Genomic DNA, 110229 nt, shown 5'->3' with positions numbered 1-110229 from the left:
CAAAACCTAAACTAGAAACCCACCTGCAAGGGAGGAAATGTTTAGTCTTTTAACCCCTGTGATATAGGAGTGTAGAAAAGCAAAGGAGGTGGAAAGTTAGTCATGCTTCTGGGAGAAAACAAACAAAATGAAAAATGAAAAAACAAAATCCAGTCCCTAATTCATACCTTATAAACATATACATTTCAGAAAAAAAAATAAAATTTAAAAGAAATAATGAAAGCATCTGAATTAAAGATAAGGATCACTTTGTACATTATATACTGATTTAATTTTTATGCGATAACTTTTATGATACATGAAAAGAAAGATTTCTCCACTGTAGGGTTAAGAGTATGGAGATGAGTCAAGTTTTAACATAGGGCATAAAGATAAAATAAGATACTAAGAACAAAGTCAGCCTGTAACAAGGCCCTAATCTGTGCTCCCAACTCTCAGGCCAGTTCCATCTCCTCCTGTGGAAGAGTGCTCTCTCCTAGTGACAGTATTTACTGAGCAACAAAAGTCTCCTAAGCAATTCGCTAAGCAGGAAGCTGGGTAAGGATTAGCACAGTGCATTATTTAAATAGATATACTCATACATATAACAGAAATGAAACTACAGAACAAAGTCTTGGTTTTCTCTTCACCTCCCTAGTTCCTGTTTTGGTGACTTTTTTTTCTACTTTTTACATTTGTTACAGGTGGTGCTTTTCATGGCCTGATTTGAAATAATAGACAACATCTTAGGATCTTGAAAATGCTAGACTAGGAAAAGCTTCTGACCACTGTCCCCCAAGATGTACTTTGTAGAAGACCACATTGGGAAACATTAATAGAAATGCCAAGAAAAAGCATTCTTAGGCAAATAAGGTTGGAAATTGCTATACCTTCTCTTGGGGAAAAAAATCACAAAGTATATTTCTGTATTAAAGGCACGTCTGTAAAGAAAACAGTTTAATTTTATTTAATATTAGATATTTCCCAAGTTTATTTTCTGCAAAACATACAAGCACTTTTGGTACAATGTATGGTTAAAAAACAATATTCCTCAAACAATTTGTTAGATTCTACTCTAGATCATCCTTAAAAAAAAAAAAATGACAGAAGACTGGTTGATGTTCTTTCCCCAAAAATGAGGAAGCTGGTCCTAATCGTCTTCTGTGAGCAGATTTTCTGATTTCAGTTGAGTCTTCCTTATGTTCTCCAAGTTCAGGTTTTGGTATTTTCTTTTAAAAAAGCCACACTAAAACAAACAAGGGGAAGTCCCATTACAGACCTAAGATACCCACTTGTTTCAGAAAACCATTATCTAGTTGTTGCCAAAATAGCTCCTATACTCCTCTGCTTTTCATGCCTCCTCTGAATCTCTCCCTGATTATGTGATCCTTCAGGATCTGGTATTTTTTTCTTTTTTTCCTTTAAATCAGGAACTATTATATTTTTAAAAAATTTTTTAATTTAAATTCAGTTAACTAACATATAGTACATCATTAGTTCTTGATGTAGTGTTCCGTGATTCATTAGGGGCATATAATACCCAGGGCTCATCACAGCAGGTCCCCTCCTTAATGCCCATCACTCAGTTACCCCACCCCCCACCTCCTCCCTTCTGTGACCTTCAGTTTGTTTCCTGGAGTCAAGAGTCTCTCGTCATTTGTCTCCCTCTCTGATTTCTTCCCATTCACTTTCCCCTCCCTTCCCCTATGGTCCTCTTCACTATTCCTATGTTCCACATATGAGTGCAACCATACAATAACTACGTTTCTCTGACTGACTTATTTTACCTAGCACGACGCCCTTCAGTTCCATCCACGTTGATGTAAATGATAGGTATTCATCCTTTCTGATGGCTGAATAATATTCCAATGTATATATGGACCATATCCTCTTTATCCATTCATCTGCTGAAGGACATCTCGGCTCCTTCCACAGTTTAGCTATTGAGGACCTTGCTGCTATGAACATTGGGATACATGTACCCCTTCTTTCCACTACATCTGTACAAGATCCATCTTAAATGCTGCCTTTCCACAAGCCTTTTCTGGTACCCATTCTCCAGTCAGAAGTGAAAAATCACTTTCCTCTTATGTCTCCAAACTCCTTAACCTTTTTAACTTAACTAATTCTAGAAGTATTATAGTTTTGGCTGTAATGCATCTTATTTACGTAAAAATATGCAGCCTACTATGGATAGTATGGCCTCCTACATCAAGAAACTCACAGTCTAGGAGCACTTGGCTGGCTTAGTGACTCTCGATCTCAGGGCTGTAAGTTTGAGCCTCATGCTGGGTGTAAAGATTGCTTAAAAATAAAAAAGTCTTAAAAAAAAAAAAACTCACAACCTAGTAGGAACAAAAATAATTAAAATACAGTGTGATGCCTGCCACTTGGAAGGGTTTCCAGAAAACAGCATGTTCACAGGAAAAGCATATAACTCAGCTTAGAGACTGAGGAATCTCTGGGCTGAGATTTAAGGAAGAGTGTGAACAAGGTGGAAAAGTGGGGAAAGGCATTGGTGTGGAGGGATAGCAGTATAGACAGCAAGCACAGAAACACAAACTTACTGTTCCATGTGTTCAGAGGAAAAAGTGAGACTTAAGGGTGGAGAGGGGCAGAGGCCACAGAGTGAGAGTCATGAAAGCAGCAAAAAAGTTTGAATGTTAAAACAGGGGAAGGAAAGTAAAGGATTTAAGTAGGGTAATGATCGTATCTGTTTTAAGAAAATCTCTCTGTACTCTGATATTTCACACGAGTAGAACTGACCTGGAATAGGATGATTATAATCAGAGTCAAAGCCAGAAGGCCACAACCACTGCTTATAATAATGATAACGAAGACAGGCAAATAACGCTCCTCTTTCAGGAAGATGACTGTGATCTGGAACAAGACAAGGAGATCATCCAATAAGTCTGCTAAAGGAGATGAGAATAAAACTCTACATGTTATTTTAAGGAACAAAATAGAACTTGGCAACATTCTGTATATTGACCGAGGCTGACAGTAAAACGAAAAGCTAAACATTTCTTGATTGCATCATCTAAAATTATCTAAAGAGACTTCCAGTTTCTGATCCTGCATGTGGAGTGCATGATGGGCACCACCCCATACTAACAAGTACAAAGCTGAACAGACTGAAAAATCAACAACTCTTGAGTTTCTAAGAGAGGGAAGACACTTGGCAAACTGCTGCCTCTAAGACTGGTAAGGGAGAAAGACAAATATAGGGAGTAGAGTCTTCCCAGTGCTGGTGTATGAAAATCTGATCTGTAATCAATGAATTATAAGAAGCTCAATACTGACAACTCTCAGAGTTAAAAACCCAAGGGAACCCAGTCATAATGGAGCCCCCACAATACTATAAGGCTTTCTTCCAGGAGCTTTACCAGGTTCCTACAGTAAATACTGGAGAAAAATCCCTGGGGTGCCTGGGTGGCTCAGTGGGTTGAGCCGCTGCCTTCGGCTGGGGTCATGATCTCAGGGTCCTGGGATCGAGTCCCGTATCAGGCTCTCTGCTCAGCAGGGGCCTGCTTCCTCCTCTCTCTATGCCTGCCTCTCCATCTAGTTGTGATTTCTCTCTGTCAAATAAATAAATAAAATCTTAAAAAAAAAAAAAAATAGAAGAAAAGAAAAAAAAAAAGAAAAATCCCTTTGTGCTTCTGGCAAGGGGAGAAGAAAAGGAATCATTTTGAAATAGGCCAGAGCACTCTGTCTGGCCTACCCTCAGGGGAAACTAGTTAATTAGAGCCTAACCTGCTAAGGTATTACCAGGGCCTAACTAACCTGGGGTAAGGGAAATACCCAACTCAAGCCCATTCTAGGGATCCTCCTGTCCCATCTAAGGGGGTTGAAAAAAAATGAGAAATACTTGTGAAGTTCACAGCCCAGAGGCATAGGTTCACTAAAAGACTGAAACCTAATCATAGAATAGTAGAGCACTTCCCCTCCCCACACCTCACCACATTAGTAAAGACCTATTTACAGCAGTTCTTTTTACCTGGTACATCATGTCCAGCTATCAAGAAAAAATTATCAGAAAAAAAAAGAAAAGAAAAAAATTATAAAACATACAAAAAATACAATTTGAAGACACAAAGCAAGCATCAAAGCCAGACAGAGAAAGGATATTTGAATTATCGGACCTGAAATTTAAAACGACTATGATTAATATGGTAAGGGCTCTAATGGATAAAGTAGACCGCACGTAAGAACAAAGACAAAGAACAGAGAGGTAATTAAGCAGCGATGGAAACCCCAGGAAAGAACAAGACAGAAAGACAGACAGAAAGAAAAAAGGAAAGAAAAGAACCAAAAGATATACTAGAGATTTTTTAAAAAAACACTGTAAGAGAAATGATGAATGCCTTTGATGAGCTCATTAGTAGACTGGCATGGCTGACGAAAGAATCTCTGAACTAGGTACACGAAAAGAATCCAGGAAAAGCAAAGGGAACAAACACTGGATGGAAAAAACACACCAACAACAGCACAATAAAATTATCTAAGGAACAAAATACTTCCAATTATTTTGTTCTGTCAGGAGATCTGTTAAGGATTCTTTGACAGTTTTAACAGAAGTCTCAGAGAATTACAATCTCTAGGTTTTAGAGGACACTGAAAGATAGAAAATCAGTTCTACACCAGCTATGCCACTCTGTGTCCTTGAGCCCCAAGCTCTTCTTCAAAATGATGACTGATTTCAAATAATCTCTATGTCCTTTTCAACTCTGTTCTGACAGCTCTTTTGACCTTGCACAAATCCCACATGAAATATATCACAGAGACACTGGTCTGCTCGTCACCAAACTAAAGTGTATGTTACCTCAAAGACATGATAATAAATGCAAAAGGGCCCCCATGTACACTCCAGCTGACCCTTCGACAACACGGGTTTGAACTGTATAGGTCTGCTTATATGCAGATTTTTTTGGATAAACACAGTACTGTAAATGTATCTTTTATGATTTTCTTAACATTTTCTTTTCTCTAGCTTACTTTATTATAAGAACAGAGTATTTAATATAATAAGGCTTCTGGTTCACAGTATCCTATTAGTAAAGTTCTGGGGGAGTTAAAAGTTATACATGGGTTTTTGACTATGAGGGGAGTTGACACCACTAACCCTCGTGTTGTTCAAGAGTCAGATATACTTACAGAGTTCTTCTATCAGAAGCCAACTCCCAGCATTGTTGTCTAAAGGCTGTCTTAATTTTAGGAGTCTAAGCCCTCTTCTCATTAACAGGACTCACCTGAAAAGCTCAGGGGACACTGCTTCCCAAGTGAGACTCAGTTATGGCCTTCCCATGGCCAGAGCTTCCCAGGACTTAAGTGGGGCCAGAGGGCCACCAAGACTTCTCTGCCTGCCCAAAACACTGAGCTCCTTTCATGCACATGTTTAGGCACCAAGGTCAGGAGGCCTTTGGCGATCATTTCTACATGAGTTGGAAAGGTGGACAAATTTACCTTTAAGATTTTTTTTATTTCTGTGCGTGTTCAAGTATGCACTTATGCAAGCAGGGAAAGGCAGAGGAAGAGGGAGAGAATCTTTAGTGGACTCTGTGCTGAGCACAGAGACTGATGAGGGGTGCCATCCCTTGACCCTGAGATCATGACCTGAGCTGAAACCAAGAGCTGAATGCTCAACTAACTCAACCACTCAGGTACCCCTGAACAAATTCACCTTTAAAGCCTCTTCCAATTAAGTTATAAATGCCGGTTACTTCCTATAGTTGACCCTCCAGGTAACTATGTAATTCACATGTAGCTGAGGTTAATAGGAGTAAGTTCTGGGCCTTGCAAATAGGGAGGGAGCAAAGCAACAGAGAGGGAGGAAGAAAAAGAAGAAAGCTGGTTTTTCTTCTATGGAAGAGTGAAGTGGAGGGCAGTGGGGAAGGACTTGAGAATCTGGGTTTAGGAATGTAATGAAACAAGTCCCAAGGTCATAGTGATGTAACGGGACAGATTTCAGTAGAAGAAATGCTCCTCTTTCTCAAAGTCTCTTCCCCCTTTCCTCTTCTAAACCCACAAGTTCCAAATTTGACATAAAGCTACCCTGGTTAAGATGGAGAGAGAAACAGGACACAGAATACTAGTGCTTGTAGTCAAACACTGATGTGGTCTACCCAACAACCATTCTCTCCTTTTAATTTCTATTCAGAAATCATCACTGGTCTAAGCTAATCATGACAGAGCTATTCCCCTTTGCCAGTGACTGACATCAGAGCCAGTTCTCACTGAAAAGATGTATAGAAATAGTTCCTGGGAGTTTTTAGGAAAATTTCCCTCCCTGAAAAGGGAAGACACACTTAGAAAAATTCCTTTTGCATCTACTGATCTCTTGCTTCCTACTTTGTATCCTGCCATATGAAGAAACAGCACTGGGAAAGGTGGCATCTTTGTGCTGGCTACAAGGGAAGGTGGCACCAACACAGATGGTAGGGCACAAGATCCAAAGGAGCCAGGTCCTTGACCAGACAAATAACAGATGCCTTTATGGTACATTAGTGGAAGTCTTCCCTTACTTGCAGATAAAATGCACTTGGATACATAGCTATTTATACTCATAGGTTCACGCTACCTTATGTGCTTATTGTCAGTAACAACTTAATACTTTGCTTAGGATGCTGAATTTAAAGGAAGGAAAATAATTATTGGGAATCTATGTACAGAAATAAATGCATCACTAAGAGAGGTAAATAAATTATTTATAAATATGTGCATATACGAAACTGTTAATCGTAACACTCTTTGTGAAGAAATTAGGGACATGGTGGGGTGAGGAACCATTATTTTACATTTGATATTTTTCTGTGAGGCTTGGATTTTCTTGCTGGTTTGTTTGTTTTTTTTAAACTGGGCAGTGGGATAATGGAGCGATTCTTTCCTCCATATAATTTTCTGTATTAGAAATACTTAAAAATAAAAAGGAAATGTTATTTCTGACATGTCTGGAGAATTGTTCCTTTTTCCTCTTCCAGAAAAGAAATCAGAGGATCTAATATTTAGAAATCCAATGTCACTCTCTTGACATTCCCTCCAGTAATAATCATGCCTGACCAACGAGCCCACAGATGGATTATCTCTCAAGTTAGTCACTGCTGCCAGCTGACAATTAACCACATCTAGTTTAAGTGTGAACAAGATTATTTAGCTCACAGTCACAGACATCAAAGTGTGATTTGTGGTCACACTTTTGCAAAAGAAATCCCAAGAGTTCTCCTATTTAAAATTTATAAAAGAATTACACATTCCTGAGTAACTGGTTAATATAAACACTGACACTGTACACTAGGAAGGCTGTCAATGTATACAAAAGATAATAATTTCTCACTTAGCATATTTTAAAGATATATTTTTCAAATCAAAGTACACATAGCTGTTGATTAGAGCATAGTTATTTTGGCTTAGTCCTCTTATTCAATTGCCATTTCAAAGATGGAAACACTGAGGCAGAAGCTGACTAATTCAAGGTTCCAGAGGCAGATGGTGGTAGAGTCAAAATCAGAGGTGGCAAGACTGAAAACAGGAAGAGCTACCTGTACAGAGACTCGAAGGCTAGGCATAGTTTTCCCCAGAACACTGCTCAGAAAACCAGAAAATAGCCAGGGATTACCTCAGTTCTGTGGTTCTCTGCATTCAGCCCCTCATATAGAGATTTGTTGAAATAGATTTCACCAAGGATCTGCAGTTCATTTACACCTCTTGGTAACTGTGAGATGGAGGGTAGATAAAAACATATTTTAGACATAGACTTACTTTTTTTGAACAGTATCTTTTCCTTTAAACGTGTTCCTTCTCCTGTATTCCTTTGTCTAGTTAGCTGTCTTGGCAATCACAAAGTTACCAAAGCAAGAAACCTACAATCATTCCCCAATTTCTTTTCCTATACACTTTACCTCATGTCACAGCCTCACTCACCAGCCCCAATTCAGTTCTTGACAATTCTTTTTTTTTTTTTCTTTCCTCACGTCTGTCCCTTTTCTCCATTCTTCATTGCTACTCCTTCAGTTCAGATATCATCATTCTTACCTGGATCACTGTGAGGAGTTAAACTTCATCCTAATGCCCACTTTAGAATGAGTGACCAGGAAATGCCTCTCTAAGAAGGTAACATCGGAGCTAAATATAAGAAACCATGCACATGAAGATACGGGGGAAGAACAGTGGGAGAAGGGAGAGCAGAGGCAAAGATCCTGTGGCCAGAATAATATTGGAGAAACAGAAAGGACAGAATAGCTGGAGTATACAAAGTGGGAAAGAGCCGAGTACTAGGAGATAAAGTTGAAGAAGCAGAGACTAGATCATGCAGTGCCTTGCAGGCCATTGAAAAAATATGTGTTTTACTTGGGGTGCCTTCAAATGTAACTTTTTTGTTTTCAGAGCCATGGCACAATGTTTACTTAAAATAGCTGTTATGTGAATAAAGATTTGTAGAAGGCGTGGCAAGAGCAGAGACAGGAGGAAAAAACAGCTTACTGCAACGGCCTGGGCAAGAGATGGTGGCCTGAACTACAACAGTAGCAGTGGAGATGGAGAGAAGTGAATGGATTTATAACATCTTTTGGAGGTGGAATGATGGGGCTTGGGGCTGGAATAGATGTGGGGATGTAAGAAAGGAAGGAGTCACAGCTATCTCCTAAGTTAAGTAACTACAGTCACTTACCCTAGTATATTACCCCAAGTAACTGTGTAAAGAACAGATTGGGGCAAAAGGTGAATCGAGACACCTGTTTTGGACATGTTACATTTGAGATGCTATTAACTTTTCTCGGACAGAGAGCCGATGCACATGAGCAGCAGAACAATCAAATCTGAAGCATTCGCCATCTCAAGTACCTGCTGAGACTGATTCAAGGAGAGCTCTGCAGCCACTGTTACATTTTCTTTATTTGAAGTGATGGTGCAGTTCACTGAATACCATTGGTCCACATACTGAAAAGGAAACTCTGATTACAGTTAAGCACTATCCCCTTTTGCGTGAAAAGGCAGAAAACCTAACAGTACGCAGAGGACGTTCAAGTTCCAGAATAGAGGTGCGAACAGGTTCAGCGCTCCCCTTGCTCACCTTGGCTCAAGCAAAGCCGCAACCGTGGCTGACATGACCCAGAGAAGAAGCTAAGGAGAGCCTGGAGGCCACCCTGCATTCGCTTTCAGCAGCAGCAGCCCCGCGCCGCTCACGTCACCCGCTTCAAGCCCTCCTCCCTCCCTAAGCTCTCGGGAAGGCCGCGCTCACCCAAACGGGGTCTTTCCCACATTCTTTCTCCAGACTGGAGTTGCACTTAGTGTTGGCCTGAAACGAGAGCCATGATAGTACGGATAAGAAGATGCCAAATTGCCAGTCACCCGCCACCTCCCGCGGGACCCGTTGTGATGCGCATGCTCACGGCCGGGCGCTAGGACCCAGCAGTCAGGCCCGCCCGTGCGTCTGTCTTAAGGAAGTCTCGCGGTGTTTGCATTTGAATCTCCGGGCGGGTGCCGACCATGGCGGCGTCACGCCAGCGACTCGGGAATCGCCTCTTCCGAACGTATGGAGCTGTGGGCGGCGGGAGGCCGCGGCGGCGGCCGGACCGGGCAGTCGCGCAGTGGTTCCCGCCGCAAGACCGGAAGCGTTTTTTCAGCAGCAGCAGTAGTAGCAGCGACGGTCCCTCGGGGTCTATCGCTTCCGACGATCCCGACGACCCTGACTTCCTCGACGTTCCGGTAAGTCAGCGGCGGAGGCGCCCTGGCGGCCAAGCCTCCAAGGACTGGCCGAGTCTGATCGTGACTCCACGACGCCTGAGGCTGCGAGCTCGGCCTCCGCAAAAGTGCAGCACCCCCTGCGGCCCGCTTGGACCGCCGCCCTTTCCTAAGGGCAACCCAGGCCGCCTCAGCCCGGACCTCAGTACGTGCGACCAGCCCGAGGACGGCGGCGAGCTGGGCACCAGTGCCTCCCTGTTCAACAGTCTGGCCTCTCCCGGCCCTGGCCCCTCCGCCTCTCTGGATGCGGCCTCCGAAGTCCCGAGCGGCTTCCATCTCCCAGCAGCCTCCCCGGACCCAACATCCCTCCATGGCTTCCAGGAGGCAGCAGCGGGAGGAAGCAGGTTCACCAGACTGGCCCACCAAGCCCACGCCAGCCTCAGGTCAGCTCTCTTTAGTCTTATGGACTCTGGAAACCCTGAAGATTCTGAGTTTGCGGCAGATGGGAAGAATATGAGGGAGTCTTGCTGTGAAAGGGAATGGGCTGGGAAGAGGTTGGAGAGGCCAGGTTTATCAAGCATCGATAAGAAGAGGGCCACAGACCAGGACTCCTGTCAAGAGATTGGGTCTCAAGGGGCTGCCCAGATGGACGAGGAGGCAGATGGTTGCAAGGGCTGTATTGTACCTGGGGAAATCAACAGGTTTGAGAGAACTGGGCCTAGGCGAAAAAGGAAACTTCATGAAACAGCAGAAACCTCCCTTCTCCATTATCACCAGTTTAAGAAGAGCCAAAAGATGGAAAAAGACTCATTCCTCACCCAGGACCTGACTCATTTACAGAACGACTGCTCTTGGACCAAAGCCAGGGCTTCCTTCAGTTTCCACAAGAAGAAGATGGTGACTGCTGTGTCTGAAGTATGCAGCAGCCACACCATTGCCAGTTCTCTCTCTGAGTCCCTCATATCCGAATATTCAAACCCTCCTGTTATGAACAGAACAAATAGTGCTCTGTCTCCTTGGCGCTGCTCTTCCATGTATTTGCTAACCCCCTTAAAGACATTACATGTCACAGACAAAAAGGCATCTGATGCTGAGAAAGTTTATGGGGAATGCAATCAGGAAGGTCCTATCCCCTTTAGTCATTGCCTTTCCACAGAAAAACTGGAGTGCTGTCAGAAGATTGGGGAAGGAGTGTTTGGAGAAGTGTTTCAAACAGTGGCTAATCACACACCTGTTGCCCTAAAAATCATTGCTATTGAAGGACCAGATTTAGTCAATGGAGCCCATCAAAAAACTTTTGAGGAAATTCTGCCAGAGATAATCATCTCCAAAGAGTTGAGCCTCTTGTCTGATGAGGTATGCAACCGTACGGAAGGCTTTATTGGTTTGAACTCAGTGCACTGTGTTCAAGGATCTTACCCTCCCTTGCTTCTCCAAGCCTGGGACCATTACAACTCAACTAAAGGGTCTGCAAATGACCGGCCTGACTTTTTTGAGGAAGACCAGCTCTTCATTGTACTGGAATTTGAGTTTGGAGGGACTGACTTAGAACAAATGAGAACAAAGTTGTCCTCCATGGCTACTGCAAAGAGCATCCTACACCAGATCACGGCATCCCTCGCGGTGGCAGAGGCATCACTGCACTTTGAGCACCGAGACTTACACTGGGGGAACGTGCTCTTAAAGAAAACCAGCCTCAAAGAGCTCCACTACACCCTTAACGGGAAGACAAGCAGTATCCCCACCCGTGGATTGCAAGTCAATATCATTGACTACACACTGTCACGGTTGGAGCGGGATGGGATTGTGGTGTTCTGTGACATTTCCATGGATGAGGACCTATTTACAGGTGAAGGTGACTACCAGTTTGAGATCTATAGGCTAATGAGGAAGGAGAACAACAACTGCTGGGGTGAATATCACCCTTACAATAATGTGCTCTGGCTCCATTACCTAACAGATAAGATTCTGAAACAGATGACCTTCAAGATTAAATGTAACACCCCTGCCATGAAACAAATGAAGAGAAAGATCCAGCATTTTTATAGGACAATGCTGAACTTCAGCTCTGCCACTGACTTGCTTTGCCAGCACAGTCTATTTAAATGAGCCAGAGGTGCCTTACTGGCCCAAACTGAGAGGACACTGGTCTTAAAGCCCCTGATGCTATTTTCAATCTCCATCCCCAGAGCAGGGTGGAATTCCCATTCTAAACGTTTCTAGAAATTAACAAATGTTCTTTAAAAATAAACTATACCTGGGAACAAATGATTACAATATATAAGCCCTCTTTTTGTCAACAGACTCCATTCTGTAAATGCCTTTCCATATATTCATTTTTGAACCTTGACATTTCATAAACCCTGAGCAAAAAAAAAAATTCAGGAAAGCCAAAGGCCTCAGCTTTCATAGTGATCAGAGCCTATGGCTGTGGGTATCATAAGGGAAGTCAACTGAGAGCAAAGGAGCTGCAGCAAAGCAGAGACAGGGACAGACTGGAGGGAGGAAAGATAGTAAATTTATAGGGAGAAGGGCAAGAAGTACCTGTTTATCAAAATTATTTGTCAATTACAAAGAAGCAGAATTTATCAGTTTTTCAAAGGGAAAATAAATATGTCCATGGGTTTTAAAAAGGTTTGAATTTTTGGTTATTTTTCATCAAGGGAAGGAAAACTGAAATGTTTTAAGAACCGAATGGTTGCTATTTCTTGTGAACATGACTGGTAATTTACTCCTAATGTGTTCCTAAGTTAACTAGACTTGTTTTTACTCCTTTCCTAGAATTCTAGTTTTACACCTTTAAGAATCCACAGTCACTCTGGAAAGAGAGGTGATTGTGATAAAAAACAAAAGAAAAAAAAACTTCTAAGTACCTGAATCTTCGTCAGGTTCTTCACTCTTATAAACTGGAGACCTTGTAATTTGATTGGAACACAAATTTGCAGCTGGAATACAGCTCCAAAGAGATTTTCCCCATGTATCTACAAAATAAAATCAGAGAATGGGAAATCAAAACTGGTGTTGTTTTGCCACCTGTAACTTTGCAATAATAAGCATTAAGCACTTACATTGAAGAGGAATTCTTTGTAGACAGAAAGCCCCTGGCTTGTGTTCATGTACATCACTGAAGGTCTGCAAATGAGAGGATATTTGTTAGGACTCAAGGCCTCTTTCTTTCAAATGAGTTGAATGCTACCAGTTGGATACACTAGGACAGAGGGCACCATATCCTTAAGAAGAATCAAAGCTGAATATCAAAATGTAAAGTGGTGGTAGGGCAGTTCAGGTAGAAATATTTGAATTCTGTATATTTGGGCTGGTTCTGTGTCTAATTGTTAATCCTTGGTGGCCTTACTTTTCGCCTTCCTTCTTTCCCAATCCCACAGCACCTCTCTTCCCTCCTTAGTATTATGTCAGTAACCTTTAGTATTAAGACCAGTTGGTACTGCTCCTTCCTTGATTACTACCATGGGGTTTCTGGGACCAAACTTCATCCCTTAGCGATAAGTGGGAGCCTGGATTTTAAGCAGCTTCCTGTCCGAGATGGGGAATGCTTGCATCCACTCTGACCACCTGAAAGCTGCAGGTGTTGGCCCCTTGGAAGTACTTACTTCGGAAGAACTGCGATGAAGGCATGCTTGAATTGAAGGCTGTGGCTCTGTTTGACTGAAGAATTTCTGTCATTGAAACTAGGAAATAAGAATGTCAGTTCACAGCTCATCCACTTTGTTCACAGCTGCTTATATACCTTGGCTTCTCGGGGTCAGGGAAAGTCAGATAAGAAAAGATGCTTGAAGATAAGTAATTAGAGTGCAGAAGACTTGCTAGAAGACCACAGTTGCAGAAACATTGGTTTAAAAAGGTTTTCTCAACCTTGACAATAATGACATTTTGGGCCAAATAATTTTTTGTGAGAAACCATCTTGTATACTCTGTGATGTTTAGCAGCATCCCTGGCCTCTATCCACTAGATACCAGAAGCATTCCCGCACCCCACAAGTTGTGGCAACCAAAAATGTTTTCAGGCATTGCCCCTGATGGACAGAATCATCCCTGTTTGAGAACCCTTTCCCACCACTATACCCATACTGCAGATGGCGGGGCTTCTCCAAGTGAAATGACAGGAATAGAACCTCTGTCCAAGGCTCATTTACTAGATTATACCATAGTTTTGTTTTGTGTGTCAATAAAAAAGGACATTTAAAAATTAACAACTCTGATAATAAGGGAAAACCAAGTCACTGCAGCAGCACAGATTCCTTCTGTGGCTTCACTGAGGCTCTTCTTGGGCAGTGACAGAGCCACAGCTCTTACACATGCACATGGGAGGGAGACTTTTTCCAGGGCCACAGCCTGGACATAGGGCCCACTTACTTGGTGACTGTCACAGTGATATCGGCTGTCCTGTTGGGAAAGACATTCTCCTCTAGCTGCCAAACTACTGAAAAGTTTGCCTATTTAAAAAAAGGAAAAAGAAAAGGTCACCTGATTCCTCCCTACCACTCACAATTCAAACTGCTTTCTACTAACTAAACTGACCTGGGAAACAATTATTATGCCTCACATTTTTTAGCACAGCATGCCTCCACATCCATTATTCCACATAAGCAACACAATGTCAATATGGAGTAAGCAGGGCAGACAGCATTATTCCTCTTTCGCAGCTGAGGAAACCATTTCAGAGCACAGCACAAAGACCATCAGTGGCAGATGAGGGATTCACTGACCACTAGTAACTTTGGGCCTGCTGCTCTTCCCATACTACTCCCAACTTCACTCTGCTGTATGGGGCTGAGTCAACAGTTTGTGGCTGTATCCCCCAGCCACCACTCCTTACTTTGAAAGCAAACTTGGTAGCTCTAAGCTCTGCTGTGGATAGATTGCAATAAAGGGAAATGTGGAGACCACTGCTAAGATTCAAATGACACTGGGATATAGGAGACACCACCTCCAAGACAGTGAGAAGAGTCAGCCAATCCAAACACTCACAGATGACCTCTTGAGTACAGGGTGACCAATCTTGCAGTTCATGGCCAGCTCAGAAGCATTTGGCTTCGGGTCATCACACTGAATGTCTGGAGAAGGAGGCTGTTAACACAGAGAAGACACTGTTCTTAAAAGAGCAAGAAAAGAAGCAGTTTCCTGATACCAATTCAACAAACATTCACTGATTTTCTACATGCCAGACATCTGCCAGGAGCCTTGGGACACTAATCAGACTTGGTTTCTGTCTTCCTCCCAAGCTGGGCAGAAGGGATCAATAGATTGTTGAGGAATTTAAATACAAGGCCCAAGTGGTTCTGTGGAAGGTACAAGGAAAGACAGTATTGCAAGAGGTAAAATCCAACTAGGAGGAATCTATAAAATCTTCAGGGGTAAGAGACATTTGAGCTGTGCAAACCTATCATACTGGGATGGGCTGGAAGGCTAGCATGAGGCCCCACACTGCCACACAGCCTTTCTCAACCAGGGCTCTTCACCTGGACCACTGAATACGGAAGGAGATTTCAGTGGCACTTTTCTTAATTCTCCCAAGGATAGTGCAGCACTGATTCCACTTGAGAAGCTTATGAGATAATTTCATTATTTTCATATAATAGATGCTGTCCTAGCCCAAATAGCCTAAGACCCTAGGGACAAATCTGTAACCTGACAAAGCAAGGTTTACTGACTCCTTACCATGAGAAAACTGCACTGTGGTGTCTCACCAAACAAAATCCAAAACAGTTATTAAGGGATGGTGGGGAAGAGTGGAGTTCAGGTAATATAGAGGTAAAGCAGAGTTTTGGTGGGCTCTAATTAAAGCAGGGTTGTGTATCAAAGGGTCCATCAACATCAGTTCTGGACCCAGGGACCCATTCCTTTGGAAACTCTTGGGGAGTTGTAAAGTTGTGTCCAGAAATGCTGTATCTGAAACTCTGTACCCCAGATGGAAAATAAGACTGCTTCTTTTTAAAGTGACTTATATTCTCTAGTCAAGTGAAATGGTTTCATAATTACAGATAGAACTTTAAGCAGCAAAGTTTTCTGATTGCCTATGGTTTTTGAGAAGATTTCTCAGTGTTACAGTACTTCGCAGCTGCAGGATGTCCTTGGGAGAAACACTGTTTCCTGTTTTCTTGCAGCCAGCTTCCAGGCTGTGACCCCAGGCTCATGAGCAAAAGGGCAGATTCTTACTTTCCCAGTGCAGGCTCATGTGTTAGAGATTTTTTTTTTCCCCTCTCAGAACCCTGGTTAAGAAAGGCTGCAGGCAAGAAAGTGACTGCAGAACAGCCGCACTGAAGGTTCTGGAGACAGAGAGCAGCGTGATTGGACTCACAGCACAGCTGTGGTTTGGAGTGTAGTGGTTTGGAGGGGATTCATCTCATTAGTAATTATTTATTGGATGGATCAGGATGAGACTGGAGGCAGGGAGACCAGTTGGGAGGTTTTCCATAAAAAAGCAGGCATACAGGGAGGGAAAGCCATGTGTGGCATATTTCACTGCTACCTTTTGTATCCTTTTAAACTGGAGGTTTCTGGGGTAATTCAAATTCATGGTCGTCATGTAGGAATCTTCCCCAGAGTTAGTTAGGTTAATGTTCATAGTCAGCTCCTTTGTGAGACCAACCACCAATTCCTGCCTACACCGGATAGACAAATAGAAACAAGTTACCAGTTTATTTAATCTTTAAGAATGACAAGCAGTACATTAGTACATTCTTAACTCCTTAGATTGCCTAGATTTTCTTCCGCTCAACATAAACAAATGCCTGGACCACAACACACACCTCAGTTGGTGTGTGAGATGATGATAACGGCTACCATGTTGATTTCTATGTGGCAGGGACTGTGCTAAATACTTCACATCCTGAATTAATCCTCACAATAACCCTATAAGATAGTATGGTTACTCTCCATTTCATAGAAAAGGACAGAAGCTAAGAGAGTCTAACTAATTTGCCTCAGGTCTAGCATTCTCAAAAGACGGTTGGGAAAATTATATTTAAATCCTCTTTCTACTACCAAATCACTGCAACCCTAGGCAAGATACTTCATTCTCCCAAGTTCATACATTTCACATATACTTACGGAGTACTTTCTCTGTGGCAGATATTCTGCTCAATACCAGAGACTGAGCTGCTTGAAGTATCTGAGACAGATACTGTCCCTGCCTCTTTCTTGGCCTCAGTTTCCCATTCGCAAACTCATTCAGGCCCTTCCAGTTTAAAGAGTGGTTTAAAACAGTCTTTTCAGACTGGGGGATTTGTGAGAGCTTCTTTCAGTCTGCTGAGGTGCTGTGGGGCCCCAGAGTATAAAACCACTATCCACTATTAACAATACAAAGAAAATCTCCTAACCATCCAAAATGTTCAAAAATAGGATAGGAAGCTCTGGGAAGCAACGTGACATGTGTTTTGTTGTTATATTGCTTTTGTTTTAGCACAGCTGAGAAGAGAATAGATTGATCAGTGGGAGAGAGGGGGCAGAGATAGCTAGAGCCTGCTGTATGTGGAAATCCAATTGAGAGATGGCAAATGCCTGTGTAAAATAGTAGTAGTGGCAATAGACACAAGGGATTGAAGCCAGATACAGTAAAGCCACACTTGCAACCAGAGCAACAGAGAAAGTGATCCAGGATAAGTCCTGAATGTATGACCAAGTGGTGCTCTTCATGGGGGAGACCAGAGTACCACCACCAGGGTGGCAGTTGACCAGATGAGTTCACTTAGGGGTATAATGAGAAGTGCCAATGATGTAAGGTAGAGATGTTGAAACATCAGTTGGATATACTGTTCTAAAGCCCAGGAGAGGGCTCTGGGAGCCACTGGAATATTTCACAGGGGTTCTTAACCGAAGGACCATGGATAGTTTCGGAAAGCCCCCAATGCAAACACTTATGTATGAACATGGGATCTTCTACGGAGTAGGGTCTGTAGTTTTCCTTAGGTTCTTTAGGAGACCAATATCCAGAAAAAGGTGGAAAACACTGAAATGTTTGGATGCTAAGGATTAGACTCAATAATGCTTTTGAAAAAAGGAAGAGACTAATTACTACTTACACTAGGGGGCGGTGTGGGGCCAGTTGTGTGTGCTACGTATCACAAGGAGCTGGGTGGGAGGGAATTTCTCGGCTGTAATTAATTACTGTTGGAAACAGCTGCATCTGTTTTTTAGGCTGGATTCCAAAGCACTCAAAAGTCTTCAATTGGATCCTCAATAATTGAGATAGGCTAGTCCTACAAATGTCTACAAAAAGGCTTACTAGGATTAGGCATCGGTGTTCTTCCACACAGATGCCTACCCTGGCCAACAGGCCATCAGTACCATGTTCCATATACAGCACTAGTAGCCAGGGAGGGTATTTTAAGACCATCACATGTCCAAAGCCAAACTCCTTATCTCTTCCTCTCCACCCTGCCTTCCAAGATCATTCTTCTAAAGGCTTCCTACGCCAATTCAGTTCTTGGTATTGCCATTATTCTGGAGTTCAGTGTGATCCAACAGAACTTTTGCAAGAATGGAAATAGCCTGTATCTATGCTACTGAAGATCACCAGCCCCATGTGGATGTAGGGCCTTGAAATGTGCCTAGTTCAACTGAGGAACTAAAATTTTAATTATACTTAATTTTAATTAAATAGCCAAATGTGACTAATAGTTACTGTACTGGACTGCAAAGTTCTAGATGCTCAGGATGAAATGAAGGAAGCTGCCTTAGACCCTTCTCTTTCTCTCACTCCCCACATCTAATCCATCAAAAAATCCTGTGGGCTCTAACTTCAAAATATAACCACCTTCAACTGCTTAAAACTGTGGACAAGTCACCATCACTTTGCACCTGAATTCTAATAGATCCTTACTATCTCCCTGCTCGCATCTTTTCTCCTGTAGTCTACAACACAGCAGCAAGAATGAGCCTGTTAAAATGCGAGATTCTGTCATTCCTCTGGCTTACTAGTCCACAGTAAGAGCCTTTATGCAGGGCCTCAGAAACCGTGAATAACGATTCTCCCTGCCCCGGCTTTACCCTTCCCTTCTTCATCCTACTTTAATCACACCGGTGTCCTGGCCATTCCTCCACCCACAAGCCATGCTCCCATCTCAGGGCATTTGCAGTTGCTCTTCCTGCAGACACCCACCTAGTTCATCCCTCAACCTCCTCCTGTGTGTACCAAAACATCAGCTCAGTGAGCCCTTTTCTGACCATTCTAAAACTGCAACCCAGGCACCTGGGTGGCTCAGTGGGTTAAGTCTCTGCCTTTGGCTCAGGTCATGATCTCAGGGTCCTGGGATCGAGTGCCGCATCGGGCTCTCTGCTCAGCAGGGAGCCTGCTTCCTCCTCTCTCTCTCTCTCTCTCTCTGCCTGCCTCTCTGCCTACTTGTGATCTCTGTCAAATAAATAAATAAAATCTTTAAAAAAAACATTAAAAAATAAAACTGCAACCCACGCCTACCCAGCACTTTCTCCCACCTTCCCTGTCTTTTCTTCATAGGGTACTACGTATATCTCATCAATATTACATTTACCTATTATCTTTTCCACCTAAAACACCAGGAGGGCAAGAATTTTTGTCTATGTTGTTTGCTGATGTATCTTCAGCATGTTTGTGGAGTGCTTGGCACAGAGGAGATGCTCCGTCAATATTTAATGAATTAGTTAAGTAATTTGGTTAAGAGGTGAGTCAAGGAAGAGGCTACCTCTAACTGAGATAGTCCTAGGAGCAAGGGACACTGGGTTATTAAAGTAGCATTATCCAGGATGTCAAGAGACCTGGGTTCGAGTCCACCAACTGAGCACTGTGACCACACACAGTCCTTCCAAGCACTGAGTCTGTTCCCTACTGAGGGATACAAATCTCTTGCCTCCCTCATGGTATGGTTGAGGACCCAGTGAGATAATACTTGCAAAGCCTTTTGTGGGCCATGAGGTTGGGTCAATTTTGATGAGGGCTTTGCCCAGGTAAGCCTTCAGAAGGAAGTTAATTGCAGAAACTATGATGACTGGGTCCAACTCACTGAGAGATAGTGGTGGCCATCTGTAACTCAGCAACACAAAACAATTTATTCTTGCAGTTCTTCTCATAGGGCAGCTGTAACCAAGCAGAGAGAAACAGGGGTCAGTCCAGGAACACCGCCATGTAGCTTTGCTTCATGATCTTCTCCTTAAGACATACTTATCCTTCCTTGGACTCTGAGAAGTACAGGTACAAGGGAGTGAAGGCTGATAGACCGGGGGGGGGGGGGTGCCCATAGGGCCAAGAGAGCTGTGACTTACATTCCTTGACCTGTCAGGGGTAGGGAGTGTGCTTCGTCTTACAACATAGGTACACCATGACTCGGGCCTCTGGTCAAGGTAAAAAATGTGGTGACCTTCATGGAAAGGTGGGGGTGTCTGTCACATTTATATCATGTGAATTAAGCAGCAGTGTTCACAACTCACTAATTTGAACACTTGGGGGAGAAAACCTAAGTGAAAAGAAGCTTCCTTAGTCCCTTTACAAGTAAAGACAGGAACAGCAGGGGCAGGAATAGGATATACCTAATCACATATTATCAGGTCTAGTCCTGTGAGGTTCTTGTCCCCCATGGCCAGTCTTCCCCTTATAATCTTGCTTCCACTAAAACAAACTAATATGGAAGTTTACATAGGCTCCAAAAGGCCCAGTCAAGGTTGAACAGCCCTAGTTAAGTTGAAAGATCCTTTTTCTTTCAACTTAACTAGTTGAAATGTTCCTTTTTAAAATTGTTATGTTCAATTAGCCAACATATAGCACATCATTAGTTTCTGATGTAGTGTTCAACGATTCATTAGTTGCATACGACACCCAGTGCTCATCACCACGTGCCCTCCTTAATAGCCATCACCTGGTTACCCCGTACACCCATCCCCCTCCTTTCTGTAACCCTCAGTTTGTTTCCCGGAGTCCAGAGTCTCTCGGTGGTTTGTCTGCCTCTCTGATTTCTTCCTATTCAGAGTTCCCTCCCTTCTTCTATGGTCCCCCTGCACTATTTCTTATATTCCACATATGAGTGAAACTATATAATTGTCTTTCTCTGCTTGACTTATTTCAGAAAGATCAAATTTTCTAAAGGAGCTGCATCTACTTTTTTTATTATGCAGGAAACATAGGCAGATCCTTAATAGGAGAATCTCTATAAGAGATTCTCTGTAAGAGAGCAGTATTTATGTCCTCAGCAGGCAGTGACCACCTCAGCAGCTTTCTGCAAAGACTGTTACCATGGCCTGGAGCTGGAATGGGAACTCAGAGCTAGAAAGGAAGCCTACTTCGTGGAGAAGGGAGATACAGTTTGCAGAAGTCAGATCCTGGAGCTCTATCTGGCTAGGTCAACAGTTTGAGGCAAATTTTTTAGTTTTGCTTTTAATACAGTGAAGTAGCTTGTTTTTCACTCAATCGTAGTGGAAGAGAGCAGGATTAAACCAAGCTCCCAGCTAGAACTCATTCTTTGGAAACATCTATGTGCCTAACCCAACACCAAATAATTTCTCCACACCCATTTTATTGATGGAATAAATTTTTTTAAAAATCTCTTTGCTGGACATCAAAGTAATAATTTATTTAGGTAAGAATTGTGAATGGATGTTACATAAGATATAAATACACTCAAAGCATTTCAAAGCATCTCCCTATAACATATTTATTAATTATATGATATGCCTCCTGATGCATAGGCACTTGGAAGGACACAACTTCACTTCTGTGCTATTCCTGCCAAAAATGCATAACCTGAATCTAATCATGAGGAAACATATTCCATAAAAGAAGTGGCCTATTTGATCCTTCAAAAATAGTAAGGTCATAAAAAACAAAGACAGACTGAGATATCATTGCAGATTAAAGGAGTCTAAAAATAAGTCCTGAAAAAAATGTAATGAATGATCCTGGGCCAAAAAAAAGAAATTGTTCTCTTTTGCTATACAGGACATTAATAGGACAACTGGTGACATCTGAGTAAAGTTTGTACATTAGATAACATAGCATTTTGTCACCGTTAATTTCCTGATTTTGATCCTTGTACTGTGGTTTTATAAGAGAATGTTCTTGTTTTTTAGGAAATATATACTGAAGTATTGGGAGTAAAGGGGTATCATATTTGTGATTTAGTATCAAATGGCTGCAAAATATAAATGTGTGATATTCATATATACACACACATATGGGTGTGTATATGTATAAGTTGGAGGGAAAGAATGATAAAGCAAATATGTTAAAATGTCAAAATGGTAACTTTCAGGGAATCTGAATAAAAGATACATGGGAATTCTTTGGAATATTCTTTAATTTTTTTAGTGAGCCAAATATTTCAAAATAAAAAGGTTCTAAAATACCAAAATATATATAAGTAGTAATCATCTACTTACTGATAAAATTTTGTCACATTAGTTCTCTTAATCTTTTCTGATCATCTAACTTGCCGTCAAATTTTTAAAAACTCTTTACAAAATAAGTAGACTATTATAAATTTAAAATAACAGAGTCGCCTGGGTGGCTCAGTGGGTTAAGCCTCTGCCTTCAGCTCAGGTCATGATCTCAGGGTCCTGAGATCAAGTCCCGCATTGGGCTCTCTGCTCAGCGGGGAGTCTGCTTCCCCCTCTCTCTCTGCCTGCCTCTCTGCCTACTTGTGATCTCATGCGCTCTCTCTCTGTCAAATAAATAAAATTTTTTTAAATAAATAAATAAATGCATTTAAAATAACATTTCTTGCCTAAAATAATCAAGCTGACAATCTTCACTCATAGGGAATCTGATTCTCTCTCTTCCTGGGCAAATGGGCAATAAAAAACAGTTACCCTGATTATGCTACTCTCTTATTTCTTTACTATTTGTGACTGATTCATTGGATATTGGCCAAAATCTGAGCCAAAGAATTATATGATTTAATTTATGTAGAACACTGTTGTAAAACTACTAGTCATGAGTGTCCTATGATTACCTGGAAATAAACTTATACTACCTGAAGCTTTTCTGTGCCAGTATGAGCTGCTTTTGACTTCTCTTCCTTTTTGGAAATGCAACTAATTCCAGCTGACTGTAATTATTACTTAAATGGTCACATTGTCACTTTGATCTTGCTGAGTTTTCTATATGCCATAAGATTCTCTAAATGAAGACTGACAGAATACCATGGGGGCCAGGGCCTAGGTGGGAACCAAATCACCTTAGATAGCAAGGAATTGGGAAATCTGACTGTTTATTTTGCCCTCAGAATTCCCTTAGTATGAGAGAAGTTTCTTGTGAAATTACCTGCCTGTTAGGGTATAGGTGTGGTAGGCCAGACACTCAGCTGAAGGCCATGGTCAGGACCTGGGTCAGCAGGTGCACTAAAGGGCATCCTGTCTACAGCACAGAGGAGGTTAACTCTAGTTCAGGCCCCATGCAGAACCCCCATCACACCAGGAACTCCACCACACCTCATCAGAGACCTTTGCCAAGCTGGACGACATATTTCTATGCATCATTAAAAATGGAGCAAGCACGTTTTCTGTGAACATGAAGGAACTAACCTTGCATGTGGTTTGGAGACTTTGTGTTACCCACCAGTAAGGCCCTAGGCAATTTAACACCATCTTAGGAACTCCATTTCCCCCATTTAAACGGCAAGGGGCCCAAATACTATCTGAGAGCCCTCCTAATTTTAACAGTCTTTGAAGTTAGAGAAACAGGTGCTTGTTGTGTGTGGTTCCCAGGAGAGTCTCACATAGCTGAGTCACCTGGAAGATGGTGAAGGGTTTAGTGTAGAAGTCCAAAACGGGTTGGGGATGGTCCCTCTGGCCTTCTGAGGTCTGGAGTTGGTAGCTGATGCTGACACTGATGTTGGAGAAGCAGTCCTCCTCACAGAGCTACAGAGTCACCAAGTAATGCAGGGTCAAAGTGGCATGTGGGGGACAAGAGAACAAGGAGAATACTTATAATTTTAATGTGTCATAATGAGAAATAAACAATGCAAGTGGTGAGTCAGAAGTTGTAAGCCTCTTCCAAATAAGCCAAGCTGAAGGGAAACTTCTTTCAACCAAGCTGCCTAGAGCTGTGGGGAAAAAAAAAATCTCACTTGATCTGCTCTGCCCTCAGGCCTAATAACTCCTGTTGGTTCCCATCCCAAACACAAAGGGATTCTGCCCAACAGGAGTTAAAAAACCAATTCGATTTTTTTTTTTTTTTTTTTTTTTGGAGGGCAAATGGAAGGGAAGAAGGGAAGAATCATGGCCACATCTGTGTTAATAAAGATCTTTCTCAAAGCAACCTGGAGGAACATATTAGAAAGGTAAAAGCTGAAGATAAAGGAGATTCCGTAGGGTGCCATTGGCTATTCTCCTTAAGTGAGCCTTTCAGCCATGGTGGGAGCTTTGAACACCCCAGAGGAGGTGAGCATGATTCCTGCATGGGAAATGTAGCTTTTATTTAAGGAAGGCATAGACTTGCTAGAAACTCTTTCCTAATCCAATTAACACTCTGAACAGACATAGGAACACATGTGTAGGCAGAAGCATCATCACGAGTTTACCGGAATAAATGATCCTTAGAGGTCCTTCTAGGTCCCGTCAGGCTCTGAAAGCCGACAAATACATTTCTTTTATGTCTCTAGCACCTTTATAAATGACTTTGTCTTGATTTCTACTTTCTCATTCAATTTTGCTGATGTTCATTCATATAAAAGCACTCAGCTCCAATGCTACTACCAGGTGAGGTGAGAAGACATGAGGTGGGAAGAACCCCTATTATTCCTAATTTGTTACCAAGAAAAATGTCAGCCATTAGAGCATTTCCCTTTGTGCTGAGGTTCTAGGAAGCTCAGAGGTATAATTAATGTTCCATTTCAGCAGAGTTCTTTACTCTGGAGTTCCAGTACAATTAACTCCATCTCTCATGCCATTATGTGGTTCTTAATCTATTAGGATTATTTTAATTGCCTAGTTTGTTTTGGGTATATATCTTTCATTGCATGCACCTCAAATCTTTTCTCAACAACATACACTCCTCTGGACTTTCTTCTAAACCCCACTTACCTCTCCCTCTGTGGGAATAAGCAGGAGGGACTCACAAAGCTGGGACATACTGGTGTCCCACTCCCGATGGTGGCTCTGACAATTACTCTTGTCTGAACACTGCAGCCTTTTCCTCTGCTTCACCACATCCACATCCACTGTGAAGTTCAGAAATGTCTCTCTGAAGCCTGGGAATGAAGACCAGACCTTCATAATGAGGCTGGAGTGGATAAGCCTGAGAAAAAGCACCCCTCGCCTGCCTGCCTTATGAGCCCCTCCTGAGTGGTATCCCCACCCAGTCCCTTGTGATGGATTCCTTAGTTTCTTCACTTCAAAAGTACTTTCATCATGGTCTTCTGGCACCTGGATAGCGTCCCTCAGTGCCCCAGCCCCAAACCCATTCTCAGGACTGAATCAGTCTTCCCTTAGGGGAAGGAGGGCTCAGAGAAGAGGCTATGATTGAAGGAGAAAATGAGGAGGAAGAATAATTCAGAAAATGGAGAGAGAAACCCTAGAGTAAAAACAAGGATGGCAGAGCTGGAAGCACCTTACAGATTACCTGGGCTAATTCCCTTACTGTACAGAATAGGCGAGATGGGAGATGGAGACTTGGCTACGTTTTTCTGAGTGTTCTTTCAGGAATTCAATCCTTAATCCTTGAGGAAGGGATACAGAGCCCCTCTTCCCAGCAGGGGTCAGATAAAGCCCTTCATAGTATGGATTTAATAGGAGACCATCCTTTTCTGTGGCACTTCCCATTAAATAGAACCTAATGTCAAAGGAACTAAGCTCTAATAGAGGGATTTCAAGCGCCAGGACTTCATAACACTCCTCGTACCCCTCCCTGGCAGGCCTCTTTTCCTGTCCCCTACTGAAGCCAACAAGGAATGACCACACTTGGCATGCGGCGGGGGGTAGGAGTGGGGGGGCGGTCAGCAAGGCTGTCTGTTACCTGAGTTAGCAACTGTGGTCATAGGGCTGGTTTCAAAACACAAATGAGCATTCACACTGCTGTTGAAGCCAATGGGCAGTGCCATAGGGGTGAAGGTCATGGACACCTTCAGGTAAACCACAGGTCTTGAGCTAAATGAGACAGCAAAGAGAACTATGAGAAGTGACCGTAAGACTTCAGCACTTGGCTCATTCATTCATTCAATGAATATTGAACATCTCGAGTATACCAAGCACTATTCTGCATCTTCAGGATACAGTAGGGAAAGAGACAAGTCTTGGCAAAACAGACAATAAACAAGTAAGAAGAAACTATGTACAGGTAATGCTATGATAATAAAATAGAATCGGGTAACAGAGATTGGGGGCTAGTTAGCCTGGGTGATCAGGGAGGGCTTCACTGATGAGACATTTGAAATCTGTTAACAAGAGCTGGAGATAAAGAGAACCTCACTCCAAGCAGAAAGTACAGCTAGTGCAAAGGGTGTGGGGCAGCAATGAGCTTGATTCGTTTGAGGAACACGAAGGTTGGCAGGACTTGAGCACAATTAGTGAGATAGAGGTTAGTAAGAGGAGATGGGGATGGAGTGATGGGCAGGGCCAGGCCATGGAGAGGATGGGCCACAGGAAGGAATTTGGATTTTTACTCTCTAAGTGGGAGCTGCTGAGGAGTTTTAAGCAGCTGAATAAAGGGATCACTCTGGCCGCTGTGTGGAGAATGGAGCACCAAGAGAGGGGCCAGGGAAGAATGCCATGGCAATGGTGCAAGTGAGAGATGACAGCATCTTGTATGGGGAGGTTTTTGGAGGCAGAGCCAACAAAATCTTGTCAATGGAGTGGCAGAAGAAGGAAAGAAGAACCAAGGATGACTCCTGGGTTTTTGTCCTGAATAAATGGCGCCCTTTACTGAGCTGGGAAGCATGGGAAAATGCAGGTTGGGAGAATGAGGATCGAGTGAGAATATGAGGCCCATGTTTAGACTTTGAGATGCCGGACAGTAACAGCCAAGAGGGGTGTTGAATAGACAGCCAAGTCTGGAGCTCAGTGGAGGGCACAGGGCAGATAGGTGCTTTGCCAGAGTATTTACAGCCATGTGATTTGATAATTCACTTAGAGATGGAGCACAGCAGCTCTGAAATTCTTATCATCAAAATAACAGCCTTCACTGAGCACAGTGCCAAACACCTTGCAAAGATTCTCTTAATCTATATAACTCTGTGAGGTAGAGGCTAGTGTTATTCGCATTTACAGAGGAGAAAATTTGGACTCAAATACAATAACCTGCCCAAGGGCACATGGTTAATTGAGAACTGAAGTTCAAAGCCAAATGAGCAGATTCCAGAGCTGATGCCCTTAAAAGACACATTTATTCCCACGCCCCATGTCTTCATGGGGTCAATGAAGGCAGGCTAACTAGGTTGAGGCTGGGACTTGGGACCACAGAAGGCAGGGTAAACCCCTACCGGAGCACAGCTGCCCGGCCCAGGGTGCCCACGGTGATGTCAGGAAGGCGGTCACCAGTCAAATCTAAGCCACCAGCCACTGACATGCCGAAGTAGTGGAGTCCTGAGGCCACCGCTGAGGCTTTGATCCGCTGTGGAGGGAGAAACACAAGGCATGGAGGAGAAGGGGAGTCCTTTTGGGTTTTATTCAAATCAGCATGATCAGCTTTCCTCCCCAACCCAGGAAGCCCTCAGTTGAGGAACTGAAAAAAGAAGGCTTTCCAGGGGAAGTGGTATTCCAATGGAGCCCTGAAGGGCAGGTGGGACTTGACATGGGAAGAGTGAGGGAAGCAGGGTATGGGGCAGAGCAGGGCCATCTGAGGACCTAGCTAGGGGCCACTACAGTGGGAACACAAGGAGATTTGGGTACAAGGAGGCTTGATGAAGGGCTGGGCAGTGAGGTGGTCCTGTCTAATCAGACGCAGAGTAGAAGACGGGGATCAGGAGGAGCCAGGCCAGGGGTGGGAACAAAGAGAGACAGGAGCCAGGCCAGGGGCTGGATATGGGAGGCAGAATCATTAGGACATGTGTGGAGGATGAGTGGAAGGTGTCCAGAGGAGCAGCAGGTCTGGGGGAAGAGGATGCTTTGGGTTAGACAGCATGAGATTGAGATGCCTGGGGGGCCATCCAGTGAGGTGCTCAGGAGACATCTAGACATACAGGACTAGAGTTAGGAGAGAAACTACGATCTGGGGTGGGTAAAAGTGCTCACAAGATATGTAACAGGAGAGGCTGGCAAGGAGTCATGAGAGATGAGAGTTTAGGCAGGGAGGAGTTGGGGAGGGGCGTGGACAGGAGCCACAGAGGGAACAGAAAGAGAGGGAAATGAATCTGAGGTAGTTCCATGGTCAGGAATGCCAAAAAAAAGGGAGATACAGGTCAGGAAATAGACAAATGTTGCCACCACCTCTTACCCCACTGGAAGTGTCTGGGGTAAAGCCCTGGTCTGGAACCTCCATGCAACTTTGGGGCTTCACTGGGCACTCCTGACCCCTTGGGACCCACCTGACAGTTAGAACTGGAGCTGGATTGGGGTTCAGGCCATCACCTCAAGGGGAGGTTAGAATCCCAGAGCAGAGGCTGAAGAGAGCCCTGCAGGTTACCTGAGAGGGGCTGGTAGAAAGACCATCCTGGCGTCCATTGTAGATGTACACGCTGCCGAAGCTGTTGCCATCAGTTGCCTCAAAACCCTCCAGGGGGGCCCCAATGGCCACATCTGTGAGGTTATCCTGACTGATATCCCCTATTGTTGCCATGGCAAAGCCAAACCGGACATTAGTGAATCCAGGGTGCCCACTCAGAGTGTATGCCAAGGAGAAGGAACCATTCTGTAAAGCAAAGCGGCGCCTCAGCCCTCAAGGGAGGGATGTGGGGTACACACCCATGCCACCCCAGAAGGCATGCTCACTGGACTTGTTTCTGATTCTCTAGCAGGGAAGCTGAGGCTCAGAAAAGGCAACAGACCCCCCATGGTTACATGGGGAGTGAGTGGTAATGCTGGAATCCTCCTGCCTTGCAGTTCAGAACCCACAGCCTGCCCCCTCTGTTCCCACAGTTACAGGTACTGGACTGGCAATTACTAGACTGGGTTCTAGTCTTGGCTCTACCACACACTTGCCATGTAAACTTGAGCAAGTCTCAGTATCATTGAGCCTCAGCTTCCTCATCTGTAGAATGGGAGTGACACAGTTACTGTGAGAAACCAGTGAGATCATAGAACATGCTTTGTCAACTATGCAGTTACGTGGGATATTATCATCATCAACACGAGATGATGGGGTGGGGAAAGTGAGAAAGAGTACGGGAGGAAAGGTGATGGTGCTCTGCTTGGCCATCATCCACCCTGAGCACTTCCCCATCACTGTCCTGACAGAAGAGGCAGGCCCAGGGTGCTCCCAGCCTCCATCAGATTTGCACCAGGCTGAGCAGCCACAACTTCGGCAAGTTTGCAAAGATGAGACTCCTACCTGCTCATTCAGACAGTACACATACACTCTGCCTTCCTCTCCGTGAATGTGGTAAAATGGAGCAGCCACCAGCAAGAAGTCCGTGGTCCCATCCATGTCAATGTCCACAGGGCACAGCTCAGAGCCAAAATAGGATCCCATCTATAGCCCAGAAGGAACTCAACTCACAAGGGTGCTGGGGAGGCCTCCTCTGATACCCCTCAGCAAGGCTAGATACCTGCTCCTGCTCTTCCTGGACTACCAGTTTGGGTTATTCCAGATCAATTTGTTCACCAGAGTAACAAAGAAGCCCGGGTGAGCAGCTATATCCCCAACAACGGGGGAACCCAGTCGCCAAACAGACATGCAGAGCTGGGCCAATGGCACTGCATTCTGTCTGAGTTCAGTCCAGACTGAGTCTATAATCCACTGCATGCCTTGCAGCCTATCCCATTCCCTCCAGGGCCTCCAGATCCTCCATCTACAATAACGGGGGGAGGGGGGGGCATCCTTCTCCAGCAGGTACCTGCTCTCCCTCCAGTACTGGCACGAAGTTGGTCTCTCTGCCCTCCTTCCGGAGCTCAAACACGGCTCCCCGCTGCTTGTACCGTGGAGCCCCCGCCACGTAGGAGAGGCCACAGGCCTTGTGCAGTAGGGCCACTGCATAACCTGAGAGAAGGAGTGGTGGTGGTTGTGGTTGGGAGCGCCCATTGGGCCACTCCTTTGACCCCCCCACCATTTTCCCAACCAGTCCTTCAAAGTAGCCTGGGCAGGGGGGCAGATCTTTCTCATCCTTTTAAAAACGAGCATCAGGGAGTGCTCCCAATTACCACTGGGCCTTCTCACACACATGTGCCCCACCACACAGGAGTGATATGCACCCAATGTATATACAGCTTCATTCAAAACACACTCCATACACATTCACCACACACGTTCATCTCACACACACGGTATATGAGGACCAAGGACGGGAGGTGAAGGGTCACTCACCACTACTGTTAATGGTGAGGCCCCGCCTCCTCAGGTAGCTGTGAGCTTCCATCCAAAGGAGGCCTGCTCCTCATCCAGAAGGCCCTAATTCTCAGCCTCGGGGTCCCCAACCAAGGCCTATCGCTTAGTCCCTGTGACTGCCCTAACTGACCAGAGCCTGCCCTAACTGGGAAGCCTAATTCAGCCCAATGCCCAGCCTCCGGGTTGCTCTTTAGGCCCCTGCCCCCGCCCAGGAAGCCTCCAGGCCCCGCCTCACCTAGATAGCTGTACTGCGCATTCTCGGTATCCGCCTCAGTGTGGTTCAGGAAGCGACCCCGGCGGCTGTGCATGTCGTAGAGTAGCGCACCCCCCGACCAGTTGAAGGCCCCCACGGCACCGAGCAGTACCTGCCCCTACAGGGGATGAGGGTTGGAGGCCATCCGAGAGGGAGGGACCCGGGCCAGCCACAGCGGGGATAGGGGGGATGATGGGTGAGGCGCGCAGAGTTGTGGGTGGAGGGCATGTTCACTTTCAGGGATCACTGACCACCTGGCTAGAAATGCAGGAGGAAGGCAAGATAGCAAGTACTTGGTTCCTGCCTTGTACCCATGACCCTGTCAGGACAACCATCCTTCCAGTGCCCATCACCCCCAGGACAGAAATCTGACCCAGGCCCCAGATGTTGAGCATGAAAACAAAGTATGATTGAACAATACACAGTTCATCTCCTGTGCACGTTGCCTGGCACATAAGGTCTACCTGTGTCAAGCAATTTGCTGACCATAATTCCACGTCCATGCAAGGCTGGTGTCCTCATCACGCCTGCATTTTTCCCGTGGTAAGGAACAGTGCCTCTGGTGAGGACACGTATGGAACTTGGTAGGCAAGTGATCTAAGCCAAAGCCTGTGTTAGTAGTGCATAATCATGAGTACACAGAACAAAACGACCACCTGTAATGAATATGACCATTCTTTCATCTACCTCAAAGGTCCAGATTAGAGCAAGCAAGTACAAATGGTTTTCCTTTATCCTAAAAGGGCTTTTTCAGACGGCAGAGCTCTACACTGTGATCCAGGGATCCCTGAGTCCCTGGGGGTCATTGGGGCCCCTCCTCTGTGGTCAGCCTGCTTCGTACTGAGTTGGCCACATACCTTATCAAGGATCTGGGCACTGAACCCGATCTGTGCCAGCTGGTAGTGGAGGGCCTCTCCAACCGTGCCTAGAAGCCAAGAAGCCCAGTGAGACACTGCTGTGGGATGAGGTGAAGGGAGAGACTAAGTCAGATAAGGGCCCAGTTTGACCTCATACCCAGAGGGAACCATGTTCAGAATAATGGGACATACACCAGGCTGAGCGTGGAAACCTGGTCCTGCTTTAGTAGCCACTGGCAGAGTAAGCTTGGGCAGCTCACTCCCTCTTTCTGAGCTTCAGTTTCCTCATCTGTGAGCTCCTGAGGATGGGATCCAAACCCAGTCATCCTTCTTTCTCCAGCATCAGAAGGAGCTTCTCATCAGAGCTTCAGGGAATTCCAGGGCTGGGGATATTGTTGCCTTTTCAGAGATGGAACAGCTGAGGCTCAGAGAAGTGATGGGATGCCCAGAGAGCCAGATGGAGGGAGGACAGGAGTGGGGCTGGAGCACAGGGATTGGCCTCCTGCCAAATCCTAAGGGGACTGCTCAGCAGAGCTCTCACCTTCCATCTGAATGATATTCTCCTGCAATTTACTCAGCAGTCCATCCAGTGCTGTGTAGTTGGTCACCTTGAAGGCGTATCTGTCATCAGGGTCTGAGGCGATCAGCTTCAGTTCACTGTAGGTCCTATTCTTCTCAAATGCCTCTCCCACCTGCACAGGGGCCATGGGTCGGTGGATCAGGATCATAAGAGTAGGCTGGTTCCCAAGCCCCAGGAGCTCTCCAGGCCCAGGGAGAGGGCTGAGTCCCTCTGCTGGCTGCATCCACTCCCTGATCCCTGTTCTCCTGCACACACACCTTCCTTCACACACCAGGCTCATTCTCACATGCTGTGCCCCTTGCCTGCGGAGCCCTTCCCGCTTCCCCCACAGCCTAGGCCAGCTACTCCTATTTGTCCTCCAAGACTTGGCTCAGCACCATCTCCTCCAGGGACCTTCCCTGATGTCCTTCCTTTGGGGTACCTCAGTGTTCACTGCTCTCCCCATCACTGCTGGGCAAGTGAGCTGTGCCTACCACTGGGAAATAGGCCCTCTGTGGGAAGACCCAGTATGGAGTGGGGAAATTTCAGGACATAGGGACTGATAGCAGTTGCTAAGTGTCTGTGAATAGAGCAAGGCTTGAGTAAGCAGTTTACAGAAGCCCCTATCGGGAACCCTGGCTCCTCCCCACCCCAGGCCGCACAGGGTCAGGAGGGCCTCCCCCCAGCTCTTGGCTCTTACCCCAATGGCAAAGCGCTCAACACCTTGCATCTTTGGGGAATTGATGACAGTAGTAAGGTTGAGTGGGTCCTCAAATATGTCCCCATCAGTGAGTACCACCATGACCTTGGATGCCTTTTTTCTGGAGCCGTGGCTTGGCGTGAAGATGTTGTCTCTAAGTAGGGGACAATAAATGAAGAGGAGAACTTTGCCAGAGGGATGCTGAGCTCTGGGGAAATTTTATTCACTGGCCTGTTTTAGAATTGGATAGGATTAAGGATCCCTTCAAAATGGCAACAAAAACCCAAAAAGCCCCCCTCTGGCATACAGCAGGGCCAGGTGGAGGGGAGGCTATGACAGACCTTGCCCCTCACCTCCTCCCACAGAAAGGTTTTGGACCACACTTCAATCTACTCTTGTGAATAATAATGATATTAATAATAGTGGCTAATATTTACATAGTACTTATGTGTCAGGCACTGTTGTAAGTACCATACATATTTTAACTCATTTAATCCTCACAAAATCCTGTAAGACAAGTACAATTATTATTCTCATTTTATTTATTTATTATTTATGTTGAGAGTGAGAGAGAAAGATAGAGTGTGTGCTCAGGGGTAGGGGCAGAGAAAAAGAGAGAATCTGAAGCCGACGCCATGCTGAGCACAGAGCCTGACACAGGGCTTGATCTCACGACCATGATTTGGTCGCTCAATCAACTGAGCCACCCAGGTGTCCCTACTTATTCTCATCCTAAAAGTGAAGCATCTGTGGCACCTGGGTGGTTCAGTCTGTTAAGCATTTTGGCTCAGGTCATGATCTCAGGGTCATGAGATCAAGCTCCACATCATGTTCCACACAGGGCATGGAGCCTTCTTAAGATTCTATTTCTTCCTCTACCTCTGCCCCTTCTCCACCCTCCCACCCCTGTTCGCCCATGTGAGCTCATTCTTTCTCTCTCAAAAAAGAGAGAAAGCGAAGCAACTGAAGCACAGACAGGATAGGCAACTCACCCAAGGTCTCCGAAGTACAAACTGGAGCTGAGATTGAACCCAGGCAGCCAAGAAGCCCATACGATAAGCACCGTGCTCTACTGCTGCTCACAAAAGGAGCTTTTGAAAGAATTTTTGGAGAATGTCTTGGGATGTCATCCGTCAGCCAGGGCTGATGACATTTTCCTCAGCCAAGGAAGAGCTGGAACCTGATCCTTTCTCTTCCCAGCTCTTTCCAGCCACCTCTCCAGGCATGACGCCTCGGAGCCTCTGGGCAGGGCTGTGAGCCGGCATGCAGTAGGTGCTCAGGGAATTCCCACTGCCCTCATACTTACAGGACATGCTGCATGGCAGAAGCAGTCTTGGTGACACTCCCCACTTGAGTGATGTTCTGGACTCTGGCGAGGGAGGCGCTCACATCCTGGCTATCCCGAAGATCAAACTCAGTCTGGATCACTGCCCCGTATTGCACCAGGGCAAAGCTGCACTAGAGAGGAGGAACCAAGGTGGGGAGGAGGTTGGCTGAGTCCCCATGCCCAAAGCACCCCCTGCCCTTTAGGTGGCTCCCCCTGGAAGTAGTAAAAGAATCCATTCATTTCTCCTTGCCTCCAGGCAGGAGGAGATGCTAAAGTAGAGGGAAGTCTCTAAGAAAATAGAGAAGAAAGAAGCTATGATAATAATGGCTCTCAATGAGTCATAGACTTGTCCCTGAAACCATGTCTGTGTATAGTCCCTCTCCCACATATTGACTATGGGATAGGTCAAGTGACTGGCTTTGGCCAATGGGACATTGGCAAATGTGATAGTCAGAATCTTGAAAAGTGCACGCATACATTGGAACACTGTAGCCATGGAAAAGTTGGACTGGCCTGCGGGAGGCACATGGTTCAGACAAGGAAGGCCATCCAGTCAAGCAACAGGATGTCTGCAGCTGCAGGACCAACTCCAGGCAAGGCCAGCAGAAGAACCACCCAGCTGACCCAGCCCACATAACTGACCCTGAACTGTGAGCAAATAAGGGGTTGTTGTTTTGAGGAGATCTGTTCACAGCAACAGAGAACTGAAAGACCACATGAGCCTACCTCTTAGGGAAGCCTACCTGAAAGCACTTCTTATAGAAGTTCTTCATCATGTTGGAGATGAAGTCTTTGGCTCTCTGGAAGTCTGGGGGGTCAATGCTTCCTGAGCCATCCAGGATGATGGCAATCTCAGTGCCTGGTCAGGAGTGAGTGTGGAATTTGAGGCAACAGTGAGGACAGCGTGTACTGCCCTCAGGGTACCCACCATATTCAGGCTCTGGGGGCTCAGTTCAGGGAGGAAGTTGGTAAAGTTCCCAAGATTGAAGATTTTGTCTCTGAGGCAGAGGCAGCCAGAGCCTGTTCACTCTGACTTGTTGAGTGAGTCACTCCCATTGCTCCTGCTCTTTAGGCCTGTTTCCCCATCTTTCATATGGTTGTGGGGGTGGCACAGAGCTGGGACTGGCCAGGTCTATGGAATCTAGCCACTGCTCCCCATCTTCCAGACCTGGGCACACCTCACTCCTGGAGGTCACCAGCCTAGAGATCTGCCCTTCCTCACCAGCTTCCTCCTCCTCCTCCTCCTCCTCCTGTATCTTCAGAGCCCGGCGCCACCTGGCTGGCTTCTCTGTGTTGCCTTTCTTGTTCCTGTAGCACTCTCTGTCATCCACGTGTGCACTGGGATCCAGATTTTCTTTAAAAAACACACATGGAAGAACTCAGAGTCAGACAGCCTCCTTGTTCACCTCCAGGCAGGCCCACATTTAGTTCTGCCCTGATTCCCTTCACAGGGGCCTAGGCTTGCCTTCCCCTCTCTGGGCCTCTGTGGCCCTGCTGTGCCTCTTTGTAGAGACCCAAGGAGACCTCTTCAGGGATGTCCAAGGTCAGTGAGTGTCCAAACCTTACCAAGGTTGGAGAAGTGGACTTGGGTGTGGTTTTGGAAGTTGTTGGATAGTAGGCTGCAGGTCCCTGTGAGTTCTGAGCTGAGACTGTGGGGCTGCGGGGTCCGCACTTGAATGCAGATCTAGGGGAGAGGGGGAGAAAGGGAGGAGAAAGCCTAAGTCACCTTCAGCACAGTCACCCTAATCACAGCTACACCATCAATCCCATGCCAGAATCAAGTTCATCAACGAGGCAGAGGATGTAGGAAGAGCTTGTTTATGCCTCAGCAGGGGTGGGAGCATGATGGGGTCAAAGCTGAGGTTAAGCACTTGGGTCAGTGTGCTGCATCACATGATATACCCAGGTTAGAGCCTTGGTCAGCCCTGTGGTTGGTACCAAGGAGATAGCTGGGCTCAGCCCTGAGAATATACCAGTCAGACTGGTATTAACACTGGTCAACCACAGGGTTAGTGCCCCCCTCCCTTAAGTCCTCTACCGTCCCATCTCACGCACACTTACCAAAACACTGTGGTGGTTCCGAACAACTGTCACTCCCCGGTACCTCCCCTTTGGGATGGGGACAGTCTCTGAAACAGTTAAGGCCAGGTAAGGAGGGAGGGATGCTGGGAGGCAACACTTCAGCCAAGGTCAGATGTCACAGGGCCCCATAAAGAACTGTTGGTCACTCAGCGCAGCCTCTAGAAGCTGGCTGAGGGGCCTTCAAGCACAGGCTTAGACATGCTCAGAGCAACGTGCCTATTCGTCAGACTTATTCACTGACTCATTCAACAGATGCCCTGTGATGTCTGCTCTGTCTGGCCTCATGCTGGATGGTGTTAGGGATCTAGAAATAACTGAGAGCTGGTGATTTTCTTACAGGGGCTCATGGTCTGCAGGGGCAGGAGGGTAGAGAAGCACTAGCTGGTGGGTGTGTGCAGCACCAGGGAGGTGTACAAGATGTTAAAGGCCTGGCTATATGGATCGATGAACTCCCCACTCTCAAAGTTCTGTCCCTGGGGAATCCCCAAGAAAATGTACCTCACTCCTTTCCCTCTACCCTGTGGGCCTCAGGAGACGCCATTTTGAGCCATAGGATCACCCAGTTGCCCTGCCAGCTTGCATCTCCTCTAAAGCAGAGTGAGGTTGTTCAACATCGTATGTCTCACAGAGACAAGGACTCTACCACACACAGTCGAAGGGTCATCAGCAAATGTAGGACTTAAGTGAGACTCCGTGGGATGCGTAGAGTTGGTTAATGATTAATTAGTTCCATTCATTGTTCATAGCATTTATTGAGTGCCTAATATATGCCAGTCCCCATGCTAGATGTTAGGATGGCCACAGGTTGGGAGGGGTAAGACTGGATTCCATTGAGGTGTGATGAGTTGGGACAGGTTGGGTTTTGGAATCAGACAGAGTTGGGTTTGCCAGCTGTTTCTGCCAATGCCAGATGCACGACCTTAGTCATACTGGCAATCAAAGGACTTCTTGAACGATAGCTTCCTCTTATATAAAATGGTGTGATTCTGTGATTTTGAGGATTTAAAGTGAACACTTAGCAGAGTGCCAGCCGCATGGTGAGCACTCAATACATTTTAAGTATCATTTTTGTTAGGACTGGGTCTGGAAAGATGGGCTGGGGATTAGGATTGGGTTGGGATAGGATTGGGCATTGGGGTAGAAGACCTACTGGGGGTGGTGGTAGAATCTAGGGTGGAGGGACTGGACTAGGTTCAAATGATTTGGCCCAGAAAAATGGAATTCCTTGGAAGGAGGTCTAGGGGCATTGCCCAAAACTGAGGCAGACTTACCTACTCTTTTGCAAGAGATCTTATCTTGGATGAGGGAACAACAATGCAGGAGGCCTCCTTCCTCCTTGGTTTGAGGGCCGGTGACCAGGAGCCTGAGTTGGAAAGGTAGACAGCAAAGTTGAGCTGGCCAATGATTCCCTTCTCTTTTCTGCCTGCCCAGGCATAGTCTTCCCACTCCAGGTCCACAGGCTCGCAGGCTCCCTATCTGGAAAACTAATGGAGGAGGTCCAGATATGGGGCAGGCAGACAGACTTCCAGCCCAGAATGGCGGATTCTGCATTATGTGGAAAGCTTTTGCTCAGTATTTACCTTTATATAGCTCCAGGCAGGAAATGGTTAAATGTATCTGCTCTCTGCCTGCTGACTCCCCCTGACAGAGATGGGGGTGATATACTCTTTGGGGCAAGGGTGGGTAGGTACCAGGAAGCCATCAGCAAGACAGTTGGTTCTGTTGGGGTGCTGGCTTTCTGGTGGCTGCCAGGGAAACCACCCCACCTGGCCTCAGTAATAGTATTTCCTGAGAAGAGTGTGTTGGTGTTCCTACCCTCTGGGTCAGTCAGAAATGGAGGTTTGAGGGGGGAGCACTTTAGCCACATTAAGGCAGCCTCCAGAGATATGATTCCCAATGGCAAACTTCGCCCCTCATCCCAAGCCCAGGGAGACAGCAGAGTCCAGTGTCAGCCTAAGCATTCTCATTATCCGCACTGCCCAGGGAGAACTGGTCTGTCTCAAGACAGGGAGTGAGTTCCCCATCTTAGGGGTTGGGTTGAGTAGGGAGCATTGAGGAAGGGGGCCCAAAGCTGGGCTTTGGTAATAGGCTTTGGTAACCAGTTCCAAGATCTTTGTGCTGCGGGCAGTAGGAAGTCATGGAGGACTTTATAATGGGGAATATTACTCTGTACTTTCTAAAGATCACGATGCAGCTATGGTGGGTTGGGTGGCAAGAATGAGGTACCATCTCCACTTCCTCACTTCCTGTCACTCTATTATAATTATGAAATAGATCATTTACTTATCTCCATGGATTAAGAAGAATAATATTAAGTCTACACCTGTGTACATGCTCCCACCCCCAGCTTAACCACCCCAGGTTGATTCCACCGTCTGATACAGCTATTGTCAAAGGTCAACAGTGGTCCCCACACTGCCAAATCTAATGGACACCTCTCGGTCCTCACCTTTAACCTCTCAGCATGCCTGGACATGTGACCACCCCCTCCTTGAAATACTTTCCTTTCCTTTCCCCCTTCCTGTCTCAATACTCCTTCTCAGACTCCTTTGTTGGCTTCTTCGCCGTCTAATTTCTTTCTTTCTTTCTTTTTTTAAACATTTTTATTTATTTATTTGACAGACAGAGATCACAAGCAGGCAGAGAGGCAGGCAGAGAGAGAGGAGGAAGCAGGCTCCCTGCGGAGCAGAGAGCCCAATGTGGGGCTCGATCCCAGGACCCTGGAATCATGACCTGAGCTGAAGGCAGAGGCTTTAACCCACTGAGCTGCCCAGGCACCCCCACCGTCTAATTTCTAAATGTTGTTTGAGCCTTGGGGCTTGGTCCCTGTTTTCCTTGCTAGCACATTCTCCCTAGTAATCCCCTCCAATCCCATGGTTTCAATACACCTGCAAATGCTGAAGTTCTGTGGCCCTAGGGTCCCTCCACCAGAAGTCAGACCAGCATAACCTGTCTGATATAGGATCTAGGAAATAGCTGTAGGAAACACACCCCCACCCCAACAGATGTCCAGGTCCTGATTCCCAGAACCTGTGAATATGCTCCTTTCGTGGCTAAATGGATTTTGTAGACTTGATTAAGTTATGGATCTTGAAATAAGGGAAATTATTCTGGATTATCTAGGTGGACCCAATGTAATCACAAGGGTCCTTATAAGAGGAAGACAAGAGGATGAGTGAGAGAAAGATTTGAAGATGCTACACAGCTGATTTTAAAGGTGGAAGAAAAGGCCCCAAACCAAGGAATGTGGCTAGCTTCTGGAAACTGAAAAAGGTGAAGAAACAGATTCTCCCCTTGAGCCACCAGAAGGAACACAGCCCTGCTAACACACCTTGAGTTTAGCCTATTAAGACCTATTTTGGATTTCTGACTTCCAGATCTGTGAGATAATAAATTTGTGTTGTTTTAAGCCACTAATTTCGTGGGTGTTACCACAGCCATAGGAAACAAATACAATGGCTAACTGGCCCCTAACTGGCCTCTTAAACTTTAGATTGTCTAAACAGAACTTGGGAGTCTTGTCCTCCCATGCCTGTGCTTTTTGTTCTTTTTCTTTTTCTTTTTTTTAAATTTTATTTATTTATTTGACAGAGAGAGGGGGAACACAACAAGGGGTATAGGAGAGGGAGAAGCAGGCTTCATGTGGAGCAGGGAGCCTGATGCGGGGCTGGATCCCAGAACCCTGGGATCAAGACCTGAGCCCAAGGCAGACACTTAACGATTGAGCTACCCAGGTGTCTCAAGCCTGTGTTTTTCCATTTTCCCCAAGGCAATAGATGGTAGCACCAACCACTACCTTATAAAGCCTGAAGCCTGGGTACATCTTTGCCTCATCTTTTCACTCATCCCTGCATCAAGTCCATCAGTAAACCCTATGGATTATTCATCCAAATTATATCTACAGAGCACCTCTTCTCTCCATTTCCCCATCACCATCCTGGCCATCAGCACCTTGTCTGGTCTATGATATTCGTCTCCTAACTGGTAGTGTTTGTTTTTGAAATTTACCCTTACAGTTTATACCGTGTTACTCCCCTGCTTCAGTAGCCTCCCGTGCACTTGGAAAAAGAGTCCGGGGGTGCCTGGGTGGCTCAGTGGGTTAAAGCCTCTGCCTTTGGCTCAGGTCATGATCCCAGAGTCCTGGGATCGAGCCCCGCAGCGGGCTCTCTGCTTGGTGCAGAGCCTGCTTCTCTCTCTCTCTCTCTCTGCCTGCCTCTCTGCCTACTTGTGTTCTCTGTCTGTCAAATAAATAAATAAAATCTTTAAAAAAAAAAAAAAAAAGAAAGAAAGAAAGAAAAGAAAAAGAGTCCGTACTCCCTGATGCACCCTACAGGGCCTTGCTGGTCTAGCCCTTCCTGCCTCTGAGACCTCCTCTCACCATTTCTTTTTCTTTTTTAAGATTTTTATCTATTTATTTAAGAGAGAGGGTGTGAATGAGAGAGCATGAGTGGGGAGAGGGTCCAAGAAAGCAGACTCCCTGCTGAGTAGGGAGCCTGATCTGGGATTCAATACTAGGACCCTGGGATCATGACCTGAGCTGAAGGCAGAGGCTTTAACCCACTGAGCCACCCAGGTGCCCTTCTCTTCCCATTTCTTTGTTCTCTAAGCTCCAGCTCCACACTGGCTGGCTTCTGTTCTAGCCCCTTCTTTGGACAGCCCGAGTTCTTGCCTGCTCAAGCCTTCTGCCTTGCTGTGCCCTGTGCCTGGAAGCCCTGCTTTTCACTCCCCAAGTCTGACTCATTTTCATCTCCTAGCCTTGCTTAACGGTCACCTCCTCATAAATGCTTTCTCTAACCAGCCCCACCTCACAACACACCTGCTCAGCTTCATGTCACCTTGTTTTATTTCCTTTACAGAACTTGTTACGTTCTATAGTATCCTGTTTACTTGCTTATGTGCTTAAAATCTCTCCCCCCACACTAGACCGTAAGTTCCTCAAGGATCACATCTAATCTTGTTTACCATGTTATTTCCAGAGTATGGAAGAACGACTGGCACAGAACTGGGGATCAGTAAATATGGCTAAATACTGACTGAATGACCGCTCAGGCGGTGGGTAAGGGGTCTAATGTGGGGCAGGGCTGATGAGCAGAGGGGCAGCTCTGTGGGTTCTGCAGCTGAGCTCCCAAAATAGGTCGCCTGCTCAGCAACCCTGCCTCAGCTCCAGACTCCACCCCAGCCTGAACCTCAGCCCTCCGTCTAGCACCTCATTCCCTCCCCCCCATAGAGGTGGGGGCAAAACTAGCCTCCATTCTAGATCATGGTTTGGTGGTGGAGGCCCAGGCCTGGAATAGCCTCGGCTCTCCTTCCTCCTTCAGGCCATTGCCCAAACTACTTCCTTCCCACCTCCTTCTCCTGCCAACAGTCATCCTAAACCCCAGCTCCTCAGAAAGTCTTCCCAAAAGGAGCAACTTGACCCCCTCCAAGGCCTCCCTGACTACTGGAACCCACCCCCATATTCGCCTAGACTATGAGTTCTCAAGAGACTACCATGTACAGCTGTCCAGGCTGTGAACTGTGGAAACTAAGGTTGCCATTCATATCGTCATGCAGTGCTGTGGCCTGGGGCCCAGTCTGAGCTGCCTCTGTTGCCTACCCATTCGTCCCGCATGATGGGTAGTCTCTTGACCTCCAGGTTTGTTGACTGAATGACTAACAATAACCAAACCCACCATCAGCTGACAGCTCTGGGGACCCTATTGTACCGTGGGCTAGAAGCGTCCATCTCCTGCCTTCACCCACCTCTAACCTAGGTAGGTCCATTCTGAGTCTAATCCCATACCTCCCAGGAGAAGGCCTTCTTTTTTCCCTAAGTTTTTTTTTTTTTAATTTTTAAAGATTTTTATTTATTTTTTTTGACACACAGAGAGAGAACACAGGCAAGGGGGAGTGGCAGGCAGAGGGAGAGGAAGAAGCAGGCTCCCCACAGAGCAGAGAGCCCAACATGGGGCTCCATCCCAGGACCCCGGGATCATGACCTGAGCAGAAGGCAGACACCTAAACGACTGAGCCACCTGGGTGCCCATCCCCCAAGTTTTATCACAGTTTTATTTTTTAATGGGTTCATTTGCATTTTTATTGAAGTCTAATTAACATACAATGTTACATTAGTTTCAGATGTGGAAGGCCTTCTTTATGTTCCACTCACTTCACCCTGCAGCAACCACACCCATGCTGCTGCCAGTCCTGAGTGTTCTATTTTAGGGAGAAACAGCACAAGGGAGTGAGAGAGACACATTACACATTCACAGGGAGGCCAGCCTCCTCTGTTCTCTGTGGCCCTGGGGCAGCCGACAGTGCATTTCCTGTTCAGCAAGGCAGGTCCGTGGTCTTGGGCTTCACCATTTGTGGCAGGAACCCAGAAGTTCCTCCCACCACATCCTCCCATGAACCCCCTCTGCTTCATCAGGTGTTCAAGGAGGTTTTCCTGAGCCCAGCGAGGCTCTTCTCCCACCTTGTAGTGGACTCAGAGCCTTCCGCTCCAGGGGCTTCAAACTCCTCTCATCCACCATGTCCTTTCACCTTGGTTTCTGAAGCAGGGGGCCTGGAGTTGGAGAGGGCCCTGCTGCGGTACTGGTCGGAGGGGACTGGGCAAGATAAGGTCACAGATAACTGGGACTGATGCTGGGAGAAACCAGAACACTCATGCACTGCAAGTTTGGGAAACGACATGTTGGCTCTACGCACAAGTCATGATTCAGCAATTCCACTCCTGGGCACAGGCCTGATAAAAGGAAGTGTACCTGTCCACAGAAAGCAGTATAATTTGTCCAAGGAAACTGTCCAAATGCCCATCGTCAGCACTGTTCACACAATGGAAGACCGAGAGCAATAAGAATAAGTATCATTGTCTCAGGCAATACCACTTTCAAAATTCAGACTATACTGAGGGAGAGAAGCCTGACAACAAACCACATAACAGCATGTGTCATTTATAAGTTCAAGAACAGGCAGAACTAATCCAGGGAGATGGAAGGCGGTCAGAGCATTAACTCTCAGCAAGGGATGTGCCTAAAAGGGAGCACCAGGCTAGAGGGGGCTTAGGTGAGACTGGCAATGTATTTTTTTTTTTAAGATTTTATTTATTTATTTGTCAGAGAGAGAGCGAAAGAGCACAAGCAGGAGGAGCAATAGGCAGAGGGAGAAGCAGGCTTCCCACTGAAAAGGAGCCCGATGCAGGACTTGATCCCAGGACCCTGAGATCATGACCTGAGCCAAAGGCAGACGCTTAACCAGCTGAGCCACCCAGGCATCCTGAGGCTGGTAATGTTTTGTTCCTTTGTTTGGATGCTGCTTACACAGGTGGTTCATTTTGTGAAATTCCCTGAGCTACATGCTTATGATGGTGCATTTTTCTGTGTGGCAAATGTCCATAAAAATTTTACCAAAACAAACAAAAAATCACAACAAACACTGACCTTTAATTCATCCTCCTGCAGCCAAAAACTGATTAACAACCTTCTCACGAGCCCTCCCTGTTTCAAACCTTTCTGGCTCCTCAAACCCCCAGGGCCTTGGTAACAGGCACCACCCACCTCTCCCAACCTAGTACTCACTACACTCAGTTTCAACCCCCTGACATTTTCTATTCCTTGACTTTGCTCATGCTAACTTCCAGGCTCCTGACCACTTTGCTCTTGGCAGGGCTTCCTCCTCCCCTGCCTTCTCACACTAATTCGTACTCATCTCCTCAGTTCAGAGTTGATGCACGCCTTGTGGCTAAGGGATACACCTGCTTCTATGTCTCCAGAGTACCCTAGACATCGCCACCAGAGCAGCTATTGCTCCTCTTGTCATTGCCTGTCTTGTCTATCTCCTTCATGAGCCAGAGGGTTCCATGGGGGCAGGGACTGTGCCTCTTCTGCTGTCTTATCCTCACACTTTGCCTGTGATTGAGTTGATGCTCCATAAATACTTGCCGAATGTGTGGATGAATGAATCAATTGACCCTGCCCTCCCCGCTTACATGGTCACCAGCCTCTTCACTGTACAGTGAGGAAATCACAGTCTGGCAAGGGGTCCAAGCATGCTTGGCTGGCGGGGTCATGGTCCAAGTCCCAGGGCTTTAAGCCTGCCTCAGGAGCTGCTACTGCCCACCCATCTTCCACCAAACAGATCTTCTACTACGCTCAACTTGGGAAAATGGGAAACTCCACTCAGCCAGAAACCTCAAGCTCCTCATACGGCTCTGCCCCCAAAGCCTGTCTGGATGTTGGGCTCATGGCTCATTGTGCTGTATAAGAAAGCCACTGACTAGAAGCAAAGCAGCGGGGATGGGGAGGGAACTGGTCTGGGGCAGGGCATGAGCAGGACTGGGCCACAGAGCAAGCACAGAGAAAGCCATATGACCACTGTGAATAGAAAGGAAAGGAAAAATTGCTCTAGGTTAAAAGAGAATAAAGAGACACAATATGCGACACAGGAACCCTGACTGGATCCTGGCTTCAAAGCAAAGTAGCTCAAAGTCATTTTGGTGACAATAAGGGACAAAACTAAAGATATGTTTCTACATTATCATATCCCCACTATCACCATCTGATGTAATACATATTTTGCGTGCTTGCTCATTGTCTATCTCCCCACAGCATAAGAATTTATGCTCTAGGGGCACCTGGGTGGCCAGTGGGTTAAGCCTCTGCCTTCGGCTCAGGTCATGATCCCAGGGTCCTGGGATCGAGCCCCACATCGGGCTCTCTGCTCTGCAGGGAGCCTGCTTCCTCCTCTCTCTCTGCCTGCCTCTCTGCCTACTTGTGATCTCTGTCAGATAAATAAAGAAAAAATCTTTAAAAAAAAAAAAAAGAATTTATGCTCTAAAAGGGGAACCTTCCTACACTGTTGGTGGGAATGCAAGCTAGTGCGGCCACTCTGGAAAACAGCACGGAGGTTCCTAAAAAGGTTGAAAACAGAGCTGCTCTATGACCCTGCAATCGCACTAATGGGTATTTACCCTAAAGATATAAATGTAGTGATCTGAAGGGGCACGTGCACCCAAATATTTATAGTAGCAATCTCCACAATAGCCAAACTATGGAAAGAACCTAGATGTCCATCAACAGATGAATGGAAGGGCACCTGGGTGGCTCAATGGGTTAAGCCTCTGCATTTGGCTCAGATCATGCTCTCAGAGTTCTGAGATCAAGCCCTACAACGGGCTCTCGTCTCAGCAGGGAGCCTGCTTCTGCCTGCCTCTCTGCCTATTTGTGATCTCTCTCTCTCTCTCTGTCAAATAAATAAAGAAAATCTTTTAAAATAAATTAATGGATAAAGAAGATGCGGCACACACACACACACACACACACACACACACACACACACTGGAATACTATGTAGCCATCAAAAGAAATGAAATCTTGCCATTTGCAATGACGTGGGTGGAACTAGAGGGTATTATGCTGAGCGAAATAAGTCAATCAGAGAAAGACAATTATCATATGATCTCTCTGATATGAGGAATTTGAGAGGCAGGGCAGGGGGTTGTGGGGGTAGGAAAGGAGAAAAATGAAACTAGATGGGATCAGGAGGGAGACAAACCTTAAGAGACTCTTAATCTCAGGGACGCCTGGGTGGCTCAGTTGGTTAAGCAGCTGCCTTCGGCTCAGGTCATGATCCCAGCGTCCTGGGATCGAGTCCCACATCGGGCTCCTTGCTCTGCAGGGAGCCTGCTTCTCCCTCTGACTCTTCCTTCCACTCTGTCTATCCGTGCTCGCTCTCACTCACTCTCTCTCTGACAAATAAATAAATAAAATCTTTAAAAAAAAAAAAAAAAAAGAGACTCTTAATCTCAGGAAAAAAACTGAGGGCTGCTGGGGAGTGGGAGTTAGGAGGGATGGGGTGTCTGGGTTATGGACATTGGGAAGAGTATGTGCTATGGTGAGTGCTGTGAATTGTGTAAGACTGATGATTAAAAGAGTTGTACCCTTGGGGCAAATAATACATTATATGTTAATTTAAAAAACAAAAAACAAACCAAAAAAATGGTAAAAAAAAAAAAGAGTAAAAAAATAATTTATGCTCCATTCTAAATATTTGTTGAGTAAATGACCATGGTATATATAACTATACAACTGCCAATTTAACCTTATGTTTCAAGAATGATTCAAGTTAACAACCACTGTTCTCATTTTATTAATTTTACCTGCTTCTAATATCACATCATATGTGATTCAAAGCTCTTTTCTTCCATTTTCCTAATGAGGACCATTTCCAGTCTTTCACTATTCCAAGAAATGTTACAGTAAATACCTTTACTTGTGCCTGGAAGTATCTCTGAGGTTGGCCAGATCTGGGAGTGGAATGGCAGGTCAAAGGAATCTGCGACATTACCAGATATGGTAAAACCATTCTCTGAGTTGCTTATACCAATTTACAGCCCCACAAGTTCCCACATCCTCAGCAGCAGAATTTTGCCACATTTAAAATCTGTGGCTTATCTAGTGGGTGCAGATGAGATTTTTTTTTTAAGGTTTTATTTTTTGTTTGTTTGAGAGAGAGAGAGAATAAGCAGTGGGAGGAGCAGAGGGAGAGAGAAAGAGAAGCAGACTCCCCACTGAGCAGGGAGCCCAATGCAGGAACCCAATCCCGAGACCTGGAGATCATGATCTGAGCCAAAGGTAGACACTTAACCGACTGAGCCACCCAGATGCCCCCCCGATGAGATTTTAAAAACAGAAAATGCAATGTTTAGTGAGTTTGCATTTGACCAGAAACTGTAATAAATCCTTTACGTGCATTAACTTAAATAGTCTCATGCAACAACCCCGGGATGTAGGGAAATCTCTACCCCTTCTGTGGAGATAAGAAAGAGGCTGTGGGTTGAGTGCTTTGCACAAGTACAGAGTAAAGCTGTCACAGACCCATGGCTACCAGACCCACAACTTGCATCTTAACCACATTCCCTGCTGCCTCATAGTTTCCATTTTTTCTTTGATCTCTTTGTCATTGCCCTAGATTTCTATACTGAGCATGTGTTACTTCTATAAGAGACAAAACAACCTTAATAAACTTTATTTTAAAATAGTTTTGAGGTCGTATCCTGTCCCTGCTCCCCAGCAGTAAAGACGGCCAGGATTGGCCCAGTGCTCACAGCCTCTCTCCTGCACACCCTTATGAAAATGAAGGAAGGTTGTCCCCAGACTGTGGGGGTTGGGTGTGCAGGCCTTCTCTGGGGCTTGTTCCGACTCCCCAGAGGCATCCTCAGTTATGCGTCCCATCTGCTGGGCGCCACTTACCAGGTCTTGTTGGTGCTGGGGTCTTGGTGCAGAAGGGAGCTGAGCACATAGGGTGTGTCTCCCTCAGGAGTCACCCAGATCTGGGCCTCATCCACATTGAAGGCCACCAGAGGAGCAAGGCCTGTGGAGAAAAGAGGAATGTTTAACAAAAGAGGTGCCTGTTGAGGCCATGGCTGGGCCTTTGATTCCTATCATTCAGCCACGTCTTGTGGTGTCATCATCCCCATTTTATAGATGAGAAAATGAGACTCCCTGGATCTTTTTCCTGTGGAAATAGGACAAGAATGTAGGCATGTCTGACCCAGACTCTGCACTCCCCAATCCTCCTACTTAACTGTGTCAGCATCAAGGCCTCATCCTCTAGGAAGCCTTCCCTTGTTCTCCCCTAGAAGTACTTCCCACCTTCTCACACCTCCCACTATGCAATTTCTGTACCTGTCAGATAGCACATACTCATGACAGAGTCTTGTACTAAAGTTAAAATAGACTGTGAGCCCCAGGGAGAGGATATACATACATTCTATCTATGACCCTCCATTCAAATGACCCAAGAGAAAACATGTCTTCAAACATGGACAAGAAAGTTTATAGAAGCTTTGTTTATAATAGTTCCCAACTGGAAACCACCCAAATGTCCATCAGCTGGGGAAGGGATAAACTAACTGTGGTGTATTCATACAATGGACTACTCAGGAATACAAAGGAATGAGCAATTGACACACACAGCAAGATGGGTAAATCACAAAAATCATTGTGCTGAGTAAAAGAAGCTTTACACGAGAGTATCTACTATATAATTCCATTTACATGATGTTCTAGAACCAGCAAAACTGATCTATAGTAAAAAATACTATATTGTAGGCTGATGGAAGTATCCCAGATCTTGAAAGGAATTTGGATGACAAAGATGAGTGCATTTGTCAAAAACACACTGACTGGTCAACTTAAAATTTGCGTATTTCACTGAAGGTAAATTTTCCCTCAAAAAAGAACCATAAACACACATTAAACCCTAGTTGACATGTATGCTGAAATATTTAGGGATCATGTATACCAACATCTGCAGTTTACTTTGAAATGGATCAAAAGACAAGATGGCTTGATGGAAGGATAGACGGACATATGAAGATGGATATATAGATACATGTTTATATGTATGATATATATGCGGTAATGCAAATATAACAAAATGTTGACAACTGTCAAATCGAAGTGTGGTATATACTTTTCCACTGAACATTTATTTCAACTTTTCTGTATATTTGAAATTTTTAACTAAAAAGTTGGAGAACAGTGTGGAGATTCCTCAAGAAATTAAAAATAGAGCTTCCCTATGACCCTGCAATTGCACTACTGGGTATTTACCCCAAAGATACAGAGGTAGTGAAAAGAAGGGCCATCTGTACCCCAATGTTTATAGCAGCAATGGCCACGGTCGCCAAACTGTGGAAAGAACCAAGATGCCCTTCAACGGATGAATGGATAAGGAAGATGTGGTCCATATACACTATGGAGTATTAGGCCTCCATCAGAAAGGATGAATACCCAACTTTTGTAGCAACGTGGATGGGACTGGAGGAGATTATGCTGAGTGAAATAAGACGGGCAGAGAGAGTCAATTATCATATGGTTTCATTTATTTGTGGAGCATAACAAATAGCATGGAGGACAAGGGGAGTTAGAGAGGAGAAGGGAGATAAGGGAAATTGGAAGGGGAGGTGAATCATGAGAGACTATGGACTCTGAAAAACAACCTGAGGGTTTTGAAGGGGCAGGGGGGTGGGAGGTTGGGGGAACCAGGTGGTGGGTATTGGAGAGGGCACGGATTGCATGGAGCACTGGGTGTGGTACAAAAAAACAATGAATACTGTTACGCTGAAAATAAATTAAAAAATTTTTAAAAAAGTTTTGAGGAAATATTGATATTGACAGATTGCCCCTCACAGAGGCTATGCCAGTTCATACAACAACAACAGAATAGGAGAAGTCCTGTTTCCCCACAGCACAGCTTGGGCTGTGTGCAGACTTTTTCATCCTTATTTTGAAAGAGTTATTATTTTTTTCCAAAATATATTTTTAAATTATGAATGAGGTAAAACCTTTTAATTTTTAAGTTGTTTACCGCCTATTCATATACATTATCCATTTGTATGAAGTATTTATTGCTTTCTTATTAATTTGTAAGAGCTTTTTGAATCAAAAGAAATTATCAATGTGATAAAGATATTGTTTCTCGCTTAGCTATTTAACTTGCATGATATCTTTCCCCACATCTATAGTTTGTCATTTTTCACTTGTGACTTGAGTTTTATGTTATGCTTCCCCATTCAGTGATTTTTTTTTTTAAAGATTTTATTTATTTGACAGAGAGAGAGAAATCACAAGTAGGCAGAGAGGCAGGCAGAGAGAGGAAGGGAAGCAGGTCCCTGCTGAGCAGAGATCCTGATGTGGGGCTCGATCCCAGGACCCTGGGATCATGACCTAAGCCGAAGGCAGAGGCTTTAACCCACTGAGCCACCCAGATGCCCCTCAGTGATTATTTTTTTAAGTTCACTCACATTTTCCTCTATATTGGGTTTTTTTTTTATTTGTTTCAGTTCTTACACGTGAATCTTTGATTCATCTATACTTTTGTGTATGGAGTAAAATAGCGACCCAGGTTTTACTTTTTCTCTCCACAAATGAAATTGTCTCAGCATTATTTCTTGAATAGCTCATCTTATCCCCATAGACTTGCAGTACCACTTTTATCATTCTCAGAACTCCCATATGCATCTGGGCCTCTGTTGGGACTTGGTTCTGCCCTACTGACCTCATTGTCCCCTGCTTGGATACGTTCATTAGTCTCCCAACCTTTCTCTTCCAAGTCTTGTCCCTCTCAATACAATTACCAATTACCAATTATACCAATTACCAGAAGGAATTCTTAGAAGCATGGTCTGCCACTCCACTGTAAAAACTCTAATGTATATTTACATAGAAAAAGAGCAAGGTGAAGTTCAGTAAACAGCATCTGTTCAGCTACTGTTCAATGAACAACTTTTTGCAGTGGCTCTTGAAAACTGATGCTGCTTTTTGGAAAACATTTTTTTTTTTATGGTGGTACAATGCCTTTTTCTTCCCCAAATACAGCACATAAACGTGCTATAAGGAATAATGTTTTGATATCATACTTTTAGGCAAAAACATACTAAATTTAATAAAACAGTTTCTAGCCCAACAATATCACAGGAAACAAATGTGCAAGGCTTGTCTTGTTTGGATAAACCCAAATGCTTTGGTTTTGCATATATGTGCCGATTGAAAGGGCTGGAGAGGTAGTAGACTCTGTGACTCTGAAGTCTGCTAAATGCATAAACTATTCCATATATTTTGCGGTACTTTCAGGTTTAGTATTTATTTTACCCTCAATGTATTTTTCTGTGCTATTTATTTTTATAGGTATTTTTAAAGGTATTTTGAATACGAGATAACCACGAGTACCCAAAAGACTGAAGAAACCGTGAAGAAATGGTGCAGAAGGAAAATTATAGCTTTCATAATAATGACTCCTTCACAACTATCCTCCACTACTCATCATCAAGTCTTCATTTCCTCTTTTAATGAGGGTAATAAACTTTTATTGCAGTAAGTTGTATATGTAAATTGTATTTTTAAATTCAAAATTTTTTAGAATAAACTTGTTTTATTGACAAATTAATAAATTTTTTCCATCAGAGAAAGCTGTTTGGGTATTGGGCTGGATGTTATGAACCAGTTTTTCCATTGAAATTGATGAAATTTCCCCCCCCCCCCAATTAATGGCTTTTCCCTTAGCAGTAGAGATTTTAAAAAGAAATTAAATTCATTGGGCAAAGGAAAAGTTTACAGACTTTTATATAAGGAAGAGAAAGAAATACGTACATACAAATACGTTGTTCTTCATTTACCAAGAAGATATAAATTTAAAATTTGTGTGTATCCAATAACAACACTTCAAAATACATAAAAATATTAATTGAATTAAAAGGAAAAATACAAAATCCACAACCAAAATGAGAGGCTTTAATGCTTTAACAATCTTTCATTTAAGTTATGAAAAGATCAGTAAGGAGTATATAGAAGATCTGAATAACACAATTAACAAAACTTACCTGATTAATACAACACTGTACCCAGTAATGATAAAATAAGCATTTTTCAAATGCACATGAAACATTTGCCAAAACTGAAACATATGTTGCATCAAAAAGTAAGCCTCAATAAATTTCAATGGATTGAAATAATTCAGACTATGTTCTCTGACTATAGTGGAATTAAATTAGAAGCCAATAACAAAAAGGAAACTAAAAAAAAAAAAAAAAAAACAAACCTTGAACTTCTCAGAAATTAAGCAATGCACTTCTAAATAACCTAAAGCCAAAAATGAAATCACAATGGAAATTTTTAAATATCTTGAACTAAATGAGAATTAAGCTACAACAAATCGAAACTTGTGGGAAATAGTTAAGGCTTAGAGGAAATGTACAGTCTTAAGTGCATGTGTTAAAAAAAAAAAGGGTAAAAATTAATTATCTAAGCTTTCATCTCAAGAAGGTAAAAGAACAGCAAATCAAACCCAAAGAAAGTCCAGGAAGGAATAGAGATATGAGCATATATCAAAGAAACAGAAAACTAACTTATAGTAGAGAAAATCAACAAAGCTAAAGTGTGTTTTTAAAAAAAGGTTAATAAAACTGATAAACCCCTAGCAACACTGATCAAGGAAGAAAAGACCACACAAATTACCAATATGAATGAAAAAGAGGACATCAGAATAGATCCCAAGACATTTAAGAAATAGTAAGAGTGAAAACGTAAAATAAAATAAAGAAATAATAAGAGGATAGTATATACAGTTTATGCCACTATGCTTCACAATTTTGTTGAAATAGATAAATTCCTTGAAATAAAGATTTACCAAAACTGATGAAAAAAGTGCAAGCTGAATAATCTTTATCAAAGAAATTAAATTGGTTATTAAAAACCTTAGGAAGAATTCCAAGCACAGATGGCTTCCCTGAAAACTCTTCCAAACATTTAAAGAAGAAATACCAATCTTGCAAAAACTGTTCCAGAGAACAGAATTGAGAGAACACTTACCAATCATTTTATGGGGCCAGAATAACATTGATATTAAAACCCAACAAGAGCAAAGATTTTAAAAACAAGCAAGCAAAAATCAGAGAAAAACCGACAGGAGCAATACAATGAAGGATAAAAGATCTCTTTCTTGGACATGGATGTCAAAATCCTAAGCAAAATATTAGCAAATCGAATCTAGTGACATCAAAGAATAATACATTACAACCAAGTTGAGTCTCTTTCAGAAATGGAAGGGCAGTTTGACATTTGATAATAATTGACTTATCACATTAACAGGGGAAAAAAAAGAAAAAAAATCATATGATCATTATGATAGAGGCAAAAGGCATTTGATAAAATCTCCTCTGGGTCTATGATTAAAAAAAAAATCACAGTAAACCAGAATAGAAGGAATTTCCTTAACCTGATCAAGAATATCCACCAAAAATCTGCAGCACACATCATTCTTATTGGTGAGTTGCTGAAAGCTTTCCCTAAAATCAGGAAGGAGACAAGAATGATCACTCTCACCACTTTACTAAACATTTTACCAGAGGACTTAGAGCAATAAGAAAAAAAATACAGAGCATAAAGATTAGAAAGGAAAAAATAAAACTGCCACTATTTGCAGATGAAATGATTAAGTACATTGAGAAATACAACAGATCCACTGTTTTAACAAGAAACTGTTTTAACACAGAATTAACAAGAACTTTTAGCAAGGTTACTGATATAGAGGCAATTTCTTTTTTAAGATTTTATTTATTTATTTTACAGACAGAGATCACAAGTAGGCAGAGAGGCAGGCAGAGAGAGAGGAGGAAGCAGGCTCCCTGCCGAGCAGAGAGTCCCATGTGGGGCTCGATCCCAGGACCCTGGGACCATGACCTGAGCCGAAGGCAGAGGCTTTAACCCACTGAGCCACCCAGGCGCCCCATGATATAGAGGCAATATACAAAGAACCACTGTACTTCTATATATCGTCAATGATCAAATAAACAGTGAACAATTTTTATAGATGCCATTAGCAAAAGACAGAGAAATCAAATGTTCAAAAATAAGTCTAACTTTGGGACAACTGGGTGGCTCAGTTGGTCGGGCTGCTGCCTTCAGCTCAGGTCGTGATCCCAGGGTTCTGGGATGGAGTTCCATATTCAGGCTCCTTGCTCAGTGGGGAGGCTGCTTCTCTCTCTGCCTCTGCCTGCCACTCTGCCTGCTTGTGATTCCCCACCCTCCCCCCGGCAAATAAATAAATAAAATCTTAAAAAAAAAAAAAGGTCTAACTTTAGTTAGACATGCAAAACCTCCATGCTGAAAACTAGAAAAGATTAGGAGAGATTAAAGATCTAAATAGACGGAGGGCTAGATCATGTTCATGAATGAAAACTCAGTATTGTTGTCAGTTATCACTACACTGATCTATAGCTTCAATAGAATCCTAATCAAAATCCCAGCAAATTATTGGGGAAGGGTGAGGTATGTTAACAAGACAATTTAAAAATTTATATGAAATTGTATAGGGCAAGAATAGTCAGACAGTCTTAAAGGAGAAAGACAAACTTGTAAGACTTGATAACATACTATCATCTATCAAAATATTACAAAGTTATAGTTAAGACCAAATTATACTAGCACAGGGCAGACAGAAAGACCAACCAGGCAGACAAATGGACCAATGGAACAGAGAGTCCAAACACATATGATCACCTATTTTAGGACAAAGGTAACACTGAAGAACAATGAGGAAAGAATTTTTTTTCCTAAAGATTTTATTTATGTATTTGACAGACAGAGATCACAAGCAGGCAGAGAGGCAGACGGAGAGAGAGAAGGGGAAGCAGGCTCCCCACAGAGCAAAGAGCCTGATGTGGGGCTCAATCCCAGGACCCTGGGATCATGACCTGAGCCGAAGGCTTTAATCCACTGAGCCCCAGGAAAGAATTTCTTTTTTTTTTTTTTCAAGATTTTATTTATTTGAGAGAGAGAGAGAGAGAGAACATGAGTGGGAGGCAGAGGGAGAGGGAGAAGTGGACTCCTCACTGAGCAGGGACCCCAGTGTGGGACTTGATCCCAGGACCCCAGGACCATGACCTGAGCTGAAGGCAGACACTTAACCGAGCCACCCAGGTGCCCAAGAATGATTTTTTAAATAAATGGTGCTGGGTCACTTGAATATCAATACTGAAAAAAAATTAATCTTGACTATTCTCACCCCATCTACCTCTCTCTCTCTCTCTCTCTCTCTCTCTTTCTCTCTCTCTCTCTCTCTCTCTCACACACACACACACACACACACACACACACACACACACACACACACACACACACACACACATTCCCGATAGGTTAAAATGTGGATTTAGATGGACTGAATGTGAAAAATGAAACAATAACGTTTTTAAGAGAAAACAAAGGACCTGGGGTAGACAAATATTTTTTAAACAGGACACAAAAAGCACTAACCATAAAGGAAAGAACTGATACACTGAACTTCATTAAACTTAAGAACTTCTGTTTATCAAAAGACATCATTATGAGAATAAAGAGTGAGAGAAGATATTTGCAACACAAATATCTGACAGAAGACTTAGAATATGTGCAAAATTCTAAGAGCTCAGTAAGAAAAAGGCATGTAAGCTAATAGAAATAGGACATTTCACAACATATTATCCAAATGGCCAGTAATCAAATAAGAAAGCACTCAATAGACTTCAGAAAAAGGCAGATTAGAACCACCATACAGTATCACTACACAACTACCAGAATGATGAAAATGAAAAAGATAATACTAAGTGTTGGCAATGATTTGGAGCAACTAGGACTCTCAAATACTACTGGTAAGAACATAAATCAGTACAACCGTTTCAGAAAACCATTTGGGAGTATCACCAAGCTGAGCATATGCACAAATTATGATCCAGCAATTCTATTTTTAGGTATATCACCAGTAGAAGTGTGTCTATATGTTCTCAAGAAGACATGTACAAGAATGTTCTCAGCCTCACTATTTATAACTCCAAATTGGAACAATCCAAATATCCATCAGCAGTAGAAAGGAAAAACTGTGAATATTAATCAGTGGAATACTCTAAAGCAGTGAAAATAACCACCCAACCCATCCAAGGTGGTTGAATTTCATAAACACAATATGAGAAGAAAGACTAGGAGCAAAACAGACCATACCGTATAATTCCCTTTACACAAAGTTTAAAACAGGCAAAATAATGTATGGTATTAGAAGTTAGGAGAGTGGTTATCCTTGGCGATGACATAATGAATGACTAGAGGGAGGAACAAAGGCTACTTCTGGGCCATTGGTCATATTCTGTTTCTCGAAATGGGTACTGGTGACATGGATTTGATTTAATTTGAAAAGTCATTAATCAGAATTTTATTGTGTAATTTTATTGTGTAATTCAAAAAAGTTTACATTAAAATATAAGTACAAGTTTCTAAAACATACGGAATATGTAAAAATTCTGTCAGTCAGTTAATAATAATATTTAAAAGAGAAGAAAAAACTCCAAAACAAATCAAAACACTGCATTGGTTAGCACTGTAAGTAATGAGGGCACCATCCCCTTACTCTAAAATTTGTTTATTAAAGAGAAAATACTAAGTACTTTTCTTATCTTTCCTGTATAAATTGCACTTCAAGGTCACCAAATAGTCCTAGTTGATGTGGGCAGAATAATAAAATCATAAAAACACAATTTTGCAAACCATAGTATAATAATGAATTCAGGCCACGATCATCAACAGATAAAACTACTAGAAGGAAGTTTCATAGAAAACTTTACAATTAGATTGACACCCCCTGAACCCAACAGTCAATCTTAATGTCCCCAAGAATGAGTCTTCAGACATAGGTGCCTCAGAGTATGACACCATAAGAAGGTTATAGGAGTCCCAGACTCTGTATTTTCAACAAGCTCTCAAGTGGTGCCCACATTTTGAGTAGCAGGTCTTTAAAATACTTCGGCAAAAGAAACACAGAGGGGACTGAGATAAATCTAGGAAATATGGCAAAATCCTCACTATAGAGTATGCTTTCCTAAAAAGTTAAACCTGAATTTAATGAAGTCATTAGCGCTAACATTCAGGTTTTGGGAAATTCTGGGGATAAAAGGGCAAACCACACCAAAAGGAAGCAAACACACAAATCCTGAATGACGCTCTTCTACCAGACAAGCCACCAAGCCCTGCAGTAAAGAAGAGACTCGAAAAGGACACACAAACCAAAATATAGGCAACTGGCCACTCTAGACTAAGAGAGGCATAGCAACCAAATGTAATCTGGACCTTGTTTGGATTTTGACTCCAAAAAAGTTATTGTTAAAAAGTGGTAAACCGAGACAGGAAGATTTGAATATGGACACCCCCAAATTATTGTTAAATTTCTTAGATGATAAAAACATTGTGGCCTAGTAAGAAAAATAACCACATACCTCAGAAATGTGTACTGAAGTGTGTGGGGTGAAACGACACAATGTTTTGGGTTTGCCTTATAATAATGCTTCTGAAACATTAAAGTGCTAACAGATCACCCAAGTTTCTTGTTAAAATACAGATTCAGATTCAGTAGATCAGGAGGTGGGACTGAGAGTGTAGTCTAACAAGATGTTAGATGATGCCCTGCTGCTGGTCACCACACCATACTTTGAGCAGCACAGCTTTAAAGGAAACCAAAGGGGACATGAACTGATACAGCAGGATGGCAAGTCGTGATAATGGTGTAATCTGGGTGATGGGTATACCGACTTCATTACAGTACTTCTCTTTGTTTTTGTACATGTTTAGAATTTTGTTAAAAACACATCTTTCAAAGGCTCAGGAGGGGGTGCCTTGTGAGAAGGCAGTGTTCAGTCTCTCATTTCTCAATTCCCAAACCCTCTCCCTGAGGCCGGCAGAAAGCAGACATCTGCACTTTATTTCTTCTCCCTTATACTTTGGCCTTGCCCGGAATGATTTGTGGCAATTCATAAAAATATACAAGACAGTAAGGTAAAACTTATTTTTAAATGATGGGCAAGCCAAAAAAAAAAAAAAAAAAGGAAGGAAAGTGACAATTAGAAAAAAGGGGTGAGGGGCTCCTGGGTGGCTCAGTTGGTTGAGCCTCCAACTCTTTTTTTTTTTTTTGAAGATTTTATTTATTTATTTGACAGAGAGAGATCACAGGTAGGTAGAGAGACTGGCAGAGAGAGAGAGAGAGGGAAGCAGGCTCCCTGCTGAGCAGACAGCCCGACTTGATCCCAGGACCCTGAGATCATGACCTGAGCCGAAGGCAGCGGCTTAACCCACTGAGCCACCCAGGCGCCCCGAGCCTCCAACTCTTGATTTCGGCTCAGGTCATAACCTCAAGGTTGTGAGATCCAGCCCTGCACTGGGCTCTGCACTCAGCGAGGAGTCTGCTTGAGATTCTCTCTTCCCCTGTCCTCTGCCCCTTGCCCACGTGTTCTCTCTCTCCCTCCCTCTCTCTCAATAAATAAATCTTAAAAAAAGAAAATGAAAGAGGGATGAACATGAAAGGGCACAATTAAACCAGGAAGGAGGCCACCTGGCTTGAGCATCAGTGCTAGCACTTTCTATGGTTGGTCCCCCTTTGGACTCTGAACACAGTATAAGGTCACAGTGGATGCCAAATAAAATTAATTGTTGAATAACTGCATAAATGTATGAACTTTCTTGAAGTCAGTTTAAGGATGAAAATGATCAGTTGTATTATTCACAGAGTCCACACAATTGGTAAAAGAATTATTCTGGTGAAGCGGGAAAACCAGAAAAAATGTTTCCCAAGGTTCTCTTCACAAGAACAATGAATGAATGGGGCAGAGTAGAGTTAAAACAAAGATAAAAAACAATAGCAGTGAATGAACAAACCTACATCCCAAGTTACCTGGGAGCTATTCTTCATGTCTTGCTTGCCATCACCCAAAGTATAATACAGAAAACATAATCAGATCATGAGCAATTCCCGTTTGGGGGCCAAGGATCACTTTTGAGAATTGGGTATGAGCCCATCCCACCTACCCAAGTGTACATTTCCCAAGTCTTATCCTTGCTAAAAGTGCTCTGCTCTGAGGTGAGCTCCTGCCTTCCTCCTGATTCTTCCCATTCACCTTCTCCAAGAGGCTTTCCTGACCTCCAGACCCCTACGTAGGCACTCTGTACCCTTTTAAGCCTTTTCTCACAAACTGACATTACTCTCCTCAACTCCTTATTTACTTATCATTGCCTGTTACTTATTGACTGCTTCCCCTGCCACCAGTGAGCCCCTCTGAGGGCGAAGACTGGGAGTCAGCCTTGTTCACCATGTCATCCTAGGGCCAGGTATGGTGGCCCACACCTACTAGGTGCTGGATGGGTGAAGGGGGCTCAAAGACAATCCCTGTGGCCAACCCATGGACCCTCAAGGGTTTTAGAGGTGGGGGATGGGGAGCACTGTTCTCCATGAGTACAGGATTGGACTCAGGCTCCTTGGCTCATTTTATGAGAAGCCCTGTGTTTCTTGATCAGTCAGGTTATGGTGAACAAACTGATTAGGAGAGAATTAAAAAGTAAGAACTAAGAGTGACAGGGTGACAGGGCGGTCCATTCAGTTAAGCTTCCAACTCTTGATTTTGGCTCTGGTCATGATCTCAGTTGTGAGACTGAGCCCCACATGGGGTGTAGAGCTTACTTAAAAATAAAATTAAAAGGGTGCCTGGATGGCTCAGTCGGTTAAGCACCCCACTCTTGGTTTCAGCTCAGGTTGTGATCTCAGGGTCATGAGATGGAGCCCCAGAGCCCCGTGTTTGGTGGAGTCTGAGCTCAGGGCAGAGTCTGCTTAAGATTCTCTCTCCCTGGAATGCCTGAGTGGCTCAGTGAGTTAAGCCTCTGCCTTCAGCTCTGGTCATGATCTCAGGGATCGAGCCCTGAATCGGGCTCTCTGCTCAGCAGGGAGCCTGCTTCGCCCCCCTCCCACCTGCCTCCCGACCTACTTGTGATCTCTCCGTAAAAAAATTAAAATCTTAAAAAAAAAAAAAAAAAAAAAAAGATTCTCTCTCCCTCTTGCTCCTCACAGCTCTACCATCTCTAAAATAAATAAATATTTTTTTAAAAAAGAGTAAGAACTAGCAAATTCTTGCAAGGGGCGACTAGAAGGCTGTCTTTCCGTGTTTTCCTGTGTAACTGATAGACAAGGTGTGGAACCCCTGAGATAGGTCCATTCTCCTCATCCAGGCATCTGTGGCATCTCCCTGCCTAGCACAATGCCCACTCTCCCAGGTCTGCTTTCCAGCCGTTTCAAGCTCCTCTATACCCCACTCCCTGAACACCATCCCCATACCTCCCACTTCTGGGCCCTTGTCAAGCAGTTCCCCCGACCAGTATGCCTTCCTTGTTCTCACATTCGTTCAGGCACTCCCTGCTCCCAGGAGCTACTTCAGATTCTCAGCTAGAGTAACTCACTCGTCCCTGAGCCCCCACCACATCCTGCAGTGTGTCTGGTTCTGACTAAAATCCTGTCTAGGTCAGAGTGATCTGTGATTAAGTCAGTCTCCCCCAAAACGTGATCTGAGCCATCCATGACACCCCTCCCCCTCAACCACAAAGCCCAGTTCGGCATAACGCCAGACCCAGAAGTGTCCTGGAAATGTCAGAGTAGGCCAGAAATTCTTGTTCACCACCCCACCCATCCTCATTTTTGCCTTGTTCACCTGAAAGATCTTGATGCAAGATCCTTGAAAAGTGGGAAGAGGCAGCAGATGAGCAGAGAGATAATCACAGCTACCCTCCCAGATCACCTGATTTCTTCCAGGCATCATACAGGGTGCTGAGGCTCAGAGAAGCTGAGTGATTTGCTTGTGGTCCATTGGCAAATTGAATACTTGTGTCTAGGGCCCAGGTCTGCCTAACCCAAGCCTTTAGTGAAAGCTGGAGGCACTGAGGGGTTGGTAAACAGAGAAAAAAGAGTTACAAATGGCCCCAGAAGCTGGGCACATTTCCTGCTGGCACAGCTCCCAGTCGTGCCAGCCCCTCACTGAGCCTGGGCAGAGCTCCGGGTTAAACAGCTGTTTAATTAGGTCAGCGAGAACCTCCTGTGCAAGCAGAGCGGCATGAGAACATGTGTAGAGGGGATTTACCATATTCACTGAGCTTCCCTAGTCACCAGCACCCACCCTGAGAGCTGGCTGGAGCCAGGGATCTGCCAGCCGTGGGCCACCTTGCTAGAGCACATTCCCTCCATGCCCCTGACATTCTACCTTTGCTTGTGTTGTCACCAGATGGGGTGAGCCCTTCCTTTCCCACTGAGACTCAGATGCAGTGTTTCCATAGTGTAGGGATTATCATGTTCACCTCCCACTGAGACTCAAGAAAATATAGCATGGACCCCAGGCAAAGTCCTGTGTTCAAATCCTTGCCTTGCCACAGAGTCATGCTGAAGAACCTTGGGCTTATCATCTCACCTGTTTCCCCATCTGAGATAACATGGCTGTGCAGAGCAAACAGGACAATGCCTGCCCAGGGTCTGACGCTGAAGGCTCAGTATGTGGGTGCTGATGTTAGTGTTATAACCACAAGGGAGGGCCTGTCATGTCCCGACAGCCTTACCCTCCATCTCAAGCCCCTCTTATGTGCTGTCAGACACGTGAGCCCAGCCAAACCAGTGTCTGTCACCACACTACCCACAGAGCTGCCTCTCCCAAGCGGTCTCCAGCCACCTAGGCCTGCTGAGTAAGAATAAGACCCTCCCTTCATCCTGTCAGCCAGCTCTGCCTCCCCCCTTAAATCTTTATCTTCCTCCAACACACTGGGCATTTTCGTTTTTTTAAATTTTATTTTGTTTAAATTCATTAGTATATAGTGTATTATTACTGTATTACAGTGTATTAGTAGTCCTCAGTTTGTTTCCTACAATTAAGAGTCTCTTATGGGCATTTTAAGTACATATTCTCACAGCACTATTCTTGGTTTAGCAAACTTGGGCCTAGGGGCAATGGTTTGTCCAAATTTATATAAGGAGCTGGCTGTAGAACTGGGACTAGAGTCGGGTGTTCTGACAATCAGCCCAGAACACTCAAAACGGCCTTAGGGGAAACTCATGCCTCATAGCCACATGCATGTTGCCTGTCCTGTGGGGCAGCTCACCGTCAAGCCACCCACATTGTTCTTTCACACAGGAGCCTCATCATCTCCCCTTTCTCTGGGATTCCACCTTCCAACACGTAAGTCTCACTGTTGTCACCCTGCTCAAGATCTGCTGTGGCTTCCCATTCCCCTCAGGGTGAGGCCTAAGCCCCCTTAGCCTCCACATCCCCACCACCATCCTGGACCTCTCCAACTTGACTGGCCACAAGCCCCCCATATACACCCTACAAGCCAGCCTTCCAGCAAAGGTTGGAAACATCTGGTTCCCACATGGACCACAGTCCACACCTGGCTTGCCCACAAACATTGCTCTTAACGGATGTTTTGCCTTTGCTTGAAACACCCTTTTCCCAACCCCCATGTGTGAGACCCGAAGGCATCCTCAATGGACCCACTAGCTCCGGCTAGAGAGTTTGTTGGGCAGCCTGCTTTCTCTTCACACAGGGGCCCAGAACAGGGACAGTGCCCCCTCACGCCCTGGGCCCAGCAAGTGCTGGGGCGGGGGTGGTGATGACAGCAGCCTTCTGCTGCTCCCACTCAATCTTTGACCTGCATCTTCCTAAACAGACTCCTTGTCTTTGTCCATACTAAACCGAAAGCCCCCCTCCAACAGTCTATATCTGCTTAAGACCTCCTCCATCTTCAGGGCCACATTGGACACTGGTCTCTCATCCCTAACAACCAAGGTTTTCCATCAAATACTTGCCCACAAGTATTGGGGTGTGCCCTGGGAAGAGTCAGGTCTGACATCTTCCACTCCCCATAAGGACCCAACAGGGCCACAGGTCTCAGCCTGAATTTGGTACAACAGCGCAGCAGGCCCTAGACTTCTGGCTCCTCCTTTACCACTGCACGGTGATGATGAAAGGAGAAGTCAGTGGCTGGTGTCAAAGAATAGCTCAAGGGTAAAGGCAGAGCTGCAGGACAGCAAGCTGTAGGGCAGCAGGCCAAGTCAGGGCTAGGAGTGGGGGTAAGGGTGGCTCCAGGGTTATAGTAGGTCTGTGTATCTGCTCCTGGCTTAAAAACTCTTATTAGACAATTGATGTTATCTCATCTGCTCTCACAGATGAGAAGTGGACATCATCATAGTGGGTGGCGGGGGAGGGGTAAAAGATCAGGGTCAGGCCAGAATAGTCTAGATTTCTTCCAGTCTAGGGAAGCCCAGCCAGGCACAGGGTTCACAGCCCTGGGCCTGGAGTCATAGTCTGAGGGCTTGCTCCCGCCCTCCTTGCGTCTCCATGTCACTTTCTCAGACTCTTCTAGCCCATACGACTCAGCACCAGTCTCCCCTCCTCCAGGAAACACTTCAGGATTGGCCCATCCCTCCATGCTACCTCACAGCTTGGAGCAGAACTGTCACAGCTTCATTTCTCCCACTCAGACTGGAGCTGCTGAGGCCTTGCTCACACAACCTTTCCATCGCTTAGCCAAGTTGTGAGCTAAATGATCTCATTGCAAGCCTGCTCCACCTTGCTATCAGCTGTCCCATCAGCTTGGAGACTGTCTAGGCCCGAGAAGGGGTTTGAGAAATGTCACTTGGATCAGCATTGCTGAAAAAGGGGCAACAGCTGTTCATGTCAGAGGCCATGGGAAACTGAATAGCAGGAGCTCAGAATGATGCCAAGGTTAGCACCCCAGACCATTCTAGAGCTGGGAGTCAGGGCAGAGGCCTGGGAGTCTTGAGCCCCATTTCTACATGTACTTGCTTGTACCTCTGGACAGTCATGGCACCTCTCTGGGTTCCAGAGTCTAGTCTCTTTTGCAGACATACTTGGTGATGGGGGATCAAAGCCCTAAGCCATAAAAAGTGTGAAACCCTCTCCACACTCTGTATGTGACTGAAAATAAAAAGAAGTCTAAACTGTAAAGTAAGGAAAATGAAGTTCACAAAGTTTTGACCTTTTCATAATGATTATTTTGAATATCAAATATTAAAATGTGTCCAAAACGTATGCTTTGCTGGTCCCTTACATGTGTGGCCTGCCTCCTGATGACCTGGCTGCAGGATGGATGCTAACTCTGAGTTCCCCCCAACAATGGATTCAGCTTTCTCAGACAGTCTGGTACTCAGTTGCTGGCCCCTGCCCATCCTTCACGGAGAACTCAGGCTCCCAAGAGCCTTGAAAACATCTGCCTGATGTTTATCTCATTCTTCTACCAAGCTTCTGAGCAATGCAGGAGACCCCTGGGGAAGCTTGTGCCGATCACTATGCTGGACCACTGTAGCCCCCGGCTTGATCTGAGCTGCCTCCAGGGGCTCCCTGACTATGCTCAATCTCGTCCTTAAGGCCTTTTGACAGGTGCAGTCTCATGGGTTGCCTTGCCCCAGGTGGCTTTCATGGTAAGTTAAAGGCCAGAATGGGACCCCTCAGCCTGGGGGAAGAGGAAGTGCCCCCCTCCACCCACACACAGTTTCTCATACTAGCCCTAACATCAGAAACAGGAAGCAGGGTCCCCCAGTACATTCGCGTTCTACCAGACACATGCCCTCCCCCCCACAAGTCTCTCCTCAATGCTCATGTTCTCAGTCCCCCACCCTTATCAGCTGAGCCCCAATCTGGGATGGAAGAGTGCTCTGCTGGGGAAGGTGGATATCATTAGCCCCCATACTCTGAGAACAAACTTGTACAGACCCACGGATCTGCCCCGAATGGATGGTGTAGGGAAAAGGCCCAGGGTGGGGAGGGTAAACTGGCTGGAGGAGGAACAGGGTGGCAGAGTTCTGGAGTCTGAAGCCACAGGATATCAGCACTGCCAACAGCCTCAGAGGCCCTTCTGAGCAAGGCTGAGGATCTAACCCAGCAAACATGAGCGACTCCCTTAGGGATTCCCTACGGTCTCTGACCTCTCACTCTGAGTGAGCCCCATTTAGACAGGCTGTGCTGAGGGCACAGCAACCCCTCAGGACAGGGGGGTGAGGCTGACTTACTGGTTATGTAGAGCAGAGTGTGGAAGAGCCACATCCTAGCTGGAGCAGAGGCAGCAGCGTGGACCTCAGCTTATTCAGCTTCCCCTCCTCTGCTTAGTGGCCAGGAGGCGGGGACAGGCACACACAGAAGCAAGGACCCACAGGCACACAGGCACTTTCACACAGACACGGATGTCCCCACTTGTGCACAGCCGGCTGTGAGGCTTCCTCAACAGTTGTGGGCTGGGTCCTGGAAGCTCAGAGACACTTATCAACCCCTCCCCATGACCCACACTTCGTGGAACAGTGAGACAAGGTTTAGCCTAGGAACTTAGCTCTGGATGTCTTCATCAGATGTTTGAGTGCAGAAATAATATTAATCCAGACGTTTATCATTCATGTGAGTGAGTCGCAGCCTCCTGCCCTGCTCTAGAACCTACCACCAGATATCTTAGCCCAACACCCAGCCCAGGGTCCTTAGTGGCGCTGCCTCAGCAATGAGAATGAGGTCCCCTTCCCACCTGAAGTACCCCGACAGCTAGAAACTGGGCTCCTGCACCTGGCCCCTGGACTCAAGGTTCTGAGGCTATGGAGGGCCTGTTAAATGTTAAGACCCAATGCACTGGCTGAAATCACCACCTCAGTGAATTCAGCTTGGTTACATTCTCTTTAAAACCTAGCTATAGTACCATGACATGGGAACTAACTTAACAGAGCTCTGAGCTACCAGACAGAAAACGTAAAAATTCCATAAATCTTTCCAGCATACCTCTGATTCAATCCAGCACCCCCAAAGATACAATGCCAACAGCTTGCAGTCATATTTAAAAGCTCACTTCACAATTTGTCAAATTTTCCCTGTGACCAAGTCTGTCATCCGTCACAGAAGGAAGTGTCCCCGCTTCCCAGATTGTTATGTGCAGTGCAGTGCTGTCCATCAGAACTATGATGATGTTCTAGATCTGCACTGTCCAATACGGTAATCACTAACCACATGTAGCTGCCGAGCCCTTTAAATGTTACCAATTCAACTGAGGAACTGAAGTTTAAATTTTATTTAATTTTAATGAATTCACATTCAAAAAGGCAGGAGATTCTGTGTCTCTCACACAAATGTCTGCATCCCCAGGGAGAGCATGCTGTAGTGTTAATGCAAGCGTTAAAGCAGACAAGGGCGTTGACTTAACGGTAAGATGAAAATCAATTTTATTTTGTTTCTCACCTTGAAAGTTTGCTTGGCCAGTCTTGTGGAGGTCACTGACACTTAAAACATACTTGCCTTGTCTGCTTTGGTCTGACAAAATACCCACAACTAATGTGAAAGTTCCCTGATGCTGTATGATTGCTTGAACAGAGATTACAATTCACTGTTTCTGACCCCGTCCGACAGCTGGAAACAAAGTTCCAGGTCTGATGATCTGCCTGCCAGATCACAAAGAAGACGATCCAAATTGGCTTCCAGGGGCACCTGGGTGGCTCAGTGGGTTGGGCCGCTGCCTTCGGCTCAGGTCATGATCTCAGGGTCCTGGGATCGAGTCCCGCATCGGGCTTTCTGCTCAGCAGGGAGCCTGCTTCCCTCTCTCCCTCTCTCTTCCTGCCTCTCTGTCTACTGTGATCTCTCTCTGTCAAATAAATAAACAAAATCTTTAAAAAAAAAAAAAAAAAATTGGCTTCCAAATTGTCGTGGTCCAGACCTCTGGCCTGTTTTCCTAACACTCCAAGGCTCAGTGACTTTCCCCCTATCCCACACTTGTTTGGAGTGCCAGGGGCACTCTGCAGAGCCAGGACAGGCTCCTCTCCCCATCACTGGCCCAGAGGCATTGGGAGAGTAGCCCCAGGCCACAGAGCAGATCAGCAGGAGGGACACGTTAGAACCCAGGACTGCAGATGCTCAAGATTTCTGAAAGCAGGACTTCCTGTCTGTAGTATGAACTTCAGGGCACCTCAGGAGGCCAAGCCAAGCTAATGACTGGAGGATGGACAGGATGCAGGGCCATTTCTGCATCTTTGGGGATGTCTAGAATGTAGACCCATCCTGCATTCCTCAAAAATGTGTTTACCCATGTCAGCATGGCACAACCCTAATCATGAGCACACACAGGTCCTTTGAGCCTATCAGAGATTAACTACTGTCCCCACAAATCCAAACCTAAGATTCGCAAGGAAAGAGCCAGACTGTGTTCTACAATGCTTCTGTTTGGCACCTCATACAGGTTTTAGACAAATGGTAAGGGACCAACTTGAGGGATATTCTACAACATAACTGGGCTGAACTCTTCAAAAACATCAGTATTCTAAGACAAAGATTAAGGAATTGTTCCAGGTTAAAGAAGACTAAGGAAAGGAAACAAAATGCAGTGTGATCCTGGACTGGATCATAGACCAGGGGAAAAAAAAGCTTTCAAAAACATTATTGAACATTATTGGGATAGCTGACAAAAATGAAACATGTATCTAAAGATTAGATACTACTGTACTAATTAGATAAAATTATACATTTCTTGAATTTGATAATTATGTCATTGTCATATGAGAAACTGTCCTTATTTCCTAAGAAATTCAGGAAATGTACACTAAAATATTCAGGGGTAAATGGACAGGTGTATGGAAGTCACTCTCAAATAGGTCATGCTTCAGAGGTGATGCGGGGACAGAAGGCAGGAGGGAAAGAATGAATGGCAAAATGTACTTTGTCCTACCCTTGAAACTTTTCTGTAATTTTGAAATTATTTCAAAACTGTCTTAAAAGTTATAGGATGGAGAAGACCTGTTCAGCAAGAGGTAAAAGTACTAACTGCTCCCTGTCTTGAGAGTGAGTCAAAAGCTCTGACATCTGGACTCACCAGCGGATACGGGGCAGTTCCCCTCGTCTTGCCTCATCGCCTCTGGACACAGAAGATGTTCTAACTACCCACTAGCCTTCTGAGTCCTGAGAAGCTGGGCAGAGGAAATTTGGAAGAGTGAGGACTTACTGAGACGGAACTGCTGGCAAAGGGCACCTGGGGGAAGTCTGAGGAACAGTAAGAATCACTGCCATTGACTGAGCACTAAGGAGGGAATGCCAGATTCAGTGCCAAGGGCCTTCCATGCAAAATACTCATCTCATCCTAACAGCCAACCTACTTGGTTATCCTGATTTCCCAGATGAGGATACTCGACTGGAGAGGTTAAGTAACTTGCCTAAGGCCATATGGCTAATAAGTGGCAGAGTTGGGACTTAAGACTTAAGCACAAAAAGTCCCACTTCAGTGCTTTCCTCCAGTATCAGGATTCTGAACTACTACAACCCTCCTACCCTCATACCCATGGGTCTAAATTCCTCCCAGTTCATGAGCTTTTAAAAAGCAGAGACCTCATTTCACAAACATATACTGGGATTTTTGCATTACTGGGTGTCATGAACTCAATTGTGTGCCCCACTGCCAAATTCATATGTTGAAGCCATAAAGCCCTGACTTGAGTTTATTTGGAGATAAGGTCCAAAGGCCTTAAGGGAGATAATTTAAGGTCATAAATATATGGCCCTAAAAGGCTTAGCAGTCTTAGAAAAGGAAAAGAGATCTTTCTCTCCATGAGCATGTACCAAGGAAAGGCCATGTGAGGGCACTATGAGAAGATGGCCGTCTGCAAGCCAGGAAGAGAGCCTGCATTAGGCCTTTCAGACTCTAGACTGTGAGAGAAAATAAATTTCTGTTGTTTAAGCCAGTCTATGGTATTTTGTTATGGCAGCCTAAACGAATACAATGGACTACCTCCTAAAAAGCCTCCCAAATAAAACACTTGGGTCTCTGTGTGTGTGTGTGTTTCTTGGGGAAGGTGGGCTTAGTGGGGAAGAAGCAAGGGAGAGAATCCTCTTACTCTTCTGTAACTGAGGGGCTGGTTTATGGACTAAGGGTCCAAGGGCTTAGGCCTCTTGCTTGCCCAACTTCCTTCTTATTCAACTTGGGCTTCTAATGGTCTTTACAAAAGTAGAGCAAAGATCCTAGAACTCACATTAGCAATAGAAAGAAATCTGGAGACCATCCCAGCTGAGCCCTTCATCTGACAGACAGGGAAACTGAGGTCCAAAGAGGCGAAGGGACTTATTCAGTCTTCTCCAGTTTGTGTGCGTGAAAAAATGAGTCCCCAGGGCTTCAGGCCCAGTCTGACACTATTCTATCTGACCATCCTCCAAAGACACTCTACCTGAGCTAAAAGAGCAACCTCCTGATCATAGGCTTCCTGAGTATTCCTTGCCAATGATAAGAGGGGATGCACCACATGATTAAACACACAAAAAGCCAGGAAGGGATAGGAAGGTCATGTCTCCTCTCCTGCCAACGGTGTGGGCCTCTTGCCTCCACTAACCTACATTAGTCAGTGGTGAGGGTGACAGGCAATTTGTGAAACACAAAGTTTCACCTACTAAAGAATCTGGTCACGCAAAGAAGGCCTCCAAACTGCTGAAGTAAAAACAGGTAAGAATCCTAGGGCAGGGAATTGACTTTGGCAAGTTAATACCACCCACACTCTAGAGTTTTATTTATGGCACAGAAAGTCCCACTTCAGTGCTTCATAATCTGAAATAGGCTTTTGAGCCAGCATTTCTCTAACTTATCCCAGGAATATCAAAATGCTGTGAAATGCTCATAGAATTTCATTTGAAAAAATGCTACCATATTTTTTCTTCTAAGATTTATTTTATAAACATGTAAGAAAAGTTCTGGATTTTCATTGGTCAGACTATGCAATAACAATCTGCCTTGAAGCCAAATGTGATATTCTCAAAATTATCAAAAACATTCTGTCCTTTTAGTTCTTAAAGAAAAAAAAAAAGGCATTAACTTCTCATTTGCTTCCTTGTTATATAAAGTTTAAAAGCAAGTACTCGTAACCAAATTTATTTGTACAGCAATTAATTACTCTGTGAAGCCATGATTTGCTGTTAATGTTAATCCAAACGGGCTATTAGCATTTCAGCGTAACTTTAAGAATGCTCTGAGTGAGAGGTGGACTATTACTGGAGGCCAAAGAGCTGCTGCCTGAACAAGTTGTTTCTCTTTGCCTTCTTTGGACTGCCACCACTTTCCTCTCCAATAGGAACCAAAGCTAAGAACTGACTCAGTAATTCCTCCTTGGGGTCTCTTATCCAGCTGCCAGCTTCCCTTCCTTCTCTCCTGGGGCAGATGAATGCTTTCCAAAAAAATACTCTACATGATGCTCTTGCAAATTCTTTACACAGCAGGTAAACTTCAGCTCAGATGTAGCCAGAATACCAAAATTTGAAATTTATGGAGGTCTAATTAATGCCATTTTTTTCTTACACAAATACAGTTTATGCACTTCTAAATAATATTCATCTTTTTCAATCTGGTAGTGCCAGCTAGAATTCGACTAGCCTGCAAAGGAGTCAGAGCTGGGTTGTTACCATAATTCACTCATTTACCAAACACTTTTTAAGTACTACTTACTCTGGACTGGTATGGTGGGAGGATACAGAGATAACAACATGAAGACACCGGCTCGTTAGGAGCTCACAGGCTAAAAGGGAAAATAAAACATGAACATCAAGTATCGTGTGTACAAGGCAGAAAACAAGGACTAGCCTGTAAGAGGACCCAAACGCCTCAGAGACTGAAGCTGTTCCTGCAGTTGGGGGATTTATACAGTCACCGCATGTTTACAGATAACCTGCCAGGTTTCTCTAAGACTAGAGAAACCCTCATGATCAAACCAGACCTGGTCCCTGCTCTCATGGAGCTTACAATCTAGCAAAAAAGACAAAGTAGGAATAGGACATTACAATTCAGTGTATAGGTGTGCTGGCTTTGGGAGGCAGTTACAGAGATTTGGCATCATACACACATTTCACTTAGGCAAACACAATGGTATATTTTCCTGAAAAAAGTTGAAAAAAACAACAAACAAACAAGGAAAAAGCAAAGTAATTTTAAGTCATTTGGGCCATTTCACCTCCATTCACCTAAAGATAAGCTTATGCCCCGTCACACCTGTGGCTTGTTACAGTTCCCAAGAGCCTCTTCAAAAGTGAGTTGCTTGCCTGAGTGAGTTTAACACCTAAAAATAAGTGGATTTTTTTTTTCTTTTTTACAAAATATGGCCTTTATTGTAGGCCAACCACTTCACCTGTAACTCAACCAAAGAAGGTATGGTCCCACACAGGCAGGAACCCATGATGCTGGTTTTCAACATGGCACCTTCCCCAGGATTTCCAAGTGGAATTTTGATTACACTCCATTTTTATCTTAGGTGTGACTCTATAGCCCAACCCTGAAATGAGCAGAGTCTCATTCATGGCAGTACTGTGGGATACATAGCAGGGGCCCATAACCTGGCTCTGGAAGTTGGAGGCAGCCACCCGGAGGGGACTTTAACTCCTTGAGGATGAGGGAAAAAAGAAGGCAAAGCTTAAGCAGAAGGGAGAAAGAGCCAGGGGAGTGTGTCACTGCTAGGGGAGAAAAGCACTGAGCAGATTTTGAAAGACTGGTGAGATCAAGATGGGTCCAAGGAACTAGAAGGCACAGGGCAGGGGAGGCGGGGAGAACTGGCCAAAGATACCAAAAGCTAAATTCTGACAACTCTTGTGAGCTATCATTGGAGTTTGGCATTTATTCCAAGGACAACAGTAAAGGTTTTACGCAGAAAAGTAACAGAATAACTTTAAGAAAGTTCATTCTGAAGCTCAAGAAAAGATGCCCAACATCATTAGACATCAGGGAAATGCAAATCAAAATCACAATGAGATACCAATTCGCGCTGTGAAATAACAAGGGTTGTCAAGGATTGTGTATAAACTAGAGCCCTCATACACTAATGGGGAAAATGGAAAAGGATGCAGCCATTTGGGAGAATAGTCTGGCAGTTCTTCAGAGGGTTAAGACAGACTGTATGACCCAGCAATTCCACCCTAGTTATATAACCCAAGAGTAATGAAAACATAACCACACAAATACTTGTACATAAATGTTCCATAGCAGCATCATTCACATCAGCCATAAGTGGAAACAACCCAAATGTCCATCAACTGATGAATGAATAAAATGTACTGTATTCATACAATGGAATATTATTTTAACAAAAAGAAGTACTAATACAGGCTACAACACAGACGATCCTCAAAAATATGTTTAGTGAAAGAAACCAATCACAAACGCCACAAAGTGTATGATTCCATTTACATGAGCGTTCAGAATAGGCAAATCCATAGAAACCAAAAGCAGAGGTTGCCAGGAGGGGAGAGGAACTAGGGAATGATTGCTAATGGATATAGGGTTTGGTTTTGGTGATGAAAATGTTCTAAAACTGACTATGGTGATGGCTGCACAACTCGAATACACTAAAAGCCACTGAAGTGTATACTTCATTTTTTTTTCCTAAAACTTTTTAAGTAATCTCTACACCCAACGTGGGGCTTGAACTCAAAGATCAAGAGTCGCATGCTCCTTCAACTGAGATAGCCAAGTGACCTTGAAGTGTATACTTTAAAGGAGTGAAGGGGTATGCTATGTAAATAATAGCTGTCAAGCTGCAAACAACAAAAGTTCATCCCAGCTGTAGTACACAGAACAGAGATGGAGGGATGCGGTATGGGGAAGAGATCAGGGAGGAGGCTGTCACAGGCATAAAGTGGGAGAAGACAGTGATTTGAACTAAAGAGAAGGGTTCATGGGACCAGACAAAGGGGCCAGAGGAGGGCTTGTCACAAGCTCCACAAGTTCTCCTGGGTAGCTGGCGTCTCTCCCAAGAGGGAAAGTAGGAAACAGAAATGAGGTATCTGAAATTACTATGAAGCAGCACAAATGTATTTGCAATCTCATATGCATAAAGACTAAGAAGAATATAGAAAAGTGTGTAGCCCTGAAGCCCACATACGTAAGGAGCACCCAGGCACAACGAGCTGCCACCAAGGGACCATCCTGACAGTCCACCCTCACTTCCAAACTCCAAAGGAAGGGCCTGGGCATTCAGAGCATGTGTAAGATGTTGCAAGATCTGAGTGCCTGAGTGGGGGCCAGAGAGCGAGAGAGGAGGTGGCCAACAATAACTTGGGGAAGTAAAATCTTCTAAGATACTTTTCTGGGGTTCTGTATATTTGTAAGAATTGCAAGGCTGCCTAAGCAGGCATTTTTCTTGGTTAGATCAAAGGCCCAGTTTTGACTATACACCACCACCTTTCCAGAAAGCACTCTCTGATCTCTAGCAGGAGACTGGAAAGGGCTAGTAGACCATGGGGTAGATGGGCCCGAACTACTGGTGGAAAAGGTCATGACTGGCAAACACAGAAGAAGGGCTTTTTTAAAATACTGCTGAGACCACATCAGTTAGGACCCTGACCACAAGGATATCTCTGTCCCACTAGAAGACCCAGAGACTGTAATGGAAATGGGATAGGGATGAATCCCTGCCCAAAACCTCATGCATGCCTTTCTTGACCCTCCCCACACATGCAAAAGAAACCAGTGCTGGCCAGCCCACCACAACCATTGCTTCAGGAAGAGTAAAACACCACTGAGATGCACCAACAAAGTCAGAAGCTCTGGTACCAGTCCATTCATTTGCCAGATGGGACAGATGGAACAGAAACCAGGGGTTGGCATCCAGGTCTCTGACTCTCAGGTCCTTGTTCTTACTCTACCAAGTCCCCAAACCTTGCCCATCTCAAGAATCTGGCTCTCGGCTGTATGCTCCACAGAACAAAAAAGGGAGGAACCTCAGAAACATTAGGTTTCAACTGGCAGAAAACCATCTCTCTCTAAGAATCCACTCCAGAAATGGAAATGTACCATATTTAGAGCCTCTAATCTTTCCAAAGGGAGTGAAAAACAGGTTAACCAACAAAACATGGTACAGTACAGTTGCTGCAGCTCTCAAGTCCTGCGGCCCTTTCCTTCCTTTATTAGCAGCAGTGTTCTGCATTTAATCACACCACACTGTAATCAACTCTCAATGCCACAAGCAAAGATCTTAGAATCCAGGACTATACCAGGTACTGAAACACTCCAGACAGGTGAGGAGCTGTGATATCACAACGGGACAAGGGCTTACTCTCTAATTCTTAAGTTCTAGTGAACTGAAGTGAAACACTATTTTTAAGCCTGCAGAAGAATACAAACATTAAATACTTCAAAATAAAGATCAAATAGGAAGACAAAATAATCTACTGCCTTTAAAATAATCTGAAAGGAGTTTAGAAGTAAATGAGAAATAAACTAAAATTTCTGTAACTATTATCTTATTTGGCAGTTTTAAAGATATCTTCAGGTGCTAGAACTTGGAAATACAAAGAATAAATACTAATGTATCACTTCTGAAGTGATAATAAACAACAGGACCCCATCTCAGATGGATGGATTTTTTTCCTACAGTGGCCAAAAAGCAAGCTGAACACTATATACAACAGACAGACTATACAATTAGGATCATTTAAAAATAATGAGACTCCTCTCCTTGCCGTCTTCCAAAGTATATAATATATATTTAACAGCACACATAAGACACCACTTGAGCTTCCCTTGTAGCCAACAGGAAGTATTTTCACATATAAAAATTAAAAATTTAAACTTTTAAATCATTAATATTTTTAAACATAATACAGACTTAAAAATTGTTCAACATTAACCCATGACCCCACCCCTAGCACAAAAATCCACCCCAAATCCAGAAGTCACAGTTTTTTGTTCCTAAAAATCCCACAGCACTGAACTTGATCTTCACTTTAAGCTGATTGCTAAGAGGCCCGTAACAGAAATCCCCAGGGAGGAACGGAAGCACGATCGATGCTGCATCTCTTATCTACCTGGGCGGCACTGGTGCACCTCTGAGGTCAGGTCCATGAGATTCGGCCCTCACACTAGGGTCCCGGAAGGGTGAGCTGGCAGCTTCCCTCATCTTCCCCCTCGAAGGCTGTCCAATAAGCACCTGGGAATTGACTTTTCTTGGGAAAAGGGTGCTGGTAACAGCTGTCAGGGCCAAGGCAATAGTGAGAAGTTCAGTTCTCTGCTCTTTGGATGAACTGTGTAAAACATTTCTTTAAAAGACACAATGTTAAAAATATTAAGAAAAAGGTCTACAAAATCTGGAGGGCTGCCTTCTCCTCAAAGGGTAAAGCTTGTGGGGTAGTGGGGAAAGAACTGAGGGCCCAGAACTCTTACTCTGCAGCAAAAGATAGATAGATGCCCTTCAAAATATGTCACATTCTTAACATGTCTTGCTGAAGCAGCAAGAGCTGAGGGTGACTGTGTAGGAGCAGGAGGGGCGCCAACTCCTGTGGGGGGGTGGGAGGGGAAAGGTTCCTACTGTGCACCCCACCCTGCATGAGAATGTCAGATTTTAGGGCAGCTGCCATTAGCCCCAAGGGCATCAGGACTCTGCCTCTGAACCAGAGCTGCTTTCCCGACTAACTTCAATCTGGAGAGATGGTAAGTTATCTAACCGGCTCTTCTTTTGGCGAGACTGTTCTTTCTCCTTTATCAGAGCCCCCCATGCCCTTTGCAGCTCAGAGTCATCTTCCTCAGTGCCTGGCGCCCTGTGATCCACCTTCTTTGCGTTCTTTTCTTTGGTCTTGGGTGCAGATCCTAAGCGCGTCCATAAACTACCTGTTTGGGTGAGAAGGCATTTCAGTTTTGGTGGTCGATCAATGCTGAGAAGCAGGGTAATACTGAGGAAGAAGGGGCACTGCCCTTCTTGAGAGGGGTCTATGGTTCTTGTAACCTCTGTGCAGCATTAGGAAGATAATCTCATTTCCCTGGCTATCATCCCTGCCTGTGAACTGAGGGATCTGGACCCAGCTGGGGTCTTGCAGCTAGGGGACGTGTGCCTCCCATGTATAACAGAAACACCTGGGAAGCTGCTTATGCTACACCTGCCCCTCCCTGGTGAGACTCACCATACTCTGTAGAGCTTCATTCTGCCAGGAGTGGGCCATTCCCAGATCATTACCAGCTATAAAATCTGCAAACTGATAGGCCTGCTATACTGTACACTTTCAAAGATCTGGCCCACTATCCCACTATACTTTTTAAAATACACTTTATTAATATCTAACAATAGAGAAATATGTGTTTAAGATTTCATAACATACTACACTATAAAGGCAATTAAACATTTTATTTATAAAGAATTTAACAATGTGAAAAATGATCACATTAAAATCCTGTATGAGCAAAGCAGAGTATGTATATTGACAAAGATGTGAATAGAGACTTAAGCCTAAAAAGTATCTGCACTAAACAGAAAGAACAAAGGTGGGGTTTTTTTCCCCTATTTTCTAAATTTTTCATACCTTTATTATTACAATTATGACAACGACTATAATGGAAGAGGAAAAGTCATTTATTTTTGACATATGCTATTTCCTGCCTTTGACCAACAAAGTATTTCTATGCTATAGTCTGCTCTTACCCAATTCCTATTTCACTCAGTTTTAAGTGTTACCAACCTGATTTCTTCTCCCGTGTATCAGAGTAGAGGCCTTTAACGTCTTGTCTGGGAACACCCAGCCTACTATGTACATCAGAAAAAGGCTCTCTCCGAAAGACTGGATTACTACTAAAAGCCTTTTCTGGAGAATACGGTCTTTTTCCTAATCGCTGGCGTATATCTAGAAAAAGAAAAAGAAGTATTACTGTGACCAAACATGAGCATTGCTAATGATAGTGTCAACCTGAGATTCCCTAGAGGACCTGGTGCCAATCTCCCCAAATGATGACAAAGAGCCTTACAAAATCAAACTTCTAAAATCCTTCTCTCTAAATAATCAGTCTGGATTCCCCTAGGAAAGGTCAGATATAGGGGCTTTCAGTGGAAAAGAACTGCTCCAGAAAGGAACTTCTGAAAGAAAATCAGCTGTTTTTGTTTTTTGTGCAAGCTTTTTGTTTTTTAAATAGGACCAGCATACCAAAGAATTTACAAACATTTCAGCTAACAAACATTACTGTAAGTAATAAATTAATAATAAATAATAATAATAAATAAAATTAAAATAATAAATATAATAATAATAAAATATAATAATAATAATAAATAATAAACCTTTCAACATATAAGGAATTCTTCATAAACTTACTATATTTAACAGTAAATGTAATGAGATTGACAAAAACCAAAGATCAAGGGAAGATATGTCAAATCAAATTTGTTTTTCCTCCCTCCAATCCCTCCAGAAACCTGTCCTCTTGAGGTCCCTCTAACAATGACAGCATGTAAACAACATGTGTATTAGCAAGTCACTGTACTGGGGCTTTCATCCATCTTGTTTATCGTCTCAGAGAGCAGCATCCCCAACTTTCTGGTTTCTCAGGCCTGAGCCTTTTGGCTTCTTTCCCTTTGCTCCCACACTTCCTAGTGCCAAGTCTTCTTCCTTCGCAAGGTTTGATGTTCTCATCCATTCCATCTCCACTCTCCCTGATCTAATTCAGGCCCGTGTTACTTATTTGACTTTCTACCCTACCCCATCCTGCCACAAATTATCTTTCTAAAATAGATATAAGATCAGGTTACTTCCCACCTCAAAAAAACAGGTTTGCTAACAGAGATCCCACTCCCTTCATCAGCCTTGCTCTAAAGCCACTTTCTTTAAGAAGCCTTCCACAATTCCCCCCATAGATCTAACTCCTCTCTGTTCTCCCACGGCCCACAGCATCAGAGCACTTATTCCACTCTGTTTTGCAATGGAATTACCTGAATGCGCGCACTTGCCTTTCTCCATCTAAGTTCTATGATGACTTTGCATCCCCTCCAAAGATTCTAACACTCCCAGCATCTAACCTAGGGTCCAGCACATAGCAGGCATGGCCAAGTACCCACTTTGCACTTGTATACCATCTAGTTCAAATTCTTGACCAACAACTCAACTTAATTTCTATCATCTTTATGTATAAAGTATATCAACGACATACAGAATAAAATAACTGGGACAAAAATATTGAAAGCTAATACTGCAAAAGTATGATTATTTTTCATGTCCTAAAGTTCCAATACCTAATGCAAAATTTAGAAGTGATGAACTAGGACAACCAAATCAGTTCATTACTGGCAATGTTTTATCCAAGGACCTATCTCTGTCCTGATTTGCTTTCTGGAGCTCAGAAACACAACTGAACAATACCTGACTTAGTACTGCTGCCTGGTGGCCGTGGACGTGTGTGCTGACGTTTTTCATCTAACAGATGTCGGACATCTACAAACTTCTCAGTTGGTAATTTGTTACCAATTCGGTTTTTGATATTGCTTGTGGATATAGTATCTGCCCTCATGGAGTTCCTTTAAAAAAGAAAAAAAAGTTCAATTAACCACCTTCAACTATGGGGTAATGACTATGCAATAATCTCATATACTTTGGAGAAAATAATTTAAGAAGCCCAATTTAATATAGCCAATATTCACTCACAAATACAATATACCAATAATTATTTATTTATAATAACATATGATCAGCCTGCTATAAAGAAATCAATCAGGGCAAGTAGGTTTCTGAGTTTTCCAGGGCGGTTTCCACAAACAGTACCTGTAAACTATCAAAGAATGTGTAATTGTGAATCTCAGTCCCCTCCCTTATAGGACAAATGTCAAGTAAGGCCTGCAAAGGGCTCACAGATCTCTGTTCACCCAGGCTGTGATTTTGCTGTAGTCAAGATCAAGAGTCTACAGTAAAGGGCAGACTTCTCTGTCAAAGACATCTGCTACCATGCTAGGCACCAGCATTATTCTGACAGCATTCAACACTGGAAAGTTCTCTGAAAACTAAAAATAAGGATATGAACAAAGCCATACAAAAGAATTAGACTGAATTGTTTTTCCCTTCCCCAAATACACTACCAAGAACACTCAGAGAACCCCTAGACCCCAACACTTTGAGTTGTGCATATGCTATCTGCCCTCAGGAATCTGCTCATCCCTACTAGTCATCAAAGAAATACACATTAAAATACCTATTTTTTGGTCCACAAAATTAACAAAAATTAGAAAGACTGGTTAAGACTGGTGAGCAATAGGTAATAGGTAATAAAGTGAGTAAAACCTATTTGGAGGGAAATTTAGCAAAACCAATTTTTTTTTCAAGATTTATTATTTTGGAGAGTGAAAGAGAGAGACCACGCACATGCGAGAATAGGGATGGCTGGGGAAGGATAGAGGGGAAAGGAGAGTCTTAAGCAGACTCCATGCTGAGTCCAATGTGGGGTTCAATCTCACAATCCTAAGATCATGACCTGAGCTGAAACCAAGAGCTGGATACTAAACCAACTGTGCCACACATGCACTCCTAGCAACATCACATTTTAAAACATTTATGTAGTTTTGTACAATAACTGGGATTCAAGAAATTTAGTTAGTGCAACAGTAAAAAAATAGAAACCTAAATGTCTTTCAATAAGGAACGGGTTAAATAAATCACGATACTTTCAAACAATGTACTATATCTGGGTGAAAAAATAGCAGAAATCTTCAATATATTAAACAGAAAGAGCACACTGCAAAACCATATACATACAACTTCATTTTTGTAGAACTATATAATTTCTCCATGCTTTACATATAGGCATAAAATTAGCAGGAAAGTTATTAATTTACTTGCTAAGTTGTTATTTTTGGAAAGATGACATTATGGGTGTTTTTCACTTTCTATTACTATCTCATTTTTTATAACAAGGACTACTTCTGGTATATTTACAAGAAAAACTGGATGCTTTTATTCAAATTCTTCAAGGGACTGATAAGAAAACAGATAAAAGCGATTACGGAATGAAGAGGAGTTAAGAGAAAGCTATGAATTAGTATTTATTTATTTATTTATCTATCTATTTTTTTTTTTTTTTTAAAGATTTTATTTATTTGACAGACAGAGATCACAAGTAGACGGAGTGGCAGGCAGAGAGAGAGAGAGAGGCGCCCCTATGAATTAGTATTTAAAATTAAAAGCTAGCATTGCTAAAGAGAAAAAATATTTTTACCTAATATTTTTCAACTGAGATTCCACTTCGTCAGCATACATGGTCATTTTCATGCTTTTCTTTGGTGAAGGAGTGGAAATCATTTTCAGTTCTAGATCATAGTCCATTTCATCGGAGTCTGAACTGCTGGCGCTGGACTGCCTAGATGTGCTCCGTTCCCGGGTCTGCTTGAGAGCTGGGAGCTCCTCATGGTACTCCACCACCACCCTGTCATCTGCATCCATGTCCTGGTCCTCCTCTTCTTCCTCCTCTTCTTCCTCTTCAATGGGTTCCTCTGGAACATTTACTAGTCCTAAGAAATTTAACCAAAAAACATTAGGAAAAGCACTAAAACTAACAAATCTGATTTTCTATTCTACATTGGTGATCTTTTCAAAAGGTGGGGTTCCCATGCCCAAGATCTTACTGGAGCATTATCTATGTAAGGGCCCATCTAGTTGCCACTCTGATACCTACAACAGAAGAACGGCTAGGTAAAGTATGATCCAGTAACCTGATGGAATATTATAAAGTAATCTAAAGTACAGTCGATTGTCATTATTCATGAATTCTGTATTCCCCCAAATTTATTTGTAACTCTATACCAACACCTGTAGTGTTGTTTTCTTGTCATTTGTGAACATGTGCATAGTGGCACAAAACTGAATCATTAGATGTGCATATTCCCAGCTGAGGTCAAACGAGGCAACACTCTGCTTTCTTGTTTCAGCTCTCATACTGTAAACAAGTGCTCTTTTTGCAGTTTCTTAAGTGCCATGCTTTTCATATTTTCGTGGCTTTGTTGATTTCATTTAAAAATTTTTAAAAATGTCCTCTAAGTGTACTGCCAAAGCTGTCTAGAGTTCCTAAGCCCAAGAAGGCTGTGATGTGCCTTATAGAATAAACATGTGTTAAATAAGCTTTGTTCAAGCATGAGATACAGTGCTGTTGGCTGTGAGTCCAATGTTAATGAATCAACAATATGCATTAACTAAGATGTCTTTAAACAGAAACACAATCCAAGAAGGTTATATATTGATCAGTTGATGAAAATGGTGTGACCAGAGTCTCTGAACGGTTTAGTATTCACTATATCAATGATCATAATAACTTTATAGAACATAACCACTATGAATAATGAAAATCAATTGTAACTTTAAAGTTCATGGAAAAATGCTTTTAAGTGGGAGAAGACTATAAAATATGTTAACAATTATATTTATTATGAAAAGAGAAAAGTAAGAAAAATGTAAAATGAAATCAGTTGTTTATGTTAGAGTGCCAGAATTAGGGGCAATTTGCTTTTTAACTTAATACAAGATAATGATTATATGATAAGATAAAGATTATATGATAAGAATATCTTAGAGTAACTGAAATTATGTAACTGTGTAACAGAAAAGTATGTGCATTTTTAAAGATGCAGATTTCAAATATACAACTTTGGATATATGCATTAAATAAAAATGATGGACTTCACCTGTCCCTGTTACAATGATAAACACGTATACATGTTATCCCATGTTTGTATGCTGACTTAGCAGGTCTACAAAGCATGTAGAAAATTCTACAGATTAGATTAAAAATAGAAACAAATCTTTATAAAAACATAATGAAAATGCTTCTTACATAAGCACCAAAAGAAAGAAAGAAAGAAAGAAAGGAACGACAGAACAAACAAAATGAAACCCAAGTCATGATACTTAACAGAGGCATTCGTGTGCACAAGCCAATAAGCATAAAACATTAGACACAGCAGCCTATTTTTATCATCAGACAAAGAAATAATAAAATCAAGTCATCTGATAAAATAACAAAAAATTTTCATGCAGCTTTTGATATTAATAGTAGAAAAATTAGATTCCTACAGAAAATTTTATTTCAATTTTTCCTATGTCACATTTGGCCTTTTTTGTTAGAACAGCTTTTATTAAATCATTTGACCTCTTTTGTATGGGCAATTTAAAATTAATTGTGACTTGACTTACTTTCCTATATGTTGGCAGAGGGTGAGGGCAAGGAAGAGAGGATGATAAAGTTTGGAACCTTAAAAGACTGTATTAAGAATAAGAATATGATTTCGGGAGCCAAACATGTGTCTACCCAAGAGCTGAGCAGGCAACTACCGGAATGTCGGTGTTTATAGGATGTCAAGCCAACGTCATCCCCAATCAGGGCTCTCTTCTTGATCACATCCCGCTGAATGCGACGGGAATGATATCTTCGCTTCCTGCAACATTCCAAAATAAGCACATCGTCAAAAACCAACAGGAAGGACTTTGAAATCCACTAATTAAGTTCAACTATACACTGATGAAATGTTAGGTACTGAAACAGAGACATTCTATGTGAAACTAAAACTCAGCCTTTCATACCATTTACCCCAGAGTTAAGAATCTTGAACTCTTTCTTCTGGTCTTCCTTTGAGTGCACACATGGTGTTGACATTCCACTGCAGAATACCAACTGAGGGATTAAGAAAAGCTTAAGTACTACTTAAACTATTGTAAAGTTTTAGACTTACCAAGAATTACTAAGAATTCCTTTCATGCCTCCGTAATTTGGATTCCCATATTTCATATAATACTGACTTCTTCTGGCTGCTCCAAGTTCCTTTTTGTCATCTAAAAATTAATTACGACAGTTACCTAGGATTTCCCACTGGTATGAAGACAATGTTGAATGGTTTAAAAATATGTTTTCCATAGCGGAGGTCAGATCAGCACAATCTGCCAACAAAAGGGAAAGATATGCTACAAATATTCACTCTCAGTGCCTAAAAAGCAGTGCAGTATAGAGCAGGTGAAGCAAAATAGAGATGAATGAAGTTAAGCTGCTGTTAAGGAGCTGAATGACCTCATAGAGAAAATATTATTAACAACAACAATAATGCAACATACAAGGTTTCAGGAAGCTTACAAGAGCTTCAGTCACTACAGCTGTTGAAGAATGAAAAGGGCTTTCTAGAGGAGGTAGCATTTTTCCTGCTTCCCTGAAAGATGACATTTGTTTCTGAATGACAACACTCCAATAACAAAGAATCAGTATTAAAGAAACAGATTATACATAACTCCATATATCTCATAAAACATTTTTTCCAATCTATCATGATGTTTCGTAAAATGGCTTAAAGAAAACAGCATTGCACCATTTATCTAGAATGTATCACTTTCATCAAGTTAAAATGCCAGTTAATAGAAAGAAAAGGTGGTCACTGATCATACACATTTTTGTTGAGGCACTCACTGATTACAGAAGATGAATACCAAGGCACACTTATCCAGGGCTATAAGTAAACAGTGGCACAAGCCAGTATGTGCACCCTTTAAAAGACATGCCCACCAGCTGCTTGGGAGAAATGGCTGATTCCAGATTTGGGACAGGGATAGTACATGTTGAGTATGGAAAAACAAGATGTTTTACTGTGCCATAAAGTATAGAAGTGTACAAAGAATCATGAAGGCATGTCAAAATAATACAGCTTGAAGGGGCTCCACTGGCCAAATCCAAGATTTGTAAATTGAAACAAAGACATGAATGAATAACCCACTGAATAAAATAAGACTCATGAACCTAAACTGATACAGTTAAGTAAATAAGTAAATAAATGGGTAAAAAGAAAAAATTTTTCCTTAAGCACAATGCCAACTAATAAAGAAGTGTAGAGTTAAAAAGTCATCAATGGATGCTGAGTGGAAGTATGATGAACCAAAGTCTATGTATATGATTTCAAAGTACCTCCTGCCAATTTTTGTATTACAAACAGAAAACAGGAGAAACCTGGATATCATTACCTTAACTGAGAAAAGCTAAAATCTCCAAACACGGGACAAGTAAATATCACGTGTCTCCTGACAGGATGTACTGCAAATGACACAACAGCACTTCTGTGATACTCTTGCCTAATATGCAGTCTGATTCAATTAGGAGGAGATAGTAAAAAAACAAACTGAGGGGCAGTCTATAAAATAACGAGCCTAGAATCTTTAAACATGTCTCAGTCAAGAAAAATAAACCAAGTGTATTCCATATTCAAATTTCGTATATATTTTAATGCACACCAGAATCATTGTGCACAGAGAGCCTAGGAGGCTTTTAGGACCTTAGAGGATAAGGCTGAATGGCACTACTAGCAATGTCCAGGAGGATATTGCTGTGATGAATAAGAAAGTATAATTTTAAAATGTTTTCATAGTTCAGAAGATAAATTGGCTGAAAAGCACAGAGAACAAACTAGCTTTAAGAGAAAATAATTCAGCCAGAAATCACAAAAGTATACAAACAGCTAACATTCACCTTCAAAGTGTGAAATTCAATTCAGGTAGCAAGCCATCATTTCACAAACATAGAACATTACAGTTTGAAGGGATTTGAGATTACTTGACCTAACATCCTCTTCAAAAGAAAAGGATGTCACTCAAAAATACATGACTTAGAATAAAACTAAAAATTAATGCCAAATATCACATTTACCTTTTGTAGCAAATCTCATGAATAACCTATTTCCTTTAGCAAGTTTGTTGGCTGGACGAAGATCATTTCTTAGCAGAGACTCTTCTTCTACTTGAGACAATGTGTCCAACTTAAGAAAAAAGAGCATTTTCAATATAAACATTAAAGCTTCCTTCTTTTTTTTTTTTTTTAAAGATTTTATTTATTTATTTGACAGATCACAAGTAGGCAGAGAGAGGCAGGCAGAGAGAGAGAGAGAGGAGGAAGCAGGCTCCCTGCTGAGCAGAGAGCCCGATGTGGGGCTCGATCCCAGGACCCTGGGATCATGACCTGAGCCGAAGGCAGAGGCTTTAACCCACTGAGCCACCCAGGCGCCCCAAAGCTTCTTTCATATTTATTCAGTAGCAAAGTCACCATTGAGAAAGCATTCTTTCTTCTACATTCTTTTTTACATTCATTCTTCTCTTCTACAATTCTTGAAGCAGGACAGCACATGTTCTTCTGAAACATTTCTAAGTCAGAGGTCTTCCCTGAACACCTTGTCTAAAAGAATAGTCTTCATCATTCTCTATCTGCTTACCCTTCTTTACTTTTCTCCATAGCACTCCTCACTTTCTGACATTATATATCTGTGTATCTGTGTATTGTCTGTCTTCTCCACTAGAATATATGTTCCAAGAGAGAAGGACATGGGTTTGATGCTATATCCAAAGGACCTAGAATTTGGTATATAGTAGGTATTCAATAAATATTTTTTAAATGAATACACTCTAATGTATTTAATGTATTTAATAACAGCACATGCCCCATTAGGAAATATTCCATCACTTGTTTTTTCTTAATTTCTTACTTCAAAGTATTCCTCAATAAAACCATTTTCTCTTATATAGAAGAATGAGTACTATTCTAAGATTTCAGGAAAAGTCACTCATTATAGCCATAAGAACTTAAAGGCCAGGAGCCTCATATAATCTCAAAAGGTTCAATCAAAGGAAGAACACAGCTTAGTAAGTCCTTAAGCCTTAAATAAAAGAAAGTAAACAGTTTGGGTTTTTTTTACACTATAACCTTGTTTATATCTTTGCTCTATTACTAACCTCTATATCACTTGAGTTCTCATCTTCAACTTCTCCTTCTTCAGCCTCATCATCATCTGAACTATCCTCCTGCTTGTCTAAAATACAAGGGACAAGATGAAACTTAACATAACTCCATCTCACGTAACTTAGAAGTCCATTATTTTCTCCTATATACTGATGATCCAAAGCATCACAGCTTATCTTAGAAATAACTGACAATGAGATACTATATAATGCTTTGCAGAGAAACCTAAACCAATAGTGTAAAGAACAGGACTTTCAGCCCTAAAGCCCCTCCTTTGTGTTGTTACCTTTTTTACTTTTCTCAGATGACCTGTCCTCATTGGCATCCCTGGTTCTTATCTTATCCAGGGCTGGCAGAGAGCTCATATTGATAAGGGCTCGTGTGGCTGTCATTTCATCCAGCCAAACCACATTGCCTAAAACAAAATATAAAATAAAACATTACATCATACCCATATGGTAAATTTTTTAAAAACAGAGACTGCAACATAGTCATTGCTATGGCCTCATCTAGCTACAGATCAGTATCAGTAAATGTACGAACCAACTAATGAAAGCAGTACAGAAAGTGGCAGTAAAACTCCTTGATGAAATTAGCCTAGAGCTGCATTCCCAAACGAAGTTCCACAAAATAACTGTATTCCATGAAAAAAGGGTTCTGTATATAAAGGTTCTGTATACAAAAATGCCTGACTCAGTAAGTATTATATAGTGTTAGCATTCTTATGATGATGATGATGAAGAAGATGATGATGATGATAGCAAGAAGACCACTGTCAAATAAATTTGGATTAGCCTTTATACTACTGCCCTCTACAGGGAAGCCATCTGCTGTACCTTGTCATTCAGACATGCTAAATGATTGTTTCCTACTATAAAGTGTGGGTGATGATGGTATCCATGGAATATATACAGTGGAGTCATGACAGCCACTTGGCTTTGTAGCAACTAATTTAATCTGCTTCTTTAAGCAAGAGAATTTAGCAAGAAAAAGATGTTGAGAAGTCTTATAGAAAATAAATCTAGGGACGCCTGGGTGGCTCAGTTGGTTAAGCAGCTGCCTTCGGCTCAGGTCATGATCCCAGCGTCCTGGGATCGAGTCCCACATCGGGCTCCTTGCTCCGCAGGGAGCCTGCTTCTCCCTCTGACTCTGCCTTCCATTCTGTCTGCCTGTGCTCGCTCTCGCTCGCTCGCTCTCTCTCTGACAAATAAATAAATAAAATCTTTAAAAAAAAAAAAAAAAAGAAAAGAAAATAAATCTACTTAATTTTATTTAAAGCAGCATTTCTCAAATTAGAGTTACCTTTACATTCTCAGTTTCAGATATGAAGATCTACAGATTCTCACTTTAGTTACAAACACACAATGTGGCCTTGGGCAAACAATTTTCCTTCTCTGTTTCTCAGTTCTGATGTTCAACATGAGTTAGTAAAAATGGGTAAGTCTAAAGGGTCTCCCTGATTCTAATATGCCTTAGCTACAGTTTTAGTAACGTAGATCAGGAGTTAGCAAAGGAAATCCAGCCCACCACCTATTCATTTATTTATTTATTTATTTATATCTATACCACCTTTATATAGGTATAATTAATTAAATAATAAACTACACATAAATAAATATCAAACTGCAAATAAATAAATAATAAACTACACATCCAACATATTTTTTATTAAAAAAAGATCTGTGGAAAGCAGGCAGGCTCATTCAGTAACATACTGTCTATGGCTGCTTTCACGCTACAATAGCAGAGCTGAATAGACATAACAAAACAAAGACCGTATGGCCTGCTAAGTCTAAAATATTTATTGTCTAGCCCTTTATAAAAAAACGTTTGCCAACCCTTGATTTAGGTTGTGTAAGTAAAGCAAAAGGAAAAACGGAGAAAACTCTGTCATGTTCCTCCTTTCAATGCTGAATCAACATCTTTATTAAAAAAAAAAAAAAAAAGCGGCAGGGAAAACCAGGCAGCTATTCAAGGTACAGCCTAGCAGGTCAGCAAGCTGGCAGTAAGCCAAGCCAGACTAGAAGTGAATTAAGACAAGAAGCCAGCAGAGTGGTTACCACAGGTCTTACCAGACTTGGAGTGGGGATGCAAGTAAAAATATTAGCTAATTCAAGCAAGTGAAGCTTCAAAGCAAGCAAAGATGAGAGGTTTCATATAGTATCAGAAAGTTCCAGTTTAGTCCTAGATCAGATACTAAGGCAGACCCAGGCCTGTGAAGACCTATACAGGAAGGTGCAATGACAAAATCTAAGGTCCTGAACACAGAGCCCCAAGTCTATATAGTTGGATCCACCCCTTTGTTGGGAAATTGTGGGAATTAAAGAGGCCTCAATCATGTACACAAGACTCAGATACCAGGAACCAACCTTCTAGATTCCTGGTCATCACATCTGAGCTGACTTGAAATACTCATGGAATATGATCTGGCAGACTGGCTAAGGCAATGTGATTCTCATCAATGGGCATTCTTTCTCCCCTAGGCTAAAGGCAGAGGTTAGGGAGCAGACGAGTAGTCTCAATCACAAATATTCACCATCTGAGATGGCAAAAACAACAAAAAACTTGAGTGTACTTACAGGAGGTATCATCCAACCATTCAATGTGAGCAGGAGGATATTCTTTAAAATAGGAAAAGATATCCTGGGTACTCATCTCATCTACTCCACAAATGTAGATTGTCTCCAGTCTCACTTTGGGGATTGCTAGAAAAAAAAAAGAGATGATAGAATTTTCTCACCTGCTACTGCACATCTCACCAGCACCCCTTTGTATCAGCTCAGATACCTGTGTTTAGAAAAGAAATGTGCTAGAAGAGACGACAATTATTTTCAGAGAAATGAGATATAACAGTAAGGTATGCTACTTTAATTTTTATCACAGAGCAACAGCATTAAACAAGTGATCTAATTCAGAAAGGTATATTAGGCTGAGAAAGATTAAACAAATGGTATTGTTAAAAAGATGATACCTCTCCCCAAATTAATCTGTAGTAACTAAAGCAATACCAAATTCAACAGGCTTACTCCTTCAACCTGACAAGCTGATTCTATAATTTTAGAATATATGTCAAATAGAGATGTGCAATAGCCAAGACTATTCGGAAGAGACGCTGCTCCTGAATATAAAGCAAAGTATGAAACTAAGAGTAAAGAAATCCTACAAATCGATAATAAAATGATAGCCCAAAATAAAAATGAACATGAGCACACATTTCACACGAAAGGAAATACAAAAGGTCAATAAACATATGAAAAGATGTTTGATCTCACCAGTAATCAGTAAAGTGCACATGGGAAACAAAACACGAGATTTCACTGCCCATCTGTTGTTTAGTACAGCCACCTTCACTAATTTGCTAGATCTTCTGGACAGTCTGCTGCAGCTTCCATGCTTGCTGTTTTACCTTGTGCTTTTTAGGTTATAGAGATGGATGGCTTCTTTCCTTTAACTTCCTGATCCAACCTCTGCCAGCTTCAAACTTTTCTTCTGTAGCTTCCTCACCTCTCCCAGCCTTCACAGAAGAGTCAGCATCTTGCTCTGGATTAGGCTTTGGCTTAAGGGAATGAGCTGGTTTGATCTATGCAGACCACAAAGCTTTCTCCATATCAGCAAAAAGGCCGTTTCACTTCTTATCATTCATGTGTTCACTGGAGTAGCACTTTTAATTTCTTTGAGAAAAACTTTTCCTTTGCATTCACAAACTGGCTCTTTGGCACTAGAAGCCTAGCTTTTGGCCTATCTTGGCTTTTGATATATCTTCCTCACTAAGCTTAATCACCTCTAGCTTTTGATTTAAAGTGAGAGACATGTACCCTCTTTTCACTTGAACACTTACAGGCTGTTGTAGGATTATTAACTGGCATAATTTCAATATTGTTTTATCTCAGGAAATGGGGACCCAAAGAGAGGGAGAGAAATGGGAGACTGGCCAGTTGGTGGAGCAGTCAGAACAAGCACATTTCTCGATTAAGTTATCCATCTTATAAAGGAGTGGTTTGTAGCATCTCAAAATAATTACAATTGTTAACATCAAAGATACTGATCACAAATCACCATACCAAATACAATAATACTGACAAAGTTTGAAATATCGTAATAATTACCAAAATGTGACAGAGATTTGATATGAGCAAATGCTTTTGGGAAAATGGCACCAACAGACCTGTTCAACCGTGTTTCCACAAACCTTCAATTTGTTTAAAAAAAAAGCAGCATCTGCAAAGTGCAATAAAAGGTGTTCCCATATAATATGACGACATTAAAAAAATAAAATAGAAATGCCACCATACATTTTCTAAGGATACATATTTGTGTATACAAATACCTAAAAAAGGGCCTGGAACAATTCATACTGGTAACAGTAACTACCTCTAGGGAGGAAGAAAGGTTGAAGGCTATAGTCAAAAAGGAACCTAATGAAAGACCTGAAACACCAGTGAAGGAAATTCAAGTTGATGCAAAGAAATGGAGAGAATTCTATGCTCATAGTTTGGAAGAACAAATATTGTTAAAATATCTATATTACCCAAAGCAATCTACAGATTTAATGCAATCCCTACCAAAATGCCAACAGCATTTTTCATACAACTAAAATGAACAATACTAAGATTTGTATGGAACCACAAAAAGATCTTGAATATCCAAAGCAATCTTGAAAAAGAAAAACAAAATGGAAGTATCACAATTCCAGAGTTCAACTCATATTACAAAGCAGTCATAATTAAAACAGTATGATACTGACATAAAAATTGATCAATGGAACAAAAGACAAAAACCAGACATAAACTTATAATTATATGGTCAATTAATCTTTAACAAAGGATGAATGAATACAATGAAAAAAAAAAAGAGTTTCTTCAACAAATGGCATCAGGAAAACTGGACAGCCACATACAAAAGAATGAAACTGGACCACTTTCTTTGACCATACACAAAAATAAATTCAAAATGGATTAAACACCTAAGTGTGAGACCTGAATCCATAAAAATCCTTGAAGAGAGCACAGGTGGTAGTATCCCTGACATTGACTGTTCCAACATTTTTCTAGATATATCTCATGAGGCAAAGAAAATAAAAGCAAAAATAAACTACTGGGAGTACATCAAAATAAAAAGTTTCTGCAGAGCAAAGGAAACAATCAAGAAAACTTAAAGGCGGGTGCCTGGGTGGCTCAGTGGGTTAAGCCGCTGCCTTTGGCTCAGGTCATGATCTCAGAGTCCTGGGATCGAGTCCCGCATCGGGCTCTCTGCTCAGCAGGGAGCCTGCTTCCTCCTCTCTCTCTCTCTGCCTGCCTCTCTGCCTACTTGTGATCTCTCTCTGTCAAATAAATAAATAAAATCTTTAAAAAAAAAAAAAAAAAAAAAAGAAAACTTAAAGGCAACCTACTGAATGGGAAAAGATACTTGCAAAAGACATACTTGATAAAGGGTTAGTACACAAAATATATAAAGAAATTAATAAAACTCAACATCCAAAAAATGAATAATCCCATTAAGAATGGGCGTAAGTGTTTGCTTCAGCTGTACATATACTAAAATCGGAATGATACAGAGAAGATGAGCATGGCCCCTAAACAAGGATGACATATAAATTTGTGGAGCCTTCCATATTTTTTAATGCTAAGCGAAATAAGTCACTCAGAGAAAGACAAATACCATCTCAATGTGGAATTTTAAAACTTTTTATTTTATTTTATTTATTTATTTGAGAGAGAGTGAGTGAGAAAGAGCATGAGAGAGAAGATCAGAGGGAGAAGCAGACTACCTAAAGAGCTGGGAGCCCAATGTGGGACTCAGTCCTGGAAGTCCAGGATCATGACCTGAGCCAAAGGCAGTTGCTCAACCAAATGAGCGACACAGGCACCCTGAATGTGGAATTTTAGAAACAAAACAAAGAATGGAAAAAAATGAAAGAGAGACAAATCAAGAAACAGACTCTTTTTTTTTTTTAAGATTTTATTTATTTATTAGACAGAGAGCAAGAGAGATCATAAGCAGGCAGAAAGGCAGGCAGAGACAGAGAGGGAAGCAGGCTCCCTGCTGAGCAGAGAGCCTACTACTGTGTGGCTGAATCCCAGGACCCTGAGACCATGACCTGAGTGGAAGTCAGAGGCTTATCCCACTGAGCCAACCAAGAGCCCCAAGAAACAGACTTAATTACAGAGAACAAACTGATGGTTACAGAGGGGAGGAGGGCAGAGTGGATGGGTTTAAGAGGTGATGGGGATTAAGGAGTAGACTTGTGATGAGCACACAGTGATGTATAGAATTGTTGAATCACTATATTGTACATCTGAAACACTGGAATTAAAATTAAAACTTAAAATAAAAAGGGCAGAAGACATGAACAGACATTTCTCCAAAGAAGACATCCAGATGTCTAACAGACACATGAAAAAATGCTCAACATCACTCATCATCAGGGAAATGCAAATCAAAACTACAATGAAGTATCAGTTCACACCTGTCAGGATGGCTAAAATCAAGGGGTGCCTGGGTGGCTCAGTAGGTTAAAGCCTCTGCCTTCGGCTCGGGTCATGATCCCAGGGTCCTGGGATCGAGCCCCGCGTCGGGCTCTCTGCTCGGTGGGGAGCCTGCTTCCTCCTCTCTCTCTCTCTCTGCCTGCCTCTCTGCCTACTTGTGATCTCTGTCTGTCAAATAAATAAATAAAATCTTAAAAAAAAAAAAAACAAAAAACACAAGCAACAGTAAGAGCTGACTAGGATATGGAGAAAAAGGAACCTTCTTGCACTGTTTTGTGGGAATGCAAACTGGTGCAGCAACTGTGGAAAACAGTATGATGATTCCTCAAAAAGTTAAAAATAAAAGTGCCCTACTGGCACTTTTATAATCGTACTACTGGCATTTACCCCCAAAAAACAAAAACACAAATCCAAAGGGATACATGCAACATTATTAATAATAGACAAATTAAGGAAGCAGCCCAACTGTCCATTGACAGATGAATGGACAAGAAAGATGTGGTGTATAGTATACAGACGTGCCTGGATGGCGCAGTTGAGCGAGTCTTGGTTTTGGCTTGGGTCATGGTCTCTGGGTAGTGGGATCGAGCTGTGTGTGGGGCTCTGCGTGGAGTCTGCTTCTCTCTCTTTCTCCCTCTGCCCCTCCTGTTCATGCTCTCCATCTCTCTCTCAAATAAATAAATAAATCTTTATAAAAAATGTGGTATACACACACACACACACACAGGAATATTACTGTCATAAAAAAGAAGGAAATCTTGCCATTTGCAACAACATGGATAGAGCTAGAATATAATGCTGAGTGAAAGAAGTCAGTCAGAGAAAGACAAACACCATACAATCTCACTCATATGTGGAATTTAAGAAACAAAAGAAACAAGCAAAGGAAAAAAAAGAGAAGAGATGGACAAACCGAGAAACAGACTCTTAATGGTTACCAGAGCGGATGGGGTTGGAGGGATGAGTGAAATAGGTGATAAGGATTAAAGAGTACAAGTATCATAATGAAAAAAATTAAATAAATAAAGGTCATATCCTCCAAAAAAAAGAACCTCAGCCTTACCAGGATTGTGATATTTTTTTTATTTTTATTTTTTTTTTTTACTAAATACTTCAGTTCATATATCTCACTTAATCTTTGTAGTTGTATAATATGCAAATGTACCAATGAAATTTTTTTAAATGCCTGCATATCCACCACCTAACTTTACGATTAATTTCTTCAAAAGACTCGAGGCAAATAAAACATTACCTACAAAACAGGCCTGTGTAACTCCTCCACATCCCTTCTCTCCCTCCCTTCTCTGAAGTAATTTTGTTAGGAATTCAATGTTCATTACTCTCAAGTATGTCTTCATATATCTATCTAAAACAAATGAACCTAAGGGCACCTGGATAGCTGAGATGGTTAAGCATCCCCAACTAGTGATTTCAGCTCAGGTCATGGCCTCATGTGTCATGGGGTACAGCCCCATGTCAGGTTCCATGCTCAGCAGGGAGTTTGCTTGGAATTCTCTCTCTCCTCTCCCTCTGCTCCTTCCCTGTCGCACATGCTCTTTCTATCTCTCAATAAATAAATAAATAAATCTTTTTAAAAACCCCAAAACAAAAGCAAAACTAATGAACTTAAAAGTATTTACATATTTACTTAAAAGTATGTGAACATGTTCAGATAAAAAAATGTTTAAATACTTGTCATTTTGAAGAGTGAAAGATAGGTTTAGTTAGAAACCATACAAGTATGGTCAGACTAAATCAGGGGAGTGTTTTCCTGCAGCCAGATTCATGAAGACAGAGATACCATCAAGACTTATGAGCTCTGGCAAGTCCTTATTAGTGAGGAGCAGTTCAACGGTGAACAGAGCCCAAATACAACTGAGATGGCTGTCCACATTGGACAGGAGCCTTCTTAGTTCTTCTAGCTAAATCAGGACTTTGGAAGAAAAAATCCCATGGGATGTAAAGACACAGTGCTGAAAACGGTAACAAATAACAGGGAGAGCAGTGGCCCAGGAGTGGCAACAGACTGAGTGATCCTCAGAGCTATACGGGAAGGGGCAATGACAAACCTGGGAGAAAATATCTTGTAGGAGACTTGCTGATCTGATAACAAGGATTTACTCGTAAGTGAGATAAGTACAGAAAATAAAGACCCAAAAAAAAAAAAAAAAAAGACAAAAATAAGTATCAAGAATATCACTGCACTATTCTATCAAAACAATAAAACATTTAAAAAAAAAAACCCTATAATGAAAAAATAGTTTACAAACAAAAGGAAAAGAGTAGAGGGAACAAAGCTTCTAGGCTCAGATGTTTATATTTTGAAGAAGAGAGAATGACATAAAAATCTAGAAATGGGCAATGGACAATCTTGGTCAAAAGAAGCAAAGATGTAAAAAAGGGATGCAAAAGCTAGACAAAAACTACTCTCAGTCAGCTGGAGTATAAAAAAGCTTCATTCTCAAAAGAGAACCAAACTGACTGACGGTGACAGTGGCAAGATCCATTGGAGATGGAAACTTTGTTAAGTTCAAGATTTGATGGAAGATTGCCCAAAAGAAAGATGCTCAATACCTCCTCACCTTGCTGGTGTCACTGCCTAAAATAAAACAACAAAAAAGGCACCTAGATTTATGTCCAACCAATGAGAAAGGGCTAACTGCTGATGTGGCACTGAAAACATGCACTGGGGAATGAGGACTGGACATTTACTGAGTACTAACGTAAAAGCAAGGTGGTGAGGGAATCATCTTTGACTTCCTAGCAGGAAAGAAGACAAAGAATGACAGATAGTAGGACACAAAACTCAGGTTTTTAGGAAAGCAGATTTCTGAAAATCCAGAGAAAAAGTAGTCAATTCCAAGGCCTTTGATTAAAAACTTGGGGCGCCTGAGTGGCTCACAGTCAGTTAAGCATCTGCCTTCGGCTCAGGTCATGATCCCAGGGTTCTAGAATAGAGCCCTGTGTGTTGGGCTCCCTGCGGAGCCTGACCCTCCCTCTCTCTCTGAGCTCCCTCCCTCCCTCTCTCTCACTCTCTGAAATAAATAAATAAAATCCCAAAGGAAAAAAATAAAAATAAAATGATCAGAAACTTTGGAATACACTAAAGATAATAACTCAAAGTATGAGAGGTGATCCTCAAAAAGAAAAGGAGCAGAGTTTAGGGGAGCACAACCTATCAAAGAACAAACATGGAAGATAAACAGTAAATTACTAATGACTAATGTAAGAGAATGAATGTAATAAACATAAAAATCTACACAACTAACATCAGGATTATCTTGTTTAAGATTTACCAACAGAGACAGATGCAGAAGCCATGTATACCAAAGTGTAGATTAGGTATAGCTAAAATGTTTAAAGGTAGTTATGATAAAATCAGCACAATAGGCTGAAACAGTCTTGAACTCAACAAGATGTAAATTGGTAAGGATAAATAAAAAGGTAATTCTTTTAAAATGTTTCAAGTACAAGATGGGAAGACTTTTGATCCCTGGGGAAAAGCCCGGGATGCTCAGGTGCACTAGAAGATTAAAATAACACTGTGAAATAGATAGGACAGAGACTACAGTAACAGTCCTGTCACAGTCCCCATGAATCCAACCATGTCTGGAATCTACACCTCCCCCTTATGTAGGGCATTTTGAGACTGGAAAGAGTCTAGAGGAAGGAGACCAGAAAGTCATGTCACATAAAGAGAGTTTAGGGCACAGTCTGCCAATTCCCTCACAGAAGGTTTACTGTGTGAATAAGGAAAAGACTTAATGTTGTTCTAAGAGTCACAAAGTAACTAACATAAATTACTAGAAAGCAATTTCTGCTCAATGCAAGGATGCATCCAAATATAAGACTGACCGCTTCATAAACAGTTCTTGTGCCACCACTAGGAAATGTTCAGGCAAAGGCCAAAAAAGCACTGAGAACCTTGCCAAAAGGCGTGCAGCACTGGGTAGGAGGTTGGGTATAGATAACCTCTAAGTCCCTTCTAAACATGAGAGCTTTGATCTTGGGGATAAGGAGACTAAAGCCGCTTGACACCGAATCACTCAAGAGTAGCAAGAACTCCTGATGCAGAACGGTCTAGTGCAATATATCCCTAATTATGTCCCTGAATGCTGGCAGAAAGGTCACAGAACACAGGCGTCGGTCAGACCAGCCTTCAAATTCGTCTTGCTACTTACCTAGCTGTAGGATCTGAGTGAGCTTCTCAAACTCAGCACCTTAGTTTCCTCATCAGTAAAATAAATGATGAATACTGTTCTCTCACAGCATTCGTCAAAGGATAAGTTAACCACATAGCAGAGTGACCAGCACATAAGCATTTATCAAGTGGTATCTTTCAGTATTACTGGAATGAAGAGGAGTAAGAAGAAGAAGAAGGGGGTGGGGAGGAAAGGGAGGAAGAGGAGGAAAAATAACTTGACACCTGGTGCAGTTGCAGGAAGTCAAGATACTTATTCCAACGTCCTTCTCCCAAGAGGCTAGGCCACTTAGATGACTGCCTGAGATGGAGAACATTAGATAATTACAACATTAACTGGGCACTTACTATATATGCCACCCTAAGAACTGTAATATTTTAGTAAAGGCTCTCAATAAGCATATAAAAATTACTGTTAATCTGCCTTTCCAGATAAGGAAACTCAGGTTTAGAGGCTAAGTAACTTGCCCAAGGTCAAAGAACTAGAAAGTGATAGGTTAGGCTTCAGAACCCAGGCTCTCAACCATAAGAGTAAAGGCTCTTAATCCTGACTGTACAGTAGAATTACTAGGGGAGACACAAAAAAAGAACTATCTCTGGGACCTTTACAACCCCCCTCCCATTCTAACTTAAACTGATATGGATAAACACCAGAGTTCTCCAGAGTTCAGCAATGTTATCCTAGGTGCTGCTCCCTCCTACATGAGAATCATGTAGTGATGAGCAACTTGCTCTAGCGGACATTCCCGGTAGATCTACTGCTTTTTAGAAGTATCTTTAGAACCGAGGCGCCTGGGTGGCTCAGTGGGTTAAAACCTCTGCCTTCGGCTCAGGTCATGATCCCAGGGTCCTGGGATCGAGCCCCACATCGCACTCTCTGCTTGGCAGGGAGCCTGCTTCCTCCTCTCTCTCTGCCTGCCTCTCTGCCTACTTGTGATCTCTATCAAATAAATAAATAAAATCTTTAAAAAAAAAAAAAAAGAAGTATCTTTAGAACCACGATATCAGATTTGCTTTTCCAAAAAAAAAAAAAGAAAAGAAAAGCAAACAAAACTTTTTTTTTTTTTAAATTAAAACTTAACTCTGAAAGTGATCCTTTTCAGGTAGGAATCATTTTCCCACTTTATAAACAAGGAGACTGAGACCTAAAAAGGTTCAATAACCTGCCCACATTCATAAAGAAACTGAGACTGAATTCCAGGAGGGCTTAGCATGCTAAAGAGTTCCAACAGAAGTAGGAAAGAAATTTGAGTGGGTGATTAGGGATGCTTTATGGAGGAAGTGACATCCAAACCAGATAAAGCATGGGACGATAGGAAGGGCTAATCACCCAGACTGAAAGGCATGAATAAGATGGGGCACCTGGGTGGCTCAGTTAGTTAAGCATCTGCCTTCAGCTCAGGTCATGATTCCAAGGTCCCGAGAGCGAGTCCCACATAGGGCTCCTTGCTCAGTAGGGAGCCTGCTTCTCCCTCTGCCTGCAGCTCCCCCCTGAATTGTGTGCACATTTGCTTGCTTTCTCTTTCTGACAGATAAATAAAATGTTAAAAAAAAAAAAAGGGATATCACAAGAAATGTTCACAGGACTAAAAGTAAACAGCTGTAGTAAAACGATGGTGTTTAAAGGTGGAGTTTTAAGAGGCCTCAGAGGTCTACCTGAGCCCAGACTGTACAGACATGAATGCCAAGCTGCACAGCTGTTCTGTTTTCCTAAAACAGAAATCTACTCAAGCAGATGCCTGGAAACCCAGCCTGCACAGGAACCAAGGTCATATTTCCAACTTGAACTCATGATGCAGAAAAAGAGTAAAGCAGCATCCAGAGTTGAGTCTGTATCCAAACTACTCTATCCAGTGGGATGGACTGAGGAGGTTTAGGTTTATGGTATCATATACATACTATAAGGCAAAACAGCAAAGTAATTAAGAGCAAGGCTTTAGAGTCAGAAAACCGGGGTTCAAATCCTGACTCTACTTGTATTAGTTGTGTAACCCTGGGCATTTATTAAATTTCTTTGAGCCTCTTTCTTTGTAGAATAGGGATAAAAATATATTCCTCATAGAGTTGCTGTGAGAAACGATTAAGAAACAAATGTGTAATGTGCTAATTAACGTAGTGCCTGGTAAGACAGCAAGCTCCCAACAAGAGAAACTCACACATCAAAGCAGAGACCTTTAACATGCATTTAGAGGGATGCCTATTAAGCCCTTCAAATACCCAAATTTGCAAATACTAGAGAAGGAAACCATTTGTATTGATGCATTTATATTAGAATGAAATAATATGGGCTGTGAATTTAAAAAGTATTAATTTTTCCTTTTTTATAAATTGCTTTTGAAGACTACGGCAGATTACTATATATACCTCAGGGTGAGCTCTAGGAAGCAAAATATTTACCTTAATAAAACACAAAAATAAAATTACGAACCTGGATCATACAAATATTAATGGCTTTCCCCTAAAATCCCAGTATTCCTGACTCCCCTTAAAAAAAAAAACCATTAGTGTGATACACTTCCATTACATTTTTTTTAAAGATTCATTTATTTATTTGAGAGAGAGTGTGCATGAACAAGCATGTGGAGGGGAGGGGCAGAAGGAGGAGAAAGACTTAAGCAGACTGTACTTGAGCGTAGAGCCCAACATGAGGCTCGATCTCATGACCCGATGAGAGCATGACCTAAGCCAAAACCAAGAGTCGGATATTTAACCGACTGTGCCACCCAGACGTCCCACACTTTTACAGGCAAAGAAAAGTTGACACTTCCATGATAAAAGCAGAAAATGAGTAAGATTCTGTAGAAGTACAGGTTCTAATCTCAGCTGTGGCACTAACCGGGTAACCGTCTCTGGGCTTTCTGACAAGATGATCTCTCTTCCAGCTATAGCATCTAAGACACAGCTAGCAGCAGCTCAACTTCATTTTTTTCTTTTCTTAAGATTTTATTTATTTATTTGAGAGAGAAAGAGAACATGAGAGTGGGGTGAGGGGCAGAGGAGAGAAGCAGATTCCCTACTGAGCAGGGAGCCTGATGTAGGGCTTAATCCTGGACTCTGGGATTATGACCTGAGCTGAAGGAAAATGCTTAACAGACTGAGCCACCCAGATGCCCCAGCAGCTCAACTTTAAACACATCACTCAGAAATGGAGGTTTGGTAAGTCCCTTCTTTTCAGAGTGTTTGGAAGGCCAGAAGCACAAGACCATGGCAGGGAAAACCCATTCTCTGGGAAAATGCAGAAAAATACTCCCCAACACATTGTACCTTTCTTCATCATGTCTCGGTCCAAGGCTACGTTTCTTTGGGCAAGATTTACTTCTGATCGAAAATGGAAGCGCTTGGCTCGCTGTTCTTTCTTTTCAATTGCTTCCTAGAAGGTACAGAAAAAAACAAAGAAGTGACACATGGAGGAGGAAAGTTAAATCATAAATGCAACACAATGCTTCAGTGACAATCCTAAAGTAAATCAGAAGAAATAACCAACACTGTGCCTTTAATAATTTTTGCAGAGAAATGGATATTTAGTCAATGACTGGTGGAGAATATACTAATACTGCTATAATTTGTAATAACCTCCATGATTCAATGAGTAATGAATGTTTTGGTTCTCTGACATTTTACTTATTATTAGCAATCATGCAAACAAATTACAACTAAACAATCTCACTCTAATCTTCCAGGTGTAGAAACTGAGATACAAAAAAGTAAAAAGGTTTGCTGGAGATACTCTGGCTGTTGGTGGGGGTGCAGATCTTCTGATCTCAGTGCTATTTCTAGAAGCCCTACCACCACCCCCATTTCACATCATCTGTGTGCATGGTAATCACACCTATCACATTATGTCTGCCTGAGCAGTCCACTTCCTAAAGCATTTTCCCTGTTTAAAAATAATTTTGAAGCAAAGAAACTCTCTCCTCTATTCTAGGCTTGTGTCCATGGAATTGCCAGTTTTCATCTTTAAGTGACAAGAAGCACAGATACTTCCCTGAAAAAATAATCAGCTTCATAAGTTTTTCTCCAAGAGCTAAAATAAGTCCATGTCCAACTATGGGTTTCTGATAGCTCTTAGAAACTCTTCACTAATTGTACACTGACTTTGCCACACTAATTGAAGGTCTCACTACAAGAAAGCTTGTGGGGATTGGTAAAGCAGCAACACTTTGTTATTTCCCAACAGTTATGCTAATTTTCTTTACTGAAGTCTTCCCAGTGCAAACAACAAATCTACCTTTCCTTAGTAACAACTTAAGTCCCAGTTCTGAGGCTACCACCCTTTCCCTCATAGATGTTTCACATAATGGCTAACTGTACAAAAGTAAATAGAACAATCTACTTCTTTTTCAATTACAGTAAGAAAATATCTTCACTTTATTCTATTTCCTTGCCTGTCTAAAAGATGACTAGTTCTTTCTTTTGGCTTTTAAGCAATCTGAGAATGAGAACCAGATAAAATACATGACATATTTATTTTTGTTTTATGCACCCAATATAGCTAAACATTACTCAGAATTATAACTCAAAATTCTGTTCTAAACTTAACTGCACACATTAAAATCAGAATGAATGTTTAAGTTGGATACCACCAATTAAAGCCAGAAATGTATCCTGACTGTTTATAATAAGGAAAACAATAGGTTGGGCTCTGTAAAGAGTTACAGGAAAGCTGGTAACCTAGTAATAGCAGTCACTAGAAAAAAGGCAATACTCCCAGGTACTGAGAATAATTCAGCTGATTTGGCTTTCAAAATTTAGACAGCCACACAATCAGGACATCCTATTTTTCTAAGCCTGCAATCAGTAAAGAATAAAGACATTTACTATCAGCCTACTATATATGCCAGGTACTTTTCATGTTCTGTCTCATTTGAAGTGGAAACAGCATTCAAAACACATTTTTAAAGAGCTGATGTAACATAAAAAAAGCATCCCCAGTGAAGAACTTTTTCTTAAATATGGCTAAGCACAGGCAACTAGGTACATGGATTTTATCTTTTCATAAATGTAAGAACACAAATGCTGTCTGTATGTTTTTAGGATGCATGAAGACATTATTGTGTAATACAAAATTTAAATTAAAAAAGGCCTTAATGAAGCAACAAAAGAAAAAAGGAGGTAAAGAATAACTGCTGTTTCACAAATCCTAGGGACCAAGTTCATTAAGTTCACCGGCTTATTAAAATGAATAAATAATTTATGGTCTGTCTTACCTTGGAGGTGACATCAATTCCAGTGATGAAGCTGCCAGCCTTGTTTTCATACCTTCTGCTTGTGTCCTAACACAAGGGGAAGAGTGAAAAATGCTAACAGCAACTGAAGAAAAACTCGTGATAAAAGACAGCCCTGTAACAGATTCCTTTTGGATAGTCATTCCTTTCAGCAATCCCTCCTCACCCTGGCAACTTCATGAGGAAGCCTGTCTCTGTAACACCAGGTAATACACAATCAACCACTCTAAGAAGTCGTCTTATCTAGATCAGACCCTGTCCCAAACCTTAACTAAGTCCATTTGCTGAAGGTATTTATGTAAATGAAAATACAGGCTTTCATGAAAAATGTCCAAGTTAAGTAAGGCACACTCACTCATCTCCCCAGCCACACACAAAACAAATCCATCACGTCAGGCCACCAGGTGGAGCACAAGTTTTTACCAAAAGTCCAGACTCATCTAGACCTCCTGGGAAAACATAGCACAGTGCAATGAAAAGGTCGGGATTTGGAAGCCAAAGACTGAAGTCACAGCTCTGAGATTCACTAATTACTTGCCACTGTACAATTCCTTTGGCCTCTCTGGGCTTGGGTTTCCTCCATGGTATCTGCCTACCTTCCTGACCTCCTTAACTGCTCTCCCATTTGCTCTACAGAACTTTACATTTCTCCAACAAAACAATTTTGTTCCCATCTCAGATTCTTTGCCCCTACTGTTGTTCCTGCTGGAAATACTTTCTTCCAAACCTGCACATGGTTGGCTCCTTTTTGTCACTCAGGCTTCAGCTTAAATGTCACTGTCAGAGGACTTCCCTGACCATCTTATCCTATTTGGTTTCTGGCTCTGCACACTTACCTGTTTTCTGCACTCTCTGTCCCATTAACTTGTTTTACCTTCTTCATAGCATTTACCACTATTAGAAATTCTGTATTTATGTCCTCCTACTAAAACAAACTCCCGGAGGCAGTTTGATCTTGACCTTGATCAGGTGCCTAGGATTATGCCTGGCACCTAGTGGGGGATGCAATAACTCCATACTGCACTAAAGGAATAATATCTACTTCACAACTGCAGTGAAATTTAAACATAATGTAGTAAATGGTAAAATGCCACTATGTTATTTTTTGTTACCAGAGTCATCATTTGCTATCTTTAGTGATCCTATCTTCTTCACCTTTTCCCACAACTTCAGTTTAAAACCCAGACTTGCTGACATGTGGTTAAAAAGTAGTTCATGTTAGATGAGAAACTAAGTACATAAAAGCCATGCAGGCCTGAGACCGGCCCTAAGAACGGGACAGAGGACCATGAGACCAAAAGCGAAACACCTCTCCCCGCCCCTCCCCATGTGATTAAAGACGGACCAAGGACTACTGCTGGTTTGCTTATGTTTTGGTCTCACTAAGGGTCACATGCTGGGGCCACGGTGTAGGTGCTACAGATCAAGTGGAATGGGGACAAGATGACTCCCAAGTCACAAAAGAAACACCGAGTTTCGGCTGCTGACAAGACCAACCCTCTAAGAAAAACCGCGAGTGCTATATTTTAACAAACATCAGCTCCTACGGAGACCCTGATGCAGGCGTCACCCGACAGTTCCTCCCGTTCCCGCCCCGGGCCCCGCCTTTATCTCAAACCCCCAGACAACTCCAGCCCCTCCTCGCTCACAACACTGCACAGCCTGGCTCAAAGAAGCAGTAAAGGGAGTGTCCTCAAATACCCCTTAGTCTCCCCCATCTTCTCCAGCCCCCTCAACACCCATTTCCGGGCGCCCCGGCGTCCCTTCTCCCGCTCCCCGTCTCTCCTCAAGCCTGGCGCCTCCGCGCCCTGAGCGCTCACTCCCCTCTTTCCCCTTCCCCTGACTTCCCCAGGGCCCAGGCGCCGGCCGTCTCCCTTTCCGGCGGGGCCGGCTCCGCAGCGGGGAACTAGCTCGGCGACCTCCTCCTCGCCCCCGCCCCCCGCCCGTACCGGGATCAGTTCTTTCAGCGAGCGCCGCACCGGCACAATCTCCAGCTCGCCCTCCTCCACTTCCATGGGCTCCGGCTCGCCACGCTCCAAACCAGAGTCCGCTTCAGGCGACGGGAGCCCTAGAGCCGGCCCCGCCGGGGCCTCTGCCTTCACCGACACTCGCAGGCCCCGTACGGCCGCCATAGCCGCCCGCCGGCCGCACCACTGAGAACCCGCCTCGTACACTCGCCGGCTAGAGCGCCGCCGCCCCTGGCCACAGAGCAGTCGCCGCTGCTCTCTAGAGTGTCGCCTACTTCGGCAAGAAGCTCCCCACCCCTCCCCCTCAGCGCCCCCTCCCCCTGGTGGCGGGAGGAACCCAGGACAGCTGGAGCGAGGCCTGGTGAAGAGGAGGGCCCGAGGGGGGGACGTGGGCGGGGCCTGCAGGAGGGGGCGGGGCCTGGGGGAGATCGAGGTTTCCTTCGCTTAGAGAATAGGTACGCCTTGAGCATTAAAAATGTTATAAAAGTCAGCTTTACTAAATGATCATTACATGTCAGTGACTTTTCTGATTGATTGATATCTTACAACTCTATTGAATAGGTGCTATTACTAGCACCATTTACATATGAGGAAACTGAGGCATAGAAATTCATCCAAGGTGACAGGCTATTATTTATTTATTATTATTGTTTAAGATTTTCTTTATTTGTTTGTCAGAGAACGAGAGAGTGCGCACAAGCAGGGCGAGCAGCAGGCAGAGGCAGAGGGAGAAGCAGGGATCCCGCGGAGGAAGAAGCCTGACAGGGGTCAAATCCCAGGACCCTGGGATCATGACCCAAACCGAAGGCAGGCGGTTAACCAACTGAGCCACCCAGGCGTCCCTATTTTTTTAATTTTTCTATAGACTCCAGCATCGAGCCCAATGTGGGGCTTAAACTCACAACCCTAAGATGGAGACCCCTGAGCTGAAATGGAGAGTGGGATGCTCAACTGAGTGAGTGAGCCACCTAGGTACCCAGGTGACAGGCTATTTAAGAAAGAAAACCTGAATCTGAGCTTAAGGCTCCAGAGCCTTGATCCTTCACTTCTAGCCTATTGGTAGGTTTACTGTCTCCTTGCCTTGCCAACCTTGGTGTCTCTTTCAAGTCTCCCAATAATTGGCCCATTTGAAATACATAAGTATTGAGACTCCAGAAGAGTAGTGAGTTGCCCAAAGCCCAGAGCTTGAACCCAAATTTCCTGACTCGCCACGGCTCAGTCCACTGTAAACTCCTGAGCATGGTTTCTTGCAACATTTCTGATATCCTGGTTGGGAGACAGGAAGAGACAGGGAGACAGGCTTCCAGAGGTTACCACTGGTCAGTTTTTGCTTTTGAGTCCTGATTTTGTACCTTCCTTCCTGTGTTACCTTGGGCTAGATCTGGCCACTCTCTGGGCTGGTCTCCCCATCTGAAGAGTGTGTAAGTGAGACCCTAGGTTCTCAGAGGCCCTAATAGCTCTACTAATGGAGGAATAAATAACTATAAACCAAGGATTGGCTTAATCAGCATCACACATGTCTGGCTTTCAAACTGACTGGCTCTGCCCCTTACACCATGTGGGACTTTGGCAAGCCACTTAACAAAATTAAGAGGGGTAAGGATAATTTTCAAAAAGTAAAAAAAAAAAAAAAAAAGTGACGTAAGTATAAAACATACACATGTCAAAGCTTTTATTCACTGACTAATGTAGACATCAGTAAGATATTAATACTAATTTACAAGAGAATTTGAGAATGAATACAGAGTTGGTCAGTCAAAGGAATGCTGAAATGAACTTGACAATAAAGTTTAAAGCCCTACAATGCAAGAAAGTGCAACCTTTGGGATTCCCCTTTATCAGACAGAAAATATTTGCATTGCTATTTGACAAAAATCATTTACTCATTATAAGTTTCCTATGAATTAGCCTCTACTCTTAGAGTTGTAAAACACTCATTAGCAAATCAGAAGTCAAGCAAAAGTACACATCCCTAGAAAATCAATGATCCCCAGGTGAAACTGACACATTGTATAACACCAGACACTACTCTGAGAGGACATCACTGCTGTTCTTTTTCGTATTCCTTTTTCCTATTTCCAAAGTTTGGATGATTTCTTATTAATAGGAGAAACCAGGAGAGTAGGACAGTGGGGGACACAGGAGAGAGATTTTCATGAAGGAAGTGATCAAGTGTCAAATTCAGTGAAACTTGGCTAGGGTGTAGAGGTCTGTTGACTGTTGGTGACCTTGAGGAGACCAGTGCCCATGAAGGAGAAGGTAGATTAATGGTGGAATGTAAAAAAGTACTGACAAGTCTTTTAAAAAAGTTTGTGAAGATGGAGGCTAGGGGACAATGGAGGATATTAACAGGGTCCTCTGCAGAATTCACTTTTTTTTTTTTCTTTGACTGAAATCGGCCACACCCTGTCCTTTTTGTCTCTCCCTTTCATGGAGAAGAGGAATAAAAATAGCAGAAGCCTACCTCTCATAGGGGTAATAAAAGGAAAAGCTATTAAAAGGTAATATAAGCTTCTAAGGTGAAATCAAATGCTACCTGAGGACTGGTAACATGGTCCTCTCACCAGACGTGATGCCTACTCAGAGATGTTCTTTAATGCAGTTCTAAATTGGGTACATACAACCCATGCCTCACACCCCCCCCGCCCCCTCAGTTTATTTCTATTGTTGGAACATGTGCAGGTTGTTAGTTAAGGAAAACTTTCCACAGTTAAAGGAAAGCTCATGAGGCAGCTGACCCTGGTAAGGGAGTTGTATTCATGTTCCCCAACGTCCTACACAGATAAATTCTTGAAAGGACTATCTTCCCTCATTTTCTTCATCTGACTTGACCACTCTGTATCATAGATGCTGATGGTCACTCCCTAGTTCTTGAAGCCACGCACAGTCTTCTGTTATAAAGCCACACTTGGTTTTCCTTTTTCACCTTCCCTGCTGATCCTGCTCCTGTGCCTTTTTGGGGTTTTCCTCTTTATCCAATATTAACAGTTGTCCAGGACTCAGTCCTAGACCCTGTTTCCTCTCACCACATACTCAGTGTCTAAGCCATCTTATCATATCCATGGCTTCCAGTTCCCCCACCGTATATACCCCTAGGTTGCCCGCATCTCCATCTCCAAATCTCCCCTCTCCTCTGTGCTCCAAACCACATGTCTAACTGCCTACTGCACATCTTCCCTTGAATGTCTCAAGGCACCTCTCTTCTCCTACATATCCCTCTTGTCCATCTGCTTCTTTCTATCCTCGTGGCTACCATTCCTCAGCTTCTCTCCATCCCAGCCATCATCGTATCCTATCTTGCCTGGTCACTCAGTGGCCTTCCCACTGATTTCTCCATTTTTCTGGTTTCTCCACCCTCATCCTTCCTCTACACAGTCGGCAGACTGATCTTTTCAAGACACATTATCCAGGCCTGCCTTCCTCTCCAGTTTCATTTTGTACTGTTTTCCTCCTCACTCCCAACATCACCACCTCAGTTCTTGGTAAGCACCAGGCTCCCTCCTACCACAAGGGTCTGGCACAGCTTGGTCTCTTTCCCAAGCTTTCTTTCCTCCTCCTTGGCCTAGCTAGTTCTTCCTTAACTTCAGATCTCAGCTAGAGCCTCTTTTCCTCTGGGAAACCTCCCAACTACTCTTAGAGAGCAAACCACCACAACATAGTTCCTATATATCACTCATATCAGTTTAAAATCATCCACATACATGCATGGCAACTTGATTAATGTCTGTCTCCGGCAATGGACTGTGAGAGCCATGAGAAGAGGAACAGTGTTGATTTAGCTGATTGTCTAACTCAAGTGCCCAGGTATAGAAGGCCCTGGACATGTACTGAAATGATGAATGGATGGATGGATGGGCATATCAAAAGAAAACAAGACTTTTGCCCACGTTAAATTTAAAAACATGGAGCATCAGATCTACACCCACCTTTACCAAATTCTAGACCGGGGCTATTCAATACCGGCCATCGCTGTTCATTAAAATCACCTAGGTTAAGGGCGCCTGGGTGGCTCAGTGGGTTAAGCCGCTGCCTTCGGCTCAGGTCATGATCTCAGGGTCCTGGGATCGAGTCCCGCATCGGGTTCTCTGCTCAGCAGGGAGCCTGCTTCCCTTCCTCTCTCTCTGCCTGCCTCTCTGCCTACTTGTGATCTCTCTCTGTCAAATAAATAAATAAAATCTTTAAAAAAAAATCACCTAGGTTAAGATACATAACCTGTAATTGGTAGATAAAGAAGTCCTGGGGATGTAATACACAGTGCAGTGATTATAGACAACAAAATTATTATAAATATAAAACTTGCTAAGAGACTAGATATGAATTGTTCCCACCACTAGAAGAAATAATAATTATGTGAAGAGACAGAAATGTTAGTTAGCTAATACTACGGTGGCACTCATATTGCAATACAAATGTATCAAATCAACCTGTTGCGCACCTTAAACTTAGAATATTACACGTCAATTGCATCTCAATTAAAAATAATGAAAAAACTTAAAAATCAATGAGGAAGCTGAAAAGATTACATACTGTATGATTCCAACTCTATGACATTCTGGAAAAAGCAAAAGTATGGCAACAGTAAAAAGGTCAGTGGTTGACAGGGGTTGAGGGTAGGTGAAGGGTGGGGTTTGGGCGGAGGGAGGGATGGACAGGTGGGACATGGGGGATTCTTGGGGAAGTGAAGCTACTCTGTATGAAACTGTAAGGGTGATACGTGATATCCATTTATCATACTTACATAAATTTCATAATGTACAACACAAAGAGTGGACTCTGAAGTACACTGTGGTCTTTACTATCTCATTGGTTTTAACAAACATACCACAATAAGGCAAGATGTTACTAACGGGGAAACTGGGGTGCAGGAGAGGAGGCTGAGAGGGTGTATAGGAACTCTGTGTACTTTCCTCTCAACTTTTCTATAAACCTAAAATGTTCCGAAATATAGCCTATTAATTCAAAAATAAATCCTGACATTCCGACTACATCCCGGACCAATTAAATCAGAATCTCTGATGGTAGAGCCCAGGCATCAGGGTTTTTGTTTTGTTTTGATTTTTTTTTCCCCCCAAAGCTCCTTAGGAGATCTTAGCATGTAGGCACTTTGATAACTACTGTTTAGACTGAAATGGGAGTGGGAGGGACAGACCAGAGCGGGGAGCCTTCCCTCAGCTTTGGGGTGGGTTTCCCAGGAAGGCGGGTAGATATTGGGTCAGCTTGTCTTAAAGAAGGAGATGGGAGCACCTGAGGGCAAGGGGATCCTCTTCTGTGAAAGTTCCAGGGCCTTAATGATGGTCCCCTGACTCTGGGGGAGAGCAAGTATACAGGCTTAACCTGCTCCTTCCTGTGTTGCAGTTCCCCATTATTCCAGTTCCATTCCTTCAGCATAGACCCCTGTCTGGGCCATGGAAGGTAGGCTCTTGAGGAGACCAAAGGTCTGTGGGGTGGGGTGTCACAAGGCTCTTAATGCAGACAGTATCAGCCAAGCGCATGGACCATGGCTAGGAAAGTGACCTGTCTTGCTGGGAATGGGACAGAGTGAGTCAGGCAGTAACAGGAAAGAAGGAGTCAGAGTAGGGAGCATCTGAGAGGGAGGAGGGGCTTCCTCCTATATGCCCAGGAGTGTGAGGCAGTAGCCTTTGGAAAGCCACAGGGGTGGAAATCTGGGTTATAGCTATAGGGGAGGCCTAAACTAGTTTGCCGGCTGGGGAGCAGGAACAGGGGACCAGAAAAAGTCAGTGAGATACAGGCCAGAGAAGGGCCTTACAGGGGATCAAGTGGAGAGAGGGAAGACTGCATCTTGTGATTCAGCTGAGAGATGTTCTTCGAATGGACTTCATCATGGTGGAACAGTCAGTGGGCAGATATAGGTTAAGAAAGTGAATCAGTCAGTGGGTGAGGTTGCAATTCCTGGGCCCTGGATCCCAGTCTTGTAGGAGATGGACTAGACACCAGGCCATGTGCCAAGGGTGTCTCTGGGGCTTAAGCCGGGGAAGGTTTCCTGGAGGAGGTGATTTGGAGATTGGGGGGTGCGGGCTAGGTAGTGGGGAGGGCAGAGAGGTTGATCACAAAGCTGGGATGAGCTAATAACAAACTGGTCAGCTTGTCCTGGGAGGGGACTGGCAGCTGCCATGAAGAATGAAAGGATTGAGACTTTGCTCCCTGGGACATCCTAGCTAGAGAAATAAATGAGTCTGAGACCCCAGAAGAAAACCCAGGTCTGTGTGTGTATGACAGAGGGGACCCAGATGCGAGATGGTCCTTTAAGCCATGGCCATGCAGTCTAGCTGGAGGCTGGAGGGGTGCAGGGAGCCCTTGCAGGTAAGAGACTGTTCTACCGGCCAGGTGGAGGGCACACGCTCCCCCGGACCCTCCTGGTCTCCTTCTGAGCCTCATTTGACCTCCAGGGTCCAGCACCACCCATTGCATGGCTCCCCCAGCCTCCTTTGGCAGATTCCCAATGGCCCAAGGCGGGCCTCCAAGGGGAGGCTATGTAGGTGTATAGGCCTGTGTGTGTGTGTGTGTGTGAGAGAGAGAGAGAGAGAGAGAGAGACAGAGAGAGAGAGACAGACAGACAGACACACACACACACACACACAGAGACAGACTAAGTAATCTATGGGGTGTTTATATGGGTTTCAGTATGTGTCTGGGTGACCCCCTGGAAAATTGAAAAACCCCATTTCCCTTGAGCCCCCTTTCCTTCTACTTCAGGCTGAGACCATATAGGATGATAGGGATTGAGAAGAGCAGACACCAAAGTGCCTGTAGATTTCAGAGCCCAAAACGATTCTCTGTAAGTAATTGGGGCCTCTGAGGAAAAACCCAACTGCCCCCCTAGCCTTCAGCTGGACCCAGCTGGCTTGGGCTTAGCTCTCCTGTGTGGTTAGGCTTGGAAAGGCAGCCTCTGTCTCTGGTTTCCCTAGATGTCCTTTCCCTGTATAGGGTTCTCCATTTTCCTGGCCGCTGACGTGGGAAGACCTGGGTAGGGCAGATGGACAGGGGATCTAGGCTCTAGTCTGGCTCTGCCCTGACTTGCTATGTGACTGAGTGAGACTGTTTCTTGGGCCTCAGTTTCCCTACCACAGTTTGCCTCTTAGAGTGGTTGTCCTTGAGGGGAGATGACATCATGCACCCATGGTCCTAAAAGCTCTTATGCGTGAGGATCTGGCCTGTCAAACCCAGGCCCGGGGCTTGGTGAGCAATGCTTGGGATGAACCAGACCCTTGGAAGTGGGGCTGACTTTGACAAACAGAGGTGGGGATGGGGGAAAGCAGTGCTCTAGAGGAATGGGTGGGTTTGAAGAGTCGTGGAGAGTAAGGAGTGAATGGAGTGTGGGGCACGGTCTGGAGAGCATCCAGAGGGTAGCAGAGCTGATGACAGGGGCCTCAAATGCTAGATTGACAGCTGGAGAAATGTGGGCACCATCAGGTGGGTGACTGAAGATTGCTCTGTAGCCAGTAAGAGGATGGATTAGAGTCCCAAGGACCAAGGCCAGGAGACCAGTGAGGAGTGAGAGATGGTGGGGAGGAAGTGGGGATAGACCTATTTACTGGCCTTGGTATTTGAAACTTCTGCCTGGCTACCAGTGCCCCTTAGAGAAGACTTGGTACAGTCCCTCATGGGACCTTCCCAGGATGACCATGAAACATGCAAGAACAGCTTTGGTA

The 110229-nt window shown here is 43.3% G+C and overlaps 2 protein-coding genes and 1 non-coding gene across 5 annotated transcripts; 1 reads left to right on the top strand and 2 right to left on the bottom strand.

The window, feature by feature from the left end:
- Positions 1–923: 923 nt before the first annotated feature.
- On the bottom strand, positions 924–65767 carry ITGAE (integrin subunit alpha E). 2 transcript variants are annotated; one of them, XM_004781946.3, is made up of 31 exons: positions 64220–65766; positions 47059–47179; positions 37102–37193; positions 35810–35877; positions 35315–35432; positions 34971–35102; positions 34492–34607; positions 33728–33879; positions 32422–32575; positions 31704–31854; positions 31163–31230; positions 30288–30423; positions 29565–29707; positions 29060–29200; positions 28196–28420; positions 27054–27184; positions 25592–25722; positions 24661–24827; positions 23368–23496; positions 19653–19726; positions 16145–16277; positions 14644–14742; positions 14029–14108; positions 13266–13343; positions 12723–12786; positions 12528–12635; positions 9212–9268; positions 8815–8910; positions 7592–7687; positions 2746–2859; positions 924–1225 (listed from the first exon to the last, which is right to left on the bottom strand). In XM_004781946.3, the coding sequence occupies exons 1-31, from the start codon at positions 64251–64253 to the stop codon at positions 1130–1132; spliced, it is 3504 nt and encodes a 1167-aa protein (XP_004782003.1). In that variant the 5' UTR covers positions 64254–65766; the 3' UTR covers positions 924–1129. The 2 variants fall into 2 exon arrangements, 1 of the variants encoding a protein (XP_004782003.1); XR_006608246.1 differs by lacking the exons at positions 924–1225; positions 2746–2859; positions 7592–7687 and having other exon boundaries at positions 8867–8910; positions 9212–10339; positions 64220–65767.
- A 7878-nt stretch (positions 65768–73645) lies between these two features.
- On the bottom strand, positions 73646–102771 carry NCBP3 (nuclear cap binding subunit 3). 2 transcript variants are annotated; one of them, XM_013050711.2, is made up of 14 exons: positions 102542–102771; positions 100575–100640; positions 98632–98737; positions 87261–87386; positions 84968–85096; positions 84675–84751; positions 83599–83707; positions 81650–81749; positions 81252–81355; positions 79147–79438; positions 77304–77458; positions 75636–75797; positions 74631–74793; positions 73646–74157 (listed from the first exon to the last, which is right to left on the bottom strand). In XM_013050711.2, the coding sequence occupies exons 1-14, from the start codon at positions 102722–102724 to the stop codon at positions 74049–74051; spliced, it is 1881 nt and encodes a 626-aa protein (XP_012906165.2). In that variant the 5' UTR covers positions 102725–102771; the 3' UTR covers positions 73646–74048. The 2 variants fall into 2 exon arrangements, with proteins under 2 accessions (XP_012906165.2, XP_004782004.2); XM_004781947.3 differs by having other exon boundaries at positions 73646–74793.
- On the top strand, positions 90194–90298 carry LOC123393475. The gene has a single exon (XR_006608257.1). It is a non-coding gene; the product is annotated as a U6 spliceosomal RNA (small nuclear RNA).
- Positions 102772–110229: the final 7458 nt, after the last annotated feature.

The sequence above is a fragment of the Mustela putorius genome, unplaced genomic scaffold (genome assembly GCF_011764305.1).
Source record: "Mustela putorius furo isolate JIRA1106 unplaced genomic scaffold, ASM1176430v1.1 tig00000867_pilon_pilon_pilon, whole genome shotgun sequence".
Classification (NCBI taxonomy): domain Eukaryota; kingdom Metazoa; phylum Chordata; class Mammalia; order Carnivora; family Mustelidae; genus Mustela; species Mustela putorius.
This window is presented reverse-complemented; position numbering and strand designations above follow the sequence as displayed.

Coding starts and splice junctions, on each gene's coding strand:
- ITGAE (XM_004781946.3), bottom strand. CDS start 64,253: ATGTGGCTCTTCCACACTCTGCTCTACATAACCA. Junction 33,880..34,491: donor TCTATAAGAAGTGCTTTCAG/GTAGGCTTCCCT, acceptor CCTCCTCTCTAG/TGCAGCTTTGCCCTGGTGCA. Junction 14,743..16,144: donor AGTTTAAAAGGATACAAAAG/GTAGCAGTGAAA, acceptor CTGTGTTAACAG/CCTCCTTCTCCAGACATTCA.
- NCBP3 (XM_013050711.2), bottom strand. CDS start 102,724: ATGGCGGCCGTACGGGGCCTGCGAGTGTCGGTGAAGGCAGAGGCCCCG. Junction 98,738..100,574: donor GAATTGATGTCACCTCCAAG/GTAAGACAGACC, acceptor TGTACCTTCTAG/GAAGCAATTGAAAAGAAAGA. Junction 83,708..84,674: donor AGAACTCAAGTGATATAGAG/GTTAGTAATAGA, acceptor TTTTTTCTTAAG/TTGGACACATTGTCTCAAGT.